At 55.8% G+C, this 110,352-nt stretch overlaps 5 protein-coding genes across 11 annotated transcripts; 4 read left to right on the top strand and 1 right to left on the bottom strand.

Annotated features, from left to right (window-relative positions):
• Positions 1-5,847: 5,847 nt before the first annotated feature.
• On the top strand, positions 5,848-13,438 carry ZMYND19 (zinc finger MYND-type containing 19). Of its 2 annotated transcripts, none has more exons than XM_081066408.1 (6): positions 5,848-6,069; positions 7,155-7,214; positions 7,951-8,057; positions 8,652-8,792; positions 12,740-12,920; positions 13,000-13,438. In XM_081066408.1, the coding sequence occupies exons 1-6, from the start codon at positions 6,019-6,021 to the stop codon at positions 13,141-13,143; spliced, it is 684 nt and encodes a 227-aa protein (XP_080922534.1). In that variant the 5' UTR covers positions 5,848-6,018; the 3' UTR covers positions 13,144-13,438. The 2 variants fall into 2 exon arrangements, with proteins under 2 accessions (XP_080922534.1, XP_080922535.1); XM_081066409.1 differs by lacking the exon at positions 5,848-6,069 and adding an exon at positions 6,158-6,582 and having other exon boundaries at positions 13,000-13,413.
• Positions 13,439-16,338: 2,900 nt separating this feature from the next.
• On the top strand, positions 16,339-29,733 carry DPH7 (diphthamide biosynthesis 7). 4 transcript variants are annotated; one of them, XM_081065222.1, is made up of 9 exons: positions 16,339-16,670; positions 17,021-17,154; positions 17,474-17,561; positions 18,796-18,887; positions 19,249-19,421; positions 22,735-22,804; positions 22,918-22,983; positions 23,195-23,367; positions 29,078-29,733. In XM_081065222.1, the coding sequence occupies exons 2-9, from the start codon at positions 17,147-17,149 to the stop codon at positions 29,530-29,532; spliced, it is 1,125 nt and encodes a 374-aa protein (XP_080921348.1). In that variant the 5' UTR covers positions 16,339-16,670; positions 17,021-17,146; the 3' UTR covers positions 29,533-29,733. The 4 variants fall into 4 exon arrangements, with proteins under 4 accessions (XP_080921348.1, XP_080921349.1, XP_080921350.1 ...); XM_081065223.1 differs by having other exon boundaries at positions 29,046-29,724; XM_081065224.1 differs by lacking the exon at positions 29,078-29,733 and adding an exon at positions 26,872-29,034.
• A 1,237-nt stretch (positions 29,734-30,970) lies between these two features.
• MRPL41 (mitochondrial ribosomal protein L41) lies at positions 30,971-31,510 on the bottom strand. The gene has a single exon (XM_081065216.1). It carries the CDS (start codon positions 31,466-31,468, stop codon positions 31,061-31,063), a length of 408 nt encoding a protein of 135 aa, XP_080921342.1. The 5' UTR covers positions 31,469-31,510; the 3' UTR covers positions 30,971-31,060.
• On the top strand, positions 31,452-99,294 carry PNPLA7 (patatin like domain 7, lysophospholipase). Its single transcript, XM_081065212.1, is given in 39 exon segments — positions 31,452-31,470; positions 31,473-31,543; positions 31,545-31,635; positions 31,638-31,721; positions 32,869-32,900; positions 34,276-34,350; positions 34,479-34,566; positions 34,917-34,996; positions 36,440-36,531; positions 36,679-36,819; positions 37,288-37,447; positions 39,417-39,497; positions 48,582-48,710; positions 49,070-49,150; positions 49,859-49,967; positions 50,562-50,705; positions 53,542-53,642; positions 53,746-53,892; positions 65,627-65,704; positions 66,844-67,049; positions 68,247-68,378; positions 68,875-68,998; positions 69,437-69,550; positions 71,333-71,402; positions 75,090-75,239; positions 83,231-83,294; positions 84,394-84,562; positions 85,554-85,736; positions 86,446-86,564; positions 93,813-93,969; positions 95,910-96,026; positions 96,142-96,211; positions 96,900-97,016; positions 97,369-97,517; positions 97,709-97,861; positions 97,987-98,097; positions 98,499-98,583; positions 98,748-98,851; positions 98,942-99,294. Coding segments are annotated over 39 exon segments (4,266 nt in total). The 5' UTR covers positions 31,452-31,466; the 3' UTR covers positions 99,026-99,294.
• A 702-nt stretch (positions 99,295-99,996) lies between these two features.
• On the top strand, positions 99,997-108,841 carry NSMF (NMDA receptor synaptonuclear signaling and neuronal migration factor). Of its 3 annotated transcripts, none has more exons than XM_081065214.1 (15): positions 99,997-100,214; positions 100,592-100,653; positions 101,244-101,744; positions 102,862-102,937; positions 103,983-104,051; positions 104,961-105,013; positions 105,656-105,749; positions 106,359-106,479; positions 106,723-106,806; positions 106,904-106,937; positions 107,029-107,099; positions 107,236-107,315; positions 107,462-107,564; positions 107,797-107,872; positions 108,113-108,841. In XM_081065214.1, the coding sequence occupies exons 1-15, from the start codon at positions 100,144-100,146 to the stop codon at positions 108,118-108,120; spliced, it is 1,503 nt and encodes a 500-aa protein (XP_080921340.1). In that variant the 5' UTR covers positions 99,997-100,143; the 3' UTR covers positions 108,121-108,841. The 3 variants fall into 3 exon arrangements, with proteins under 3 accessions (XP_080921340.1, XP_080921339.1, XP_080921341.1); XM_081065213.1 differs by having other exon boundaries at positions 108,105-108,841; XM_081065215.1 differs by lacking the exons at positions 103,983-104,051; positions 104,961-105,013; positions 105,656-105,749; ... (6 more) ...; positions 107,797-107,872; positions 108,113-108,841 and adding an exon at positions 103,681-103,959.
• Positions 108,842-110,352: the final 1,511 nt, after the last annotated feature.

Here is a 110,352-nt window from a genome sequence, read left to right as displayed (position 1 = left end):
CGCTAGCTAAACCCGGGCCGGCCCGAGGAAGGGCGTGGCGGTGACGCTAGCATTTTCTGATGGAGAAGACCGGCCTAGATTAAGTTGTTTTGGGTGTGTGAGAAAGTCATGACAAGCAGTCTCAGGTGCCCATCAGGCAGTTGCTTCTACGCATGAGTCTGGGGGAGAGAAAGGACTAAAGATTTGTTAGACGCTTGTTTGCAGATGGTAACTTAAGTCAGGGTCTTGATGACATCAGAGTTTGGGGTGAAAGCCACAGAAACCTAATCTAGCCCCCCAGCAAAAGGAGAGGGCACTTCCAGGCTGGAGGGGTCCCGGTGGGCCTGGTGAGGAAAGGGAAGGGCCAGGGAGCCCCAGAAGACCAGGGGTATGAAGCCGGCCAGCACCAGGCTTCACCTGGCTTCCTCGAGGCCTCATGTTCCAGGAAGGAGGGTCTGATTGACCATGCTTGAGACACTCTCTTGTCAAGACTGCAGATGGGGAATTCCTCAACAAGGGGTGCAGGGTGCCCATGGGAAGGGGGAGCATTGTGGGCAGCCCTGAATGCCAAATGTCCACAACAGAAATCAAGAAGTGTTTCAGGAAGGAAGGAGACAGATGTGTGTTGGCCGCTGCTGAGATGGAATAAATGAGGACAGAAAATGGTGGCCTTTGTCCCAGATCACTTTCTGTCTCCCACAATCGGACCCCATACGGCCCTGCACAGCCTTTATTCTGACCCTATCACCCACCCTTGCCCAGTTCTGGAAACTACTGCTGTGTCCTCATATCTGCCATCAGCACAAACACCCTGACTTGTAAGTGTAGCTGTCTATTTTCCCACAACTCCTGTACCTCCAGGCCTGCAGCTGGGGTGGATATCCTTCTGACTCCTTGTGACCACTTCCAGGCTGTGAACAGAACAGGGGCCACAGATTGAACCTGACAAGCTCAGGGAGGCCAGCATGGCAGGCCCTACAAACTCAGAACCAAATCAACCACACAGGGTGGTCTAAACACACAAATTCCTAACTAAAAGCTGGACACAGTAGGGTCGTGTCCTGGACCTGTCGCTTCCTTGACAAAGGTCAGTCTTTACCTGAAGTCAGCCTGTCTGTGGTCTTTTTGCATCTTAGATAACATGTCAGAGTAATCTCCTTTTCCGGATCCCTCAGGGCACACCCACCACCAGAGCAGGCGACTACAGAACCCCTCACTGTTGTCTGTTCCCCAAATACCATCTCTGTGCGCTGCAAATGCTAATTATTAACTATCCTGCGCCCACCAACGTAAAATGTGTCTCTCGGTTTTACTTTTTATCCAATCCTAGAGAGCTCCCCGCTTTGCTTTCTCCTGCCCTCTTAACCGCCCATGGATTTCCTGTAACCCTCCTTCCGTCTCCTCCTTAGATTCTAACGTATTAAATAAACTGCACAACTGCCGTTCTCTGGAGCATTTTCTCAGTCCCCTACAACTGGCAATTGTCATCAATTTGGCCCAAATAAGCCAGAGAGACCCTCTACAAGTGTGGACACTCCTTATGCCGACAGGGCCATCTGCCCTCGCCATTGAAGCGCCCAGCTTTAACTCGTTTTCTTGGTAATGATCCAGCAGCCTCCGCTGTCACTCCTCTCCACAGCCAGGTCAGCTCCTGACTCACTGTCACTCTGTCCAGTACCACTCTTGCCAGAATTCTTAGCAATTTCAGAATCCACATAGGTGACCCTTCCAACCTCCTGGCCTCTGTCTTAAAATGTACCCAGGATTAGTTTTAATCAGGTAAGGTGACAGACACAAAGACAGTTGCTTGCAAGTCTAGTACTTACAGTGCCACACCACATAGGGTCACGTGGGGAAGTAGCAGCATGGCTCCAGGGGCAGGGGGGAGGGACAGCACGACCCAGAGCCCATATTGTTTTCTGTGGGAAGGAACAGTGAGGCAGTGCAGGTGAGTTCGAGCCGTTAGGATGGGACAGTGTCAGCAACTTCAGTGGGCTTGGCTAGGGGGCAGGCTCTACTTGTCCAGTACCTGTGTTTAGGCAGCTGGTGATTAGGAAATCCCAGCCCGGTGTGTGAGTTAGATGAAGGAGGTGGCTGGTGTGCGCTCTGCATTGGTTGGTTTGCTTGTGGAGGCGTGTTTCCTATCTCTAGGAATTAGCTAGCCCTGGGAGAGGCAGGCTCTCCCCAGCCAGCAAGAGTCCCCTGATGTCAAAGTGAATTACAGAAAATGAAAGCCATGACCAACACAGCTCTCATTACCCCGACTCCTCTCCTCCAAGAACCTTCTCCAGCTGACAGCACCTGATGGCGTTGTCAGTTGGTCTGCAAAGATGTCTGCCAACCACTTCTCCCACCCCTTTATTTAAGTTCATGCTGTTCCTGCCATCAGAAGGTGGGTTCCATTCCTTCCCATTGAACTTTAACTGGCAGTACTGGGATGGAAGAGATGCCATGCCAGTTGCAGGTTCTTGGGAGGCCCGAGATGCCACGTAAAAATGTCTGGTTAACCTGCTGGAGAGATCGCACAGGGAGAGACAGAGTGCCTGGGCACGTGAGTGACACCAGCTCAGACTTCCTGCCTTAATTATCCCCCAGTGACTGGCTGTGCAAGTGCCATGGCTGTGTTAGCTATCGACTTCTGCAGCACAAACCACCCCAGTTTCTTATTCATTCTGAAAATAGGCCCCCAAGGAGGAAGGTGGGTATAGTGACCAGTCCTCAGGCCTGGGCTGTGAAGTCCCATAACTTTCTACCACATTAAATGCATCAAAACAGTCACAGACCCAGTGCACGTGGAGCGTCAGAAACATACAGAGAGGGCAGGAACTGGTGGTGACGACAGGAGACAACCGGCCTCACCAGCCAACAGCACAACCAACCAGTTGAGCCCAATCGAGATTCCAGAACCGTGAGAACATGAACAGTTGTTTTAAGCCAGTAAGTTTGGGGCGGTTAGTTACGCAGCAACAGGTAACTGGAATGGATATTGATACTTAGAAGTGACACATTGCCACTACAAAATTCCAAAGTGTGCCACTGACTTTGGAACACAGCAGCAGGTGCACACACCTGCAGGGCAGTGAGGACATTGCTGATGGAGGCTGGAGACAGGGTGAGCCGGGATGGATATTGACAGAAAAACGGCAAGACCGTTGCTTGTGGTAAGGTGGAAGACAGAAAGTGAATCTGATGAGTTTCCTGGCAGCGGCTTAAAGGGCCAGTTGGCTTCTTTCCACACAAGAAGGCAAACCAAAGAGAGGGAAGTGTTCTCAAAAACATTTGCGGCGCAGCTTTTGTCTAATGGAGTAGGTTATAATTTGATACATAGAAAATCCACAGTTGTATTTTTAATTTTTTTAAAATTGGGGAATATTGGGGGAACAGTGTGTTCTTCCAGGACCCATCAGTTCAAAGTCGTTGCCCTTCAGTCTAGTTGTGGAGGGCGCAGCTCAGCTCCAGGTCCAGTCGCCGCTTTCAATCTTTAGTTGCAGGGGGCACAGCCCACTATCCCATGCGAGAATTGAACCAGCAACCTTGTTGTTCAGAGCTCGCGCTCTAAATAACTGAACTATCCGGCCGACCCTCCAGCAGCTCAGCGGCAGCTTGTTGTCTTCAATTTAGTTGTGGAGGACGCAGCTCACTGGCCCATGTGGGAATCAAACCGGCAACCCTGCTGCTAAGAGCTCGTGCTCCAACCAACTGAACCATCCGGCCACCCCCAAATCCACAGGTTTTTAAAAAGGGTTGTATTCTGCTTGAACTCGAATGGACAGACTTTGAAATAAATGAGGCCTTTGGGCCCCTAACTTTCTACAGGCAAATGGCTGGCTGAGGAAGCTACCCAGCAGCAAACATGGGCTACTTCCTATGGAAAAGGGAGGATGATGGAGGTGCAGGGCCACGGTCCTGGAGAAGCCAAGAACTGCTAAAAACAGTAGACTAGGAGAGCTCTCACAAGGAGCAGACAATCCATGCTAAAGGAACATCGGGACAGATGCCTGGCTGCATTTCAAATTGCTATGGACCAGTGACTCCGGAGTGCACTCCTCCTTTTTCAAGGGGATGTCTAGCTCTTGTCCTATGGAATGGAATATTGGGTGTTGGGGTGCAGATAACAGGCCTCTGCAGCAAAAGGAGCCACTCTCAACGTGCCTTACCTACACGGGGCCCTTTTGCGCATCATAAAACAATGGACTCCAAGCCCAGTACCCTCATGAGACAGTAATTCTGGAGGTCTTAGGAGGCCCTGAGTGCAATCTTGCTGTGGCACGGGCCGCAGGGCAGACTGGGGCAGGCTGTGCCACTGGTGCCCACCCCCCCACCAGTGAACCACACTTCCCAGAACTTGTGCTCTGCTGCACAGCCCTCCTACACTGGCTCTGGGCTTGCCTGCATGAATCGCTTTGTCCAGTGGGGTACTAGAAAGCATAATTCCATCAGAGGCCCAATAAATGCTTGGCCAGTGGAAAGCGCCGTCTATGCTGTAAGGAAGCGCAGGTGTCCTGCCTGGCCACGTGCGGAGACCCTGTACAGTGAGATACCACACGGAGAGGTTATATGGAAGAGAAGTGAGGCGCTCCAGCGGAATTCCCGAGTGAGTGTACCCGGCTGCCCGCGCCGCCTTTGTCTCCTTAGCCAGAGCGATGCGTTGGAAAGCTACTTCTCTGTTCAAATCCTCCAGTGCGTCACTTGTTGGTTCACCTGCCTGGTCAAAATGGCCACGCTGATTTTTCAAACACGCCAGATGTGCTCCCAGTTCAGGGCCTTTGCGCTGACTCTTCCCTCTGTGCGCCGGTCTCACGCCCTCTCCTCCCACTGGTGTTCACATTGACGGGTCAGCGAGGCCCTCCTCTGCTCACCACCTTCACTGGGCCCCCCCAACACTGATCCTCTCGTGTCCCCGCAGCGTTGACCACTTTCTAGCACGGGCACGGAACTCACTTATCATAGGCCGCTTCTGCCTCCCTCCCCGGAACACGGGCAGGGGCTTGACATCTGTTATGTGCCCCGGTGTGGAGGCGTTTCAGTGGGTGGAGGACAGAGCCCAGCCGAGTGGACGCCAGCAGACACGGGTGGTGGGCAGAGGCCCCCCCGGTCCCCGCCCCCAGGCCCCGGAGCTGCTGTTCAGGAAGGACCGGGACCAGGCTGCTCAGTGCCCTGGAAATCGCCCGCCTCAGAACAGGAGCTTGAGGCCCAACAGGGCTGGGGGCGGGGCCCGGGGTCCCCACGCGGCCTCTGGGGGCGGGGCCCGGGGTCCCCACGCGCCCCACGCGGAGGCGGCGGGCGGCTTGCAGGAAGGAGGGCGGTCAGGGGCCCTGCCAGCTGGCCGCGTTCGGCTCGGCCCGGGCGTCTTCGAAGTCCTGCAGGCACTGCCCACCCCAGACCCTACTCCACCGCGGCCCCGCCGCTCCCGGGTCCCGTCCGTAGACGGGGCCGCCTGCCGGCTGCCCTGCGGACGCCGGACCGTTTATGGGGAGCCGCAGCGAGTCCTGCGAGGTCTTCCCGACCGTCCGGGGCGCGCAACCAGGCCCCGGGGCCGCGCGCAGCATCGGGGGTTGGTGGCCGGCGCGAGGCCGGGAGCTCGGAGCGCCGACGCCCGCACAAAGCTTCCCGCGAAACTGACGTAGCGCCAGGCGGCCGCGCAGGCGCCGCCCCCGGCCGCGCCCCTCCCCCGCGCTCGCCCTGCTCCTCAGCGCGCCGGCGCTCTCGCCCGCCTCCCATTGGCCGCGGCGTGGCGGCGCGCGCCGGCCGGTGCAGGGCGCGCCCCGCTATTGGCCATGCGGCGGCGGGCGGGGGTGTGTCCCTGCCGCGCCCCGCCCTCGCCTCCGCTCGCTGTGGTGCGCGCGGCGGCAGCGGCGGCGCGTGGCAGGTCCGGCGGGCGCGAGGCGGCGGCGGCCTGAGTCCGGCCCAGCCTCGTCCCGTCCGGCCGCCCGGACCCGACCCCGGCCCGCTCGCCCGGCTCGCCAGGCGCGCCGCGGCCCCGCCCCGGCTCGGCGCCTCCCGAGGGAGCGGCGCCGCCGGCCGAGCGCAGGCCTGGCCATGACAGACTTCAAATTGGGCATCGTGCGGCTCGGCCGGGTGGCCGGGAAGGTGAGCGGCGCAGGGCCGGGGGCCCGGGGCGGGACAGGGGCGCCGGGCTTGGCGGTTGTGCGGGCGGCGGGCTGGCGGCCTGTCCGCGCGGTGGGCTGCCCTCCGGCCGCGGCCTGGGGCTCCGACGGGGCGCCCGGGAGGAGCGGGCTGTGGCTGCACCTGCGGCGCGGGGAGCGCTCGCCGCTGCGGGACCCGTGTGTGCGCGGCGCTCCGTGCCCTCGGGTCCGATGGAGCTCCGCGCAGGGGTCCCGCTGCCAGCGGTGGCCGCGTCTGGCCGAGCCTCAGCGGCCTCGCCGGGCAGGGCCTCCCGCGGCTTCTCCCCGTGCCCGGCCCCGCCCCCGCGATGGAGGCCGGGGCGTCCTGGCGCCTGTGGGCACCGAGGCTTGGCTGTTTCCAGGAGCCGGCCGGCCGTGCAGCTGCACCAGCCGCGGACCCCCCCTGGATGGGAACCCTGTTCCCATCACAAGCGGCGAAGCTTCTGGTGGGAGAAGGAGCAGAGGCAGTCAGACGCAGGTAAAACGGACTCCGCGCCTGGACAGAGGCCTCCCAGGCGGGCCGAGCGGGTCGGAGGCCGTGTCCGCCCGCCTGCAGGCGGGATGCGGCTTTCCAACCAGAAGGGTGGGCCCCCAGCTCTGCGGCTCCTCCTGCGCTGCTGACGGGCTGTGTTAGCGTCGTGCCCCACAGCTTCGGCTTGGAACGAAAGGCCGGAGAGGACAGCTGGCGAGCCCCTGAGCACCGCTGCCCCGGTTGGCTCAGTGGGCACTGGGCCCTGGGCACGGCGCCTCCGCCCGGGTCGGCTCTGCCCCAGGGACGCCGCCTGTTGGACTGGGTTTCTTAGCACATGCAGACGCACAGCTTCGAGGCTGGCCGGCCGGTCGCGTGGCCCCTCGGAGGGTTAGTCGGGTGCGGGTGGCAGTGAGGCCTGACACCTGCGCAGTGGCCCCAGCCTTCGGCACGTCTCCGCGCGGGCGGCCGCCGCTCCGCCCCTTGACGGCTCCCTCTTAGTCTGATGGGCCGCTCCTGCCTGTGGCCGGTGCCTTCGCCTGGTCCCCAATGTAATGTTTCGAAATGTGGTTGCTTTCTAGACCAAGTACACGCTGATAGATGAGCAAGACATCCCGCTGGTGGAGGGCTACTCCTTTGAGGTAAGGGCCGCCTTCCTTCTGCACGCCTGCTTTCCCTCCGTGCCCGCCCGGCAGGGCCGTGAGGATGCTGTTCTTCCCTGCGATGTGAGGGCAGGACCTCGCGTAGGACACGGGTCTCAGTGCTGCCTCTGTCGCGCAGGGCCTCCCTCCCATCCACCCTTCTTCCCAGCTCTTTTTGAAAAACAGAACAAATTGTGTCACGTTTGTGACTGGATGTTCAGCTGGACAGACTCCGGCTCCTTGGGAGACTGTCCCATGCTACCTTACCTTTTCTCTGGCCTTGGCCCCACTGTCTGTCCTGGTGCCCAGTGCTCCTTTCACCTTCCGAGTGCCCCACCTTGCTCTGTCCCTGTCACTCCTTCCTGAGGGACACGCTCCAGGCATCTGTGGGCCAGCACCCCCATCTCCGCCCTTCACGTTTTCACAGTGGTGTTTTGTGCAGGGGTCCATCTTGCTCACGGGATTGTGGGCTTCTCCAGGGGAGGGGGAGATTCATGTTGCTGTGCCCACGTATTGTGCGGAGTGCTTCGTGAGTGTCTGCTTGAAATCAGGAGGGTGAGCAGGCTGCTTGTTGGGACGCGCCGGCACCTCCGTGCTTCTGCAGACCCCCGGGGCCCCGGGACAGGCCCGGCATTGGTCCCTCTGTATCTTCATGTCGCTCAGTTTTTCTAAGAGGTGTTTAAGATGTTGCCAAAAATCAGAGGCTTTCTATCAGATCTCTTCCCGTTCCTCCTAGGCCAGGATGGAGGTCGACGCAGATGGAAATGGCGCTAAGATATTTGCATGTGCCTTTGACAAAAATCGAGGAAGGGGGTCAGGAAGGCTTCTTCACGAGTTGCTGTGGTGGGTATTTTTGAGCTATTATTTCCTCCCTGGGTCTTGCATGAGCCCTGATGTGTGTGGAACCAGTGGAGCCCCCTGCCCTTGTTTACAGAGAGTGCTTTTGCATCTTTGCCACTAACCGAGGAATGAGTGACTACATACTGGGGCACTGGCAGGGGAGCCTCAAGCTTTCAGCCACCAAGTGCCCTTCCTGCTCCGGTGCTCATTCCGGGGTACACAGCCTCCTCTCGGGGGGCATGGGGACTCGTCCCTCCCGGGCTCTTGCTGGGCCTGTTAGGGGGATGTGGGGAAAGGAAGGCTTTCCTCAGTGTGCTCTGTGGGGTCCAAAACATGGGGGGCCGTGCACGTGGGGCATTTTCTAGGCCGTGTGGTAGATGGTTTGGGGCTCCAGCCATGGCCTCTTGCAGTCTCGCTGACCTGCCAACATGGTCTGTACGTTTGAGCCACAGACAGACACACGTGGAGTCCTCTGGGCAGCCTGCTCCTGCTGCGTCCCCTACACTGCAGTGTGAGGAGGGTCAGTTCAGACCACATGGCCAACAGGCTTGGTTAGGTCTGGGAGGCGGGGTTAGAGACCTGTCTGTCTGCCTCCAGGGAGCGGCACCGAGGGGGCATCGCCCCTGGCTTCCAGGTGGTGCATCTGAATGCGGTGACCGTGGACAACCGCCTGGACAATCTGCAGCTGGTGCCGTGGGGCTGGCGGCCCAGAGCGGAGGAGACCTCCAGCAAGCAGAGGTGGGTCGCTCAGGCTCCCGTGTCTCCACGCTGCTCCAGTGCTTCGTGGGTTTGGGCACCAGGGTGTGGGGTCCTCCTTTCTTCGTGGAGGTAGAGTAAGGTTTTGATGGTTATCTTTTCGGGTCGGTCTTCTGGTGATCAGTTCCAGTGGGGAGGAGAGCTGCCCGGGCTAGACGCCTGCACGTGGCAGGACTTCTCCACAACTGAGACATGTCAGGTGTCTTTATTTCAAGGGGCCCCCTGTGCACACAGATGGGCTCTTTTGTCGTATTCTTGCTAAAGAGTTGGCCTAAGCGGTGGTTTAACAGAAATGAGACTGTGGTTTGGGGGCTCGGCTTCTGCCTCGCCATGGTCCTGAAAACAGCGCCTCTGTTTAGGATGGCACAGGCCACCCACTTGGGGGGGAGTACGCTCCGGGGGCAGTTCATGTGGCCAGGAGCAGCCCCACTGTGAGCTTCATAGAGCCTTGGGAAGAGGTGGAGACCAGCAGGACGGGAGCCGGGAGGTGACACAAGCCAGGGGGCTCAGAGGGGCTGCCTGGGGTTTCTGAGCGTATCCTTGGGCCTCTGGGCAGCTTTCCCTGACACTGGCGGGCTGAGTCCCAGCAGACAGGTGACAGTGAGGTTGGACGGGTCAGTCAGTGTCCTCAAGATCGTGGCAGATGGAAGACGGTGCATGAACCACTGCAGTTGTCCCCCTCAGGATCTGACCATTCCCTAAGCTGCAGAGGTGGGAATGGTAGCATGGAGTAGCTACGTGTGGTCGGTGGTGCGGGGCGGACCCAGGCTCTGGGTCTCTCTGCCATGTAGGGTTTGGCCTTGAAACTCCCTGTTCTTGAGGGAAATTGACTCCTCAGGATGGTTACCTTCCTGGGGATCATGTTAGTCTGGCCTTGGTTCAAAGTGACAGAAACTGACATCCCTGGCTGTTGTGGGAAAGCCAGCTGCCGCCTGCAGTCTTCCTTCTGGAGCGGCCACCAGAGCTGCGGACTCGCTTCCCACAAGTGGTGTGTCCCCAGGAAGTCCTGGGGCCAACTAGTTAGCTTGCTTTGAGTCACTCTTAGCTGGGAGCAGGGGACAGGAGGGCTCTTCCATGAAACAAAATGAAGACTGCATTATTGCCAGGAGGGTAAGGGCAGCTCAGCAGGCGTCCAGGATTCCCCCTGGGCCGTCCAGTGTGGACCCTGGGGCGCGGCCTCCCTGACACCGTAAGGTTTCCTGCCGCCCACTGCAAACTGGGGGACACTGCCCACCTTCTCACCCGGCAGTGGATCTCCTCCTTCCAAGCAGTCTGGACTGTGAAATCTGGCATTTCACACGGGTCTCCTTGTGGCTTGGGCTAAACCATGGCTGACTGGACTCCTGTTCACCCTTTGTGGTGAGGAGATAAGTAGAGCACAGTCAGGAACACCTGTTTGGAGAAGGGTCGGTCCAACCAGGCGCCCATCCAGTGGTCTCTGCTGGGCAGAGCCTGGCCGCCCCGTTCTCCTGGAGACCACCTGGAAGGTGCAGTACTCGCCTCCTGCGTCCCATCGGTGGACTGGACCCACAGTAGTGTCTGCCCGACCTGTGGGTCAGAGCCACCTGAGCTCAGCTGGCCTGGGTGTGGCATGCCTTTCATTGTGGCCAGCGCTTGGGATGGTGTCACCCATCGGTGAGGCAGGCAGCGTGGTGCTACAGCCTCTCCCAAGCCTGCACCTCTCGCTGTGCCTGCCTAACGCATGCCAGTGTGGCCCGAGGGCCACTCAGCCACGGGCAAAGCCTCTGCACAGGTGCTTTTCCTTCCTTAGTGCCTTCCAAAGCCGGATGGGGCTGGGATCTGCTTGTCTGGAGGTCCGATGACTTCATGACTGGCTCAGAAAGCAGCAGCCTCCCCGACCTCCTGACTGCCCCCCTTTTCCTTCAAGTTTTTTTGTTGTGGTAAAATATACATACGTTTACCATGTAACCATCTTTAGGTGGCATTAGGCTCAGTGGCATTAGGCGCAGTCACGCTGTTGTGTCGCCACCCCCTCCATCATCTCCAGGACTTTCTCGTCTCCCCAAACTGACACTCTGTCCCCTTTACACACTCACTCCCCTCCCCAGCCCCGGCCCCCCATCTACTTCTGTCTCTGAATCTGACTCCTCTGGAGACCTCCTGTGAGGGGTCCTGCAGGGTTTGTCCTTCTGGGACGGGCTCGTTTCACTGAGCACAGTGTCCGCAGGGTCCACCCATGTGGTAGCTGGTGTCAGGACCTGCTTCCTTGCAGGGCTGTGACATTCCACTGTGTGGAGGGACCCCGTTTGGTGTATCCGGTCCTCTGTCAGTGGACACTGGGGGTGCTCCCACCCCACCCCTGGGCTGCTGTGGACGTGGGGTGCAAATCTCCCTCTGAGACCTGCTTCCAGCTCTTTAGGTGCCTACCCAGGAGTGGGATCGCTGGGTCACAGGGTAGTTCTGTATTTAGGTTTCTGAGGAACCCGCATATAGTCTTCCACGGCGGCTGCTCCATTTCACATTCCCACCAGCAGTGCACGAGGCTTCCCTCTTCTCCACATCCTCGCCAGCACTTGTTTTTGTTTTGTTTAAATTGAGGTATAATTGACAGTTTTCTGTTTTTTTTTCTAAATTTTTTATAGTAGCCATTTTAATGGGTGTGAGGTGGTATCTCAGCGTGGTTTTGATTTGCATTTCCCTGATGACTAGTGACGTTGAGCATCTTTACATGTGCTGGTTGGCCGTTTGTGGTCTTTGGAGAAACGCTATTCAGATGCTGTGCCCATTTTTTAATCGGGTTGTTTTGTTGAGTCGTCGAATTCTTTGTATATTTTGGATATTAATCCCTTATCAAATATATGACTTGCAAATATTTTCTCCCATTCCTTGGGCTGCCTTTTTACTCTGTGAATAATGTCTTTTTTATTATTATTATTAGTTTCAGGGGTATAAATGTCTAACATAGTAGATGTTTACACCCCTCACAAAGAGATAACCCCCCTACCCCCGGATGTCGTTTGATGCACAAAATTTTTAAATTTTCGTGAAGTCCAATGAATTTGTCTATTTTTTCTTGTTACCCATACCTTTGAGATTATTGACAAATCTAGTGTTGTGCACCTTTTGTGCTGTGTTTTCTTACAAGAGTTTGTTTGTGGTTTTATGTTTAGGTCCTTGGTCCATTTGAATTAATTTTTATATATGGTGTTGGATGAGGACAGCCTTCCTTCTAGCCCCCGCCCACAGGTTGAGGGATGGTCAATCTGCTCTGGCTCTCGCAGTGGGGGTGCCCCTTTGAAGCCCAGCTCCAGGCGTGGGGTGCTCGCTTCCCCGCCCAGCCTGTCAGAGCTCCTCCGCTCTGGTGTCAGGTAGAGTTTTTCAGGTGCAAGGTGTGTGCCGCTCAAACAAGACAGGTGTTCAGAAGGGTGCAGGTACCCTGCCGCCCTTCCCCCTGCTGGCCCCTCCGTGCCCCTACCTCAGGCCTCTGCCTCACCGTCCTGTGTCCTTTCAGCTCCGGGAGTTCAACATCTGCGGGCGCAGCCAGGTGGCCCGGTACTGTGGCTCCCAGTGCCAGCAGCTCACAGAACCAGAGGAGGAGGACCAAGCCAGGGCAGAGGCTGGAAGAGGGGCTGCCTGGTCCTGGCCGGGTGCCAGGCTGTGGTGCCACACTGCCCCTGCCTACTATGTGCCCGTCAGTCCCCCGTGTGGGAGAGACTGACAAATGGGCAGACACAGCCCTGCCCTGGACCTGTTTGTGGGAAGACAGAACGTGCTAAGTACTTGATGTCCCACAGAGATGAGCCCATGCAGTGGCAGGGGCCAAAGAAAAGTCAGGTCACCATTACAAAAGTTGGGGTGGGGTATCTTGAGCAGGAGGAAGCAGCTTGTCCGTCCTGGAGTCTTGTCATTGTCACCTGTGCCTTGACCGTGTGTGGCTAGATCATACTGGACCATCCTCTGTCTTTCAGGGAGCAAAGCTTATACTGGCTCGCGATTCAGCAGCTGCCCACGGACCCCATCGAAGAGCAGTTCCCCGTTCTGAACGTGACTCGGTACTACAACGCCAACGGGGACGTGGTAGAGGAGGAGGAAAGCTCCTGCACCTACTACGAGTGCCATTACCCGCCCTGCACGATGATGGAGAAACAGGTACCTGCCGCCCCGCCCCCTGCTGGCCCCTCCGTGCCCCCACCGCAGGCCTCTGCCTCACCGTCCTGTGTCCTTTCAGCTCCGGGAGTTCAACATCTGCGGGCGCTGCCAGGTGGCCCGGTACTGTGGCTCCCAGTGCCAGCAGAAGGACTGGCCTGCCCACAAGAAGCACTGTCGGGAGAAGCGGCGGCCCTTCCAGCACGAGCTCGAGCCCGAGCGATGACCGGGCTTCCTGGGCACCACGGACAGTTAGATGGTTGGACCTGGCAGTGCTGAAGCCACCGGCGACGCGCCCCGCAGTGGGCACTTTGTGCGGTCGGCACCACACTCCCCTCGAAGTCTTAATGTCAAGCAGAGACAGCTGGGGAGGCTCCGCCAGGATGCTTCTCGTTATTTATATGTTAATATGTTTGTAAACTCATGTACAGTTTTTTTGGGGGGAGGGCAGTTGGAGGGTTAGAAATTACAAATAGAATCATTTGCTGTAATCCTCAAAATGGTTGCACGTCTAAAACGGCTCTGGAGCACAAGTCATGGCACAGGGGACTTGCGTCTGCCAGGAGAGTAACCTCGCAACGCCCCCCCGACGCTCCACCCTTGTGTCACCCCCTGGTTTCCCCCTCCCTGCACTCCACCCTTGTGCTGTGGGCTGTGCGTGTCCGCCTAGAGGGCTTCCCTTCTGGGCTTCTCGAGGAACAGTGGCTGCAGTGAGACCGAGGCCCTTGCCTGTCCTACGGCCAGCCCTGTGGGGGGCGCAGAGTGATCTCAGCCCCAGCTCTGCTCCGTACCCCCACCCCACTCCTGTACTGGGAGGCTGGGGGCTTCAGGGAAGGTCCCTCCTGTGACTGGAGCAGCTGGGCTGTGGTCCGCAGGCAAGGCCTCCCTCCCTCCCTTCCAGGAGTCACAGATGGCTAATGGCTGGGCAGCACCTTAGAAACCTTGCAGAGCTGCAGGGCACTGAGCCTGCTGTGTGGCCAGCATCTGGCTGGTCTCAGGGCCCGCCAGTGCACCAGAGGCCTTGTTTCCTGGGAGAATGAAGGCTGGCCATCCCAACTCTGGCCGTTCGGGCCGTCCGTGGCCCTCATTGGTCCTGTTATACTTGCCCTCTTGCAGCTTTTCTGCCATCTTTCAGGATGCCCTGGCTGGGGACAGCCCCCGGTGGCCTTTGGTCTGTGAGCTGAGCTTCCGGTAGCTTCTTTTGCAATACTTGGGGTCCTGGGCAGTGTGTCCTGAAAAAAGGACTGGGGAAACAGGTGATGGCAACACGCAGGGAGCAGGTGGGCTCAGTCCTGACCCCAAGGCGGGGGGGGGGGGGCGGTTTCTGAAGGTGAGCCCTCCATGTGCCCCACACTCAGGTTTTTGCCAAGAAGCTCCCCTTGGTCCCTGCAGGTCAGGCATTCTTCCTGCATATGGGAAGGTTGCTCCAGGTCCCTCCATGCCTGGTGTGAGCCATAAGGGGCTCAAAGCTATTGGGGAGGGAGATAAGTGTGATCCTGAGACAGTCATCCCTTGGACACTGGGGCTGGGCTAACGCCTTCCAGAGGCCAGCTCTGGCCAGGAAGGTTGGGTTGGGAAACCTGTGTAGGCCGACATGGGGTTTGGGTGGCCCCCAGGCACGGGCTTCCAAACAGGCTCCGGGGACAAAGAGGCACCCGACTGCAGGCTGTGGGCTGTGCCTGTGTCCTTTGGGGAGTAGCGAGGCTGGTACGCCCGCCTGTCTACATCCCCTGACCAACACACTGTTCTGTGCTCAGCTCTTGGAGAGATTTACATTGACAGGGAAATGCCCAGGGTCTCAGCTGATCACACAGCGCCACACTGACCAGGGGTCGCTGTCCACCCCAGCCACTGGGAGCTGGAGCCGCAGCAGGTGGCCATGCCCTATCTGACCATGCTGTGCCCACATGCCCAGTATGCGCTGCTGAAGGGCCTAGGGCTGGAGCTGGGAAGGTGGCCTTAGGTCTAGAGTTTGCCCCGATGGCAGTCCCTTCCCTTTGCTCATGTCACTGCTGTGGCCCCTGGACCGGATGCTGTCCTGAAGGGGCTGTTGGGTCCCCACTTTTTACCTGTTTGCTTCCTTTGTCCCCTGGTACCCAGCCTCTGGTTTTTTTTCTGGTGGCCACGACCTCTGGATCTTTGTAGCCATAAACCTGACAGCATCTATGCTAGTTCAACCTTTAGATGTTTAAAATGTGGGGCTTGTTTCTAACCTGTGTGGAACGTGGCGTGGGGCTGCTGGACCTGAGCTTTTTGTACCAGATAGGGGGGTTCAGCCCCTTCAGAATGTACTGTTGCTTCCCAGCCATCCCTTTCTGCTTCCCTGCTCCAGCTTCCATCCGAGCTGCTGACTCTTGTCTGTAGCCACAGCCCTGCTTCAAAACTGCTGGCTGAATACCCAGGTATCCATGTGGACATGAGGGTTCTGCCGTAGCAAAGTATCACCAACGGAGGAGCTTAAAACAACGTTTCCTTCTGGACGTAGGGGCTGAAATCAAGGTGTTGGGCAGCCCCACGCTCCCGCTGCAGGCCTAAGGCAAGGTGTGTCCCAGGCCTGCGCTAGCCTGTGGCAGCCTCAGGCATTTGTTCTGTAGATGCGCGTCCCGATCCTCTGCCTTCACCGTCTCCCTTCTGGAGGTGCCCCTCACCAACTCCCCTTCATGAAGACAGCACTCCTATGGGATTAGCCTCCTCCCTCCCATGGCCTCATTTTAACTGGATCACCTCCGCAGAGACCACCTCCGAAGGTCACCTTCTGTGGCGGTGCGGGACTTAATCATCTCTGGGGGGACAATTCATAACATGTCAGCAGGCGCGTACCCCTAACCTGTTGTGCAGAGCACACTAGTTTTCTTGAATGGTGTCATCTGCTTACTCTCCCAAATCAGACCATGGCTGTGCCAGCTCCCCGGCCTTACATCCCAAGTCTAGCTGGCCGGCGGCGCTGCCCTGGGCCTGATGCCGGCTCTCGGGGCCCCTGTGCACCCCGCGCCCGCCCGCCCCGCACTCCCGCCGGGCCCTCACGCCAGGCACCCCGCGCTGTCCTGGCAGGCAGGTCTGTGCGCCCGCCCACGCGCCGCACGTCTCGCCTTAGTGGGTGCCCTGGAGGCGCGGAGGGCAGCCGAGGCCCAGCCCTTTTGGGGCCGACCTTGGACTCGGCTCTCCGAATGCCCAACCCTTGGCGCGCCCCCACGTCCGTGCCGCGCTTTCCTCCCAGCTCCTCTGCTCCCCTTCACAGGGCCCAGCTCTCCTGCCTTTCGGTGCGCGACACCGGGCCGTGCTCCGCAAGCCGCGCAGGCTGGCGGCCAGGGCCGGGGGCGCGGCCGGCCACGTGGGGCCCGTGGGGCACCTGGGGCGCGTGGGGCACGCGGGCCGGCAGGGGGCGCATCAGCCCGGCCGCGACGGCGGCCGGAAGTCCCGCCCCGGAAGGAGCCGCGAGGGAGCTGACTGCGGAAGCGGACTCCGCCTGCCCGGGCCCCCGCCTGCGGCCCCGAGCCCGCCTTCAGCGCCGTCCGGCCGCCGTCCCCGACCCTGGCTGGCAACCCGGCCCCGTCAGCCCGCCTCCGGCGCCCGGCCGCGTCCTGCGACTCCGGGGCGCCGGGCGGCGGCGTCCGGCCGCTGCAGGCGGTGGACACGGAGTTCACCGCGGACTCGGTGGAGTGGTGCCCGCTGCAGGGCTGCCGGCGCTTGCTGGCCTGCGGCACCTACCAGCTGCGGAGGCCGCAGGACCGGGCCGCCCGCACGCAGAGCCCGGTGCGCGGGCCTTCCCGAGTGGCCGGAGTGCGGCTCCTGGGGGGTCGGGGGGGCGTCCAGTCCTCGGCCGGGGTGCAGGTCGGAGACGGGCGCCCCGGGACGGGATGTCCCCGTGCGCAGGCGGGGCCCCGCCTCGCGGGTGGAGCCCACGGTACAAGGCGATGGGTTCCGGGGCGGCCCCTGGTCCGGCGGAGCCCCCGGGGACCCCGGCCGGGCGCCTGGGTGAGCGCTGGCGCGGCCGCGAGGCCCGGGCCGGCCGGGCCGGGACTCGGCGTCCTGTGGGCCGTTCCCGGGCCGCTGTGCGCACCCGCGGCGGGCCCGGGCTCAGGACGCGCCTGCCTTTCCTGCAGGGCGCCCCCGACGCCGAGGAGCCCCCGGCCCGCGTGGGCCGGCTCTACCTGTACTGCCTGAATGAGGACAGCAGCGCGTGCCCCCTGGTCGAGGTCCAGAGGAGAGACACGGCTGCCGTCCTGGACATGAAGTGGTGCGCGTGTGCTGCCGTCCCGGGCTGGGCTCCGTCCTGCTGCCTGGGGCGCGCTCAGGGGAGCCGAGGCCCCGCGTCGTCGGGGGGGCGTGTGAACGGCAGGCCCGCTGCCCCTGGCAGGATGCCGCCGACTTGGGGCCCGTCTTCTCTGGCGGGGCCCTGGGGTTAGGCTCCCCGACCAGTGATGCCCGTGTTGGGTTCAGAAGCGGGGATCTCCTTGGAACGGCTGTGGGGTCCAGCCCAGGGGTTACAGATAAATACTGGGGTCGTGATGCTCGGGGCAGACCCCGTATTCTGACTGGATGTGAACTCTCCTCAGGTGTCATGTCCCGGTGGCTGGCCATGCCCTCCTGGGTGTGGCGGATGCTGGCGGGTCCATACAGCTGCTCCGCTTGGTGGGGTCCAAGGTCAGTGATGGGGCCAGCGTTGTGGGGGTGGGAGGAACCCAAATGGACAGGGCTTCGGAGGGGGGGCTGTGTTCCTACAAGCATTTTTCTAGGTTGGTTTCCGTGCAGTGCTCAACCTTTTCATGAAATGTTCTAAGGCAGCTCGTAGTCTATTTTAAATCACAGGGTTCTGCATCTAACTCCAGAGGTGACCTTATATGTCACTACCAGAAGAGCTGAAGTGACAGGCTGTTCATTTACCTGTCAATGACCTGAAAGTTCTCTAAGGACCAGCGTTGCAGGGTGGATGGTGCTGGGACCAAGAATAGAAGTGCCTTCCCCCTGGGAAAGAGTGGCGGTGGCTTTCCCCTGGGAAAGAGTGGCGGTGGCTTTCCCCTGGGAAAGAGTGGCGGTGGCTTTCTCCTGAGAAAGAGCAGCAGTGCTTCCCACTGGGAAAGTGGCCGTGGCTTCCCCCTGGGAAAGTGGCCGTGGCTTCCCCCTGGGAAACAGTGGCGGTGTCTTCCCCCTGGGAGTGCTACCTCTCACTGACAGCTAGGAGAGCGCACAATCACAGTGACTCGCACAACCGTTTGACAGCAGCCCTGTACCATGTCTGTGAAATGACAGCACTGGGTGTTGGTGCCGGCAGTCCTGCGGAGACTAGCAGTGAACAGCCCATAGGACCGCACCTGCCTCTGGGGACATAGACAGCAGTGCCAGGAGGCGTGCAGCAGGGGCCTGAAGGCTTGTATGGAAAGGCCCTTGCCTGAGGCCAGCTGCAAGCTGCAGCCCTGCTTTAGAGACAAGATGTCTGAGGCAGGAGCAGGTGAGCAGGAAGGCGCTGGGAGTCGTGGAGCGGGGCACTTTCCAGGTGACTTGGGGGAGAAAACTACACAGACCTTAGAAAAGAGAAGTAAGGTTTTCATGGCTGCTGGTGTCTTCTGAAAGGGGACCTGAGTAAACTTGCCATTGTCTCCGACTCCAGCCTCCCTGGAGGCCCAGGGAGGTAGAGAGTGCGTGTCATGTGACCAAGAGGCACGGATAGCACCGGGTCTGAAACGGAGAGAGACCTGCTGGCCCTACAGGCATACCATGTGTGCTCCCGGAGGGCAAGGACCAATTCTCCAGCATCCTTAGGCTCTGCTCTGACGATGGCTGACACACGCGTTCACCTGGGAGCGCATGCGTGAAGCAGAGAAAGAATCTCAGGGTCCTGGGCTGTTCCCCTTTGATGGCGCTCCTTTCTCTCCAGTAGAACACATACACGCTGCAGCCGTTTTCCAGCTTTGCTTTGGAGAAGCAGTGTCTGGCCTTGTCTCTGGACTGGTCCACGGGGAAAGCTGGCAGGTGAGGGCCAGTGCCAGGGATGGGCCATTCCAAGTTTCACGCATGAGAAAATTAAAGCCACTTGTGTTGGCCTTGACTGTGGCTCTGCCAGTCTGTATCTAAAAGGACTGGTGCTAGCCATTTAGATAAATGGGACAGTGTTCTCATCAGAAGACGCTGTCACTGATTTGACAAGCTAAGCAGTAGCTTCGGTCTCTGCCAGATGCCCATGCTAGCCTCTTAAGAGGCATGTCCCTGTACCAGGTCCCTCAAGAGCCTCTGCCATGAGGTGTCGTGGGGGCATGAAATGTCAGCATTGGGAACCAGAAGTGGATGATGAGTTTGGGTCTGCGTGTAATGTCCATGGGTCCCCTGTGTCTAGGGCCAGTGACCAACCTCTCAAAGTCATCAGCAGTGACTCCAGGGGGCAACTCCACCTCTTGAAAGTGACTGAGGCGGGGGCTGGACTGCAGTGTGTGGCCACGTGGCAGGCCCATCACTTCGAGGCCTGGATCGCTGCTTTCAACTACTGGCAGACAGAAATCGTGTACTCAGGTGGGTACTCCGTGGGCACCAGCCCCGTGAGGGAGGGAGCAGGCAGCCAGCACGCTGTCATATTCCCTTCTCTGAAGGCTTGCTGGGGGGCGGGGAGCAAGTGAGGCCAACAAGGCCGTGACTCCCCCTGTTGGCATCTTGAAGGCCTTTTGTGGGGCGAAAGCTGTCCACCGCTTAGCAGAGCGCAGTTGGCCACAGGCATCGCAGGGTCTCGGTGGCGCTGCCCCCGGTTGGAGCAGCAGGAGCCCTGCTTCTCTGTGTCAAATCCTTGTTCCAGAGATCTCAGCAGAGGCTCCCCGGCTTTCACCTGGTACTTCTGGGTCCAGCACTGACGGTCATGCTGGATGTTGGGTTTACTGCTCCCTTTTCGGAGGTAGTTTACCGTCCTCAAGAGAAAGAAGCAAAAAAGAGACAGGATCCACTTCCTGCTATTGCAAGGTGGATGTGTGTGTGGGACAGGTGGCCCCAGGAGCAGGGTGGCTCTGGTCAACTTCTCTGGCCCAGATGGTCGCTCATGGGAGGTGGGAGGCCTTGGTCTCTGAGGAGCCGCAGGATTTGCAAAGGAACAAAGAAAGGGCCCCCCACTCCTTTCTCTGTTCAGTTGCTGGGAATGCGCTGAAGGCCGCGGAGGGGAGCGGTCAGGGCAGCGCTGGGTGCGCACGGAGGCTGTACGGTGTCACCTCCCACCAGGACTCCCGCCAGAGCCTTCGGCTTCCCTCTGCTTGGCCTCTCAGCAGTGTTCGTGCCTGGCCCTCTGTCCCCACCCTTGTCCTTGCGTGGTCACGACGTGGCTGTCCCGTACGGTACCTGTAGTACATACCAGACCTGCTGGGCCTGCTCGCTGTCCACTGTCCTTGGGCCTCGTCGGGTTCTCGTCTCGCGCTGCAGCGCTGCTCCGCTGGCTCCAGCTGTGGTTGCTCCTCCAGAAAGAGCTGCATTTTGTGGCCCGACCTGTTCTTCTGAGCTCTCGACCCATTTGTCTTGCCTGCTGCCCAGCACTCCTGCAGGGGCTCCCCTCTGATGGCCCGACCACGGGATAGGGTCTGGTGGCCCAAATCGGACACCTCTGTCCCCTCACCCCTGTCCTGAGTCCACATCTTGTTGATTTTCTCTTCTCAGCATCTCACAATTGGCATCTCTTTTTTTCTTCACCTGTCTGAGCCACCGTTTCATTTTGTTTGTCACAGAAGAGCGCTAAATGATGGCCCTGTGTTCAGTCCTGACTCTTTCCCAGCCAGAGTGATGGCTTTAAAAACACCCCAACTTTGTGGCCCCCCGTCGCGGTGCAGCCCCTTGGCAGCTCCTACTCAGGACACCCGACTACGTCTGGGGCCTGCACACTTAGTGCTGAGCCTCTTGTGCCTATTTTCAGGGAGCCCTCTTTACCCTCAGACATCTGTGTTCTCTGTAGTCTCTGCGTCCAACCTCGTGCTGACTCCCTCACAGCTGCTCCTGCTGTTCTGGGAGGGCTCAGCTTAAAACCTGTGCTTAAACGCTGGCCGGCTCTGGCCCATCATCAGTCACAGTGCCACGTGCATCTGAAATACGGTGCTGTGCTTGGAGCCCCCTCCCTGAGGGCAGGGTCCTGTGGGCATTATTTGAGGGACACCCTCAAACAGTGTTGGTACAAACAGTGCAGACTGAATTTTTTGAGGTCACTCATTTTTGGATCGGCGCTCCTACCTTGAGGCTTAGGTAACTCAGAGCACGGGTGTACAAGGGACATGATTTAACCACTTAGGACCGATTCGCTTACTCAGCGTGTGTTTATTGAGCACGTACTATGTGCCAGGTTCTGTTCTAGGTGCTTGGGGCACGTCAGTGAACAGGAGACATTGAGCTCATACTGAGTGGAAGGACACAGACAGTGAACACCACACATAAGACACAGTAAACATGGAACCTGCACAGTGGGTCAGAGGTGAGACGTTCTTTGGAGAGAAGAAAGGGGTTGGGGTGCTGGGGACAGCTGCAGCCTGTCACAGACCATGGCTGTGCAGGCCAAAGCCTACAGCAGGAGTGGGCCTGGTGTGGCAGGAGAGCGGTGAGTTGCCAGCCTGGCCACAGTACATGAGGGGCTGTCAGAACGGAAGGTGAGGCCGGGGGCACGGGCCAGGTCACAGGAAGGACGGGCCCTGCTCAGCACGGAACAGCGGCTGTTGCGGAGAATGGAACAGCGATGCCACGTCCTGACAGATGTTAAATGTAAGAGGCTGTCTCTGGTTCAGGAGTGGAGTGTAGGTGCTGGGGGGGCTGAGGCGGGGCCAAGCAACGGGGACAGATGACAAGGACTTGACGTGAGGACGGGATTGGGTGTGTGAGGTTGGTCAGCAGCGTCCTGGTGTTGGTGTAGAGTGTGACCGAAGGAGGTGGGGTACAGGTGTGGGGGGAGGCCACACCTCGCAGCGAATTTGCTGCAGATGGCAGCGCACACATGAGGCTCACGTGCAGCCTTCATGCCTGGATGATGGATTCTGCTGGTTCACTTTAGTGTTGGTTATATTTATCCTGTACCGGTCATGTTTGTTACACAGACTGTAGGGTGCTCAGTAAGTACCTGTTAGATGGGTGAGTGGTTGAGTGGAAGGTGGCTGGATGGATGGTGGGATGGAGGAGGAGGGATGCATGGTCATGCGTAGGCGTTTTTCTTTTGCTCCTTTTTACACTCCCTGGGGAACCTGCTCTTCAGCCTTTCTTTCCTTCCTTCAAGATACTACTGTCACCCAGTGACTTGGGGTTGCTTTTTTTCACAGACTGGTTGTGAGTGTCAACTCTCTAATTCTTATCTTTTCAACACCCCCCAAACGAGCAAGGCGTCCTTTTTACTGTAAGGTTACATAGGGCATTTTCCTTGAAAACCTATGGGGGTGTGCTGAAGGTCCTACAACCTTAGGAAGTCTACCTGTTTGCTGCCTCCTGCATGCAGTTCCTGGCCCGTGTTCCTTGCTGTCGCGACTCTGGTCCTGGCAGCCAGGCGTGTAATGCTGGAGCCTGCACGGGAGCCAGCTCAGCCATGCATGACCTGTGATTCCGCCCCCACCACTGCCTGGTTTTCCCTTGGATTCCTGTAGGCAGAGCCCGTCAGTCTTTCCCTTCTTCGCTGCAGGTATCCTCTTCAAGTCTAAAGACACAGTAGGTACCGGGGTGACTGTTTCTGAGGTGCTGTCACTGGGGCTCTTCTGCCTGGTGCCAACCCTAAACCATCTTGGAAGTCACCCACAGGAATTTCCTCCAGACACGCATTCCCTCCCTGAGAAATGGCTGCTTCCTAGCATCAGTGCCATCGTTGGTGGGTGTTTCTGTTTCCACACAGGTGGGGACGATGGCCTTTTGAAAGGCTGGGACACCAGGACACCTACCACATCCATATTCAGCAGCAAGAGGTAAGGCATGAAGGGCCAGTATGGGCGTGTGACAGCCCTCCTGCCCGCCCCCATCACTCCCCGCTGAGAAGTCCCCTTCTTGGTGCTCGCCGAGTCTGCCCTTCTGCTCGCAGACACTCCATGGGCGTGTGCAGCATCCAGAGCAGCCCCCACCAGGAGGACCTCTTGGCCACAGGAAGGTGAGTCCCCAGGCAGTCCCCCGGGTCCTCCTGGCATCTTCCACTGTTTTCATTGGTTGATCACCGCGATGTTTAATTGGGCCTGCTCTCAAACCAGGGTGTAGGAAAGGGGGCTTTGTCCTGGAGGGATGAGTGGGGTGGGTGTCCCTGGGAGATGTCCCCTGCCACCTAGGGGCCTTGGGGAGCACACTGTCTGGTTGGTGGGTTTCAGCTATGATGAGCACGTCCTGCTGTGGGACGTTCGGAACACGCGGCAGCCCCTTGCAGACACGGCCGTGCAGGGCGGCGTGTGGAGGCTCAGGTGGCACCCTTTCCAGCGCTACCTGCTCCTGGCCGCGTGCATGCATGGAGGCTTCAGGATCTTCAACTGCCAGAAGGCAATAGGTGAGGGGCCGGGGCAGCCGGGCTGCGGGGGCTGGGGGGCTCCCAGCTTCCTCCCCTCCCCCACCATTCCCAGGCCCACACCCTAGACCCCCCACCCAACAGCTGCGCCAACAGGCTGTGCCAGTCGCAGCCTCTCAGTAGTGCACTGATCTGTGAGCCTGGTCTCCTGACCGGCCCTCTTGTCCCCCACTGCAGCAGTCCATGCATTTGCCGCTGTTAGAACCGTGTTTGGCCCACCTCTGCCTGGTCCTCCTGCTGGGCTGGTGTCCAAGCACGAAGCACGCTCCGACTCTCCTCCTCGCTCCCTTCCTCACACTTTCTGGGCTGGACCCGCAAAGCCTGGCTGCAGGGAGACTCGCCCTGCAGGGAGGGCCTCACTGAAGCTCACGCTCCGGCAGGTTCTCGGTCTTCCCAGCGGGGCTCAGCTGCCCTCTTCCTGTCACTGTCAGCGCCTGATGCCCCTCCGCACAGAGCGATGGAAGCTGCCCCGCCCGTGCTCCTCGCTCAGGACCGCCCTGCCTTTCCTGCCCCTCAGCCGCCATCCTTTTGCCTTCCCTTGTCCCTTCCCAGCCGTCATCGCTCTTTGTTTTGTGAACCCTTGGGCCGTCCTCCTTTGGTCCTGTGGGCGAATTCAGGGTGGTTGCCTTCCCAGCCCTGCCTTCCCTGTGACCACACGTTCCAGAATGTCGTCCTTCTCGTCCCCAGCTGTGTCCTGCTGTCCCCTGTCACATCTGCTTCCATTTCTGGGTCGTTTAGGAGCATGATGTTTAATCTCCACGTTGCAAGTGCCCTGGATTTCTTTCCTTCCGTTACTGATCTCTGGTCCCATTGCTTGGGGACACCTTTTTGGTGCCCCAGCAGGGGGTGTGTGCTGGTGGCCATGCTCTTGGGCTCGTAACTGGCGTCGGCCAAGCTGTCCGTGTCCTTGCTGGCTCGTCTGCGTGGGATGTGCGCTGTTGCAGGCCTGGCCGCCAGCATGGGACAGTCAGGCCCTGCTCGTGGAGCTGGGGCTCCCTGTGCCCCGTTTTCCTGACGCAGCAGCCTCGTCCTTCCAGGGTCCCTCTGCCTCTAGTAACTCATGGCTTTGCCCGCAGTCTGTCCTCTGATGTTAGAGCCGCCCAAGCCCCAGCTCTCCTGTGGTTGCTGTTGGCATGACCCCCTCCTTCCTTCTTGTGCTTTTGGTCTGTTCACAGCCTCGACTCTGAAATGAGTGTCCTGTACTGGGTCTGCATTTGTCAGGAACGTTAGGAAAATGACATTGTGCTCCCCTGAGTGGGTTGTGTCAGAGGCACATGATGCCACTCTGTCCCTTTAAGCTATTCGTTTGATCACTTGGCTGCGGTGGTCTCCTGGCTTTCTCCCCGTAAAGTTACGGTCATCCCTCTCTGATTAACAGCAGTCTGTGCTATGACTCTGACATGTGTCCTCTTCACACTGTCCCTCAATCCCTTTGATTCTTGTCAGGATAATTTATTGCTGTCATTGCAAGAAGGGGATTTTTTGTTATCATTCTTTCTACAGGTTTTTTTCCTCCATTTTAATTAATGCTCTTGTAAGGAAGAGCTTTCTGTTCCCCCGTCTGTCTATCTGTGTTTATTTGATATCCATATACATTCGTGGATTTTTGTTGTTCAGTGGGTCGTAATCCATTATGTCTTTATTTGTCCCAATGTTACCTCGTCCCAGAGTTTCCCCGTGGGGGCCCTTTGGCGCTGTCTGCTCTGTCCCTCTCACCTATCCTTGCTGACTTCTCAGTGCTCCTAGTTGGCACCAGTGACCCCAGGCTTGTTTCGTAGTTTACCTGTCACGTCCCCCAGCCTGGTCCCCCAGCCTGGAGCCGCCACTTCTCCACAGAGACCTGGGTCCCCTCAGTGGTGACCGGTGTTTATAATTCATGATCTGGTCACTTGTGCTTGTAGTCTGTGGGGTGTCCTCTGTATGTGCATGTGTGTATGTGTACATGTGTCTTACATCAGTTCATAATGACACCTCTCACTCCGTCCCTGCACCCCGGGGTTCTCGCCTGCTGCCCCGTTCCATGTGTCTCCCTTCTCCAGGGAAAACCCCAGCTCCCAGCAAACATTCCCCATGTGCCTCCCCTCACGTTCCTCTCACGCCGCTTGGGCCACACGAAAAGGAGCACAGAGTGAACCCCCGATGCTCTGCGGTTCTTCTGTCAGATTGATCTCAAGGCGTCAGAGTGCTGTGCTCAGAAGTTACCTGGGTTGGGTTTTTCTTTCTGGGTGGTTATTCGAAATACAATTAGGTTTATTGTTATTTATTGAAGGATTTTTTTCTTCATTCTTATCGATTCACTTTTTATTTTCGCCCCTGCCCCCTGGTTTTTTAAGCCGTTGTTTCTCAGTCTAGTTGTATGGCGCAGCTCCCGGGCCCATGTGGGAATTGAACCGGCAACCTAATGCCTCGGTGTTAGGAGCACGGCGCTCCAACCACCTGAGCCACTGGGCAGCCCCACCTTTTATCTTGGAATTTGTAAAAATATTCACAGTATTCTAGAAGTTAAAATTGTGTTTAAAAGTCCTTGTCCCCACTCACCTCCTGTGGACGACACATTTCGTTAGGTTTGGGTTATAATTTTTTTGCACAAACGTCTGTGTGTGTGTGTGTGTGTGTGTGTGTTTATGTACCTGTGTACTCATACTTCTCCTTTTTTATACAAAAATATTCTTCACACATTCTTCTGTGTTTGCTTTATTTCATTGAAAATACGTACCAGTTTATAGCGACCTCCCTTGTTCTTTTAAAGTTACATAGCACACTATCGAGTGGTGGGTAGACCATGGTTTTCTCATCCAGTTTTCTGTGTGACAATTGGAGTTGTTTCCACTATTTTGCAGTTCCATATAATGCTCCCTTGTGTTTTTGTTTGGTCAGAGGTGTATTGTTTGGGTTAGTGCCTAGTTGTGAGGTGCAGAGTCAGAGGATGTGTCTCAGATTCCACTGTGTCACCAGCCATGTGTGACAAAGCCTGCTTCCCCACAGCCTTGCAGAGGGTGTGTTGACCAGCTTTGGGAGTGCTGCACCCGACACCGAGAAATGGCCTCTCTGCCTAGTTTCAATTTGCATGTCTCAAAACTGAATAGGTTTTCATATGTTGAAGGGCTGGTTTTTATATTTTTGCTTTTGTGAATTATCTTTGTCTATCTTTTGCCTGTTTTCCTCTCTGGTTTCTGGTCTTCCTTCCCCTAACTCCCCTCCTTCCCCCAGTTTTATAGAGTTCTTATGTGTTAGTGGCATTCGCCCTTTATCTCTGGTGTGTGTTTGAAACATTTTCTCTCAGTTTGCTGACTTGATTTTGCCTGTGGTGTTCCCCCCCCCATGAAAAAGTTTTTGTTTTGGTTTTTTTTAAGCCAATTTATAATTGTTTTTCATTGAATCTGGAATTTGAGCCTTAGTTAAAAAGCCTTTACCCTCCCACACTCAGGTTACAAAGGAATCACCAGTGTTTTCTTCTCATACTCGTATGGTTTTGTTTTTTTACAGTGAGATCTTGGATCCTTGTTCTTCTCGGTGGTGTGTGGAGCTGTCCCAACACCATTTATTGAAAAATTCATGTGCCCCCAGTGAATTGAGATGCCACACATACCTTCGGTTTCTCGTCCCCCGTTCTGTCCCACTGCCTTAATTGTGGAGGCGTGGCGGTGCACTTGTGATGGTGGGGTACTGCCTCTTCTGGCCCTTCTCCAGCATTTCCTGACTATCCTTATATTTTGAACTTGAGTGTCAACTTGTCTCATCCCAGAAAGCAGTTTATTGGTTCTTTACAAGGACTGCATTAAATATAAATCAACTTTACATCTGACTTAACTTCCCATCCACGCTTATCTTATTCAAGAAAAGGGATACCTTTCCATTTTTTCACGTCTTTTTGTATGTATACGTTGAATATTTCTCATGAACTTTATTCCTGTTTATCGTTTTTGTTGCTATTGTAACAAAATAGCAATGTTGTCTTCCATTATAGCTTCTAACTGGGTATTGTCTGAGTATTTGAAAACTATTGGGTTTTTTTTGTTGATAATTTCATATTCTGCTGCCTTACTAAAAATTTTATAAATTGTTTCTGTCAGTTTTGTCGTTGATTCTGTTTTCCAAGTAAATGTGCCATCTGCCAAAAGGTACAGTTTATCATGTTGAAGAAGTGTCCATAAATTCTTGTTCTTCGTTTTTTTAAATCAGGAATTGTTAGTTTTCTCAAGTGGTTTTAGCTTATCTATTAAACTGTACTCATTTTCCCCTTGGATTTATTAATGGTGAATTTGGTATCTTATTTAGGGTTCTTCATTGATGTTCAAAGTGATACAAATTTTTTTTGTGCTATTTTTAGCAAGATTACATATCACATTGTTTGGGTCATGTGAAAATCAAAAGCAAAAGTGTGAAATTTTTTCTTCATTTTCTCTTGAATAATTTTTAGATCATTTGGATTATTTTTTCTTTCAAGATTTGATAAGATTCTCCTGTGAGTCTATCTGGGCCAGCTCTATTTTTGTGTGGACGTTCCTTGACAACTTTATATTTTTCTATGAAAATTGGTTTATACTTTATGTCTCTACTGGGGTCAGTTTTGGTGAACTGTATTTTCCTAGGTTTATTACTCATTTCATCTACATTTTGAAACTAATTTGCATAAAGGCATGTAAAAAAGCCACTTGTGCTTTTAAAAAAATTTCCTCTTTTTAATGGTTATTTCCCCTTTGTCAGGTTTTACTTTGTGTATTTATGCAAATATACCAATATACCGGGGGTGTCAAAAAACATACAAGTGGACACTTTGGTCAGTGTTGCTCAAGCAGTAGTTCACCATCATCAGAAGTGTCTGGAAAAAAAAAAAAAACTAAAAAAAGAAAAAAAAAAGAAGTGTCTGGATGCTGATGGGAACCACTTTGAGCACCTCTTGTCATTGCAGAAGTCAAATGTGACTTGTATTCTCTTGTTATTGGTATATATTATTAGTTTTAATAGTTTTTTCCTTTCTAAAAATGTGTATACATTTTTTGGCACCCTCTGTATATATGTAAAGTTCTTTTTCCTTAATTAGGTTAGCTAGAGGTTTATCTTATTTCTTTTAAAGAAGTAGGATTTTGAGTTTTTCTTAGTTGTATGGTTTTTCTGTTCTGTCTCATCAGTTTTTCCTTTTATCTTTGTCTCCCTCCTCATTGGCCCCTCAGTTCTTTGTCTGGCATTTTGAGTTAGGAATGCAATTCACTTAATTTTATTTTGTTTGTATCAAGTGTTTTTATGTCTAACTTTTTCTCTGATTTGAGCACATTTTTAGGTTCTGATGTGAAGTAATTTCATTTTTTTAAAAAATTCTGTGACTTCAATTTATAATTCCACTTTTACCCATGTGGTTTAGTTGAAGGTTTTTAAATTTCTGGGTAGAGGGCTTTTTTGTATTTTGATGGTGTTATTTTTCATCTTATTGCACTATCATCAGTGTGGCTTGCTTGTACTGTTTGTACCTTATGGAATTTTCGATCCTATGTGGCCTGATGATTCAGTGCACTCGCTGCTAGCTGTTCTCTGCGCCCCTCTGCTGTCTGGCCACACCTCCCTGATGCCTGTGCCTGACACACTGTGGCTGCCCATGGCAGTCTCCCTGTGAGGGTGGGTAGGGGCCATCAGTTGGGGATGACAAGATCAACACTGAGTAGCATTGTTTCCGTGTTCTCCTGTCTCACTCCAGAGAAGCAGGAAGCATGCACAGTCTCTGCATCCTACACGTTGCCAGACTCATTGGTGTATGGAGCTGATTGGTCCTGGCTCAACTTCCACCTTCTGCCGCAGACCCAGCAGTCACTCCTTTTGGGGTCCCCTGCCTATAGCGACCCTGGGGCCAGGACAGCAGATGTAGTCCATAACTGGAAGGCTGTAGGCCAGTTGCTAGGACCACCGTGTTTTGATCGCTTAGCAGACCACGATGCAGACGGTCGGGCCAAGCCCCTGAGTGGAGGTAAGGGGTGGACTTCTGTGCACCCACTGACAGAAGACATGAAAAGTGGCAGCCGGCTACAAACCCCAGGGACCAAAATCTGTGACAATGACTCGTGTCTGGAAATAGCCCACTTGGACATCAGCCTCCTAGCCACTTGCTCTTTCTACAACCATGTTCTTCACCTCTGGAAGTGGGACAACAGCTGAGCTAAGGGGGAGGGTGCTTGCTTTGAAATCACGAAGACCAGCTGTGCATGGACTGCCCTGAGACCATCTCGGGAGATTCTTACCAGTCTGTGCAGGCTACGATGTAGGGCCCAGTGCATCTTATGGAGCGTTCTGTGTAAACAGCAAGAAAGCTATTGGCTTCTTAAATAAAGCTTACCTGCTGGGCCCTTCCCGATGGTGATTCTGTCGATTCTGTCTGACGGGGAGCAGGTGGAAGCCAGTGTGGGGGGCCTGTCCAGCTCTCAAATGTTTCCCTTTCTTATGTGGATTTGACTTTCAGGTCTTCCTACTTATTTAAGCGGTTATTTACATTAACTGAACAAATGGGTTTTTTTTTTTTTATAAATGCAACTTTGTAATACCAGTAGTTTCCTGTGAACTTTTAAAAAGATCACCTCGTCATGGCACTGAAGTGCCGTTAGCCCCCTTTGCAGATGGCCGGTCTGTGTGCCGTGCTGCCTTAGCCTGCTGTGAACTTGAAATGTCAGCGTGGCGGGTTAATCGCACTTCCTCATCCTGGCTTTCGTGAATCGAGTACCTTCCAGACTGTGGACGTGGGTAACCCAGATGCATAACTGGGTTTGTGACCCACCCGACTCCCTCCCACAAACAAGGGCGTTGTTGCGTCACGGCCACTGTTGAAGTTGCCAGTCCCCTAGCATCACGGGTACGATGTGTGTGTTCAGGGTCAGAAAACACGCAGTAACACTTTGCTCTCATTTTCTGATGAAACCCAACGTCCCATGTGTCGGAGTGCATTATGAATTATTTATTCCTCGCTGAATGATCAATTCCCACCTAATGGCCCATTTATTTCAATAGAGAAACGCTGAGCCGACCTTTAGCTGTGTCAGGCTTATCGCCTGTTAAGCCGAGAACATAGATCTGGTGGGCTATGCACTGAAAGGGACGGACACAAAGAGGGAGATTAGGTCGCTGGGGAAATCTTCCTCCGGGCACTAACTCCCTGGGAAGCCGCAGTTTCTTTCACCTGACAGCCCCCCACCCCGCACCCCGCACACAAATAGCTGCCTTGGAAACTGTCATAAAGAATAGTTTGCGATTCTCTCCTATCATAAAGAACAGGGCCGCCCGGTGGGGTCCCGCACGGGCCAGCGGGCTCCCCACCACGAGGTGCCGGCTCAATCCCTCGGTCCCGCAAGGGCGGTGGGCAGCGCCCCCGCGGCTAAGACTGAACACGCGCCTGGAGCTGAGCGGCCTCCGCGGCTAAGGCTGAAAGGACGACGACTTGGGGGGAAAAGAAGCCCCGGAAGTGCACACTGTCCCGTTCCCCAATAAACTATTTCTTAAAAAATAACATGCCCATCGCTGGTGCCTCGGAGTGAAGAGTCTGGGGGTGACCAGCGGCCGTCACGCTGCGCCCCCGCCCCCGCCCAGACGCAGGCGACACACACCCTGGGAGCCGGGCTCTTTAATGGACCGCGCGAGCGCGCCGCCTCCCCACGCGCGCACCCCGCCGCGGGGCGTGCGGACGGCCGGGCGCGCGCTAGCGCGGGAAGTTCTTGGGGAACAGCTGGAACAGCTTGCCTTCTTGCGTGGGCTCGAAGCCGTACTTCTCCAGCCTCTCGGGGTCGAAAGTCCCGTCCTGGAAGTCCTTCTCCACGGCAGGCGCCACCGCTTCCCGAAAGAGCTGCTCCGCCGTCAGCGGCGTGTCCGTGCCCGGCGGGGCGCGGTAGTTCACGTAGGGCTTGAGCTTGAAGCCGGCCAGGTCGGGCACCACCAGCTCCGGCACCATCTCCTTGACCACCACGAACTTCCCGCCGCGGGCGTGGACGCCGGGCGCCTTCGAGCCGCGGCCCTTGTAGAAGGAGCGCGGGCCTCGCTTGCTGGTCCACTTGCTCATCCGGTCAGCGCCGCGCACCAGACAGCGAGCCGCCGCGCCCAGGAGCCCCATGCCGGCCCTCCGCCGCCCGCCGCAGCACGCCGGAAGTCACGCGGCGACAGCCCCGCTACGCGCCGCTTCCGGCGCCTCGGCTCGCGCGCCGCAGCAAGAGCCGCTCCGATTGGCTGCGCCGCGTCCAATGCGCAGCCGCGGCCTTGCGAGGGGGCGGGCCTTGCGGGGCTCGGCCAATGCGCGGGGAGGGCCGGCCGGGGCCGACGCGTCGGGGCGGGTGACGGGGCGCGGGCGCCGGGAGCGCGCTGTCCCGGTGAGTGACCGCCGAGCGCCCGGAGGTGGCGAGTTCGGGCTCCGGCCCGGTGGGCGGGCAGCCAGCAGCTCCCTCACTGCCCCGCGGGCCCGCCTGCTCTGCGCTGCGCGCGAGCCGCTTGTGGGAGGCGCCGCCCGCGTCCTCCCGATGCCCCGATCCCCCCGCTGCCCGCCGCCCCGTAACGCGCGCGTCCCGGACCCGACGCCTCTGAACCCCGCCCCCGTGACGCCGACCCACGCCCCGGCGACACTGACGCCTCCCGGCCGAGCCCCCAGTCCTGCCGCCCCGGGCCCGTGGCCCTTCAACCCGACAGCGCCGTGGTCCCGGCCGCCTCACCCCGGCAGCCCGGAGCCTGCCGTCCCCCTACGCGGACGCCCCCACCGCCGCCGCTGAGCCTGCTGCCCCGCGCCCCGGCCCGGGCCCCCTTCGTTGGGCGGCCTTTCCCCGGCTGCGGCGCTGGCCGTGGGAGCTCCGCCCGGGCACGCTGGGGCCGCGGGAGGCCGCCTGCTGCGCCTGCAGGACGCTCCCCGGAGAGGCCCTGCGCGGGGCCGTGCCCAGCACTGACCCCTCCCCGCCTCCGCTCCGCGGCCTCCCAGGTGGGGTTTTGTTAGAGCCAGAGCTCCCTTGTTGCCGCTGTCCTCTGGGGCCCAGCCCCGGCCTCCCCACTGCTCGGAGGCCAGGTGAGCAGGGCCGCCCTCCGTTTGTCAGCCCGAGGCCCAGCACACGCACCTGGAGGGCTCAGCCACGCCGGGCGTCCCCGGCCAGGGCCAGCAGGGAGGGTCTGCTGAGCGCCGCCCGGCCTGTGCCCGCCCCAGCTCTGGGGGGCCCTGTCGCTCTGCGCCCGGCCTCTGCCCCGCTGCTCACGTTCCCCGTGATGGGCCGGGAGGGGCAGGGCTAGGTTCCCGGGCAAACACGGGAAGGCTATTTGTGGAGAGGGACGTGGCGCTCGTGCTCCTGGAAAGGCCGCTTCTCTTCGTGGAGAACAGTTACTTCTGGGTGTTCCTCTCAGTGAAAACGTATTTTAATGAGGAGAGGAGCCTGGGGAAAGGCTGAAAGTGTGGCTCTCGCACGTGAGTGCGAGCTGCTGGAACACATGCCCTCGTGGGAATCAGTCTGTCTTCTCACCTTGACTGCGTTTCCTTTTCAGCCATGGAGCAGGAGGAGAACGCCAGCCCAGAGGTATGGAGCAGGAGGGTTCCGGAGACGAGTGCCAATTAGGGGCGCTTCTGGACCTGGAGAAAGGGTCCGTTGAGTGCTGGCTGCCGAGTGTGGGAGTGGCAGTCTGGGCCCCTGTGCCCTCCTCACAGTCAAGACCCTGCCTCTTTCTGCCCCAAGGTCACAGTTGCCCGTCTCTGCTTCCCCGTAAAACCTCGCCCGCTTGTTTCGACTGAGGATCTTTTCCTCTGTGGCACATCTGTACCCACATCACAGAGACCTTTCTTCCTAACCTAGACAATTTGACGCGTTAAGACAGTGAAGACCTAGAAAAGTCGGAGGTGCCAGCCGTGGAGATTGTGTGCATAGGCGCGGGGACCCCGTGGGTCCTGTCCTTGGGTAGTCCTGGCTGTCCTGGGGTGGTGGCTGAGCTCCGAGGGACTCTTCAGTGAAGGGTGTGGCTGTGGGTGCTGACGCGGTCTGGGCCCAGAGGGGCTGGCTGCCTGGGCTCTGGAGCAGAAGCCCCCGCTGTCCCGTTGGCCTCCTGAGTGCACAGGTTGAGTTCTCTGGACCAGTAGCAGACACTGTCCTGATGCCAGTCTGCTTGTGAGACGCTGTCCGAGGGCCCTTCCAATTTCCTTGGTTTTCTGGTACCAATGCTGTGTCTGATCCTGGCTCTCTGAAGGATCAGGCATGCTGCTCGAGTCCTCGGCACTTGTGCAGAACCTTGAGGGGTTGGCAAGTGTCTCCACCCCATCCTGTACCTGGCTGCCTGGGGGGGAGGCAGGTGGCTGTTGGCTGCTCTCTCATTTCATCTCCATCCTCTCGGGAATCTGCTGGCATCCTCCACATGGGTGGCCTCGGCCTCTGCCTGCTCACCATCCGAGCTCACTTCTCTCTTCCCTCCATTCCTTGGCACTGGACAGCTAAAGCCCCCCAGTAACTCTTTTCTGGGGGCTGGTGGGGGAGCAGGCTCATAGCCCTTCTCTGTGGGAGCTGGCATTTCATGTTCTCAGAATCCACATGTCTCCTTGGGGTTTCTTAGCACTGCCCGCTCTCGGGGTTCCATGTGCCCTGAGGCAAGCAGGGCGTCGTCCTGTCAGTGACCCAAGGGAACTGGAAGACAGCCTCTGCACCCCTGGGCCAGTGGGGCCTTTTGCTCTGAACTTGCATCCTGAGGCCTTGGAAAGCCAAGGACTCAGGGTTCAGATGTGTTAATGATCTAATTAAGTGCCCAGAGCATTTGTCGTCAGCACAGCCCAGCTGCCGGACTGGCCCCTGGTGGCCGTGGAGACAGGTCCCTTTCTGTGCTCCTCGGCTCTTGGGCTCAGCACCTCGCCTCCCTGGGAAGACCGGGCCATGCCCGTCCTGCCCTTGCTGACCGCGTGTTCTCCTCCAGGCTGGTGTCTGCGTGGGCACCGCCCTGCAATCCTGGTGGCTGCAGTTGATGGAGCAGCATTCACACTCTACCATGGTATCCGCCTCACAGGCTCCCAGATGGGTGTCCCCGCGGGCTGCCCGGCCCCTCATGTCAGCCTGAGGTTGGGGCTGGGAGGGGTGGGCGGCCTTGCTGACGGGTGCTCTGTCTGTCATCTCACCCAGCTGACTGGCATGGCGATTGGAGCCCTCTTGGCCCTGGCCCTCGTCGGCGTCACCGTCTTTTTTGTGTATAGAAGGGTTAACCAGTTTCGTGAGTATATTGCTTCAGATTGCACTCTGGGGGACGGGGGAGATTCGGGTGACTTGCCCTGTGTTTCGAGCTCTGGGGAGTAGCCCTCAGGTCCGTGGTGGCTTTTGTGGGACACAGGCCGAGGCCAAGCCCATTGGATCCGTGGAATATGAGTGTGTTCTCATGGAGTCTGAAAGCTTCCGTGACGAGAGCTGCCATTCCCCTTCCTCTGGCCTGTCCGTCACAGCCCTGGGCCGCTGGCTGCGTGCCTTTCCCCCGTGCTGTGTGACGGAGCAGGGGCAGGATGGGTGTGTGTGCCGACTGCCCTGGTGGAGCCTCAGGCCCCGCAGTGCCCTTTGCTCCCCTTGCAGGACACGTACAGCCTGTCCCTCAGTACAGGTTCCGGAAGAGGGACAAAGTGATGTTCTATGGCCGGAAGATCATGAGAAAGGTAACCTGGCCTCAGGCCCCGCAGGATGGGTCCCAGCAGCCCGTGGCGTGAGTGCTTCATCCCGCAGCCCTGGGCCGCCCACCCCCAGAGGTGCGACCAGCTGGGCAGAGATGGCTCGGGGGCTCGGGAAGGTTTAGACAGGGCTCAGCCGGATTAAAGCAGGTGCAGAGTGAGGCCCCGTCAGCCCTGTGAATGACGTTCGTCTTGACTAGAAGAGAGGTCAGCAGGCCCCTTCCAGAAACATCCCTGGGTGCGTGGGCACAGAGGGTGCTGGCTCCAGGGCTGCGATTGGTGGTTCATGCCAGGATTTGGAGCCAGGTCCCCACGAGGTGGAAGCCGCCATCAGGAGGACCAGCAGCCTGGTCGAGCCCTTCCTGCTGACCCCGAGGGTAGGGAGGGCCCAGCAGACCATCAGAGACCTGCTATCCTTGAAGTGCAGTGCAGAGGAGCCACTCGGGTTGTAAGCAGGTTGCACTGTTACCTCGTGTTCGTGGTAGAAAACTTGAGCTATCAGACCGGGAGGTGTAGGCGTGTCCTTGCTGCGTCTTCTGGTCATCAGTGTCAGGTGCTGGCAAAGGGAAGAGAGGCTGGGGCGGCTGATGCGCTGTGGACGCTCTGTGGGGACCGGGCCCTGGAGTGTGGGACGGTGTGGGGCCTCATGCAGGGCCACATAGCCCCCCGTGGTCCCACTGAGGCCAGCAGCGGCAAGCTGCACCTGGGCTGCGGAGCACAGGAACGTGGTCCCGTGGGCAGGACACCTGGGAGGGCGGGGAGTTGTGGTCACACACCCACACCACAGCTGAGCCGTGGGCTGCACACCTTTGGGAGCTGAGGGACAGTGAGGGCCACAGAGCCTGAGCACCTGCCACTATCCAGGGTAGGAGCCAGGCACTCACACCACCGTCCAGAGCGTGGAGTCAGCCTCCACTGTGGGGAAAGGACGAAAAGCTTTCTAGACCCAGGACGGGCGTTCAGGGACTGGAACGGGCGTGCGGGGACCAGGATGGGCGTGCAGGGACAGGGACGGGTGTGCAGGGACCGGGACGGGTGTGCAGGGACCGGGACGGGTGTGCAGGGACAGGGACTGGTGAGCAGCCACCGGGACGGGTGTGCAGGGACCAGGTTGGAGGGAAAGGAAGCAGGCAGGGCCAGGGTGGCGGGCTTTTAAATGGCTGTAGAAGGGGCTGCCATGCCAGCATAACGGGGGAGGCAGGACAGCACCACCCTTCAGGCAAAGGAGGCACAGGAGCCCTGTGGACGGGCTCTGACTGTTTGGGGACATGGCCGTGTGGTGCATCATTGTCAATGGCACCAAAGATGGTTGACCACGTCCTGGGCAGGCTGGTATCAGCACTGCAGGTGACCCACAGGCACGTCCTGAGGCTGAGAACTGGATCTAGCTGGTCTCAGGCTCACCACTCGGCCTCTCCTTTCACTCTACAGGTGACCACACTCCCCCATACACTTGTGGGGAACACGCCAGCACCCCGGCAGCGGGTAAGGAAGAGGACCAAGGTGCTGTCTCTGGCTAAGAGGTACTGAGTACCCCTCAGTGCACATCGCGTCCCAGCTGCCCTCCCTGGTGGCACTGGCGAGCCTCCTGACCTCACTGCTGCGTGCCCCCCATCCTGCCTCAGGGCTCGCAGCACTTATTCTAGCTGCCGTGAATCTATTGCTTGTAGAATCCTGCATTTCAAGAAGGAATACCCCACCCTGCAGCCAAAGGAGCCCCCGCCCTCTCTGCTGGAGGCTGACCTCACGGAGTTTGACGTGAAGAATTCTCACCTGCCCTCAGAAGTTTTGTACATGCTGAAAAATGTGCGGTAAGGCTCTGGGTCCAGGAGGCCGTGCTCGCCCTCCTGCCGCAGTGAGCGGGGCCTCTCCGCTGGTGCTTCACGGCTGTCAGTGTTTTCATGTGCAGGAGGAAACGGAGCGAGTGTGGAAAGTGTGGGGCTGGATCGAAGGTCACAAGTCTGGGTCCCTTCCGTATCTCCCCAGAAACCTTCCTTCTCTTATTGTTTCTTCGTCCCGGGAGGGTGCCCCTCTGCCTGGCCTTGGCTACGCATCTGGTTCAGGTTCATAGTGTCCACCTCAGAGTTCTCTGATCTGGTGGGAAAACAGCTTATGGGAGTTCCCATAGCTTAAGCCTCTGTCCCGACAGTGATCCCAGGCCAGGCCCTGTGGGTCTGGCCAGCGGTGATGTTGGCCTCTGCCCCCGTCAGCCTCCTCCAAAGGCTGGCCACCTTCCCTCCTACCTGGAGGGCGTCTCCCGAGCACACTGGTTCTTGCAGGGTCCTGGGCCACTTTGAGAAGCCACTGTTCCTGGAACTTTGCAGACACATGGTGTTTGTGCAGCTGCTCGAAGGGGAGCACGTGTTCAAGCCAGGGGAGCCAGACACGAGCATCTATGTGGTGCAGGATGGACGCCTGGAAGTCTGCCTGCAGGACGCGGTAAGGCGCCTGCCTGCCCTGTGTGGGAGATGCGGGGCCAGGTGGAGGGTGCGAGTCTGGGGTATATTTCCTAGAGGTCTGCGCTCTTCAAAGTTTTTGAAGTTTTTCACTGAAAAGTTAGGGCAAAAATTTAAATTTTAGTTCTTTGGGGAAAAAGGCACACTTTGACCCCAACACGGGAACACAGGTGCTCTTTGGATGTTGGTGGTTGTCTTCCTCACACACGTGTGTGCCTTCTGTTTAGTGGGTTCGGGGCATTTGGTGGTTTTAGTTCTGCATGTCCCATGATACATCCCAGGCACTTTGAAATACCTCTCCCACTTCCTCAGGAGCCCCCCAGGGGTTGGCTCTCGATCTGCCACGATCAGTTGCACCCTTGCCTTCTTTTCAGGTTTCAGGTTATAAATCATTTTCACTCTAAGACAATGAGAAAGGTACTGATTGATTTGGAAGCTAAGTACTTGCTTCCTGCCTCTGTCAGATTGTACCCTTTAATCACAGTTGCCAGGGGTGACCTCCAGGCCAAACCTTCAAGGTCCCGCTGCTTTCCAGGAAGGCATACAGGTTGATTTATCCTGTGGCGTGTGACCTGGGCTCGCCACCGCTCATTGCTGTTTAAAGCAGACACTTACTGAACCCCGACTGACGAGGTTGTCCCCAGCCTGATGGAGTTCCCAGCTGTGGAGCCCTGGGGCTGGGCCCTGTCCTCATGGCTTCTAAACCATGTGTTGTCTGTGTAGAATTCTCAGCGTGTAGCTTTGTCTACGGCTGGACTTAAAGGGGCAACTGGACAGGAAATGGGCTTTGTCCAGGCTTCTCCAGCCGGGCTGTCAGCATGGAGGGCTGTGGCAGTGCAGCGGGCACACCTCCTGAAAGCCTCAGAGCCTTTGGGCCCGTGGAAGGGCTCCTGAGTGACTAGGGCCAGGTTTGGACAGGTTCAAAGGGTTTTCCTGGGTCCGATACAGTCATGCCCCAAATGACGATGTTGTAATCAACAGTGGGCCATGTATGCGGTGGTCGTCCCATAGGGTTATAATGGAGCTGAAAATTCCTGCCGCACAGTGACATCGCAGCTGTCGTAACGTCACAGCGAAACGCGTTACTGACTGTAACTTTTCTGCTTTGTAAAATGAAATCATTTATGCAGCAGTAAAATTACCGTGAGCTAAGGTGAATTTGTTATTGTAGACAAAGTCATGTTTATGGATTAGCGGTCCTAGGTGTCCAGTGTGTGAAGGGTACAGTCGTGCACAGTCGTGTCCTGGCCGTCACATCCACTCCTGCTCACTCATCCACCACTCACTCACCCAGAGCAGCTGCCAGTCCTGGAGGCTGTCTCACAGTAGGTGCCCTGAAAAGCTGTGCCGTTTTCTCTTCTACTGTGTTTTCATTGTACTTTTCTGTGTTTCGATACACAGACATTTACCATTGTGCTCCAGTTGCCCACAATAGTCGGTCAGTAATGAGCTGTGCAGGCTGGTAGCCCAGATGTGGGCGGGGCTCTCCCGTACAGCCCAGGTGGGCTCTGCCATCTGGGAGTGTGTAGGTGCCTCAGTGATACTCGCACGACGGCGAAATTGCCTGATGACGCGTGATCAGGACGTGTCACTGAACGATGCGTTAAATCCTGTGTTAAACCCCCAGCATTGCAGGGTTTCCTTTCTCTTTTAATGCAGGGGGGACCTACACGGAGTGCTATTATCTGTGCTGACGATGACTAGCGCTTTAGTTGGGCCGGCACCTGAGGTCTGGGCGTGCAGCCTAAGCCTCCCAGAGAGGACACACTGGGCTGAGCGTCTGCCAGGCTGCCTGCTTTCTTCGTCCCTCCTGTTCACTATCTGCCCTGTGCTTTCGAGCTCCTCAGGCCCGAGTCCCACTCCTGGCAGTGGTGCTGGAGGTTGGGCTTGCCCAGCTAGCCTGGGTCGGGCCTCCCACCAGCAGACGACTCTGCTCTGCTTCCCAAGCACAGGACGGCACCGAGGTGGTGGTCAAGGAGGTTCTGGCCGGAGACAGCGTCCACAGCCTGCTCAGCATTCTGGACGTCATCACCGTGAGTGCCTGGCGCTGCGCCCGCCCACTCTGGCCTGGCCTGCAGGTCCTTCAGCACCAAGGCCAGTGCCCTGTGGGGCTGGTGGGGGGCTGGTCGGGGGGCGGGGCCCATGCTGTGTGCTCCTGTAGAGCTGGGCCTTTGCGTGCAGGTTTTGGCTGTCTCTGAAATGATTGCTTTCTGGACATGGTCCAACATTCAAGGGCACAGAGCGTGGTGCAGTGACAAGTCTCCTCCCTCCTTCCAGCCCGAGGCCCCTCCCTGAGGGACCCTCCCTGATCTTGTGCACTGACATGTAGCTCTCTGGGCGTGTGGTCTTGCATGGCCATCACTTCCTGTATCTGAAGTTCCCTCTGTAGGGCAGGCAGCCCAGGTGTGCAGTGGGCTCTGCAGGGGAGACTTGTGGACGCGGGGGGACACATCCCCCAGAGGCCGACCCGCCGGCCACAGTGAGAACACCACAGCTGGTGAGCCATCTCATGTTTGATCTTCACTGGTCTGATCAGTTAAAAGACAGCCGCTCATGTTATCGCACGATTTTTCAACTTCTTGTTATGGTAGTTTGCAGACAAACTCAAGGTGGGCAGACGGTGAAGTCAGTGTGTACTCTCCGCTGCGGATGCCTCGCGCCTCCCCAGTGACTAGAGTTAATGCTGGTTTAGTGGTCTTTTTGTTCACAATCAGACCCACATGCAGTAAGACAGATCCTACGTGCCCGTTAGCTGAGTTGATAAGGGCACGAAGCTGTGTGACTGAGCGGGTGTGTTTGATTGTCACCTGGCCCTGAACTTCTAGCTCTTCCTTTGTTTCTGGCTGTATATTGGGCAGCTGGTAGCTCAGTGTCTCCACACGTTGCCCAGGGGCGTCTCCAGAGCAGTTAAGCCATGGCCAGGATGCCTGCACTCAGGTCCAGGGGTCCAGGCACTTGTCTGGCCCTCACAGCGGAGGGACCCTTGGTGTGTGTCCTCCAGCCCAGCCCTAAGTTCTTGCACACAGCAAGCAGGTGACAAGCTCTAAACAGAAACTTTGGGGGTGTCCAGTGTGTTCACCTTGCCACTGTCAGACGGGCAGAGATGTGCTCTGAGCTGATGTGAGGCCTGGGGTGGAGGCATGGACGGGCTCCAGGGTCGTGCTCTGCTCCCAGGACTGGCAGTGACTTCACGAGACGCTTGTCCGGGGCTGAGAGGGACACCACCTCCTCTGAGCAGGGCCGACCCCCTTGGAAGGCAGGCACACAGCCGGGGGGCACTCTTACCTGCAGCCTTGTGCTGGGACAGGGGACTGGGACGTGCACTCGGGTCTGTGAGGGCCGCCAGCTCCATGCAGGTGAATTAGGGAATGACAGGGCTCTGCACCCCTCCCTCGGAGGCCAGGTTTAAGCAGAAGCAGCTTTGGCACAGGCTGCTGGAGGCCAGTCCTGCTCTTGCGTCACTTTGGGTTGAAAGCCATCGGCACCGTGAGCTGTGTCGGTCGCCTGCTGTGTCACCTCTTCCTCAGGTCCCGAACGCTAGGGAAAAGGGGGTGACATTTGAGAGACAGGAGTTGTCAGAATCAATTGACCATTTGGAAAGATGTCATTCTGCCTCACCAGACATCTGTGCTTGTCATTTTTAAAAGCTGTGATTCTTATCAAAATCACATGGACAGTTCTCAGAACGTATTTTATGTTTTATGAGCCTTGGTCATCGAGTCCACTGCCCTCCTGAAACCACTCACGGCCCCTTTGGGCTCCTCGGAGCAGCCAGCGTCTCTGGTGTTTCATGATCTTGTGTTTAGCTCCGCATCGACTTCCTGCCAGGGAGTGAAAGCCGCTGTCTCGACTTCCGTGGGGACACCGCACAGCAGTGTATGGCCTGTGGCAAAGGTCCTTTCTCGTGTCCCCGTTAGTTAGTGGTGTCGGCTCTGGTCACTTACGTGTGCGTTCAGTGCCACCCCTGGCCCTGTGTGGTGGCCCGCTCCTGCGTGCTCGCTCATACAGCTGGGGTACGTCCTTGTCGGGTCCTCAGAGCGAGGAGACTGTCAGAAACCTGGCAGTTCTGGGTCTGTCTGTGTCCACCCTTCCTTGTCTTTGTTGTACTGCTTAGGAGAGCCTTCAACTTTATTTTCCAAACCTTCCATTAAGTTTTTAATTTCTGTCATCATGTTTTTTTATTTCAAGAGCTCTTTTTTCAAAAATACCACCTTTTTTTTATGGATGAAGCAAGCCAAGGGTGACTTTTGCTCGCTCGTCTTCTCTGGCCCGAGTCTCTCTTCTGTTTTGGCTTCTGTGCCTCAGATCTGGGCCTTTCCTGTCCCCAGCAACCTGTTTGTGAGGCAGGTCCGCTTGGAACCGCCACAGCACAGTGTGGGTGAGTCACGCAGACATGTCATGTCGTTGTGTCGCAGCACGCAGAGGCCAGACACAAAGGGCACTCCCAGGAGGCTGACACCAGCCAGGCTCAGGGGGGCAGCAGCGTGAGCATGCGTCCTAGAGGGCCAGGTGGTACCTGGTAGGCCCTGGGCCACATGGTCTCTGCCGCAGCTACTCGACCCCCCATCCCAGCGTAAATGAGCTGCCTGGCTGAGTTCCAGTGAAGCTTCATTTACAAAAACAGGTGGCCCTGGGATTCGGCTGTGGTTTGCCCGGTCGGTGACGGGTAGATGACTGTTACCTGTCGGGGCTCTAGGGAGGCTTAGATAAGCTGGTTGCTGTAAAGGTCCTAGACCTTCATTTGGGCCATGGGTGTGTGGGGTGATTGTAGAAAGAAAAACCACGGGAGCTTCTTGGAAGCTGGCTGTGAGCCCCATGTGTGCTGAGGGCTTCTCCCCTGGGGCTCCCTGCAGGAAGGCTGGCGGGGGTGGGGGACCCCATCAGCGTCCATAGGTCTGTCCTTTAGGGCAGAGTCCCATGCAGGATTCTGCCATGTCCTGCCGTGGTGGGACTGAGTGGGGTTGGACAGGGAGTCTGGAGGCGCCCAGCCTAGACTTGATGTGCAGCTCAGCCCCTGGCTGTGCTTGATGTCCTGGCGTGCAGACATGTCTGCTTCCCCATCTGCAGGGGAAGGGCCAGCGGCGGGTCAGGGAGCGGGCGGGGCTGGCAGAGGGCCGGTTTTCACCACTCGGCTCGCACCCCTCAGGAAAACGGGCGACCTCATTACGCGGCCCTGTTGGCCCCATTAGCTGTCACTGCCCCTCACGTCTCATCAGCTTCCCAACATTGTTGCACGTCTCGTCCTCTTGTAGCGTTTGCCTTCCTCCTTGGAGGTCTGCACCTTTGTGGTAGAGCAGAGATGACACATTTATCCTTAAGCAGAAAGGATTCCAAGCAGAAGAAATAAGCGGAGTCCCTGCAGAGATGACATAATTATCCATCGTTCGTGGGAGATAGGCTTTAGTGTTACTTTTTCTACTGAAGTAACGTCTGTTCTTTTGACACTGAGGCAGTTTTGATTCTTTTTTTATCTTTCAGTTTTATTGACAAATAACTGACGTACTTCAATTCACTGTGTACGTTCAAGGCGTGTGGCATGATTTTAGGTCTATTGCGGGATGACTGCCGCACAGGTCTAGCTAACATCCTTCTCTCACACAGACACAATAAAAAGGCAAGAAAAATCTCCTCGAGATGGAAGCTCTTAGGCTCCACTCTCAACACCTTTCCTACCCGTGGTCCAGCAGCGTCAGCTGTGTCACCACGGGGCACAGGACAGCCCGAGGCTCACAGCCGGACGCTGGGCTCTGACCACCTTCCTGCGGCCGCCTCTTTGAATTTGCATGACTTTGTTATGAAATATTTCAGGTATGGCGAAAAGCACGACCTAATCAGTAGACAGGCTGGCCATTGCCCAGCTGTCAGCGGCCACCCCATCGAGCTGTAGCTCAGGTGCAGCTCCCCCCACCCCACCTCTCCCCTCTTGTCCTCAGAGGCAGCTGTTGGTCCAGATTTTCTCTGGCTTTCTACAATATGTGGTATGACTTTTCACAGCTGAGTTGTAAATGGCGTCACGCTGTCCCCAGCTCTTCTGCAGCCCGCTTGGTTTGTGCAGGGTTATTAGTGCAGGGTGGCTCCACACGGACAGGTGTCCTGGTTGGTCATCTGCGCCTCTGCTGACCTGTCTGTTGCTGGTTGACCTTTAAGTTGTTTGTGACTGTTTTCTGTCGTGACACATGCTGGGGACCCCCTCACACCCCTAGCAGCACAGCCTCTCCCTGTGCTTTTCAGAGTTCCTTCGTTTCAGGTGAGGTTGAAGTTGTTGTTTTTCTGAGTAAATGAGTCAGTTTGAAAAATGAAATGCCCAGAGCCATTTTTAGTAACAGCTGCCGAGTGTCATTCTCCCCGCTTCCCCCTCTTCCCCACCTCCCCCCCTTCTACCCCCCTCCCCGCCCCGCCACACACTGGCTTCTCTGGCTTTTCTCTCTGATTCGAGCAGATGAGACGTGCTGGGAAGGGGAGGAGTATAGAAGGGGCGCCGCTGGGAGTGGTGGTGGCAGTGGGGCACTAATGAGGAGGGGACAGAGCTGGCCTGTCATTTCCGTCCTTGGATACCTGGCAGACTACTGCTCTAGGCCGTTCCGTGCCTGTTGCTCGTGGTGTGGTTGTAGGTCTCTTAGGAGATCATTCTCTTTATAAAGCAGAAAGGATTCCAAGCAGAAGAAATAAGCGGAGTCCCTGCAGTCACTGAGGACGTCCTGAGACCCGCCATGCAGCGCTGCGGGCAGGAAGGGCCTGGCCAGGCTACCCCAGGGCACAGTGGTGTCAGGAGACTGGGCGGGCACTCCGTCTCCCCTCATCTGGATTTGTGTTTGCATGGCTGAGCGCTTGAAAGGAAACCAGTTCTCGTCCCACACTATCTGTGGGACCTGCGAGGGCTCCTCACTGGGCTTTCAAGGAAGCAGGAAATTTCCAAAAGGAAAGTGACGCTCCAGTTCCGCCGAGTCGGGGTAATGCCAGCAGCACAGTCTCTGTCTCCTGCTGACGCAACCCAAACTGCACAAAACACGAAGAGCAGCTACTGAGGACTCTGGAAAAACAGCAGGTGGGGTGTGGATGCCCACGAGGGTGGGTCCTAGTCTCCTCTCCGGCCTCCTGCCTCGGGCAGAGCCCCAGTGGGCAGGAAGCCGTGTTTCTGAGGGTGGGAGAGTGAGTGTGGACCCCTGAGTCTTTGTGAACCCCGACAAGTCTCAGGGCTGACCCAGCGTGGCACAGACCAGGGAACTGGACCGGCCCCATGTGGCCTGTGCAGCCCAGAGCATCACAGGCGACACTGAAACTCAGGGCACCAGGGCCCACTGCCCACAGGTGCTGACGCACACCTGTCGTCGGACCCTAACCAACTTGATGACCTGCTGAAAAACAAACATTCTCCAGAAAACTAACCTAAAACTAACAGTACAAATAATATCATTGAAGACACCAATTAAAGGATGGGGATTGTTCAATTGGGTGAACATACAAAGACCCGACTACGTGCTGGCTCCGTGAAACTCACTTTAAACAGAAAGACTCAGATTGAAAATATAAGGATGGGCAGAACTATGTCATGAGAACTGAAAAGAAAACGGAGGAGCTATTATTAATAGCAGACAAAGTAGACTTCAGGCCAAGGAGTGCCACCGGGTAAAGAGGGACATCCATGACCACGGCCTCCTATGTGTGTATTCACCTAGCGACAGGATTTCAGAAGTGGAACAGAAGCTTAGAGAACGGCAAAGGAAAGCCGTTCTCCTGGCAATCGGTAGGGCAAGCAGACAAAGCACTGCCGAGACAGGCTGTCTGAGCAGCACCACCCAGCGCCCTAATGTTAGTCACTGATGGAACGGCGTGGCGCACTTTGCGCAGCACAGCAGAGCACACGCTTCTCAAGTGCACGTGGGGCGTTCTGGGCCATGAGACACACGTTCACACATTTCAAAGAATTGACATCATGCAAAGCATGTCCTCTGATTACGATGGTATTAAACTAGCAACAGTAACAGAAAGAACTGCAGCAAAACTGCAGCAAAATCCCCTAAATGTTTGCAAATTTAAAAATACACTTCTAAATAAAACATTGGTCAAAGAGAAGTTACAGGGAAATCAAAACACTTCAAGCAAAATGAACATGACAGTAGAACATCTATTTGTGCAGCGCAGTAGATAGTGCCTAGAGACAAATTGATAACTAACATGTTTGTCCTAGGATAGAAAACAAGGCCTCAAATCAGTGAGCTCAGCTTCTTCCTAGAAGAAGCTAGGAAGAGCAAGTGAAAATGCAAAGCAGAAGGAAGGGGGTAGGAGGGATAAACGCAGAAATCAGTGGGATTGGAAATAGAAAAATAATAGAGAAAATCACTGAAACCCAAAGCTGGCTCTCGGAAAACATCAATAAAACAGAGAAGCCTCTGGCAGAGCAGTGAGGAGAGGGGAGACACAAACCACCAGTGTCAGAAATGATAGGAGACGTTTCTGCAGACGGCAGACAAAGGTGAACACCTTTATCCCCACAAAAGTCACCAACGGAATTGAAATTCACCAAGTCCTGGGACGAGATCAGCTCCGAAAGCTCCCTCTTAAGACATTATTTGAGCAGTGCTGTGTCTGTTGGATTTGTGGCTAACATCCTCAGAAAGAGCTCTCTAGCTAACCTGTTTCTCTGAAAATAAGACCTACCTGGACCATCAGCTCTAATGCCTCTTTTGGAGCAAAAATTAATTTCTGCATTAGACACATTAGAGCTGATGGTGCAGCTAGGTCTTATTTTCAGTGAAACAGTACAAGTGGCTTCATGTGGAATCCTCAACTTCTGAAGAAGAAATCATGCTAATTTTATACCAACTTGCAGACAGTGCAAAGGAGGGCATACCTCCCAATTCAGTTGTGAGCCCGCCTTACCTGGCTCCCAAACCAGACAGACGTTACAGGAAAAGAAAATTGCCATGAACAGAAACACAAAAATGCCCCATAAAATACTAGATATTTGAGTCCCCCAGTAACATAGAAGAGGATACTACATAATGGTCATGTGGAGTTTATTCTAGGGATGTAGGATTGTTTCATTTAAAAATCAGTCAGTATGATTCACCAAATCAACAGACTAAAGAAAAACCATATTGTCACCTCAATAGAGGCAGAAGCATTTGACAGAATTCAGCACCCATTCGTGATAAAAAAAACTTTCAGAAATTAGGAAAAGAAGAGAATTTCCTAAATCCATTAAAATTGGGCATCTGTAAAAACAGCTAACCTCCTACTTCATGGGAGAGACTGAACATTTTCCCTCGAACATCAGAAACAAGCCCAGACTGACCATTGTCACCACTCTGACCCAGCACTACCTGGGGGCCTCACCAGGGCGGTGAGGGGAGAGAAGGAAATCTGAGTCATGCATGTTGGAAAGAAAAAAAAAAGACAGTCTCTGTTTGCAAAGGACATAGAAAACCCTGCAGAATCTGCAGGAAGTACTGGAGCTTATGAGCAAGGTTACTAAGGCTACAGGGTCAATAGATGAGCCCAGTTGCACTTCTGAATGTTAGCAACGAACCGTTGGAAGCTGAAACAACAGTAGCATTTGTTATAGCACAGAACCCACATAGTAGGTGTGACTCTAGCAATACATGCAGGGTCTGGGTGCCGAAAACCAACGTCACTGATGGAGATCACAGAGGCCTGAAGAACGGAGTGTGCTGTCTCCTGGCCTGGATGACAAAATAGGTAGGAAGGCAGATCTGCCCGAATTATTCAAGGTCATTCCAGTCAAAATCGCTGCAACCTTTTCTTCTAGAAATAGACAAATTGATCGTGTAGTTATATGGAAGGCAAGGAAGTAGGATAGGTAAAAGCGCATGAAAAAGAAACAGTGGAAGGACTCACACTGCCTTCTTCAAGTTGTACCACAAGGCCCCAGTGACCAGGGTGTGCAGTGGTGACACACAGGTCCTCTGGCCACCAAGTGCAAAGGTCAGTGCAGGAGAGAGTGTCCTCGGCACCTCGCCCGCACCTCACTGTAACTCAAGGTGGGTCATAGCCTGTGTACCCAGATTTCTTAGACCTGACACACACAGCATGATCCGTGAAAGAGAAAGGTTGGTGAGTTAGACTTCACCAAAACTAACAAGTCAGTCCACAGAATGGGAGAGTACTTATAAAGCACACATCTGATACACGACTTGTATCCAAAGCGTGCAACGCGTTCTCAATACTCCACGTTAAGGAAACAGGCGACCCATCGAACAGCAGACAAAAGGGGTGAGCAGACGCTTCAGTGTAGGTGACGATGGCATCAGGTGAGCACACGGCAGACGCCCTGAGCAGTCATTCAGGAAGCGAAGGGTGAGGCCATCTGTCCACTGCAGCCCAGTGGGCACAGACGATGGAATCAGCCAAGGACTGAGCGGGGTCTGCAGCCCTTCGGGTCCCCAAGGTCGGTGACGCCCCCACCGCCCACACCCGCACACGGCCCCCTCGTGGCCAGCCCCATCCTGAGGCACCACGGACTTGCCCGGTTGGGAGGCGACAGCGCAGGTGTGTGTGTGTGTGCTCATTGTTGCTGGTGGGATGCAAAGTGGTTCAGCCACTGGGGACAGAGTTTGGTGGCTCCTCAAAAACTGTGACCCAGAAGTGCCACTGCTGGGTGTCCCTCAAGGGGAGTGAAGAGTGTTCACGCAGACCCTGTGTGAGTGTCCATGGCAGCCTGACTCCCAAGTGCCCCACACCGGAAACGGCCAGCTGTCCTGCAGCTGCTGGACAGAGGAGGAAACCGAGGCGTCCGGCAGCCAGCAGAGAGTACGTGGGGTGGGTCTCAGGTGCACGGTCACAGTGACAAGAGCCAGGCCCTGCGTGAGACCCTGTATGTGACATTATGACAGGCAGAGCCATCAGGACAGCACAGAGCTGGCTGGTTGCCGGAAACCAGTGGTGGGAGGAGGGTGGTGACAGGACTCAGCTGTGCCCCAGGGAGGGCGAGGCCACTGCATGGAGACACCTCCACGGAGGCCACTGTCTGGTCCTTCGCCCTGGGGGTCCCTTGGCGGTCGGCCTTGCTGGAGGCTCACGCAGGGGGGGCGAGGCCTTGGGGAGCCGGGTGCAGAGCTCTGAAAGCTGGGAGCGGACGGACGTGCCTGTCGTTGCAGGGCCACACTGCACCGTACAAAACCGTGTCCGCCCGCGCCGCTGTCCCATCCACCGTGCTCCGGCTTCCAGCTCTGGCTTTCCAAGGAGTCTTTGAGAAGTATCCTGAAACCCTGGTGAGGGTGGTGCAGGTGGGTCGCTTCTCCAGGCCACCGTTCCAGCTGCGTGGTGTCCCCATGGCATTCCTGTGCGGGTCCCTGTGCAGGCCCGCGGGAGGCAAGCTGGCAGTGTGGCTTCTGGGCGGGTGCAGGAAGGACAGGGTGTTAGACAATCTCTGTAGCGTGTACTTTACAGTAAGTTAGTGTTGTAACCTCACAGTGGTCTCCATGTTTGCCACCATCCCAGAAAGAATAGCTTTAATTTAAACTTCGTGCTTTGGAGTAAGTCTCGGTTTACAGAGAACTTACAGAAACAGTGCAGAGCGTGTGCCCCTAATGCTGACACCTTAGGTGATGTGGAGACATCAGAACTAGGGCTCCATCTCTCACAGATCATCATGGTCCGGCTGCAGAGGGTCACCTTTCTGGCGCTCCATCACTACCTGGGCCTCACCGCCGAGCTTTTCAACCCCGTAAGTGTCCTGCAGGCCCGGGCGCTGGACGCTCAGGCCTGCCTGCAGGTGCCATGGTCCGTCCCTCCTGGACACTCGCTGCCCGTCTTCCAGAGGCCTGTCTGTCCCTGCACCTCCTGTCCAAGAGAGTCTGCAGTTTGTGCGACTCTTTTGGTCACATGGCACACGTCCCCTGGAGGCTGTCACTTCCTGTCCCCTGGAGTCCCTTGACTCTCCTTCGAGCCAGTGGCAGTGAGATGGGATTAAACTTGCTCCCATTCCAGAGTCCTGTGAGAAGGAGATGGGACAGCGATGACCTGCTCTGTCCCCATAGCCTGAGGAGCACCTGGTCCCTTGTAAGAGGGCGATGTCTCTGGGCAGCGCTCACCTTCAGCGTGCTCCTCGCTTGTTGACATCTAGGCTTTGTCGTCCTCGTTGGCTGATGTCTTAGGCAAATCCTTTTGTTCTCTACGGTGTTTTTCACCGTCATGAGGAGTAGCGAGTCCCCTGGCAGTTTTGAGCACTGTTGAGACTGGCTGGAGTTGCTGAGACAAAAGCAAGTTGGGTCTCTTACCTGAAACCACCTGGCCTTCCGCGTAGTGTCTGCTGCCCTAGTTGGTCACAGCCCCTCCATTCCCAAACGTGCCATTTCCTTGAGGGTATCACGCTCATCACCCAGAGCCTCGGCCCAGGATGCCTGGGACAGCCCATGTCTTTCTCCCATCCCAGGAGAGCCAAGCCATCCCCCTCGTGTCTGTGGCCAGCGTGGCTGCTGGCAAGGCCAAGAGGCAGACAGGCGGCGGCCCCGAGGAGCGACCCCAGGACTCCCGCGACCCAGGTATGTGCTAGGACCTGCCTCCTGTCCTGCCGGCCCTCGTCTCACCCACTAGGTCCCCGTCTCCGCAAGGACTTGGCTCCTAGAAAAGCTATTCAGGTTCTGAGCTCTGAGCTCTCAAGAGAGGTCTCGATTTAGGGCAAGAAACTGTCTGTTGAGGCCTCTCGGCCAGCAGTCACCTCCAGGTGACGTGTGGCCTGGAGCCATTGTAACAGATTTACAGGACATAAAGCTCCGTGAAACCGTGTTGTTCGGTTCTTCCCACAAGCTCGTGTGGGTTCACTCACTGAGTCCCCGGTGGGCACCGAGCTCGCCAGGCTGCTCCAAGGGTGCTCAGGCCACCACAACTAGGATGGGTACTGAGAAGGGGATGCCAGGCTTGCCCCTGGGCAGCAGTTCACCTGAGGCACTCGGCCAGCAGCATGAGGCTGGTCAGTTCAGGGACAGAGCAGGGCCTGAGTCGGAGGCGGGCCCTCGCTCACCCGTCACCTGGGCAGGTGGGCGCAGGTACAGGTGACGAGGGCGTGGCCCGCGGGGCAGGTGTGCGCTTTGTGCCACTGTGGGGACAGGCCTCGCCTCACGCCCATCCCCTCCCAGCAGAGCGTGGAGGCAGCCGTGCGCTGGCCCCTGGGCCTCTGCTCAAGAGGAGCCACTCGGTCCCGCTGCCCTCCGTCCACGAAGAAATCTCGGACGAGCTCGGCAAGGCCCAGGCCAGCAGCCAGGCCCCTCCAGCCCCACCAGGTGTGTACAGGTGGGAAGCCCTGGGGCCCAGCGGACCTGTCTGCTCTGCTCTGCCCACACGGTGGTGGGTAGGCGTCCTCCTGCCCGGAGTGTCCTGTGGCCCCTCCCCACCGGCCCTGGCACCCCGGGTGTCCGTGCTGCACTGTGCCCACTGGCATGCAGATGGTTTTCCCCAGCCCCTCGGCCACCACCACTCTGCTGTCACTGGTGGCTGCTCATCCTTCCTCTGTGGAGTCTAATTTACCCAACACCATTCACCATACATTTACCACTTCATCTCCCCCTTCTTTTTTTGTGCCATCTTCATTCGGTACCAAGTTTCTGAATCTACATGGATATCCTTTTTAGTAACAGCTTTTCTGAGATACATTCACATGATGTTTTAAAGTGTACAGTCCGGTGGTTTTTAGTATGTGCATCGATCACCTCTTTGTGATTCCAGACGATTGTCGTCACCTAGTAAGACTGCCGTCCCCATTGGCCGTCACTCCCTCCCCAGCCCCTGGCGACCACGGGTGCACTTTCCTTCTCTGGATCTGCCCATGCTGGACCTTTCCTTGCTTGGATCTGCTTGTTTGGTATCTGTTCTATTGGTGTGTTTCCTGTCTCTTCACTGCAACCACGTTCTTTTTTATTTTCATGAACTGTTGATGGTTGTGTAATATGCACACAGACGTGCAAATCTGAGTGGACAGTTGGGTGAATTTTTATAAACTGAACTCGCCTATGAGACCAGCACTCAGATAGAGCAGCCAGCACTCGGCCCGACCGACCGTGGCCCCCAGTGCCAGCAGCGGGGTGTGGGGCTGTGTGAGTGAGCTGCCCCCCAGCATTGCACAGCCTTGTGTTTGTGCACACCCACCCTCCCTGCTGTGCGTGTCGCTGTGTGGCACACTCGTGAGTCTGTCACGCGTGTGCACCTTCCCGTTGGGATTGTGCAGCAGCGTCATCAGACTGCTCGATCCCTCTGCGCTGTCCCCTGTGGGCCCCCCGCCACGTGTGGCATTTCCCTCCCAACCCGCTTGGTGCTCTCTGGGCAGCAGCACACAGCAAGTCCCCTCCCCGATGGCCCATGCGCCTGTCACTCGTCACCCTGACGGCACTGGCCTGGGCCTTCTTTCTCCATGGGGATAAGGGGACCCTGTTTGCCCATTTTCTCTTAGGTTGTCTTTCATTTTCTTACTGATCAAAGGGCCTCCTCTGTCGGACTTGTGTGTGTACGTGTTAAATCTTCTCCGCTCACTTTTCACTCTCATATCTTTTGATAAATGCAAGTTCTTAAATTTAATAGAGCCCAGTTTATCATTTTGTGATTTATACATTTTGTCTTTTTTTTTTCCTTTTGTGATTAATACATTTCGTGTCTGTTTAGGAATAATCTGCCTGTAAGATTTCACATTTTACTTTTCATAGTTATTCCTTTAGGATTGGTTCTTTTGTATGAAGTGAGTAGAGATCAAGGCACATTTTGTCCCATATGGCTATCCAGTTGACTTGTCATATTTAGAAAAACATTTTTAGTGAATTTTTCATTGAAAGAAGCCTAAATGACAGAGACCTGAGAGCAGCAGTAATCGCCATGGAATAGAGCTGAGTATGAATTATCCAGCCCACGACCAAACCCAGCTGACTTTCATGTGGAAGCACGCTTCCCTTTGGCCCATGTAGGTAACACTCTTACAGGACACGTTCCTGGCAAACGTCAGTTTTACAGTCTCTGATTATAACCCGTGTCCTGTAGAAATGTTCGACCTTTAATGTGTGCCTGTATTTACACAAGGAGTATGGTCAGGTTTATGTTTAAAATAGACAAGGGGATCATAATACCTGGGCTTACTGCTACCACTAAACGATAACATGATATAATAAGATATGTGATATTTACACAGTAAATATCATGTAATAACATAATGTCATAACAAATACTATATACAGTGTCTCTGAATGGAGAAAAGTAGTTATTAACTGTTGTGTTATTTAAACATTTTTAAGTCTTACTAACATGGTAATAGCTTCACAGACTTAACTTTCCTATGAAATGCAACCTTTACAAGATGAGTGGTGATGGGTCTTTGTAGTTCCTGGTAAGTCCAGTCTTTTGTTTTCTCGCCTAAGCACAAACTGCATTCTTTTGCCATGTGGAGGATGGTGTGAAGGCAGGTCTCTCCCAACAGCAGACCCGGTCACCAGGGCCACCAGGCATAGGGCTTCCCCCCACCAGCTCGCTCCTTGCCACCTGTTCGTCTAAAACAGTGCAGTGGCCAACCATCATTTGCAGTTTCTCTGTCGTTCGGACCCCAGGTTTCTGTGAGGCCCTTGGCTGATGTGGGTTACAGGTGGCTCGTCTGTCTCTTAAGGGATGGAGTGCGGTCTGTATACTGTCCCCCATCCCCGGTAGCACTGTTCCCACCACTTCAGGCTGAGGACTCAAGTGCCTGGGTCATGTGGCGCAGCCATGCATCCCGATGGCCCGCGGCTGGGCCTGGAGCTTCCTTGGGGAGCCTGTCCTGGCTTCGCGGGGCAACTCCAGCCACTGTCCTGCTAATGCACATTGTGGGACAAGCCTGGGAGATAGGTGGTGGGGCGCGGCTGGCACAGTGCTCGCGTAGTGGCCTGGGACACATGCACAGCCCCGCGAGGTGGGAGTCCTGCAGGATGTGTCGCGTCTGGTCCAGAGGCTCGCTAATGCAGGCACCTAAGGTGTTTAAAAGATGGGACAGTGCAGTGGCTTCACGCCAGGGCCCCGAGCCTCATGCACAGCGGCCACGCTGCTCAGGTCTCAGTGCTCAGCCGCCCACTGCCAGCGTCATGCCCTCAGTCTCCCCTCCGTTTGTAGGGAGCACAGCAGGTGCCACCTCAGACCTCAGCATGGCCTGTGACCGCGCCAGGGTCCTCCTGCAGGGAGACGAGCGCCCTGGGAGTGCCGTGGCCAGCAAGGTAGGCAGTGCCCTCTCACCCCTGCCTTCCACTTTCCCTCCCCTGGCCCCACATCCTTTCCCTGCCACTTCCCTTCTGATCAATCACGCTACCTGCTCTCAAGTCCAAGAAGAGCGTGGTGGTTGCAGAGACGCCCTCTGCGGTCTTCCACTACCTGGAGAGCGACTCGGACGAGACTGTCGCCAGCAGGAAGACAGACACCATCTTCAGAGCAGCCAAGCGGGACCTGCTCACGCTGATGAGGCTGGACGTAAGTGCCCCAGCCCGCCTTCTGCACGGCAGGTGGCCTCCTCACAGGTGGGCACAGGTGGGCGGGCGTCGGACTCTCCCCAGACGCTGGACCTCATGCCACCCACTTTTTTCACGTGGTCACAGCCACTGCTGGGACAGGAGCCCCTCTGGGTGGGGATCGAGAGTGTCCTCCTGCTGCACAGGTGCCGCAGGCGCCGGCCTGGGATGGTCCCTGGGACACTAGCCAGGACGCTGAGGAGGGTTAAAGTGACAGTGCTCCCGACTGGGTCCCCATCACATGCACGTTTGAATCCCTTTTCCACTCGTGTTTGCAAAGCTGGGAATAGCTTCTGCTCAGGAGGGCTTGAGTCCGTGTAGCCGTCACGTTAGGACCCAGTTGTGTGCCCTGCGCTCAGAGCCCTGTTACTGCGGGGAGGCCGCTGCCGGCCTCATGCGGCTTCCCGAACTCACCCTGTGTTTCCTCTGAGCCCACGTCCTGTTGCTGCCGGGCTGGAGCCGCCATCATTGTCCTCGGTCCTGGGGCCCAAGTGTGAATGCACATGTGGGGATCACTGTCCTGGTCACGTGTGTCTGTATCCCCTTCCACACGGGCAGGCTTTGCCTATTCAGGTGAGCAGCGGTGTGGAGCATGGCGCTGAGTGAAGTTAGAGTCGTGAGCGTGGGCGGAGCCGCGTCTCCCGCGTGTGCCTGTCGTGGGGGCAGCGGTGGGGCCCTCGGGCCATTCTGACTTGAGGGTTTCCCGGTACTTTCTGGGTAGGGGCCCGTGCTGATCACAGGTCTTGCACGTGACCCCCCTGGGGCTCACCCTTCTGCCTTCCAGCCGTGTCTGGTAGGCAGAAGTCCCTGATTCCGTGCCCCAGGCTTCTGGGTGTCTTCTTTCATGACTGGTACTCTTCGTGCCTTGGGGACTTGGGGATGAAGCATTTCTTGCTTTGGCTTCACACAGTTTTTCTGTATTGTTGTCGAGAAATTTTGTTGCTTTGCCTTTGAGGTTTCAGTGCAGATGGAATGAATGTTCATGCAGGATGGACTCGGTTTGTCGGTGGCTCGGGGACCAATGGGCATTGTCGGAGGTCACAGACCGACCTCCCTGCTGCTTGTGCCTCTGTCACCAGCGCTCTGTCTGGGCCCTCCTCTGTTTCTCACTGTTTGGTACCTGCCCTGCCCCCACAGTTCAGCTCCGGGCTGGGCCACCCAGCCCACCCGAGGAGAGGAGACAGGCTTCCCGCCCCTCCCAGCTCTCAGGAGCCTCCTTCCTGGCCCCTCGTCAGAAAAGGAGGCTTTTCGTGGAGTTTTTGTCACCTGCGCCCATGGCACAGCGCCGCATCCCGACTGGGTCAGCTTTCGGGCCAGCACTGGGGACAAAGGCGGAAGGAGCCAGAAACCCCTGCACCTTGATCCCCGTGCTGGGAGCCACTGGCTGGGCTTTCAGCTCTCAGAGGACACAGGCTGCCTGGGCTGACTTCCCTCTGAGGCGTCCGGCGGGTGAGCTGCTAGCCACAGTACTGCCCTCACCCCATCCGGTGGCACTGCTGCGAGGTCCTGCTGGTCTTTCCTCTGGAAATGATGCTTTCTTTCCTCTTGCTGCTCTGCGCACATTTTGTTTGTGTTGGGATTTCTGCAGTGTCACTATCACAGAACTGCCTGTGGATTTTTTTTTATTTCTCTTGCATGAAGCCCTGTGGTCTTCTTCAGTCTGCTCTCTGAACTCCTAGCTCCTCAAATATGGCCTCTGCCGATTTTCTCACTTCTCTTCAGAGACTCAAGTGCTGTCTGCTCACTTGTCCTTTAGGTGTCTTCCCCTTTCTCCTGTGTTTTCCACTTAAAAAGTCTTTCTATACTGACTATACGAGGTGTGATCCAACAATACAGTGAACGTTTAAATAAAAACAATGTCTTACAATAAATGACACAATGCCCTGGGTCCCCCTCGAAATATGCCCTCGCTTCCAACACGCTGGTCCCATGGTTCTGGCCAGTGTTGGGAGCAGGTCTGCAAGCCCCTTTTGTGAGTGTCTTTAGTTGTTCACAGATGTGTTATTTCAGCCCAGCAGCAGTTCTCGTGTCACGGTTTCCATCTGGTCTAAGCCCACCTTCCCGACCTTCGTCTGTGTCTGCAATTCTGGAGCTCTGTCCATCTGCAGACTCTGCCGCTCCTTGTAGTTCAGAGTCCTTGCTCAATGTCCCGTCTGCCTTTCGTGTTTTTTTTTTTTTTTACCATTTTTGGGGTGCTGCTGTGGCATCGGTCACTCTCGGGGCCATGCTGGCCTCCTGCTCGGCCTGCTCTCGGTCAGGTCTGGCTGTGCCCATCCCTCCATAGCTGCTGTGTGCAGACGTTCCGTGGGACTGGAGGTGATGTGACCGTCCCACAGAAGGGGTTTCTGTTGGCTTCGGCCAGCAGCCTGGGGTTCCCAGCAGACTGAGATCTCCGTATGCTCATGCTCAGGGCGTGAGGTTTTGTGAGCCACCAAGCTGTCCCAGAGTTGGACGTCAGAATTCTTAAACTGTGCTTAAAATGTTTTTTATTTGTTAATTATTAAATGTTTTTTATTTATTCCATCTATTAATAAAATGTTCAGATTATTGTAGTTGACATTTTCTCAGTTCCATTTAAATAATTTTAAAGAAACTTATTTCTATTAGTTAATCTTTTGTATTCAGTCTTTGATTTGTCTAGAATTGATCTGTTATCTTCCTGTTCGTTATGGAAAGCGTATAAGAATGTAGTGGTCACGGCATTCTGCACGCCATGTCCCTGTCACCAGCCAGAATTAATCCACTCATGGCTCTTTTTGCAGCTTGGTCCCAAACCACCAAATACTGCATGTCACCTCCCGAAAGGCTCAGGACCCTGTGGGAAGCCATCAGCGCACTGTGACTCCCTACGCAGACGTTGAAAAGGCCTCGTTTCATCGTCCACCCAGCAGTGTCATGTTTCCTCAATCGATCATGACTATTTTCTTCACTATTTATTATACTTTAAAATAGGCCTCCCTGCTACCTGCCACAACTGCTTATTTTTTTGGAGCAGTTTTAGGTTCACGGCAAAATGGGGAAGAATATAAAGATTTCTCATATACCTCGTCTGCTGTCACCCACACCCCCACCACGTGGGATGTTGGTTACAGTCAGTGAGCCTACACCAACACACATTGTCACCCCGAGTCCACACTTGACAATAGGGTCACTCTTGGTCATTCTGTGGACTTGGACAAATGTACAATGACACATACCCACCATCATAGAGTCATGCAGAGAAGTTTCACTGCCCTGAAAACCGTCTCTGCTCTGCCTGGCCAGCCCTCCTCCCTCCCCCTGGCAGCCCCTGACCTTTTTACTGTCCTCATAGTTCTGCCTTTTCCACAATGTTATACAGTTGGAATCACACAGCAGCCGTCTCAGATTGGCTTCTCTCACTTACCAATGTGCTTTTAAGGGTCCTCCTCGTCTTTTCCTGTGTGACAGCTCATGTCTTTTTAGTGCGGAGTAAATTCCACTGTCTGGCTGGGCAGTTTATTCATCCATCACCTGCTGGAGGGCCCCTCAGCTGCTTCCGAGTTTCGGCGATCATGAGGAAAGAGGCTGTAAGTGTCCACGTGCAGGTCATACCGAGGGGCGCAGTGCCTGAGTCGTGTGCTTGGTTTTGTGACAGCCCAGCAGGCTGCTTTCCAACCTGGCAGCACCCAGGTTGCGTCCCCAGCAACGTGCCTGGGAGCTCCTGCAGCTCCGCGTGGCCCAGCGTCGCGTGCTGTCAGTGTTTCAAATTCTGGACCCCGCTGGGAGGTGAGCAGTGGCGTCGCGTTGTTGTTTAATGTGCGTTGTCCTGATGACACATAATGGGGCATCTTTTCATGTGCTCACCTGCCCGTCTGTGTATCTCCTTTAGTGAGGTGTCCGTTAAAGTCTTAGCCCCATCTTTTAACTAGGTTGTTTTCTTATTGTTGACTATTAGGAGTTCTTTATGTATTTTGGATAATAGTCCTTTGTCAGGTGTGTCTCTTGCAACGTTTTCTCCCAATCTATGGCTTGTCTTTTCAGTCTCTTGACAGTGTTCCTCACAGAGCAGAAAAAAGTTTCTTTTTTTTTTTTTTTAATTTTATTGGGGAATATTGGGGACAGTGTGTTTCTCCAGGGCCCATCATCTCCAAGTCAAGTCATTGTCCTTCAGTCTAGTTGTGGAGGGCGCAGCTCAGTTCCAAGTCCATTCGCCGTTTTCAATCTTAGTTGCAGGGGGCGCAGCCCACCATCCCTTGCAGGAGTCAAACCGGCAACCTTGTTGTTGAGAGCCTGCGCTTTAACCTCCCGCGCCACCTGGCTGCCCCTCGGGCAGCTCAGCGGCAGCTCATTGTCTTCAATCTAGTTGTGGAGGGCGTAGCTCACTGGCCCATGTGGGAATCGAACCGCGGCATTGGTGTTATGAGCACTGAGCTCTAACCAACTGAATCAACTGGCCACCCCTAGAAAATTTTAATTTTAATGAAGTCTAGCTTATCATTATTTCTTTCATGGATTGTACCTTTTTAAAAAAACTTTTTTTAAAAATAAATTTTATTGGGGAATATTGGGGAACAGTTTTTTTCTCCAAGGCTCATCCGTTCCAAGTTGTCCATCATTGTAGTTGTGGAGGGCGCAGCTCACTGGCCCATGTGGGAATCGAACCAGCAACCCTGTTGTTCAGAGCTGTGCTCTACCAACTGAGCCATCCGGCCACCCCCTCATGGATTGTACCTTTGATATTGTTATTTAAAAAGTCCTTGCCCAACCCAAGGTCATGCAGATTTTCTCCTGTGTTAACTTTTACAAATTTTATAGTTTTGCATTTTACATTTAAGACTATGAAGCATTTTGACTTAATATTTTGGAAGGTTATAAATTCTGTGTCGAGATCTTTTTTTGTATCTGAATGTCCAGTTTTTCTGAGAACATTTGTTGAAAAAGCTATTTTCCCCCCATTTTGTTGCCTTTGCTCCTGCGTCAAAATTGGTTGACTATATTTATATATTTTTGCCCCCCTTTCTTTCACCTCTCCCCCCACTCAGGTTCAAGCCCTTGTTTCTCAGTCTAGTTGTGTAGGACACAGCTCCCTAGCCCATGCTGGTATTATGAGCCTTGTGCTCTCCCCATCTGAGGCAGTCAGTCGCCAGTCGTCGGTTGGCCACTCAACAGCAGCTCACAGCTGCTCTTGCTGGTTGCCGGCCACTCCCGATGGTTGCCAGCTACTCACGCTGGCTGCTGGCCACTCACGACGGCACACAGCAGCCCAAGGCAGCTCACGATGGTTTCTGGCCACTCACGGAGGCACATGGTAGCCTGCGGCAGCACACAGTAGCCCACTGAAGCTCACACCAACCTCCAGTTGCTCAGAGCAACCCAGCTCCAGGGAGAGCTGTTGTTCACAATCTTAGCTGTAGAGGGCGCAGCTCACTGGCCCATGTGGGAATCGAACTGACAACCTCAGTGTTAGTAGCACGGCGCTCCAACCACCTGAGCCACCGGGCGGGCCCCAGTTGACTATATTTATGGGGACCTGTTTTTGGATTCTCTGCTCTGTCCCATTGGTCTGTTTGTCCTTTCCCCAATACCACTCCGTCTTGATGACTGTAGTTTATGTAAGTCTCCAAGTCGGGTGGTGTCGGCCCTCTCAAGTTCTCTTCAGTACTGTGTTGGCTCTCCTGTGTCTTTTGCGTCCACGTAAACCTCGGAATTCGTTTGTCCACAAAATCACGTGCTGGGATTTTGACTGGGGTTGCCTTGAGTCTCTAGGTCAAGGTGGGAGAACCGGCATCTTGACAGTGTTGAGTCTGCCTGTGAACATGGAACACCTTTCTTTTATTTAGTTTTGATTTCAGCCATCAGAGTTTTGTAGTTTTCCTCATAGAGAGCTTGTACATGTTTTGTTAGACTTAGGCTTCCGTATGTCATTTTTGGGTGCCAATGTAAATGTTACTGTGGTTTAAATTTCAGATCCCTCCCATTTGTTTGTTGCGAATGTACAGGAAGGTGACTGATTTTTGTGTAGTAACCATGTGTCCTGCCACCTTGCTGTAATTGCTTATTAGTTCCAGGAGTTGTTCTGGTGGATTTTTTTGGGTTTCTGAATAATAGATCATCTTTTCATCTGAGAACAAAGACAGTTTTATGTCTTCCTTCCCAGTCAGTGTACCTTTTGTTTCCTTCACTTGCCTATTGCATTAGCTGGTCCTTGGTCCTTGTCTATAATTCTTTTCACACGCTGTTGGATTCAGTTTGCTAATATTGTGTTGAGAATTTTTGCTTCTATGTTAATGAGACATATTTGTCAGAGGTTTTCTTTTCTTGTAATGTCTTGTCTGGTTCTGGTTTGAGGGTGATGCTGGCCTCATAGATGAGTTAGGAAGTGTTCCCTCAGCTTCTGTGCGCTGAAAGAGATTGTAGAGAATTGGTATAATTTCTTTCTTCAATATTTGGTAGAATTCACCAGTAACCCATCTGGGCCTGGTGCTTTTTGTTTTGAAAAGTTATTGGTTGCTAATTCAATTTCTTAATAGCTATAGGCCTATTCAGATAGTCTCTCCTTGTGTGAGTTTTGACAGATTGTGTCTTTCAAGGAATTGGCTCATTTAATCTCAGTTATCACATTGGTGGGCATAGTTGTTTGTCATATTTCTTTATTATAATTTTAATAAAGAAAATGATAAAAAAGCCACAAAAATGTCCACAGCATCTGTAGTGATGTCCCCACTTTCATTTTTGATATTGATAATTCATATCCTCTCTTTTTCAGTCGTAATTTGCCTGGCTAGAGGTTATTGATTTTGTTGATCTTTTCAAAGAACCAGCTTTTGGTTTTGTTGATTTTCTCTATTGATTTCCTGTTTTCAGTCTTATCAATTTCCACCTAATTGATTTCTGCTCTAATTTTTATTATTTTTTTTCTTCTGCTCACTTTGGATTTAATTTGCTTTTCGTTTTCTGCTTTCCTAAGGTGGAAGCTTAGATTGTTGATGTTAGAGCTTTCTTTTTTCTAATTATTGCAGAAAATGCTATATATTTTCCTCTAAGCACCGTTTTTTACTGTATTCCACAAATTTTTTAAGTTTTGTTTTCATTTCATCAGGTCAAAAGATTTTAAAATTTCCATTGAGATTTCTTCCTTGACTCATGTGTTATTTAGAAGTGTGTATTGTTTAATCTCCATATTATGGGATTTTCCAGCTATCTTTCTGTACTGATTGCCAGTTTAATTCTAGATCTGTGTGATCTGAGAGCAGATATTGTATGATTTCATTCTTTTAGATTTGTGAAGATACAGTTTATGTTCCAGAATATAGTCTAACTTGCTGAATGTTCCATGTGAGCTGGAGAAGACTGTTTATTCTGCTGCTTTTGTATGAACTAGTCTATAGGTGTCAGTTATATCCAGAGATCAATGGTGAGGTTAAGTTCAACTTCATCCATACTTATTTTACGCCGGGTCTGTCCATTTATGGAAGAAGGATGTTGAAGTGTCCCACTATAGTAATCAATTCATCTGTAGCTCCTTGGGAGTTTAATCAGCTTTCGCCTCACATGTTTTGATGCTCTGTTGTTAGGTGCATACATGTTATGTACCAGATTGCTGTGTCTTCTTGGACACCTGACCCCTTTTTCATTATGTGATGCCCTTCTTTATCCCTGATGATTTTCCTTTCCTGAAGTCTGCTCTGTCTGAAATTTATGTGGCTGAATTTCATAGTGTTCGCATGGTATGTCCTTCTCCATCCATCTACTTTTAACCCATGTGTGTCCTTATGTGTAACGTGGTTTCTTGTAGACAAGAGAGTCGCATCTTGTTTCTTTAGCCGCTCTGACAGTCTTTGTCTTTAAGTTGGTGTACATAGACCATTGAGGTTTAAAGTGATTATAGATATGATCACATTAATGTTTTTACTGTTTTCTACTTGTTGTCCTTGTTCTTCGTTCCTAGTTTTGTCTACTTTTGGTGGTTTCTGTTTTTGGTGGTTTTATTAGTTTGGTGCAAAAATAATTGCAGTTCTAAAGGTTAAAAATAATTGTAAAAGCCTCAGTTACTTTTGCCCCAACCTAATAATTGAACACTTGCTATGGTTCTTTTTCCTTTTTCTTAGCTTATCTGTTATACTTCTTTATTTATTTTATTTTTTTTGGTGGTTTCTCTCCCTACATTTTACAACTTACATTTACAGCTAATCCAAGTACACTTTCAAATAACAAGAAATATATACGTGTCTGTTGGTCTCTGCCCAAGGCTCCTGACAGACAGCTCCTGAATCCTTTGGGACTTCCCTTCCTGGGTGACAGGAAGTGAGGCATTGCTTCATGGGCTTCTGAATGCGGGCTAGTCACCAGAATGACGAAGCCATGGTTAGAAACTGGAAACGTTTAGCCCCACCTCCATCCTCTAGGGAGGACAGAGGCTGGAGATTAAGTTCAAAAATCTATCATCCCTACATGATGAAACTTCCATAAAAACCTTTGGGTGTCGAGAGTTTCTGGGTTGGTGAGCATGTCCACAGCAGCAGAAGGCTGCACCCCAGCTGCACAGGGACAGAGCGCCTGTGCCGGGACCCTTGTAGACCTTGTTTTGTGTGCCTCTTCATCTAGCTGTTCATGTGTGTCCTTGATCACATCCTTTATTAAACACTAAATCAGTAAGCCGAGTGTCTTTCTGGCATATTATTGAATCTGAGGAAGGCGGATGGGAACCTCTGATTCATAGCCATGTCGGATAGAAACGTGGGTAACCTGGGACTGACTCTCTGCTTGCGGTTAGCGTCTGAAGTCGGTTCAAGTTATGGGACGGAGCCCTTGATCCCTGGGGTCTGATGCCAACTCCAGGAACTTAGTGTCAGAGCTGAGTCATAGGACGCCGGCTGGAGAAGGGCGTGGTGTGGGGGAAAGACACCTGTGTGGTGTCGGAAGTATTCAGTATACAGAAAAAGAATTTTCCTTTCAGAACTATACCGCTTTGAGGGTAGTGCGAGGACCTTACGATAAGAGAGTAACCCCGAGTCTTCCTCCCGTCTCTGGCGTCATCACTGTTGTACGCTCCACTTACGTAGAAGCACACATAATCTGGTGCCTTGTTACTTTATTATTTTGAACAAACTTAACCTGTTAGGTCAAGTCAGAAAAGAACAGTTCAAGTTTTTGTTCGACCTTCACTCACTCCTTGTGTGGTGCCCTCCTCTCCTCTGTGTACGCCCGACTGACCTGTGTCGTTCTCCTTCCCTCGAGGCTTCCTGAGCGTTTCCCACACATGCAGCAGGTCTGCTGGCAACAGACCCCTCAGTTTGCGTTCGTTTGAGAAAGACTTTATTTATCCTTCACTTTGACAGGTAATTTCACAGGGTACAGGGCTTTTTCTCTCAACACTGTTAGTACTTCACTCCACTCTCTTGCTTGCGTGGTTTGAGAAGTTGGATTGTGATTTTTATCTTTGTTCTACTACAGGTAAAGTGTTTTTTGCCTTTGGCTTCTTTCGAGATTTTTTGCTTCCTCTTGGGGTTTCTGTGCTTTGAGTAGGATGGCCTGGACATAGTCCTTTGGCATTTATTCTGCGTGGTGTCTGTCCTCTGAGCACCCTGGACCTGGGGCTTGGGGTCTGGCGTTCGTGTCAATCATTATTCCTTTAGCTGTTTGTTCTGTTCCTTTCTCTCTTCTCCTGTTGCTCAGCTGATGCATATGTTACACTTTGTAGTTCCCCAGTGACGGTGGCTGTCTTCTTCTCCTGTGCTTGTCAGTCTTCTTTCTCTTTGCTTCTCAGCTTTATTGATGGAGCATCAAGCTCACAGAGCTCCCCACTGTGTCCAGCCTACAAATGAGCCCGTCGAAAGCAGCCTTTGTCTCTGTTACAGCACTTTTGGTCTCTAGCATTTCTTTTTGGTTCTTTCTCAGGGTTTCCATCTCTCTGCTGGCATTGCTCATCTCTACTTCAGCTATTAGAGCCCTTAGCATATCAATCATAGTGGTTTTAAATTCTGGTCTGATAATCCCAACATCCCTGCTGTGTCTGAGTCTGGTTTGGATGCTGGCTCTCTCTTCAAACTGGGGTTTTGCCTTTTGTTACGGCTTGTATCAATAGTTTTTCTTGAGAGGAGGACATGATGTAATGGTGACAGGAGCTGCTATAAATGCCCTTTTAGTGACTGTTGGGTAGGTGGGGGGCATTTTATGGTCCTGGGAGCAGCTCTCTGTGTCTCAGTGGGCCGGGTATTTCATAGTGGTTCTGTCGTCTCCCCTGCTGGACACCTGAGAGGGGTTTTTTCCAGTATTTATGTGAGAGCCTGGTTGAGCTCCTGGAGGTAAAAACCAGTGTTATGGGGCCCCTACGACTGGGTGCCCCTGGAGTTCTCACCTCTCAGGGATATCTGCTGAGCCTCCCCTAATTTGTCAACTGTAGGCAGGTTCCCCGCAGGTCACTGAGTGCCACGTGGGTTTGGTGTTTCTGTCCTGTGAGTGGGGACCTCTTTGTGCACCTGCCTGTCTCCAATGTGGAGGCAGCACTTTGCTGGTGATGGCACTTCTCTGATGGGTCTCAGAGGCGCTGCTGCTTTTTCAGTTTGTCCAGCTTGTTACTTGTGGGACAGAGGTGACTTCCCAGCTCCTTACGTGTGGACTGGAAACCGGAAGTCCATGAGTAGTTTTTCATATTTTCTTGTTCCTGTTGTACAAATCAGGCTCTGAGTAAGGTCCACACATTGCTGTTGGTTGTTTGTTTCTTACATCTTTTTAAAAAACTTTTTATTATGGAAAAATGTAAATATATGCAAGATATATGGAAAACCCTAATGAAGGTGAATACCCACTATCCAATGAAGTACCGATCACTCGTGGCCTGTCTTGTTTCATCTACACCTCCCGGTTCCCCAACCCGCGTGTCCACCCCAGCCTATACCCCTCTAGAGCGAATCCCGTCATGTTACCACGTTAGCAAACTTTTCTGTATTTCTAATACATGCGCTATTTTAAAACATAATCACAACACCGTACTACTAAAAATGTGACAGTAATTCTTTAATATTTTCGACTGTTTAGTCGAGTCCAAACTTGCAGCTGTCTCATAGATGTCATGGGTGGCTGGGGCTACACCTGTGGTGGTTAATGGGTTCTTCCGGTCTCTTCTCTAAAGCCTCCTTTTATTGAAGAGGCTGGGTGGCCCCCCTGTCGTTTCCTAGGGTCAGGAAGCCAGGTCCCGGGAGGTCTCGGGGTATTATTAGCAGCTTTTGATGCCCAGGGCTGCAGTCATCTGTCTGTTAATGGTTTAGTTCCCAACCGTCTTCCACCGCTGACCCACGAGCTTCCTCGGTGGTTTTGTTCTCCTGCCACCGTGAGCTGTGATTTCTGCACAGCTAATGTTCCCAGGTTTCTGCGAGGGTTACTCCTGGTGCTCGTGTCTTGCACACCTGGCGCGTTATGTGTTCCTGGCCTGGTGTGTGTACCTAGCATGGAAGAGGGCAAACCACCCAAGTCCTTGCCAGTCGTGCTGGTGCCAGTCCCTGAGCAAGGTGTGGGGCTGCGAGGCTGACTGTCTATGCCGCGGACTGAAGTCCTGTCTGTCCTTTGCCCACCTCACCTCTTGGGTGTCAGTGGCGGCAGCGTGCCCTGCCATCCGCTGGTCATCTGGTGGGCAGAGCTCGGAGGGCCCGTGTCCTGTGGCCTCCTTTCCACCTCTTGTGCCCAGGTGCCGCCTCCATTCAAAGCCATTCCTGGTGTTACCACTTTTCTGTTTTTAGGACCCTTCGCTGTTAGATGGCCGGGTGACGCTTCTCCATGTCCCGGGGGGCACGGTGGTATCGAGGCAGGGAGACCAGGTGAGTGAAAGGCCCGGGTATGAGGGGGCAGTCCCTGGGGCCGCCCGGGGTGTGCTGGCAGGGGAAGCAGGGTCTTTTGTCACTGTCCCCAGGAGGGCTCTTCCTCGGCTCGTCCTCCCCACGGGCTGCACAGATGCACATTCACACCTCACTCACCGTCAGGAAGAAAAGCATCTTCTGTTCTCAGTCCTCACACCCAGACACAGAAGACAAGCAGGTCTTTCATGTACATGGCCTAGTTTCTGAGTCAGAGAGAGAAGTGCTGTGCAGCAGAGACCCTGCCTTCCCAGCGGCTGGCAGCTCCAGACTGTCTCCATGATATCCACGTTTCCTGTCCCTGCACGCGTGTGGAGAAGGCGTTCTGTGCGTCTGCTTTTATGACGGCCTCGCTGAGAACATCCTTCTTGCTGGGGGAGCACAATGCGCGGGGTACTCCTGTGACCTCAGCTGCTGCCACTGTGCCGAGCCATGTGTAGGCGGCTGGAGCCTGTGGGCCCTGAGACCCTGCTACAGGCATCGGCTTCCCTTGCCCTTTTCTTTTGTCTTCTCCTCAGAGGAAGGGAAGGCTTTTTCTTTTCCTCAGAGGATGCAAACTGCCAGCAGCCTTCCTGTTCCGGGCAGCCTGGGCCGTGCTCGGGAAAGCTCTGTGCCCCACGCTGAGCCCCCAGCTGCCCTCAGAGGCTGTGGCTGGAGCAGGAGCTGGCCTCTGCCTGCCCCTGACCCCAGACCTCGGCCCTTTGTAGTCCATCACCCGGCCCTTTCCTGCTCAGACCACAGAGCTGCTCCGATGGGAGTGAGGTCCTTCAATGGACAGAGAAGTCGGGGCTGGCACCAGAGTGCTTTCATGGGCGGGCGTATGTGCTGAGATTGGACCTGAGACACGTGTGACATTGGGCGGGAGGGAGAGTTTCAGGGACTTGGGCCTGTGGCCCCTTTGGAGGGAGAGTGGTCACGTCACATATTTGTTAAGGAGGCTGGATGGGCAGTGTGTGCCTTTGAGGTGGGGCTCCCAGCCTGGGGCCTCCTGGAGTTAATCTCCTGTGACGGTGGATAAAATGACAAAAGTGGGAGGGACAGTGCTGAGTGCTCCCAGCTGTGAGCGCAAACAGGCCTGACCGAGGCCACACCCCTTCTGCCAGGACGTGAACATCCTGTTTGTGGTGTCCGGGCTGCTGCACGTGTACCAGCGGAAGGTCGACAGCCACGAAGACAGCTGCCTGTTTGTCACGCGCCCTGGGGAGATGGTGGGCCAACTGGCCGTGCTCACCGGGGAACCCCTCATCTTCACCATCAAGGCCAACCGGGACTGCTGCTTCCTGTCCATCTCCAAGGCGCACTTCTACGAGTGAGTCCGTCCCTACCACTGCCGGGCCTCCTGTGGTATGGGAGGGGGGACGGCGTCCAGGCCCGAGAGAGGGCAGGCAGACGGCCTTGGAACTCGAACGTGGCTCCTTCTCCTGGGCCCCACGTAGCCCCTCCAACCTCTGCAGCCCAGATGTGGGAGTGGCCTGGGGGCAGCCCCAGTCCCTTTGTGTGTGTGTCCATGTGTCTCTGTGTGTCTGTTTCCGGGCGTGTCATCGTGTCTGTGTGTGTCCTTGTGTGTGTGTCTGTTTTCATGTGTGTTTCCTCGTGTGTGTATGTGTCCATATGCGTGTCCTTTGTGTGTGTGTGTCTGTATGTCTGTGTGTTTCCATGTGTGTTTTTGTCACATCACATGTCATACGTTGGTGTGGGACAGTTGTGCTCACAGCATACGTCCGTGGTGGGCAGCTCCCAACCTGCAGACATTGCCCGACTGGTGCCCTGAAGGGCCTCCTGCCACCTGGGGTTTTATGCACCAAATGCACGTCTCCCGGAAACCTCCTTCCTGAGCTCTGGCTGCTCTGCCGGCCGCCACTGGGTGCTGCCCTGGGATTCACGTCTGTGTGCCGAGCGGAGCTTCAGGTCCCCCGTTTGCTCCTGCCCACACTTTTGTTAGTGACCTTAATAAGCTCATTGGCTCAATGCTTGTGCCGAGTCCCACAGTCGCCCCAGCCCAACTGCAGTCGTTAGCTCCTTTCCGGAAGCCTCCATCCTCGAGTGGGGTGCCCTTCTCTGCCCTCACCCGCAGCCTGTTGGCACATGGGAGGCAGGTCAGTCGCGCCCGTGTCCCGGCCCACCAGCGACTTCCCCAGCCCTGGGGTCCACCCCCACCTTTCCCGCACTGGGCCGTGGTCTCTGCCCACAGACCAGCCGCCTCCCACCCCCACCTTGTCTTCATGGCCCATCATGGGGCGGGGATTCTGACAGTCACGCTGGACGGGCCTCATGTGGCCTGTGCTCTGGGGACATCACTGGTTGGGCGGCAGCCGGGAGGGGTGCCGCTGGGATGCCCAGGCTGCAGGCGCCGGGGCTGACGGGGTGCGAGCCGTCCCAGCCCCTGGCTGGGCTTCTCGTCGCCTGCTAAGTGGGCGTCGTGCTTTGATAAGCAGGGGCAGGTCCTGCAGCCTGGGGAGAAGGGGTCGAGCTCACGGGCTGGAATGGCTCTGGTCTGGCTCGGCAGGATCATGCGGAAGCAGCCGACCGTTGTCCTGGGTGTCGCACACACGGTGGTGACGCGGATGTCGCCCTTCGTGCGGCAGATGGACTTTGCCCTGGACTGGATGGAGGTGGAGGCGGGGCGCGCAGTGTACAGGTGGGGTGCTGGGCGTGGGCCGTGGCGGGTGGGGCCCCGAGCTTCCCACAGAAGCGCTCCTGGGATCCAGGGTTCTGTGCTCACGTGACACACTCAGACACACCGTTTCAATGGCGTCTTTACACGCCAGTCCACGCACATCCACACCGTTCTTTAAATGGCCCCGCCGGCAGCGTCCCAGCAGCGTTTGTGAAGGAGCCCCAATGCCACGTGCTCCCTGTGCTCCGTGCTGTGAGTCAGGACGGGGCTGCCTCACGCCTGCTTTACAGCTGCCAGTTTTCATGGCGCTCAAACAAGAACGTGTCGAGTATTTATTTATCTTAAAATCACCATAAGCCCTTTACATGTTAACACCCATATTTTTTAATGGAAAATAACTATATTTTCCAAAACAAAGAAATGTAGTGAGAAGACTATTTTTTGTTATTTTGCTGTGCTGGGTGGCTGAGGCTCCTGGCTAGTGCCCTGCCCACTCCCAGCGCCCCTGTCCCCACAGGCAGGGGGACAAGTCGGACTGCACCTACATCGTCCTCAGTGGCCGGCTGCGCTCTGTGATCCGGAAGGATGACCTCAAAAAGCACCTGGCCGGGGAGTACGGCCGCGGAGACCTCATCGGTGTGGTAGGGCTGCCCTCAGCTCCAGGCCTGGGCTGCAGCACTAGTCATGGACTAGCCTCAGGGGTCAGAGGTCTCCAGGGAGCAGGGGTTGGGGGCGTGTAGGCCCAGGAGCGCCCAAGGCCAGGGACTGTGCGACCAGGTGGTTCCTCCGAGACCTTGTGTGGGATGAGGCCCTGCTTGGGGGACAGCCGGCCTCTTCCCGGTGCTTCACAGAGTGGCCTCTCTGGGGGTGCAAGGGCCCCCTGGGCCTCTGGCAGGTCGGGTACTGCTGACCGCCTGCCCTTTGCCCGCCCTGGCTCAGTGTGCTGGGCGACCGCTTTCTCCCACTTTTTGCTTGCACCCCACTTTTGGGAAGCACGGCCATGCGCTCTGCCTGCCAGTTGGGGTGCAGGAGTGACAGGTGTGAGCAGTGTGGTCCCAGCAACCCACACTCCTCGTCAGGTGGAGACACTCACCCAGCAGCCCCGGGCAACCACAGTGCACGCCGTTCGGGACTCGGAGCTGGCCAAGCTGCCTACGGGGGCCCTGACGTCCATCAAGCGCCGGTACCCGCAGGTGAGGCCTGATCCAAGCTGCGTCCGGAAGCTGGGTAGCCATCTGGGCTCCGCCGTTACCAGGCAGTGGGCTGTGGCCTGTCCTACGGCTGGGGTGAGGCCCAGGCTGAAACAACCCATGAAGACAGGTCTCCTGGTTTCAGAGGAGGACAAAGGCCTCGGGCAGGTGGGCTGGGTGCCAGCAGGAGCCGTGCGGGGCACAGGGACCCAGACACTGAAGCCCGCCTGGCACCGCGTGTCCGGAGGCTGCACCCACACCAGACCCTGAGGAGTTTGCCGTGGGTGGGAGCAGGGCTCCTGCTCGGGCGGATGGCACTGAGGGCGCCGCTGCCGTGCATGGTGCCGGCACCTCCCTTCGTGCTGGGCTATGCTGCACAGAGCCTTTGGGCATCCCATCCTCCAAGTGGGTGTTTCAGTCCGATGCTGCCCAGGGGGTTCTCTCGTGCCAGTGTTTTCATGGTTCTTGTTAGTAACCTGGGAAGGGGACTGCTGCCATGGGGGAGACTGTGTTTAACTTTTTTAAGCACCTGCCCACCAGCTGCCCCACCTGGCTGTGCCGAGTCCTCGCAACACAGCCCGTCTGTACCATTATTGACATGCAGGTGGTCAGCCCCTTGGGCGGATGTTAGCTGCTGTGCTGGTAGGAAACGGTCCCATCGTGGTTTGAATTTGTGTTTCCCTAATGAGTAGAGATGTGCACTTTTTATATGTTCATTGGCCTATTTTGAACCGTTTTCAAAGTAGAATTGACCACTTTTTAAATTATATTTAACGTTCTTCTCTCTTATAGAGACGAGTTCAAATGTTAGTGCTTAGAGTGCTGTGTTTGGGGTTGGCCTCAAAACTTTTGTGGGCATGTGTGAAATAAGACGACTGGAGCTGGTTGACGGCAGGGGCGGCTCACTGCGTTCTCTCTGCCCTTGTGGATGTGCAACATTTCCCATAATTAAACGTGTTTTATAAATTTATCTTCAATTAACAGTTTGATGCTACCTTAGTTGTATATGAAGCAGGTTCCTTTTTAGTTTCTGTTTTGGACCACTCTGCTCAAACTATTTTTTGTCTCACATCCTAAAATTTGGACAGTTTCACTTGCATTTCCCATGGGTTTCCGACTCCAGCACCCTAGGGGTAAGAGAGGATCTCAGACTTCCTTGCAAGTGGAGGTCTGGCCAGTGAGCTGGGCGGACGCCGCCTACCGGAGCACAAGGTCTCAGCCAGCTCCTTCCAGAGTCGGCCCCGGGCTCCCACTGTCGACTGGCAGGACACAAACTGAAGGCTAGGCCTGGGGAGGCAGGCGGCAGGGAGGGAAGCTGCGTTAGCCTCAAGAAGCAGTATCCAGATGACGTCCTCAGAGTGTTCAGCTTGCTTTTCTAGATGACTTGGGTTTCACTTGGGTTTCATTGAAAATGTCAGGCTTCCCGGATGTCAGGTAGTACCAGCCCATGTCCGCCCAGTCACATGTGCTCAGGGGCTTGCGGCAAGTGCAGGGCTGCAACCAGCGTCTTGCTTCCCCAGGTTCGTCTGCGTGTTTCCTGCCCTGGAAGTCAGAGGACAGCTGGTTGGCCAAGGTCGCAGGGCACGTGTTCCTCAAATCTTCCCACTGCCCACCCACCCCATTCACGTGACCCTTCTTCCCATGAAGCCAGGTCCCACTTGTGGCGACCAAACCATTCGCCCAGAGCATTTTACAGCCAAGGCATTTTTGAAACCGTGGACCCAACATACTTTGCTTCTTAGTTTAAAATATGTGATTTGGGGTCTGTTCTTTCTCTGCCCCCAGGTTGTGACTCGGCTGATTCATCTCTTGGGTGAGAAGATCCTGGGCAGCCTCCAGCAGGGAACTGCTACAGGTGTGTCCCCTGGCCTGGCCCCTGGGAGCTCCGCCCACCAAACCTGGAGCCCCGCCCACCCCACTGGGAGCCTCATTCGCAGCCCCAGAGCCCCGCCCACCAAACCTGGAGCCCCACCTTCTGCATTTCTCCTGGTCTACAGCATTTACTCCAGCCTCCTTGCTCTTCAGTGACCACCTGCTCCTGCTTAGACCTGCTGTCCTCTCTGCAGAGGCTGATACCCCGCTCTCCCAAGCCACCTTGTCAGCACCTCCCTGAGCCCGGTGCACCCCTGTGCTCTCAGTTCCCCTCCTGCGCTTCATTTGTCCCCACCTGGGCAGCCACCTGACGCATCGCATGTCTCTGTAGTTAGCCATCTGTTGTCTGTCTCCTGCACCCACACGTCAGCTACCAGAGGGAAGGAATCCCTGTTTTATCACGGTGGGACCCGGGCACAGTACTGAATGTGGAAAGAAAGGACAGGTGCACGGACGTGCCCTGTGGAGGCAGCAGAGTGTGGCGGGTGCCAGCCCTGCTCTAGTGGGACTCAGCTAATCATGTCTGCAGGGACCGTTTCCAAATGAGGCCACACTCTGAGGTTCTGGGGGAACGTGAATTTCGGGGAGACACTGTTCAACACATGGTACACCTTTTCTCCTTTTGCTTTTAATCAACCTATATGGTTCTGTGTGAAGCGAGTTTCCTGTAGAAAGCATAAAGTTGGTTCATGTTTTTGTCACCCTTCTGACAATCTATGTCTTTTTATTTGTGTTTAGACCATTTACATTTAACGTAATTTTTCATGTTAGGATTTATGTCCCATTTTATTATGTGTTTTCTATTCTCCCCCTTTCATACATTTCTTCGATTACTCTTTCCTATCTTCTTCTGAGTCACTGGAGTCGTTCTGAGTGTTCCGTCTTCACTGACCAACTGTGGGTTCTTTCACATGCATCTCTTTGTACAGTACTTTTAGTAGTGATTCCAGGGACTGCAGGACCTGTGCCTCACCTGTCCTGGTCTTCTCACGCCAACACAGTGTGGACACCTTGTCACTGTTCAGTCACTTCACTCTTCCCCCTTATGCTGTAGCTGGTAAATGTTACCTCTGTCTGCATTGAAAAGCTCCCATGCAGTGTTAGGACTTTTGCAAAGCTCAGGGAGATTGTCTGTGACATTTCCGTCTCTGTCACTCCTCTGTCACGGTGGTGTCCCAGGCCTCCTGCTGGTATCACTTCCCTTCTCTGAAGAAGCTCCTTTAATGATAGTTCTCTAAGAGCAGGTCTTAAGTTCCCTTCATCTGAACCTGTCTTTGCCTCCCCTGCTGCCCAGCCCCAAGGGTATTTTCTGCAGGCCTGGGTGGATAGTCCTTTCATGTCAGCACCTTAGCAAGCTGTGCCCCTGTTCTGGCCCCCGTGATGCTGGCCAGGGAGCAGACATGTGACTGTCCCGGCAGGGGGAGCAGCGTTTCTGGCTGGAGTCAAGATTTGGCTTTGTCTTCAGTTTGTAGAGGAAGTCTGATTTGGAGTCTGGGCCTGAATTTCTTGGGGTTTATCCTGTTTGGGTTTTACTCATCTTTGTGAGTCTAGGGAAGTTTTCAGCCTTTTTTTCTTCAAATATTCTTCACCCATGTCTTTTTCGTGCTCTCCTGGGATTCCAGTGATGCAAATGTCAGACCGTTTGCTAGTTTCCCAAAGGGTTCTGGGGCACTGAACAGTTTTTAACCTTTTTTCCTCCCTCTCGTGTTCAGGTTGAATAGTTTCTCTCGCTCTGTCTTCAAGGTCATTGGCTTTTTCTTTATCTCTTTTTTCAGCCCATCCAGTTTTTAAATTTAAGTTATTCTATTTCTGCACCTGTTTCAAGACTGTTCCTGATCACTGTTTCTGTCTAGTTATGGTCAGAGCTTTATTGTCCTTGTCAAGTAATTCCAAATTCTGTGACACGTCTTTTTCGTCTGCTGATGGCTTTTCTCATTCTAGGTGAGATTCTCCTGGCTCTTGGTAAGCCTGGTAATTTCAGATTGTGTCCTGTATTTTGAGTGTTCTGAGACCACACTAGCCAACTCAGTCTTCTGTGTGAGTAGATGTTCAGTACGCTTACATACACAGGCATTTCTTGGCACTCTTTACTGGGCTGTGTTTGAATTCACATTCAAATTCTCAAGGCCTTTGCAGTATTACCCTGGTCTGCCCACTCGTGCACCCAGAGCCAGTGAGAAGGCAGCCTGCCACCTGTTCCCAGAGCCTCTGTGTGCAATTCTGGCCGTTTTCATGCATGGGCTGCTTGGGGGTGAGCCCAGGACGTCATACTAGGTTTAGAGGATTCCGTCCTCTACCTCCCCTTTCTCTGTGATCTCTCCCACTCTAGTTGGGGCTGCCACCTCTGCTTGTTAGTGCAGGGCGTGGAGAGTTAGGGCCTCCACCCCATGTCTGCAATCCCAGGCAGGCGGGGAGCTGGTGTTTGCTTAGTGCTTGGGGTCCCTGGAAAGCCTCCCCGGAGGCGGCACCCAGTGGGGCGAGAGATGGGCTCCTGTTGCTTCTGTGGCATTAGACGCTGGTCTTCCCAGAGCCGAGGTCCCTAGCAGTCTGCCCTTCTCTCTGTGTCCCTCTGCATCTCTTGGGAGCTGCGTCCTTGTGAGTGGTGGCAGCGGTGGGATGTGCCTGCCCCTTGGCCAGAACCAGAGCCTCTCACGTGCCTTTATAAGGCTAAGAACCCAGGTTCTTTCTCACATGGAGGGTTCTGACGTTGGAGGTCACTGGGAAAGATAGTGAGCAAGGGGACCCCCAAGGAGGAGCCGTAGGAAAGCAGAGAAGTGTGTGGCCGGCAGCCAGTGCACAGTGCCCACCTGGCTTTGCCAGCCCCCAGCTTAGCTCTCATCAGCCTCCTCTCTGCTGCCCAGGGCTGCCCACTCTGGCTCCCGGGTCAGGCCGTGTACTCAGCAAGTGCTGTTCCTCCAGGGGCAAGGTGGCAAGAGTGGAGACGGATGTCCCCTCAGGTCGGGAGGATCTGTGCAGGAGATTGGGGTCTGGCTGGGGTGTAGCCAGCAGGAGGGGTGAGAACAGGAGATGCTACCCCCCCAAGAAGGGACTTGGTTGTTGGAAATAATATGCCAGCCACCCTCTGATGGAGGCGAAGGGACCAGTGGGTATCATGTCTGCGGCCTCCGTCCCTACCTCCCAAGGCTCCCTGGGTAGCCATATCTCCGGAACGGAGGCTCTGCCTGCACGGACGATCCCTCGGCTCGGGCCGCAGTCTCCGGATCCAGCCCTGAACTCCTGGGGGTCACTCTGTGCTCCCTCTGGGGTCCGGGACAGTAGCTGTGTGTGCGTCTTCCGAACACCCACATTGTTTACTGTTTGTAGAGCGAGTGTTGAAAACACCTAGGAGGGCAGGTCCTCACTGGGGAGGACTTTCTCAGGAGTTGAATTTCCCTGTGTTTTGCTCCTTTGCCGGTGCCATGCCTGTCGTCTCGCCTCCCGCTCCATGGGACCTCAGTCCGGTGTGCGAAGTGCAAGGCGCCGTGGTGTGGTCAGCAGGACAGGCAGGGTGGTGGCAGTGGGTTCTGGGAGGAGCGCTGCGTATGGAGACCTGGGCCCGCTGCTCTCAGCCCCAAGCTGCTTGTGCCGTGGTGTCATTCAGAGACACCCAGAGATTGTCACAGCGGCAGCCCGACCCCCTCAGGCCAACACATGACCCTGTCCTTCTCAGGTCACCAGTTTGGGCTACACTCTGCCAGCAGCAAGTGGGACTCAGGAAACCCTGCCAGCAACCTGTCCACAGTGGCTGTCATGCCCGTGTCGGAGGACGTACCCCTCACCGCCTTTGCCCTGGAGCTCAAGCATGCCCTCAGCGCTATTGGTGAGCCCAGCCTCTGGGTCCCTCTGGGTTCCTGTGCCACCCTCTCAGCTAAGCCCTAGGGGCTCCTGGATCGGGGACTGTCCATTAGGCGTCTCCATGGGCCTGTGTAAGTCACATCACAGGCAGCTCCTCCAAGATGGTTAGTGCCTCCCAGAGCGCAGGGGCCCCGGGGGGCAGAAACCTGACCCCCCTGGAGCCCAGCGTGGGTTCTGGCCTGCGGGGGGGCACGTGCCCGCTGCTGCAGCACTTGACACAGGCGCTGCCCTCAGCTAGGGTTGGGTAGCATCCTGAAAGCTCTGAAACTTTGGGATTCAGAAGTAAGAAACTGAAATTCCTGAGAACTCATAGGGGTTCCCCCAATTATAAAGTATTCAGTATTTTTAACACTATACATTTGTATACAATTGTGAACAACCATAATGATAGTTTTCTGTGGTAGGGTGGTACCGAGTTTCAGGTTATCTTTAAAAATGATGTAATAATGGGGGCAGCTCGTTAGCTCAGTTGGTTAGAATGTGGTGCTGGTAACACCAAGGTTGCCAGTTCGATCCCCCTGCTTTGGCCACTGTGAGCTGTGCCCTCCTTAAATTAAAAAAAAAAAAAAAAAGTATCCTCATTAGGGACCCCCTCCCGCTTGGGAGCTGCCTCTAATAAACTATCTAAAAAAAAAATCCGTGTCACATAAAAATGATGTCATAGTGAACTCAGTGAATATGACGTGACTGTTACGAGCACGTGTTTGTTCATCTGCTTTAAAACAGGTGAGTTCTGGGCCGGCCCGGTGGCTCAGGTGGTCCTAGTGCCGTGCTCCTAACGCCCGAGGTCGCTGGTTCGATTCCCACATGGCCCAGTGAGCTGCATCCTCTACAGCTAAGCTTGTGAACAACAGCTCTCCCTGGAGCTGATCTGCCTTGAGCTGCCATGGGGCGCCATGAGCGGCCGGTGGACAGCGTGAGTGGCCGACCGGCAACCAACTGCCTCAGCAGGGGAGGGGGGGAGCGCAAGGCTCCTAATACCACATGGGCCAGGGAGCTGTGTCCTACACAACTAGACAGAAACAATGGCTTGAACTGTAGTGTGGGGGGGAGGCGGAAGAAGGGGGAAAAACACACAAAACAAAAAACAGGTGAGTTCACTTGTTTGTTTTAATTTCTTTTTTGTTGTTGTTTTAATTGGGAAATATTGGGGAACAGTGTGTTTTTCCAGGGCGCAGCTCAGTTCCAAGTCCATTTACTGTTTTCAATCTTTAGTTGCAGAGGGTGCAGCCCACCATCCCATGGGGGAATTGAACCAACAACCTTGTTGAGAGCTCGCACTCTAACCAATTGAGCCATCGGCCACCCCTCTGTAAGCTCAGGCAGCTTGTTGTCTTCAATCTAGTTGTGGAGGGTGCAGCTCACTGGTCCATGTGGGAATCGAACCGGCAGCCCTGTTGTTCAGAGCTCGTGCTCTAACCAACTGAGCCATCTAATCATCAGAGCATATGTTTTAATACCTGTGAAAATGCTCTCTACCTGATACAGACATTTGATAACAGAAAGCATTAAATAAATGCACAATAAAAACGAGTCATCAGATTGAAAGATAATACCGTAAATATTTAGTATTTGAAGTTATTCTCAAGATGAAGTTTTAAAACGCAGAAAGCACGAATTGCCCTTAGCCTTGATCTTTGTTTTGTAACAAATATTCCAGATGTGGAGAATTCCTTTCCTTCTCCATCATCCCGGCCACACTGCCCTGCGTGCGTCCAGAGTAAATTCAGGCGCAGTGGAGATACGTGGCTTCATGAAAGTTCATTCCCTTTTTGTTTGTAATTAAACTTTATTGGGGTGACAATTGTGCATATTCCCTTTTTAAAAAGTATTTTATGTTGAAATTATAGATTCAGAGGAAATTGCAAAAATAGTAGATCCACGTACCTCTGCCCTGGTTATGTGACTGTAGCATGCAGACAGGAAGCTGATACTTCCACAGTCCATCTGCCGTCACTGCAGGCGTCACTGGGTTTCATGTGTACATGTCCATGTGTTCATGTGTGTGTGTGCATGCGTCTGTGTGCACATGTATTGTGTACTTGTGTGCGTCCGTGTGCACGTGTGTGTGCTCTGTGCTGTTGTGCCTCCGGTGTAGGTTCCTGCAGCTTCCAGCTGCACCAGGCTGAAACTGCCCATCAGGTCGGACCTGCCGCCTGGCAGAGCTGCTCCCCAGTACCTGTACTCTGGCGACAGGAAGTTGTTTTCCACTCTTGTCATTCCAAGAGCATCATAAAAGTAGAACCAACAGAATGTGGCCTTTTGAGGCTGCCTTTCCTGGGTGGTGCCGTGTGGCAGCAGTGTGTCCTTCTGCTGAGGGACACCCACTGTCTGGGCGTCCACGCTTCTTCACCCATCTGCCTGCTCAAAGTCATTTGCTTGTTTGCAAGTTGGGCGTACAGAGCTCTCCAAGCGTGCTGTAAGGGTTTTGTGTACACCTGCGTTTCCTTTCCTCTGGCCGAAATGTCCAGGAGTGCACACTCAGCCTTCTGAGAACCAGTCTCCAGAGTGGCCGCACCAGGTCATGCGCCAGCCGTGTGCGGCAGTGGTACTGTCCCTGCATGTCCTCGTCTTGTCACCGATGTGCATCCCAGCTGCTCCAGGTGCGGGCACATCGTGCCTCCCACTTGCATGTCTCGGGCTGGTGCTGCTCAGGGCCGTTCCTGCTCGTGCCACCGCAGTCTCCGCTCTGGTGAAATGTCTGTTCACGTCTTGTGTTTGTTTTCTCACTGCTGAGTTTTGAGAATTCTTTATATAGTCTGGATACTAGTCTCTCATTGGGTGTGTGGTTTGCAAATGTTTTGTTCCAGTGTCCAGTTTTTCTTGTCATCCTCTTAATAGTCTTTCACAGGCAAAAATTTTAACTTTTGATGAAGTCCAGCTTTTTGATTTTTTTTTCTTTTATTCGTCATGCTTCCTTTTTCCCCCCCTTTTTCTGCCTCTCTCCCCCCACTCCAGTTCAAGCTGTTGTTTCTGAGTCTAGTTGTATAGGACACAGCTCCCTGGCCCATGCTGGTATTATGAGCCTTGTGCCCCTTCTTCCAGCTCTGGCAGTCGGTTGCCAGTCTTCAGTCGGCTTCTCACAGAAGCTTACAGCAGCTCTCGCCAGCTGCCGGCTGCTCACGCTGGATGCTGGCCACTCATGCTGGCCAACGGCTGCTCCTGGCAGCACACGGTAGCCCATGGCAGCACACCACAGCAGCCCATGGTAGCCCATGGCAGCACACAGCAGCCCACGGCAGCCCATGGTAGCCCACGGCAGTACACAGCAGCCTGCTGCAGTCCACGCCAACCTCTGGCTGCTCACAGCAGCCCAGCTCCAGGGAGAACTACTGTTCACAATCTTAGCTGTAGAAGGCGCAGCTCACTGGCCCATGTGGGAATAGAACCCGCGACCTCGGTGTTAGGAACACGGTGCTCCAACCACCTGAGCCACCGGGCCGGCCCAGTCATGCTTTCAATGCCCTTTCTAAGAGCTCTTCCCTTCGCCCCAGGGCCTAGATTTTCTCCTGTTGTTTTTCCAGAAGGCTTGTAGTTTTCATTTAAATCTATGATGTTTGGGGGGCTAATTTTGTATGAAGTGTGACATTTAGTTAGATGTTGGATGTCCAGTTGCCCACTTCCCCCATGGGGTGGTCCTGGCGCTCTTGCTGAAGCTCGTGTGATACACTGAGGGTTCATCCTGGGCTCGGTTCTAGTCCGTGGTCTTCATGCGTGTCCCGTGTCAGCGCCCAGGAAGTCCTCCAGCTGTGACCTTCTCTTGCCAAGATGGTTTGTGGGTCCCTCGAGACCCACATGGATTTTGGGATGTGCTTTCCTGTTTCTGCAACAAGAACTGCCTCTGGGATTCCGAGAGGGGTCACACTGAATGTATAGGTCGCTCTGGGTGGTACTGACATCTTAACAACACTGTCTTCCAATCTGCGAACATGGGGTGTGTTTCCACTTATTTGTGGCTTTGCTTTCCATCAGCAGTGTTTGTAGTTTTCAGGATGAGTCTTTCACTTCCTTGGCAAAGTTTATCCCTAAGTATTTTACTGTCTTTGATGTATTATCAGTGGAATTATTCATATCTTTTTTGGCATGTTTATTGACACTATACAGAAACACAACTGACTTTTGTATGTTGGTTTTGTGTCCTGCAACTTCACTTCTTAGTCGTAACAGTTTTTTTGGTGGCCTTCTTTAGGGTTTTCTAAAAATAAGGTCATGTCTACAAACCAAGAAAATTTTACATCTTCTTTTCCAATTTTGATGCCCTTTAGTTCTTTTTCTTGCCAAATTGCTCTGGTTAGGACATCCAGTAGCGTGCTGAATAGCAGTGGTGAGAGCAGGCGTCCGGCCTTGTTCCTGGTCTTAGGGGAAAGCTTTCAGGTTATCACCATTGAGCGTGATGTTAGCTTTCGGTTTTTTATGTACGGCCTTTAATGTAGTGCGGAAGTTTCTTTCTTTTTTTTTTTTTTTTTTTTTGGAAGTTTCTATAAGTAGTTTTGTTGAGTGTTTTATTATAAAAAGATGTTGAATTTTGTCAAATGCTTTTTCTGCAGCAGTTGAGATGATTGCGTGGGGTGTTTTTCCATTCATTCTGTGAATGTGGTTTTTTACACTGGTTGATATTCCTCTGTTGAACCATCCTTGCATTCCAGCAACAAATCCCACTTCATAATACTATATAATCCTTTTAATATACTGCTGAATTTGGTTAACTGCTATTTTGTTGGGGATTTTTGCATCAATACTGATAAAGGTTATTCTTCTGCAATTTTTTCATGGTGCCTTTATCTTATAGTATTAGTACCAGGTTAATGGTGGCCCCATGGAATGACTTAGGAAGTGTTCCCTCACGTCAATATTTTGGAAGAGTTTGAGGAGGACTGGTGTTAATTTTTTTTTAAGTAGTTGATAGAATTCACCAGTGAAGCTGTCTCATGCAGGGCTTTTCTTTGTTGGTATTATTATTGTTGCTATTATTGTTATTACTGATTCAATCATCCTACTAGTTACAGATCTATACAGATTAGGTCTATACAGATTTTCTGTTCATGATTCAGTCTTGGTATGTCTTGTGTTTCTAGGAATTCACCCATTTAATCTAGATTTTCCAATTTGTTTATGTACAGTTGTCGATAATGTTCCATTGTTTCTTATTTTAGTGATTTTAATTTCTTTTTCCTTTATTCGTCTAGCTGAAGGTTTGTCAATTTTGTTCATTCTTTCAAAGAACCAACTTTGGTTTCCTTTATTTTCTTTACTGGTTTTTTTCCCCTCTATTTTATTTATCTCTGCTCTAAACTTTATTTTTTCCTTCCTTTTGTTAGCTCTGGGTTTAGTTTGATATTCTTTTTCTAGTTACTAAAGGTATAAAGTGAGGTTGTTGATTTGAGATCTTTTTTTAAATGCATACATTTATAGCTGTAAAGTTCCCTCTTAGCACTTCTTTTGCTGCCTCCCCTAAGTTTTGGAATGTTGTGTCTTTATTTTCATTTGTCTCAAGGTATTTGCTAATTTCCCTGTGACTTCTTCTTTGACTCACTGGTTGTTTAAGCATATGTTGTTTAATTACCACATATTTGTGAATTTTCCAGTTTTCCCACTGTTGTTGATTTCTAGTTTCACAAGATATCGGGTATAATTTGAGGCTTTTGAAGTTCATTAAGGCTTGTTTTGTAGCCCTCCATGTCGTCTGTCCTGGAGAGTGTCCTGTGTGCACTTGAGGAGAATGTGTGTTCTGCTGCTGTCATGTGGTTGGTCTTTCCTCTTAAGCGTTTTGGTGACTGCGATGGTATATCACTATGGCTTTAATTTGCATTTCCCAGGGAGTAAGAAGTTCATTTGTTTATTGACCATTAGGATGCCCTCTTCTGTAAGTTCCTGTCAAGTTACCCACCCCTTTCATTGGGTTGCCATCCTTTCCTTGTCGATGGGCAGAGTTCTCTCTGTAATCTGGATACAGTTCCTGTTTTGGATGCAAATATTGCAGGTACCTTTCCCTCTCTGTGACTTGCTTTCTTATCCTTTTCATGATATCTTTTGACAAACAGGAGTTCTGAATTCTAATGTAGACCAGTCTATCAATTTTTTCCTATATTGTTACTGATTTTTGCATTTTACTGAAGAAATTGCATCCCGCCCCCAAATTATGAAGGTGTTCTTCTAAAAACTTTATGGTTTCACCTTTCAAGTTCACAGTTCATCTGGCATTGATTTTGGTTATGACATGAGGTAGAATCAAGATTCATTTTGTCTGCTGGGATCTTCAGGTGACCGAGACCCTCATTTAGAAAAAACCAACTCTGCCCTCCACATTGCTGGGACACCTTTGCCGAAAGTCAGGTGACCATATTTCTGTAGGTTGCCTTCACTTCTGAGGGGTATTTCTGCTGAGTGAAGATCTTAGGCTGATAGTCATTTTCTTCTGGCACTTTGAAGGTGTCGTTCCGTTTCTTCCAGCTTCCAGGGTGGGAAAGAAGCTGTTTGGCAGCCAGGCTGGAAGTGGCTGCCTGCTTCAGCTGCACCCCAGAGAATCCATGAGTTATCCTGTGTCTCCTCCCTGCCCTGGGCCTGCCCACCACGATGGGGTTGTTCACCATGTTCCTGATTGGCAGGAGCTGTAGCCCATGCCATGGGGACCAGAGCACTACCTTTGGGGAGCTCACACGCTCTGAGGGCCCCATCAGAGCCCCCCCCAAGGAGGCCTAGAGCAGAAGACAGGTACTGAGGAGCAGTAGAGCCCAGCAGGTGTCCCCTAAGGGCCTCAGGGCTGGGCTCCTCAGTTGCTCCTGCAGCCAGACATGGTCTGCCTATCCTGTCACATCCTGAATGTTCAAAAGGTGGACAAGACGTGTCATTGCACATCCCTCACAGGCGCGTGAAGCAGTCTAGCCCAGAGAGGTCCAGACCTCTGCGGGTGACCGACTAGAGCTGGTAGCTCCTCCCAGCACAGCCTGACCCCCAGCGTAGGACTGCAACCCCCTGACCGGACTGGCATGCTTCACCCCAACCCCCACTGCCTCAGCAGGTTTCTGTCATGTAAATCAGAGCTATGTGTGCACACAGGTCTGGCCAGAGAGCCATACCTCAGGGGCACCACCTCTGTAGGCGCTCCTTTGTATGGATACCTCTACGAAAGCAGATGCTCCCAGTTAAAACACAATGTGATAAGATACTGGTTCTGTATCTCTCACCTTTTAATTAGACGCCCTTGGGGGAAAGTCAGGTAAAGTGCGGGTGTGAGAAGGAGCACCTCCATGCTCCTGCTTTAGCCTGGGTCCTGGGGCCGGTCCTCAGTTGGCGGCCCTTCTCCAACTGCATGCTCTGTCTTGGCTTCTGTCTCGAGTCCCCCATGGCCTTTCCACGAGTTCTGACGCTGGCCCTCCTGATGGAGCAGGCCCTGACTCCTCTGTGTGTACAGTGGCTGTAAAACACCGTATATAGAAGAAGCTGATTTCAGAGACACACGTGTGCCAAGTGCTGCATCTCAAGCCTGGTGAAAGACATGACACTGGAATCCAGCCGCCTCGCTGATCAAGATTTGAGCATTTACATTATTCGGCATTTTACATGCTGTGATTCCCCTGACTCCAACACACACAGTCTCAGTGCTGCAGAGATTCAGCTCCTTTGTGTGTAGATGAGGAGACTGAGGTTCAGAGAGGCCCCCATCCCTGTACCTATGTAGGGAGCTACTGAGCTCGTGCATTCTTCCCAGCTCAGGGGGCTCAGCACCCACCCTGCAGCATGTGGACTCACCAGCCCAGAGGCACCCCCCTTCAGGCCACAGGCACTTCCTTATTCAAAGGTGCAAGGCTTCTCATGGCTTTCTGGGAGAGCAGGCTTCTGGGACGCGGAGTGGGCGCTCTTGCCCATTGCCCCGCGGCTTCTTCTGTGGCCATGCCTCGCTGTCCTTGCAGGTGGCCTGCCAGGACAGTTTTTCGTAACTGGTGGTTCTGTTTTCAGGCCCCATCCTGCTGTTGACCAGTGACAACATAAAACAGCGCCTTGGCTCTGCTGCTCTGGACAGGTACATGCTGGCCTCTGCGTAGGAAACAGCCTGGTTTCCTGCTCCCAGCGGATCCAAACAAGCCTTGAAATGTGCCCTGGATCCCACACCCGCTTCTTATCTGTGCCCCCATGTCTGCACCCCGTCTGTACCACCGTTGGCACCCCATCTCTGCACACCCACCTGCTTACCCCATGTTGCACCCCTGTCTGCACCCCCGTCTGCACCCCGTCTGTATCCCTCTGTCTGCACCCCCCCATCTGCACCCACCATTGCACCCCCAGTCTGCATACACCCGTCTGCATCCAGGTCTGCACCCCCGTCTGTACCCACGTCTCTAACCGTCTGCACACCCCCGTTTGCACTCATCCCCCATTTGCACTCCCCCGTCTATACCCCCGTCTGTACCCCCATCTGTACCCCTGTCTGCACCCCCGTCTGCACACCCCCATTTGTACCCCCATCTGCACCCCCGTCTGCACCTCCCTGTCTGCACCCCCATCTGCACACCCCCATTTGTACCCCCATCTGCACCCCCATCTGCACACCCCCATTTGTACCCCCATCTGCACTCCCGTCTGCACCTCCCTGTCTGCACCCCCATCTGCACACCCCCATTTGTACCCCCATCTGCACCCCCGTCTGCACACCCCCATTTGTACCCCCATCTGCACTCCCGTCTGCACCTCCCTGTCTGCACCCCCGTCTGCACACCCCCATTTGTACCCCCATCTGCACCCCCGTCTGCACACCCCCATTTGTACCCCCATCTGCACTCCCGTCTGCACCTCCCTGTCTGCACCCCCGTCTGCACACCCCCATTTGTACCCCCATCTGCACTCCCGTCTGCACCTCCCTGTCTGCACCCCCATCTGCACAACCCCATTTGTACCCCCATCTGCACCCCCATCTGCACACCCCCATTTGTACCCCCCATCTGCACCCCCGTCTGCACACCCCCATTTGTACCCCCCATCTGCACCCCCGTCTGTACCTCTGTCTGCACCCCCGTGTGCACACTCCCATCTGCACCCCCCGTCTGCACACCCCCAATTGCACCCCCCCGTCTGCACCCCGCCGTATGCACCCCTGTCTGCACACCCCTGTCCGTGCTTTCCAGTATCCACGAGTACCGCCTGTGCAGCTGGTTGGGGCAACAGGAGGACATCCACCGGATTGTGCTCTACCAGGCGGACAGCACGCTCACGCCATGGACCCAGCGCTGCATTCGGCAGGCCGACTGCATCCTCATCGTGGGTCTGGGCGAGCAGGAGCCCACAGTGGGCGAGGTGGGCTGGCCAACAGGGCTGTATGGTGGGGGGGATAAGCAGTAGGTGGGGCTTCAGTGGATGGGCGGGCAGTGGGAGGGAGCCAGGCTGGGGGCGGGGCTTCAACAAGTGGGGCCTGGCGGTGGTGGGGGCTGCAGGGTGGGACAAGGTTGCAGGGCTACAGGTGGGCAGGTCCAGGCTCTCTTCAGATCCCGGTTTTCTCTTTTCCTTTGAATGCATATCTAACGAACTCTGGAAAGAACGGATCATTAGTGCTAACACCTGCTCAGCTACCTGCTGTCCACGTTTCAAAACCATTTTGCCGTTTGTTGGTGGTTTTAGCACAAAGCGGGATGCCTTCCCCCCATGGCCGCTTGTGAAGTTGGAGCCTCTGGCTGTGTTTCACACTTTTAGTATGTGTGTATACAGCACTGTTTTAACAGGTCTAAATTTTATATAAAAAGTGCCCTATTTTTACCATTTTGAAATTTCCTTTTTTCCTCAACACGTCACTCGTTTTGTGGCTGTTAGTTTCCTGTCTGTGAGTACCCCACCCGCTAGCAGCTCTCAGGGCCTGGACTTAGCAGGCTGCCCGTGGGGTGTCTTCGTGGCGCCCACCTGGAAGGGTCCCTGCATCACAGAGTATATGGGCGCAGGGTGCCTCCCGCGTTGGGTGGTGTTCTCTCGGTTTTCACGGGGGTGGCCTGGAAGAGTGTTTGCAAAATTCATTATTTGAGGAGGTCTGGGTGTGTGTTCGAGAGGCAGTGTTAGAGAAAGGGCCCCTGCCTTCTGGTTACACTGCCCTAGCCCAGCGCACAGCTGGGGGAGGGGAGAGCAGAGTGCTGCACAGCTGGGCTGCCTGACAGAATCAGGGGGCCAAGGCCCTGCCCTCCGCTGCTCTGCAAGGCGGCGTCCAGCGTGGGGACTCTGCACACAGCCCCACCTGGCCTTCAGCTCCATCCTGCCCACGTCGGGCTCCAGGCCACCTGACGCGGGTTCTGCTGTCCCTCAGCTGGAGCGGATGCTGGAGAGCACTGCGGTGCGCGCCCAGAAGCAGCTGATCCTGCTGCACCGGGAGGAGGGCCCGGCCCCAGCCCGCACGGTCGAGTGGCTCAACATGCGCAGCTGGTGCTCCGGCCACCTGCACCTCTGCTGCCCACGCCGCGTCTTCTCCAGAAGGAGCCTGCCCAAACTGGTGAGGCTGGGGCACCTACCTCCAGCGCACAGCCCTGTCCTGACCCACCCCTTCCGCTCTGAGTCTCAGTGGGCAGCGGACTGTTGGTGTCGGGGCTGCGGGCTGGTTTCCCCCTCGGTGCGGTGAGCTGACTGTGAGCTCCCGCTTCAGTTTGGCCACAGGGGCACTGCGCTCCCCAGGCAGGTGGGGCCCGGGGTGGGGGATGAGCCGGCCACACCAGTGGGCTCTGGGGGCCTCAGGTCAGCGTTGCCCCTCCTTCGGGCAGCTCTTCCTTAGTGTGTCCTCAGCCCTCGGGGCTGGGGAGGGGGGCGCAGAGGCTGCCCACATGCCACTGCCTGCCTGGCCCAGGGCTCTGAGGGCAGCGTCCTGACAGCTCCGTCCATGGGGCTGTTCTGCCCAGAGCACCCTCCATCCTCGGGGCTGGCTGGGTTTCAGCTGGGCTTTGGGCTTGGTGTCCCTTTGGGACGGCTCTCTGGGGCGCTACGGTGTCCTGCTGGGCCCGGAAGGCTGTGGCCCAGCCGCTTGCCCTGCACTCACCCAGTGGCCCTTCGAGGGCCTCCTGCCTCCCAGGAGAGCCTGGGCTCCAGGGTGCTGACAGAGTGGGTATCTGACCCAGCCCGCCAGTATCGTCGTAGAGAGAGCTCCGGGTCAGGAGGAAAACCGCCTGGGAACTCAGCCTGGCCCTCCCCACATCTGGCCCCACTCTCAGGTGGAGATGTACGAGCGTGTCTTCCAGAGGCCTCCAGACCGGCACTCGGACTTCTCCCGCCTGGCGCGGGTGCTGACGGGCAATGCGATTGCCCTGGTGCTTGGGGGAGGAGGAGCGAGGTGAGACCCTGCCCCCTTCCCACTGCAGCATGCGGGATGAAGTCCGACATGTGCAGGTAGATGGGCCCAGAGCGCGTTGCCGAGCGCTGCTCCCCACAGGCTGTCTGTCCCGTCTACACTCCAGGAACTGCCGGGGTTTTCATTGTTGCAAGTGCGGTGGAGGGACTGTCACCTGTTGTCCTGGCTCTGTAGCCATTCATGTCTCCTCTTCCGAAAATTGTTCTGTCCTTTGCCCGCCTTTCCACTGGGTTCTGGTGAAGCCAATTTAATCCACACTTCGTAGAGTAATGATCTGATCTGCTCACGAACCTACTGAAGCCCGAGTGTCATTCTGACACTTGTCACCCTTCCCCCGAACTTAAAGAGAACAGAACTGAGCCCAGGGGCACGGTGAGGAGGGAGTGACGAGGCCAAGGCTGTCTTCTGGTGAACCAGAGGGCAGATTGGTACCTCCCACAACATCTGTGCCACTCACTGGGCTGGGGCCAGGGCTGGGGACGCCCTGTGGGTGGAGTGGCTCACGCCGCTGGCCGAGGTGGCCGTCTGCACTGCTGGCTGGGTGAGGTGCCCTGGGCCAGCTGGCATGTTAGCAGGTCATCCTGGGTGCTCTGTGCCCTGAGTCCTGGCCCTCTGACGGTGACGGGCGCCTCTCCCCAGTGCCCCAGAGAAGGTGCCCCAAGGATATCACTTTCAAATGAGCTGGAGAAGGGAGGATGTGGAAGGACAGAAGCCCAGACCTGTCACTGGTGGGGAGACACTCTGCCAGGACGTCTCCTGTGTCCGGGGTCAGGCCTCTGCTCACGCCTGGCCCATTGCAGGAGGAGGCCAATTAGAGTGAGAGGTGTAGCCCAGCTGCCAGATCAGGGAGGACTCAAGCCCTCTTCTTTAGAAAGGACTAGAAAAATAATGCAGTAAACCCCATGACTGCTTGTCCAGCTGAACTTCCTCGCCTTGCTTCCCCAAGTTGCAGACCCGAGGCTTCAAGTCCTGGTCTGAGGCCACAAACAAGAGAGTGGGGTGGACGTGGGCCCCTTGCTGCTTCACACCACACATGACCTGTGGAAGCAGCATGGGGGCAGGGCCTCGCTCTGCTTCTAGCTGCGGGCCAGCGCTGGGGGGGGTGGCCCAGCACGTGCTGGTCCTGTACCCCAAGTCGAGCCTGGCCTGGGGAGCAGGGGCAGAGCACTGCTCTTTTGTCTCTGACGCCCCCAGCATTTCTAGTGCCACACTTGTACTTGAAAGCTGGGCCAGTGGGCCTAGACAACCAGGGTCACAGGCTGCCTGCTGCAGGGTCGATGTGGCCCAGAACAGATGGCCCAGACTTGGACCTGGTTTGCAGGTCAGGACGGCTGATGAGCAGCATTTGTAATGAAAATTTAGTTGTAGTGAAAGTAACGTTTGGTTCTCTAGGCCATTCGGTACTCATAGAGCACAGAACAGCAGGCCCCTGCCGTCCTGTCCAAACCAGAGACAGCAGACGTGATCACTGCCAGCTTCTTCCAGCTGCCTGCTCATCTACATTTCTAAAGGGCATTCCTAATCTGTGTTTTCGTTTCTTAGTTTTGCATTATTGAGTTCCTAACCCCCTCCCTCACACAGAATTGATCTGTCCGTCTCTGTCATCTCTCCTCCATCATCCATCTACCTATCTGCACTCACCCAGTGCAGCTATCAGCTACCTATGTCATCCATAATCCGTCTGTCATCCATTTCTGACATTTATGTGTCAGTCATCCACCCTCCCCCATCTGTCATCTGTCACCTGTCTGTCTGTCTGTCTTCTGTCTGTCCCTGTCCTTACCACTCACAGTCCCAGTACTGCTCTTCCCTAGTGAAGTCAGTCCTCACTGTTCACGTCACTGTGACAGCGCTGTCCCGTTGTATTGTACAGTATGACTACATTTCCCCCCTTGGAGTTACTCACTGCTGCAGTTGCCATGTGCTCAGTTTTCTGGGCATCATTGTTTATCCTGACACTGCTGGAAGCACCAGTGCCCTCAGCGTGCTCCGACTACCAGGCCACCTCTGCTGGCCTTGTCTGACCCCTCGGCTCTGCTGGCTTCTTCCAGCCAAGCGCTGGGGGTTGCCTTGGGGTCCCCTTCCCCATCATCCTGAGCACCACCTGTGTCTCCTGGGTTCAGCCCCATTGCCTGGGGTCCTTGTCTTCCTCTTTCTCGACATATTCTTGATTTTGTTAGAGTTCAGACTCTAGAAATTTCCTTAAGAGAAGATGCACGAAAGGTAAAAGTTTTAGATGATGAGTAGCAGAAAATGTCCTCATTCTTCTGACAGTTTTGACGTGGAACTGAAGATGGAAATAGTTTTCTCTGAGAAATTTAAGGCGTGGGGCCTGTCTCTGTAGTGCTGCAGCTGACAAGCTCAGTGCCATTGCTTCCGAGGCCTGTTTCCCTCTGGACGCTGGTGGGTTGGTCTGCAGTCTCCTTCTCCGGAAAGGACTTGAGGGGTTGCCCAGGTGCTGCTCTCTTCATCCCTTGTACTGGGTGCCCCTCAGCTCTGGGGACCATTCTGTGACCCTCTCTGTGCCCTGTTCTCTCTTCCGGAGCTTCCCATGGTCCGAGACAAGGCCTCGCAGCTGGAGCCAGCCACTCTCCAACGCATCTCCCATATTTCTGTTGTTTTCTGGGTGGTTTATCTGAAATGCATCTTCTAATTAATCTTTTCTGCTAAAACCTTTCTAAGGCCTGAGTGCTTTTTCTGGTTTTCTCTCTTTGTTCCTCTAGTGCAATGTTGACTTTCTCTGGAACATTCATGCAGGTTTTCTGCTCTGCGGGCTTGTGTCTCTGCCCTGACCTCATCAGTGCACTGCCGAACGCTGGTCCACTGTCTGCCATGCTTTGCTGTGTTTCGGGTGACAGGCAGTGGCTTATCAGGAACACAACTGCTGTGACTGTTCTCACACAGATCTGTTTTGGGCGTGCTCTTTCCTCCTGGGCAAATGCTTGGGCGTGGCATCACCTGGGCATGGGGCGGCTGCATGCTCGGAGCTCAGGCCACCCGCATTGTCAGCCCTAGGATGTTCAGCAGCGTCTCACCCAGTGATGGTGCGTGCTTGTGTTGGCCATTTGTGTGTCTTCTTTGTAGAGTGCCGCTTATAGTCTTTACTCATGTTTAACAGGCAGTCGGGCTTTTCTTGTTGAGTCTGAATATAGGCCTTTTGCCAGATCTATTTACTACTGATATTATCTCAGTCTTTGACTTTTCATGTTCGTAATGGCATTTTTTGATCAAGTGTGATTTTCCAATTTTTTATGGTGATTCTGGCGTTCTGAGAGCTCTTGCCTACCCCCAGGGCACCAAGTTATTCTGTATTTTCTTTGAGAAGCTTTGTGACTCTAGCTGGTACACTGAGGCTTGCGACCCACTAAGGCTGTGCTTTGCGAACGGTGGGAGGTGAGTGTGTGGCTCGATTTCCCCACGGGGTTGTCTAGTTGCCAGGACACCGTTTGCTGAAGACTGTCCCATCCCTGTCATTCAGCAGGCACATCTGCAGCTGGCTCTGCTGTGCCCACTGAACTGTACTCTGCCCTTAGCACAGCCTGCCCATCGTGATTCCTGTGGTTTTGTGATAAATCTCAACACCAGGCAGTGCGATTGTTTTTTCCCCTCAAAATTGTTTTGGTCCTTTGCATTTCCATGTAAATTTTAGAATCACTCAGTATTTCTTGGGCTATTTTTGCTATTGTAAATAGTATCTTTTAAATTTCATTTTCAAATTGATTGTTGCCAATCTATAGAAACACAATTGATATTTGTTTTTTGTTTTGTTTTGTTTTAAATATTTTATAGGGGAAGGGGAACAGGACTTTATTGGGGAACAGTGTGTACTTCCAGGACTTTTTTCCAAGTCAAGTTGTTGTCCCTTCAATCTTAGTTGTGGGGGGCGCAGCTCAGCTCCAGGTCCAGTTGCCGTTGCTAGTTGCAGGGGGCACAGCCCACCATCCCTTGCGGGAGTTGAACCAGCAACCTTGTGGTTGAGAGCCCGTGCTCCAACCAACTGAGCCATCCGGGAGCTCAGCGGCAGCTCAGCTCAAGGTGCCGTGTTCAATCTTAGTTACAGGGGGCACAGCCCACCATCCCTTGCGGGACTCGAGGAATTGAACTGGCAACCTTGTGATTGAGAGCCCACTGGCCTATGTGGGAATCGAACTGGCAGCCTTTGGAGTTAGGAGCACGGAGCTCTAACCGCCTGAGCCACCGGGCCGTCTCCACAATTGATATTTGTAAATCGATGTTGTATCTTACAACCTTACTATATTCACTTATTCTTTTTGTAGATTTTTTTTTTTGCATTTTATGTACATACACTTATGTCTTCTGAGAATAAAGACAGTATTTCCTCTTTCTTTCTAAACTATGCAAATACCTTTTGTTTCTTGTTCTTGCCTTATTGCACGGGTAGAATTTCAGTGCAGCCCTGAGCAGCCGTGCTGAGTGTGGGCGCACCGCCGTCCCAGTGTCAGGGGGAAGCACTCGGCCTCCTCGTTCAGTGTGGTCCTGGCTGCAGGTTTCGGAGATGCACTTCATCAGACGAGGAAGTCTCCTGTTTTTATCATGGATGTTGTTTCTGTGGGTCTGTTGAGGTGGTTGTGTAATGTTCTCCTTTATTCTGTTAATGTGGTGAATTACACTGGTTGCCTTTGAGATCAAAGCTCAGGTTGCATTCCTGGAGCTGGTGCTGCTGGTCCCGTGAACTGGACTAGGGTCCACCTATCATGTCTTGAGATGCACACAGGTTTGTTTGCTGGCTTCAAGACGGAGTTGGGAAGTACTGCTTTTTTTGGTATTCTCTGGAAGGTTTTCTGTAAAATTTGTGTTATTCTCCCTTATAGGTTTAGTAGAATTCATTGGTAAAACCATCTGGACGTGAAATTTTCTTTGCGAGGACTTAAAAATTAAAGATTCAATCATTTTGATAGTTATAGTTCTGTTCACATTTTCAATTTCTTGTGTTAGGTTTGGCAAGTTATGTTGTTCTAGGGATGTGTCCGTTTTATCTGAATTGTCCTACTTATGGCATGAAGTTCACACTGCCTTCTTACCTTTTTGTCTGGGGCATCTGTACGGATGTTTCCTTTCTCCTGCCTGATAATAGTTATTGATACTCGCGCTCTCTCCCCCATTTCATCTTATCAGGAGGTATCAGTTGAATTAGTCCTTTGAAAGCACCGACTTTTAACTTCGTTGATCTTCTCTGTGGTATGTCTGTTTTCTGGTTCATTAACTTCTGCTCTTACCCTAGTTGTTTCCTTAATTTTACTCTGATATAAATTGTCCTTTCCCCCAACTTATGCTCCAGCAGACATTGTGTGGAACGGGCCAGGTACTGACATCGTGGTCTCTGTCATGACCACCGAGGACGGAGCAGGCGCTGTGTCTGTGTAAGGAAGCACATCTTTTTGTTTTCAGGCTGGTTTGAGGGTTTTTTCTGTTTGGGGTTTTCAAAATTGTAGGAACGCTTAGAATGTATAATGCTTCATGAATCTGATTCTTTATTATTTTATTTTATTTTATTGGGGAATATTGGGGAACAGTGTGTTTCTCCAGGGCCCATCAGCTCCAAGTCGTTGTCCCTCAATCTAGTTGTGGAGGGCGCAGCTCAGCTCCAAGTCCAGTCACCATTTTCAGTTCTTAGTTGCAGGGGGCACAGCCCACCATCCCATGTGGGAATTGAGCCCGCAATCTTGTTGTTAAGAGCTCGCGCTCTAACCATCTGAGCTGTTGACCACCCCTCCGGAAGCTCAGTGACAGCTCATTGTCCTTCAATCTAGTTGTGGAGGGCGCAGCTCACTGGCCCATGTGGTAATCAAACTGGCGACCCTGCTGCCCAGAGCTCACACTCTAACCAGCTGAGCCTTCAGCCGCCCCTTGAATTTGATTCTTGACGTTGATCATCAGTTCTGAAAACTTCCAAACCATTCTCTCTTCAGATACTGCTTCTTGACCAGCTCTCTGTGGCTCGCGACACATCACTCAGATCTCTGCACCACCATGTTGTCTAAGCTATTTTACATGTTTTAAAAAGAATATTTACATATTCCATCCTGTTGATGCTTTGAGTCAATACACATTTTCTTCTACACTATCTTTATTTCACTGTTTCTCTCTTCAGCTGTGTCTAATCTGCTATTAAACCCATTTATTAAGTTCTTCATTTTTTGCTTCTAAAGTTTCCATTCAGTTCTGCTTTATAGTTTCCAATTCTATGCCAAAGTTATAAATTTTTTATTTGTGGTTGATATGCATAGCATAACATTTATCATCTTAACCACATTTCAGTGCCAGCTCAGTGGCATTGGGCGCAGTCACACGTTGTGCGGCCACCACCACAGCATCTCCAGGACTTTTCCGTCTTCTAGAACTGACACTCTGTCCCCTTTACACACTCACTCCCCTCCCCGCCCCGGCCCCGGCCCCCCATCTACTTCCTGTCTCTGAATCTGATTCCTCTGGGGACCTCCTCTGAGGGGTCCTGCAGGGTTTGTCCTTCTGGGACGGGCTCGTTTCACTGAGCACAGTGTCCTCAGGGTCCGTCCCCGTGGTAGCGGGTGTCAGGACCTCCTTCCTTTTCAGGGCTGAGTGACATTCCCTTGTGTGTACATGTGGCACTTTTTTATTCGTTCATGTGTCGAGGGACACCCAGTTTGCTTCCACCTTTTGGCTCCTTGACTTTCTAAGCACATTCATTTCATAGCCTGTCAAAATACCTGTTGTCTGTTCCTCTGGGTCCACATCCATTGTCTGTTTTCTCTCCTGGCTGTGGTCACGTGGTCTTCTCACATGACTGCTCATTTCTGCTGGAGTGGTAAACATCACAGGAGAAATGGTAACAGTCATCTGAGTCTCAGAGTGACCGCCTCCGTCAGACTCTGGCTTTCCCGTCCCTGTAGGGGCTGGTCTGTGTCCCACTCACCCTGGCCCTTGGTGTTGACCACAGCCCCCTCCAGGGGTCCACCCCTTCTGAGTCCATCCAAGGCCTGTTTAGCTGCGCAGCCTCTCAGACACTGGTGGGCAGAAGGGGCTGAATGCTGGCTTGCGTCAGCCAAGGACAGCCTCAGGACAACAGAAAGCCTCTAAATACTGTCCCAAGTCCTTCTCCCCGTTGGAGTCTTTGCCCCATTTTCTGTGCCTTAGGCAAGAGTCGAGCATGAAGAGTGGGCAGGACGGGGTGCCATGGGCACTGGTCCCCAGGCAGCACGACTGCCCACTTTGTGCTCCTGGTTGGCGCAGAGGCTGTGCCCAGGTCGGCGTCATCCGGGCCCTGATGGAGTGCGGCATTCCCGTGGACATGATCGGAGGGACGTCCATCGGGGCCTTCATGGGCGCCCTGTATTCTGAGGAGCGGAACTACAGCCAGATTCGCATCCGGGCCAAGCAGTGGGCTGAGGTACAGGGCTCCCCCTCTCTGGAGCACAGGGCCAGTCCATGTGGGCCTGTGCAGGTGGGGGCCACTTAGGGACCATGGCTTGTGGGGTTGAGGGGGAGCACAAAGGGTGTGGCCACAGCAGTGTTGGGGGTTGGGTCTGGTTGGTGACTGAGGACAACACGGAGAGATCAGAGCCCTTGAAAGAAAGGTTTAATGTTACCCACACAGTTCCCCTGGAAATAAGAGACTCAGCCCATACCATGGGCCACAGCAGCACCAGCCCCGTCAGAAGGCAGAGAGGGGCGAGGGGAGCCCCACGCCCTTACTGGGCTTTCTGCAAGAAAGGCGGGGTAAACAGTTTGAGGTCCACTCCTTGAAATAATTCCAGTGGGCTGGGCTTGGGGCATGGGGGCTGTGCCCAGTCTGTCTGGTGGGTCCCGGGCCCTGGGTGAGTTGGTGCGAGTTTGATAAAGGGGGGCAGGGCTCTGCGTGGGTTGGTTTGCGTGGAAGACATGCCCAGAGCACGCAACCGGCCTCTAAGACTTGGTTAGTCCGGGTCGCAGTGTCTCCCCGGGTGTGTAGGACCCAAAAGCCAGAGCATCAGGAATACAGAAAATAAAACGGTTAACACCCGCGCGGCGCTGTGATGCGTGAACGCCGGCGGACAAATATGGGACCTCAGGACTGTGTGGGGGAGGGCCGCTCACCTTCCCTCAGGGCTCTGCTTGTTTTCATAGAACAGTCAGGTCAAAAGTGTTTGCCGTTCTCCTTTTAAAAAGAGAAGGAAGTCGGTGGTCCTCTGCAGCAGAAGCTCTGGGGACAGTTCCAGAGTCGCCTTTCCCTGAAACGAGCCACCCTGCTGCCCTCAGTGAGCCGCTCCACGGAGGGGTCAGGGGCTCAGCCTCACCATCAGTAAAGACTGGCTCCGTGAACAGCGGCCACAGGCGACAATGGGTTTCAGCCTCAGTGAGGGTCCCTTCCCTGCCCCTGCCGGTCTGGTGCAGGTGTGGGAACGGCCGGGGAGCTTCTGGTGCCTTCTCAGGCCTGTGTCCCCTGCCGTGCTGAGGGGATGGCGTGGCCATGGTGGCTGCCAGGTGTGGCTCTGTTGGCCCCTGTGGTGCTGGGCAGGGCCCTTCTCCCCTCCCCAGGCTGTCTTCCAGCTCTGCCTGTCTGCAAGTGAGGGCCGTGCTGACCGCAGAGGACCCTGGGGATGTCTCACACTGTCCTGGGTCCCTGTCCTCCAGGAGCATGTGTCCCCTCTGCTCATCCCAAGACCAGGTCTTCACGTTATCATTGAGTGAGGCTTGGGGGCGAGTGACTCACCCTGCCTGGGGCCACGCCATGTCCATAGGCAGAGAGGACCCTTGCTGTCTACCCCTGAGCCCTAAGGAGCCGGGCAACCTTAACCTGGCATTGTTGGGATGAGGCCAGTGCTGCTGCCGCCTCGCGGCTCTGATGGGCCCCATCCTCGCTGAAGGGCAGCCTGGGGACTAGCAGATAGCATGGGATCAGGCAGTGAGTGACCTGCAGGCCCGCTGCTTCCCAGGACCTGGATGGAGCGTCTGCCATGCGGCGAGTGAGGGCCTCCCCTCCCGGTGGTCCTCAGGGCCAAGCCGGGGGCACTGTGGGCCTCTCTGCACCTCATCCCAGCCATGCCTGGCATTCTCACGGAGCAGGTGGCAAGGGCCGGGCTCCCAGGCTTCCCAAGGGTCAGTGGGCATCCTCATGGGACCTGTAGGCACGCCCCTCAGGCCACAGCACTCACTGTCCCCAAAGATGCTTCTGGGCACCTGTGTCCTGTTTGCAGGAAGGACACACGTGTGCCCGTGTCTCTGCTCCCTTCTCTGGACTCGAATTCCTGCTGGGCCCCTGGGGTGGGGGGGTCCCCTGCTGCCCGTGCCACCACTTGGGGGCGTGTGCCCTGCTTCTGCTCACAGGGGCCTCACTGTGCCCCCACTCAGGACATGACGTCCATGCTGAGGGCTGTGCTGGACCTGACCTACCCCATCACCTCCATGTTCTCGGGGGCGGGCTTCAACAGCAGCGTGTACAGTGTCTTCAAGGACCGGCAGATTGAGGTGCTGCCCTGGGGAGCCCCAGCCAGGCCTGTATCTGCATATTCAGCACCCCTGGCCCAAAGGGTGGGTGCTGGCAGCCAGGGAGCATGTCCTCTGAGCCCCATCCCCCCACCAGGACCTGTGGATCCCCTACTTCACCATCACCACGGACATCTCGGCCTCCGCCATGCGGGTCCACACAGATGGTGAGCGACTCCACGGGGTGTGGGGCTTCCCTCTCCGTGGCCCCCACTCAGGGTGGAGCAGCCCAGAGGAGGTGCCTTGAAGGACGAGTTCCAGGCAGGAGCAGAGGAGAGCCTGGTGGGTCCATGAGGGGGTGGGGGGTGTCCCAGGACCATCCAAGGGAAGTGGAGACATGGGGAAATCTGAACACAGAGAAGACCCTGCCGAAGGGTGTAGGGGAATTGCTAGGAGCCTGGAGGCCCGCCCCACTGAAAGGCCGAACAAGACACAGGTGGAGATGACAGTGTGGGCTGAGGGGGAGAGTAGAACAAAGTGCACGCACAGGTTATGGACGTCTGTTGCTTAGAACGGGCAGTGATGAGATGACGCAGAGAAAGCTGTCTGTGGGTGGCTGGCTGGCAGCATATTCTCGTGCTGGGACAAAGGCGGGGCTGGCAGAGGGCTTTGGCACACACCAATTGGAGCTGGCATGGGGAATGTGGAGAAACCCCAGCGCCAGCCTGGCCTCCTTTGGGCCTTGGGTCCCTTCCTGGGGAGGACGATGTCCTGGTGTGTCAGGCCCATGCCCTCACCAGAGGTGGGACGTGCAGGCTTCAGGAGCCCAGGGTCCGAGGCAGGAACACTGGGCAGGAAGGGCTCCTTTCAGGTCCTTGGCTTGTCTGGTGACTCCCCCACTCCTACCTCTCGCAGGCTCCCTGTGGAGGTACGTGCGTGCCAGCATGTCCCTGTCCGGCTACATGCCTCCCCTGTGCGACCCCAAAGATGGGCACCTGCTGATGGACGGGGGATACATCAACAACCTCCCAGGTACCGTGCCTCCGCTCCTAAGGGCTGGGTGTGGGCACACGTTTTCAGGAGTGTGCCAAGGGAAAGGACAGCTGCACAAAGTACGCACACGCTCGGGCACTGTGAGTCCCAGCATATGGCTGTTTGTCAGCTCAGCAGCACTCAGAACAAGGGCCAGGTGCAGAGGTTCCATCTGGGCCACAGTCGGAGCTGACAGCCGCAGGCGTTGGGTTTGCTGTGGGGGAGGCCCCTCCCTGTGCACTCCTGTCACCTGTTGGACAGTTCTGTGCACCTGTCTGGCAGGCTCGGCCCCACCCTACCTGGGGCTCTGTCTACCTGTCGGCGGTGGTGACCAGGGCTGCCTCCTCCCCAGCGGATGTGGCCAGGTCGATGGGGGCCAAGGTGGTGATCGCCATTGATGTGGGCAGCCGGGACGAGACGGACCTCACCAATTATGGCGACGCACTGTCAGGGTGGTGGCTGCTCTGGAAACGCTGGAACCCTCTGGCCACGAAAGTCAAGGTGGGCCGTAGGGCGCTGCCCTGGCGCCGTCTGTGGGCAGGTGACCAGGTGGCAGGCGGTGTGTTCCAGGCTCTGGGTCCAGCACCACCCCTGCCTTCCCGAGGCTGGCTCTGGCGAAAGGACAGGCCTCGCAGAGCTGCGTGCCCGGTGGGGGTGGGGGCGGCGGCCTATGACCGCTGGGGCTGTGGCAGGTGTTGAACATGGCGGAGATCCAGACGCGCCTGGCGTACGTGTGCTGCGTGCGGCAGCTGGAGTCCGTGCGGAGCAGCGACTACTGCGAGTACCTGCGCCCGCCCATCGACAGCTACGGCACCCTGGACTTCGGGAAGTTCGCCGAGATCTGCGTGAGTGCGCGGGGCCTCCCTGCGCCCACTCCCGGGAGCCCCCCAAGTGGGCCCCGCAGCGTCCCGGGGTTTGCGCAGGAGGTGGGGCCTGGCACCCAGTCCCGGGGTCCCCACTGTGTGTGCAGGAAGTGGGGTACCAGCACGGACGGACAGTGTTTGACATCTGGGGTCGAAGTGGTGTGCTGGAGAAGATGCTGCAGGACCGCCAGGGGACGAGCAAGATGAAGGCGGGCGACGTGAGTGTCCGGTGGCTGGCAGCCCCCCTTCCCTTCCTGCTCCTCCCCTTCCTGCTCCTGTGACCTGTTCCCCCACGGTGATAGGTACAGGGCTCCCCGCAGCCTGCCGCTTCTCGGAACACCCCCTCAACTGCTCTGCTGCAGCGCCCCCCGCGGGCTGGGGACAGTCATGGCAGTGGCCCTGGGCGCTGTCCCCTAGCCTTTGCCCCTCCAGCCTCCTGCCCTTGTGGGAGAGGATGGTGGTCTGGGTGGGGGTCTGCTCAGGACACTGCCTATCGTCCATGCCCCACCCCTACCCCGAGCTGGGGATCCTCAGCAAGCTAGGGTAGCCAGGGGCTGTGGCCAGGGGTCATGGACAGTGGTGACCTTGGCCAGATGTTCCCTGCGCCTTGGCCCTCCAGGTCCTCACCTGCCCCAACGCCTCCTTCACGGACCTCGCCGAGATTGTGTCACGCATAGAGCCTCCCCAGGTGGCCGTGGTGGATGGTGAGTTAACCGCTTGGGACGTGCGCCCATACAGCTGAGGGTGGTGGTGGAAATGTTCCCTCCTGACCTTTCACACGCTCAACAAGCCGCCCTGGGCCTGGCTGGCTGTGCTGTGGGGACCCGCTGCCGGTGGGAAGGGACTAACATGGCCCTCCCCTTTCCAGATGAGTCTGACTACCTGAGCGAATGCGAGGAGGGGCTGCCAGATGGCCCCCAAGACGCCTATGCCGACTTCCAGAGCGCCCCGGCAGGCTTGGGCTCTGACTCGGTGAGCTGCCTGGACTGGCCCTGCTGCCCCCTGCATCCCAGGGTCCACTCTCTGGCTTGTCCTCACCATGTCTGTACCATTGGTTCCCAGGAGGATGAGCCCTCGCTCCACCGCAGGCACCCCAGTCTGGCTTCCCCGGAACCGGCCCTGGCCCCTGGCCCCCCAGCTCTCTGACCAAGATGGGCAGAGGTCGCTGCTCTGGTGCTCCCTGAAGCCAGCACGTCCTGTGCACCTGTCCTCAAGGCTGCGGCCCCTGGGGCAGGAGACTTGGCTGGAGTGTCTCCGGCCTCTGCCCTGGCAGCTCTTGGTGGGGCACTCGGTCCTGGCAGCCCTTGTACACACACATGGCCCTCGGATGTGCCCGCCCTGCACGCCCCCAAGGCCTGACATGTTGGAGCCCCAGTGCTTCCGTTTAGTGTGCCAATAAAGTAGATCTGATTGTGTGGGACTCGTCGTCCTTGCACCAAGGTCCCCCTGGCCAAAAGCCACCCCAAGAAGTTCCTGACTGGAGCGGAGGAGCAGGCACCCCCTCACTGGCCTCTGTAGGAGCCACATCCCTGAGGCTGGGTGGGTGTGGTATTTCCTGCCTTCCTGGGAGGTCGCCATGTGGTACCCCAGGGTCCCAGGCAACCCTATCTGGGATTGAGACCCCTGAGCAACAACTCCAGGCCAGTCAGGGAGGGTACCCAGGGTCTGGGATGGAGCTGGGGTCCCCCAAACCAAGGATGAGCCTCTCTGGATCTCTCACGTGTTCCCTCTCGGTACACGCAAGACGCTCCTAAGATGTGGGACGCCCACACTTTATTTCAGATCATTAATTAGCGCCTGGGGAATCCTTTTGTATAAAAGGGAGAACTGCTGGCTCTGTGACTTTGGGACCCACAATCCCTGCAAATCTCAGCACAGGGGATGTGGGTCTGCGAGGGACAAGGAGACCCCAACCTTGCAGACAGGTGTTTGCTAACCTCAGTTTCCCTGCTCTGGCCCTGATGTCACTGTGGGCGGAGCCGCCACACCAGGTAATGACGTCACGGTGGGCGGCCGAGCCCCGCCCCTAGCCTGATGTCACGGCAGACAGCCCCGCCCCCTGACGCTGCGGTGGGCGGAGCGTCGCCCCCGGTCCAAGGCCGCGGCTCCCGGTGCAGCGGGACGCGGAGGGCCCGGCGTGGCCATGCGTGTCCTGGGCCCGAGCCCGAGCCCGAGCCCGAGCCCGGGCGCGGTGCGGCTTCTTCAGCGGAGGCGGCGGGCGCGGGGTGCGCTCTGAGGCCGGGGGATGCGCCGCCGCCTCGACCATGGGCGCTGCGGCCTCCCGAAGGAGGGCGCTGAGGAGCGAGGCCATGTCCTCCGTGGCCGCCAAAGTGAGGTGAGTGCGGTGGTCCCGGCGCCCTGCGCCGTCTCCCTCCCCGCTCCCACGCGCGCCTCCCTGTGGCTCCCCTCCCTGAGCCTGCGGGGGCCAGTTGCCCGAAGTCCCATACACACACAGGTGACGGGCTGGACCGAAAGCTGCAGGTCTGGCCGTGGGCCACTGGGACCCAAGTGTCCCGGGACAGCCCCCTGCCAGCCCTGCGTTCTCTGGGTGGGACGCGTTCTCTGGGTGGGATGCGACTGCCTGCCCTGGCTGACCCCCCCCTCCCTCGCTGGTGCCTAGGGCCTGGGTCAGGGTGGGGACCCCAGGGCCCTGCTTTGGGAGAGGCCGTGGTGGACCTATGTGCACTGACAGCCCCGCTGTCCACCCTTCAGAGCAGCCCGAGCTTTCGGCGAGTACCTGTCCCAGAATCACCCTGAGAACCGGAACGGTGCAGGTAGGGGCACGTGAGGCAGTGCTAGGATGGGGCCCATCTGCAGCCCTCCACCCTAACCCTACCGTCCTCTGTTCCAGGCCAGGCCCAGCCTGTAGGCCTTGGGGGCTGTGAGGTAGCGGGCAGCTGCCACGCTGGGCTGGCTGCCTCATGGCCCCTGCCCTCCCTGGCCCACAGCCCCAGGAGGAGCTCCGAGTCACCCATCACCATGGCACCCACCCGCCTGGGCCGTTGGCATGGCAACAGGCCTCCTGGCACCCCCAGGGTTGGCACCACTGTCTCTGGGGGCCAGCTGGTAGGGGGGAGGGGAGAAGTTGGCACTGGGCACGAGTGCGGTGGCAGGCTAGGAGGTGGCCGCTCATTCCTGCCCCCCATTACCCACAGGTAGCAAGCACATCCTGTTGCCCCCACGCACACACCAAGGGCTTGGGGCCCAGAGAGGAGGGAGGTGGGAGCCTCTAGGAGGAGCACCTCTTCTGAAGACATTGGGGACCAGGGTTTCATCATTGGGGCTGGGGTTCTGCCCCTCAGAGCACCCTGGACTGGGAAGGCAGGGCCTGCGGCTGCAGCCTCACCTGGTACCTCTTCCCCAGACCACCTGCTGGCTGATGCTTATTCTGGCCACGACGGGTCCCCTGAGATGCAGACAGCCCCCCAGAACAAGCGCCGCCTGTCCCTCGTCTCCAACGGCCGCTACGATGGCAGCCTCTCAGAGGAGGCTGTTATTGGGAAGCCAGCTGGAGAGGGCCCTCAGCCCCGTGTGTACACCATCTCTGGGGAGCCAGCCCTGCTGTCCAGCCCAGAGGCCGAGGTCATCGAGCTGGCCGTGGTGAAGGGGCGGCGGCAGCCAGAGCGGCACCCCCACCACCACAGCCAGCCCCTGCGTGCCAGCCCGGATGGCAGCCATGAGGATGTCAGCAGGCCCTGCCAGAGCTGGGTGGGGAGCCGCCAGGGCTCCAAGGAGTGTCCGGGCTGTGCCCAGCTGGCCCCCGGCCCCTCCCCCCGGGTCTTCAGGCTGGACCAGCCCCCTCTGCCCGAGACCACTGGCCGACACAAGAAGCTGGAAAGGATGTACAGTGTGGACCGTGTGTCTGGTGAGGGGGCTTGTCTGGTGAGGGGGCTGCCTAACCAGGCAGGCTGGGTGGAGTGCTGCTGCCGGGGTCTTCCAGCAGCAGCCATGGTGAGGCTCGGAAAGCTGGAGGGTGCCCAGGGCACCGCATGCAGGTAGAATCTTGCCGCCATGCCCCATGCCCCACGGTTGGCTTTGGCCCTGCCAGCACCAAGTCAATCTAAGAGTGCTTCCCAGAGGTGGGAGCCCAAGAGGCTCTTGAGGGTTAAGCAGGCAGGAAGTGTAGCTTGACTGGGAGAGCGGACTGCCTCTCTGGAGTTCTGGGGAGCAGTACCTGCCCCAGGGCCCACCAAGCAGGGCTCCCACCTACCCCATGAGGCACACAGCTGTTTGGGGCCTGGCCAACCAGCGAGCCACTCCCCAGGATTGTCGAGCTGTGTGGGTGGCTGGGGAGCCCCAGAGACCTGCTGTGTCTAGAAGAGGGCTCCCTGGGACACTCAAGCAGCCCCATGCCTCCTGGCTCTGAGGTCACCTCTCAAAGAGCAGCCTTCTAACTAGCTGAGCAGCCATGTCCTCCCAGGACACCTCCTGGCTCCCAAGTCCACCACCTGCCTGGGCACTGGGCATACCTGGGGTGCAGGCAGCTCATCATGACCTCATGCTCCATTGACGGACATGGGCGAGGGGTCGGGGCAGGCTCCTGCTGAGCAGGTCCAGCCAACTCCATCTCCCTCTCCCTGGGAAGGGATAGCTCTCAGCACAAGGGTCTCCAACCTCACCCTCCTGGAAGGGTCTGGCAGAGGGGGTCTGGCTGCAGAGAAGGCCCCTGAATCCCCAGGAGGGGTTGCAGCCATTGTCGCTGCCCTACCCCTTCTGCCCAAAGAGAGACAAAGTGAATCCTTTCCCTGGGGACAGGCTGTGCTTTCAAAGGAACGCTCCTCGACTGGGAACCAAAGGGAGAGCTAAGCAAGCACAGTCAAAGCGTCCCACAGCGGCTGAGCGTCTGGCCAGGCAGCTGAGTGGGCACACGCTGCCTCAGGTCCTTTACTGGCTGCAGCAGAAGCAACCCTCCACCACCAGCTGGGGGTAAAAGCTTCAGCAACCCCCAAGCCACCCTTGTCACTGCTCCTCGTCTCTTCCAGATGACACCCCCATCCGCACATGGTTCCCCAAGGAAAACCTCTTCAGCTTCCAGGCAGCAACCACAACTATGCAAGCGTGAGTCGTGTGCCCCCCTGCAGGGCCCCGGCCACACCCTCTCCTGCCTCTGTGCCCACCCAGGTGGCCATTTCTGAGCAGCCGCACCTGCCCAGAAGTGGTGTCAGTCTGAAAGGAGGCAGGACTGGTGGCTTTTCTGGCCCCACTGCCCTGCCCCCACCCTCTCAGCCCTTCGCCATCACTCACGGTTTCTCTGTCCTGTCCACGGAACCAGCCTGGGCTGCAGGTGATAATCACCAGTGGGGGTGGTCCTTCTGGGCCTGTGTCCCCCAGCCCTGCCATCACACACGCCCCAGACAGCAGGCTACTTGTGTTCCATGTATACCACGAGTGACCACAACTTAGGGGCCCTGGGGGTCTGCCCTTCACCTGTGACACACACGTGGGGTTCCTTCCAGGAAGGCATCCTTTGCTGCAGTGTCCCCCACATCGAAGAGGCTCCCCCCTCACATGCTACCCTGGGGGGGTCCACCACTGCCCTAGGGCTGCCTGGAGGCCACCGTCTCTGCTGCTGGTCCCAGGGCTGGCAGGGCAGTCAGATAGCACCTGGTGGCATGGACTGCGATGACTGCAGTGTCTGCCGCCCTATCCAGTGTAGCCAGCACCTTGCTGGTGCCTGGGGTACTGGTGAGGAAGCCTGAGTCAGGGACAAAGAGGGCACTAACCACAGGGTGCTGGGGGCTGAGGGTTTGAGGCTCACTGTGTCTTCTCTCTCATGCTGCCCCTTCCGGCCATGACTCCAGCATCTCGTAAGTACCCTGTGGGACCTCCAGCCAAGGGCACGTGGTTGTCCCTGGGGGACCCTCCCACCCCCAAATAGGTTTGGGCAGGCCAGGGACCTGGGCCTTGACTGAGGGGGTGCTGTTTCCCAGCAGGCACCGAGGTCACAGTGGGCCTGCAGGGAGCCGGGCAAGGCAGGCCAGGACCCCTCTGCCTGGCCTGGTGCCCTGGATGCCCCAGTGGTCCCTGTGCTTGCACCTCTGTCCCCTGTCTCTGTCCCTCTTCCTGTGGCCGAGGGCAGTGCTGACTCCCTGCGGTTTCCCAGGGTGTTCAGGGGCTACGCGGAGAGGAAGCGACGGAAACGGGAGAATGATTCCGCGTCTGTAATCCAGAGGTAGGGCCTGCCAGCCACTCGCCACCACGGTCCGTCTCTTGTCTGTGCTGGTCTGGCCGGGGCCTGCCTGGCCCCCGCAGACCAGATGGGGTAAGGGCGGTGGCGACCACTGGCCTGGCCCTGCTCTGGGGACGCAGCAGGCAGGAGAGGTCATGTGGCCTGGACCCCCCAGGCCTGTGTTTTGGGGGCACATTGACAGTTGAAGTGCAGCCAGCTGGCCCACCTGTATCTCTCTCTGACCCTTGAAGCCCAGGCTGTGGGGTCAGTGACAAGGCCTACCCTTCCCCATCACCACCTCACAGATGTATCCAGGAAGCTTATGTGTCCATCTTGGACATTGGGCCTTGTCAGGGCACAAAGTTTGGGGGCAAAGAAGACCAGCCTCTGAGGTGGCCCGGAGACATAGCAGGGAGGGAGCATCTTGAAGGCCCCAAACCTCCCTGGGCGGGGTGCAGATGGTTGCACTGCCCAGCTGAGCGCAGGATGCAGGAGACCTTGACCACTTGGGGAGGGAGGCTGGTGGGGTTCAGAGTGAACCTGGACCCAAGGAGAGAATGGAAGGGTGTGCAATGGAGGTGCGGTGCCTGAAGGTACAGGGACACCACAGGAGCGGTTCTGGGAGGGAAGGTGGAGCAGCAAGAGAGGCTTGATTGTTGTGCCTTTGTCCTGGCAGCAAAGGCGAGCCCTGGATGGGTCTCAGTAGGAGAGGGACTGGATGGAATTTGCCTCTGGGTGGGAGGTGGGCAAATGGGGGAGTTTAGGGGCACTGGGAGGGCATACCTCACTGAAAGGGGAAAGGGCAGAGCCCCGGACTATGTCAGGGGCAGTGGCTGGGTGGGGGGCGTGGGGGACGGGCCGCCGTCCACCCCCTCTTGCAGCCCTCACCAGCCCCCGTGCTTCCTTCCCCAGGAACTTCCGCAAACACCTGCGCATGGTCGGCAGCCGGCGGGTGAAGGCCCAGAGTAAGGGGGCGGGTTGGACGGGCAGAGCGGTGGGCTGCTTTTGGCCGGCAGGGCTTCGTGGCTGCTCGCTGCGCAGGGGAAGATCCCGAAGGCCCCGCCCCGGCCCCGGCTCCAGCCCCGCTGGCAACTTCTGCCCCTAGCCCCTTCGCAAGGCACAGAAGGACCTCAGCCCCGCCCTGACGCCCAGCCTCACCCCAGCACCCCGGCCCCAGGTCCAGCCCTGCCGCCCAGCCCTGCCCTTGACAACGCCACTCGGCCCACGCCTCCTGTCCCCACTGGCTCCGCCCCTAGTCCTGCCCAAGCACCCCTAGACCTAGCCCCGCCCTGGCCACATCCCTAGCCCTACCCCACACTCCAGCCGTAGCCTCCCCAAACCCCACCACTCCCAGCCCACCATCCCGCATTGGCGTCCTCTAATTGCCCCAGCCCGAAACTCCCCGACTGCCTCTATTTAGCATTCCCAAATCCTACCATTGGTGTAGTCTGCTTCTAGTCCCCGGCCCCGCCCACATCCAGGCCCCACCTCCACTTGGTCCTGCCCCTCCTAAGCTCCACCTTCACGCAGGCCTCGCCCCTCTCAGGCTCCGCCTCCAGGCTGGGCCCCGCCCCTTCTCGCTCATGCGGGTTTTTCACTCACTGCAGCGTTCGCAGAGCGGCGCGAGCGGAGCTTCAGCCGGTCCTGGAGCGACCCCACCCCCACGAAAGCCGACACTTCCCACGACTCCCGAGACAGTAGGTGCCCTGCGAAGGCCAGTCTACCTTTCCTAGAGGCTCCCCTAGGGCCCCAGGCCTCGCGCTCCGCAGGGCGGGCCCCCTGCCAGGCCAGCGAAGCTTCCGCGCTTCTGCTCTCTGAGCCTTAGCCTACCGGCCTCGGTAAACTAGAGCGCCCTGGCACCTCAGACCTTGTGGGCAGGGTTAACTACCAAACCGCTGCGGTGGTGCTGGGCATCGGCACCTGTAGAGCTCTGCTCGCTGCGGTGGCCTGAGTGTTGCCCCCTGTCCAGGAGACCTGAGGGGCACGGGGCTGCAATGCTCAGCTCTTCCTTGGTCCGGGGCATCAGGCACACCTGGCTGGGGCTGACATGTGCACCCTGGCTCCCACCCGGCCTTACACTGGGGTCCGCTTTCCCAGTCAGGCAGCTCCTGGCTGGTGGCAGGAGCCAGTCTTGCAGGGCTGGTGGTGATCTGGCTGCACTCCCTCACCCCCCACCCCCGGGTGTCCTCGCTGGCCTCTAGGACGCGGCTTGCCAGCTCTGTCCACCACCCATCTCTGGGGGCGGTGCCCCGGACTGGAGGTGCAGCTGATGGTCTGCAGCCCTGGTTACCCACCCTGCCCCTCAGGTAGTGACCTGCAGAGCTCGCACTGCACCTTGGGCGAGGCTTTCGAGGACCTGGACTGGGAGACCGAGAAGGGCCTGGAGGCTGTGGCTTGTGACACTGAGGGATTCGTGCCGCCCAAGGTCATGGTGAGACCTGGCCACTCCAGTGCTTCTCCAGCCAGTCATGGGGAGGGGCGTCCTTTTTCCTCCAGGAGCCCAGTTGTCCGCTGCCTGGGAATGAGACAGCCACTGTGGGCTGCCTCACCGGCCTCTATTGTGGGCTGCTCAGCGGGGGGGGGGGGGGGGGGGTTGACCTGACAGGGGCTTCCACTGCCCCTCGGCTCTGAGGTGGCCTGGCTGACCCTGAGCAGCTCCTGATGTTGTCCGCAGCTCATCTCCTCAAAGGTGCCCAAAGCTGAGTACATCCCCACCATCATCCGCAGGGACGACCCCTCCATCATCCCCATCCTCTACGTGAGTGCCCGCCCAGCCCCCTCCGTGTCCCCCAGTGCCGGGTGGGGGTGCTGCCTGAGAGGGGCTCTGATTCAGGTGTGGCCCGTGTCTGTCCCAGGACCATGAGCACGCGACCTTCGAGGACATCCTAGGTATGTGCCCTCCATTCCCACCATCTTCCGGGGTAGGGCTGGGGGTGCGCACACAGGCTGGAGGGCAGCGCTCACACCCCTGCCCCCCCAGAGGAGATAGAGAAGAAGCTGAACATTTATCACAAGGGTGCCAAGATCTGGAAGATGCTGATATTCTGCCAGGTAGGGCTCAGCGCCTTCGCGCCTGGGGAGGGGCGGGCGGAGGAACCGCCTGTGTGGGCGAGCGCGTGCGCACTACAGGGCAGCAGGGGCTGGACACCGGTGTGCAGCCCGCCCAGCCCTCCACGTTCTCTAACAGGGCGGCCCAGGACACTTGTACCTGCTCAAGAACAAGGTGGCCACCTTTGCCAAAGTGGAGAAGGAAGAGGACATGATCCAGTGAGCGGACAGGGTTGGCCGTGGGGCTGGAGGCAGCATGTGCTGCCCACCCGTTTCTGGAGCTGGGCCCTAGGCCCTGGCCCACCCCTCCTCACACCTGGTGGCCTGGGTTGGAGGCCACCTGTGACTCGCCCCTCCCCCAACAGCTTCTGGAAGCGGTTGAGCCGTTTGATGAGCAAAGTGAACCCAGAGCCAAATGTCATCCACATCATGGGCTGCTACATTCTAGGGAACCCCAACGGGGAGAAGGTACAGTGACCGCCGAACCCCACCCCAGGCTTCTGCAGACCCCAGATTCATGAAGAGTTGACAGAACCCCCCATTTCTCCTCAGATTCCCTTGTCTTTTTCCTTTGATCTTCCAGAGAAGCCCCTGTACTGAGCCCAGACAGCTGTCGGGACAGTCCTGCCCCTGCCCCCACCCCTGATAACCCCCAACCCCCTCTCTTCCTCGTAACTCTTGGCCCGGCCCTTCCTTTCAGCTGTTTCAGAACCTCAGGACCCTCATGACCCCTTACAGGGTCACCTTTGAGTCGCCTCTGGAGCTTTCGGCCCAAGGTGAGTTTGTCAGACTGGTTCCCAGTTCTCCGGGTGAGGTCCAGGAGGCAGCAGATTGACTTGTCACCTGTCACTGAGCCTGAATCCGACTCCACCTGTGCCTGCGGCCCCACCCCCTGCAGCCCTGGGCTGGGCCCCGGCCCGCCCCGGCCCCGCCCTACCCAGCTAGCCCCACCCCTGACCCCGCCCCGCTCGTCTTGGCCCCGCCCTGAGCCCCGCCCCTCCTCCCCAGGGAAGCAGATGATTGAGACCTACTTCGACTTCCGCCTGTACCGCCTGTGGAAGAGCCGCCAGCACTCGAAGCTGCTGGGCTTCGAGGACGTCCTGTGAGGGCAGGGCCACCGCGCGCCACGGCCTCCGGCGCCGCCGGGCCGGGCCGCCCGCGGGAGGCCTGTGGTCGGGCCGCTTCCGGGAGGCCTCGCGCTCAGGGTCGCCGGTCGGGCGTCGGCCTCGGCCCCCGCGGGCGCAGACATAAGTGCACTTTCCTCCGGCCTCTTGTCCGCGCGCGCAGCGCTCGGCCCTGGTTCGCGCAGGGGCCCCGCCCGGCCGCCGAATCCATCACCAGCACCGGGCGGGCGGCCGTGGCCCAGCCCCCGGTCGGCGCGCGCTCCTCGCCCCGCGTGTCGCGAGCTCGGCCTCGGCCGCGGGAGGGCGCGACCCTGTGGCGCCGGGCGGGCCTGTCCCCGCCGCTCTCGCCGCGGCGCCGCTCAGCCTGTGCGGCCGCGCCCCACGGCGGGGCCTCCCCGGGCCGCGCGGGCTCCCGGGCGCCTGCCCTCGTCCCCGGCCCGGCCCTGGGGCGCTTCTCCTGTACATAGTTGGGGCTCGGGGGCAGGCCCCCCTTTGCAGAGCCTGGGTCCGAGGGCGCCTGGCTGTGCCCTCAGCTGAGTGGCGGGCGCAGGCGTGTGCCGGGCTCTGAACAATGTACGATACCCTTAGAGTGACCATTAAACCTGACCCTCCGCTGCCGTGGCCCCGGGTCTCCTCTCTCGGCGCCAGCGGTTACCGCCCTGGGGCTGCGGTTCCGAGCACCGTGCTCTGTGGCCGCCTGCACACCGCGGCCTGCGCCGACGGTGCTGGGGCTCCTAGGCCGCCCTGCCAAGGGCACAGCCCGTGAGGAGGTCGGGTCGGGGTGCCCAGGGCGCCACCACGGCCTGGAAGTGCGGGGTGGACAAGAGCTGTTCCCTGAGAAGGCTGCACGGAAGCGGGATGTCATCCTGGGAGAGGGCCCAGCAGGGTCAGTGGAGACAGCCTTCCCTTGCCACCTCCGCTCCTACCCCCAACGACCACTCACACCCTCAGGTTATTCTCCGCATGTGGTCAGCAGTGTGGTCACAGCGGGGTGCCAGGAAGTGACCCAGGACCAGCTGGCTTCCCTTAGCTTCAGTCATTCCCAGATATGCCCATGGCTGCCCCTCCGCCCAGTGACCAAGCTGCTGCTGGGCACAGCCAGGCCTGGCTGCCCTGTAGCTCCTGGCCCAGTGGCCCGGGGATGGAACAGCTGGTGGCATGTCCAAGGCCACCAAGGGCTAGGGATGTGGCAGGAGGCCTGGAGGGTGACCCGGGACCTGGGGGCAAGCAGCCCTTCCTGGGGTGGGTGTGCCAGTTTGGGGGGCAGAGCCCTGTGTCTCCAGTTGTCCTCCGGGCACCCCAGATGGGGGAGCAGAGACTTGGATGCAAACTTGAATAGATAAATATTTAGGGATTCAGATTAAACACCACATGCCTCTGCATACTTTCACTTGTTAAGTCACCTATCACAAAGTCGCATGTGACTCAATCGTCCTCTGCGCCTTCTCAGTTCCTAAGACTGGACGTATCTCCACCACTTTTCAGGCCTGGACTCTGTGTGATGTCACCAGAATTTTTGTGGACAAAAACCTCTGCAGGCCCTTGCAGACAGAACACTCCAATGTGACCTACCCACTGGCACACTCTGTGTGCTCAGAGGGCACATTTGCTGTGTCACCTGCAATCCTGACCCCAGGACCAGCCACAAGTTCCGTAATCTGCCCCTGCTCCTCACCTGGCCTCTCATGGGGATCCTGCAGTCTAGGGTCTGGGGCTGATTCAGCAAGTGTGTTCGCCCCACACAGTCCTTCGGGTCAGTCCAGGTGGGTAAGGGCTGGGAGGGTCTGCCGGGAGGAGGCTCTAGGTCTTGGCATCCTATTCACAAGTTTCCATTCCTCATATCCATAACCACCGAAGAGAAGCATAATGGAAAAAAAGATGTCAAACCCAGAAGGTGCTCAGGAACAAACTAAGTACAAACATGGAAAACCATTTTGGGGAAAGTACAAAACCAGTAAGGTGATGGCAGACACAGAGGTGGGCTGGGTGAGGGCAGCATAGGGGGCAGGGGGCCAAGGCCACCTCCGGTCACTGCATGGACAGTCTGCCCACCAACCCCAAATTCAGATCTATAAACAGAGGCAGCAGCCAGAGAGAGTTGAGGAAGAAACATTTGCAACACAAGAGAGAGG

The sequence above is a fragment of the Rhinolophus hipposideros genome (genome assembly GCF_964194185.1).
Source record: "Rhinolophus hipposideros genome assembly, chromosome: 11".
In the NCBI taxonomy this organism is placed as follows: Eukaryota; Metazoa; Chordata; class Mammalia; order Chiroptera; family Rhinolophidae; genus Rhinolophus; species Rhinolophus hipposideros.
Note: the sequence above shows the minus strand (reverse complement) of the source record. Positions and strands in the feature narration are given on the sequence as shown.

Excerpts from the sequence above, each read along its gene's own strand:
- ZMYND19 (XM_081066408.1), top strand. The coding sequence starts at position 6,019 with ATGACAGACTTCAAATTGGGCATCGTGCGGCTCGGCCGGGTGGCCGGG. Across the intron at positions 6,070-7,154 it reads TCGGCCGGGTGGCCGGGAAG|ACCAAGTACACGCTGATAGA; the intron begins GTGAGCGGCGCA and ends GTTGCTTTCTAG. Across the intron at positions 7,215-7,950 it reads TGGAGGGCTACTCCTTTGAG|GCCAGGATGGAGGTCGACGC; the intron begins GTAAGGGCCGCC and ends CGTTCCTCCTAG.
- DPH7 (XM_081065221.1), top strand. Across the intron at positions 17,562-18,795 it reads TCCGCTTGGTGGGGTCCAAG|AACACATACACGCTGCAGCC; the intron begins GTCAGTGATGGG and ends TCTCTCCAGTAG. Across the intron at positions 22,805-22,917 it reads TCCATATTCAGCAGCAAGAG|ACACTCCATGGGCGTGTGCA; the intron begins GTAAGGCATGAA and ends TTCTGCTCGCAG.
- MRPL41 (XM_081065216.1), bottom strand. The coding sequence starts at position 31,468 with ATGGGGCTCCTGGGCGCGGCGGCTCGCTGTCTGGTGCGCGGCGCTGAC.
- NSMF (XM_081065213.1), top strand. The coding sequence starts at position 100,144 with ATGGGCGCTGCGGCCTCCCGAAGGAGGGCGCTGAGGAGCGAGGCCATG. Across the intron at positions 106,480-106,722 it reads TCGTGCCGCCCAAGGTCATG|CTCATCTCCTCAAAGGTGCC; the intron begins GTGAGACCTGGC and ends TGTTGTCCGCAG. Across the intron at positions 107,873-108,104 it reads TCTGGAGCTTTCGGCCCAAG|GGAAGCAGATGATTGAGACC; the intron begins GTGAGTTTGTCA and ends CCTCCTCCCCAG.